Consider the following 120371-nt stretch of genomic DNA (forward strand, 5'->3'; position numbering starts at 1 on the left):
CTTTCCTCCCCTGGTAGAGGAGGGGTGTCCACTTTGCTACCGGCCTGCAGCCCACCAGGGCACAGGGAGCCTGATCTGTCCTGATGGTGGACAGGGCCACAGGCCTAGTGCTTCTTCCAGCCACAAGGACACAGCAGTTGCCCCAGTGGAGACAGCCTTGGCCTGGACTGGGTTCTCTGGAGCGAGCAACGTGTGTGAGTGGCATGTGTCCCCTCCCCGGCCCATCCTGTCCCGCCCAGTGGCTGTTGCTGGCAGCTTCTGTTTCCATGTCTCGGCCAGGCCTGTTTCCAAGGCTCTCTCCACTGTGTGTGGGGTCACCCACAAGTGCTATGGGGTCACTACCATCCGGCCTCCAGGCACCTCCTTGTTTATCAGGCACCCTCCATGGCCCTCAGAGCTGCTGCCACCTCTATTTGTTACAGCCTCCCATTTGCACCCCTTCATCCCCAGCAGAGATGTGGGGGGATGCGCTGAATGGGGGCTGCCAGAGAGGGCCCTGGTCTTGCCGGGAGAAGGGGCAGCTGGGCTGGCCTTGCTCAGCAACAGCTGGGCCTGAATCGGCTGCTGATCAAGGACATGCTGCATGGACGGGGCTAGCCTGGCCAGCTGGCACTATAAGCACAGCCAGCCCAGCCAGGCTCCCCACCCCAGTTCCCAGTTTCCTTTCTCATGTCCACCCTCCAGGGTATCATCCCTGCCCCCAAGTGTGTCCAACAGGCTGGTGTGAACTGCTGACCTATTCATCCCTGCAAGAGTCCAGAGGTCCAGGTGGGAGGATCAGGGACCCTGGGGTGTCAGGGCCTGCATGGCCCCTACTCCTCCTGTGGGAAGGAGGCTGCCTGCTAGACTTGGGCAGGGAGGCCTGGACATTAGGAGGGGACAGTTAGTGCACACCCCCAGCTGTTTACACCAGGCCCCAAGCCTGTCCTGGGCTGGGTTCCAGTTACCTGAGCCTGGCAGGGCTGCTGTGGATCTGGGCACGTCCATCCTCAGGCACCCACACCCTCCCTGTGCTGGACACCGAGAGCTATTTCAGACTCCTGGTGGAGACATGGGCCGTCTGGCCAGACTGAGGCATGGCCACCGCCCATGGGCCTCCCCGCCAGGTGACTCATGCCTGCCATGAGTGGAGGGTGGCCCCAAGGACCCCACTCTCCTGCCTGGATGGCGAGGGGCCCCTCCCTGCTCTCAGTGCCCAGCGGGGAGTGGACCAAGAGCTGCTGGCTGGGAGACTTTCCTCAGCCTCCCCAGGCCCCATAGGATCTGTGAGGCTCTCTCCCAGGGGTACAAGGAGCCTGGCGGTGCTCTGGAAGCCTAGGAGGGTTGATTTGGTGGGTGGGCCACTGGGGCCTGTCCTCCTGGACCCCAGGCCTGTCCTCCATGGGTATCAATGCCTGTTCCCTCCTGAAGGAGGAAGTTCGACTTAGGGCTGATATTCTGGTGGTGCTTATTGTCCCCCAGGTGTCCCCTCTACCCTCTCCTCTCATTCCGCTATCCTGCTGTGAGTCAGGGTCTCAATCCCCTACGTTGCTCAGCAATCAAGCAGTGATGGCCATCTGTTCAGGATGTGGTCAAATGGGAGAAGCAGACTCTGAGACTGGGTCAGGCTAGCCCCTATGCCATGGGGATGAGACCCTGGGCAGGGGCGGGGGATCAGCTCAGGGGTCCCAGGGCCCAAGCTCTCTGCAGGAGCTGGGAGCTGGGCATGGTGAGGAGTTCTGCTCTCCTACCCCAAATGCCTCCCCACGTGCCCAGCAATAAGCACCGCACGTGCCTGATTCCTCTAGCTGATTCTGGACCCAGCCAAGGCCCCCTCTGTCTGGGGATTTGCTCAGGGTCGGTGTCATTGCCTGTTCCCAGTGGGAGGTGAGGTGGTCTAGCCCACAGGCAGCACAGAGCTGCATCCTCGCCTCCCAGCACTGTTCTCCAGAAGATCAAATCCACAGGATCGGGATGTGTAATAACCACTTCCCATTTCAAATTGAAGCCCCTTCCCACTGATCCACTGTCTACTGGTGAGTAATGGTCTTGCCCTGCTGCCTTTGTTCTAGGAGAATCTAGAAGTGCTGTGTGGAGTGGGCCTCCCTCCCTCCAGTACCCCTGGAGGCTTTCTGCATGGAAGGCATCTCCCCTCAGCAGGTCCCTACTCCAGGGCTCTGAATCCAGGGCTGGAACTGCTTTAACCTGCCACCTCAAGGCCACAGCCAGCTGTGATGTGCTGGGACCTGGAGACTGTCTCTAAAGCAGAGCCCTCAGGTGAGCTGCAGTGCAGATTCTCTCCAGACAATCTCAGAAGAAATTGTGAATCCTTACAGTGCCCACTTAAAACCCATTCATTCACTCACTCACCCTTTCATTCATTCACTCAGCCACTCATTCATTCAGTCATTCATTCACTCACCCACTCATTCATTCATTCACTCACCCACTCATTATTTAACTCCCTTACCCACTTACTCACCCACTCATTCACTCATTCCCTTACTGACTCATTCATTCACTCACTCACCCACTCATTCATGCACCCACTCATTGCCCACTTCCCTCTCCAGGCTGGTTGCTGCTTGCTGAGCACCATGTGGGGCAGGCCATGATAACTGGAGATTTTCAAACCATACCCAACTCTCGCCCCAGCTGGCAAGGGAGGAAGTAAAAGGGAAGAATCAGACAAATTTTGCCACCCTCCAAACCTTCCAATGCCAGCCCAATCAGAGGAGTGAGCCTCCTGTCACTGGAAGGAATAAAAAAGATGCTGTAGGTGGGGCTCAGAATGCTGCAGAGAGAGCTGGCTGGCTTCCCCTTGGAGCAGCAATTCTCGGAACAAGGTCTGCACTGTGGAATGGAGCCTGCTTTTCCTCCTTCCAGTTGCAAGAATTTGTAAGGAGGAGGTGGACCAGGCCTAGGAAGGTGGGAGTTGAGCTGAGACACAGTCCTCACTGAAGACAGCCCTCCACCCTGCCTTGGAACCTGGATGACTATTCCTGAGAGAAGGTCCCTCCCCAGCCACCTGTTGCAGGAGAAAATCTGAAGCCAGCAGGGCTCTTGGGAGTGAGCAAAGTGTGGACAGTCCTCCTGGGGCAGTAAGGGTTCCTTTGAAGCAGGCAGATCCCCCAAAGCCCCTTGTGGTGATAAACACAGTTGTGTCCTCAGGTGCAGTGGACACTGAGTATCTGGCTCTCTCCTGGCGCATCTGGTGCCTGTCAGGACATGTGGCACCCATGAAACCTACATAGGGCAAGGAGACACCCAGAGACTCCCACCAGCAGTGCCAGACAGCAGGACTCCAGGGCCCAGAAGGCCACCAGGCTCTAGACACGCCCCCATGTAGGCAAAAGCTGGGTGGCATGCTGATGACAGTGGCATCCAGCTCTGCTTCCCACTATGTGTCCTGGCAGGGCCCTTCCTGTCTCTAGCCTCAGCTCCTGGGCTTTGCAATGGGGAAGAGAAACAGCTCTTGATGAGAAGATCTATGACACTTGTGCACTCAGAACTGGGGAGGTCGGGTGAGGAGGCCAACCAGATGGCCCTTGCTGCTGGGCCCTTGGTCCACCAGATGCACCTCCAACTGTTCCTGGGCCCCTGCCGGGGGGAAAAAAAAAGGTGAACAAACTGAGACTTAATTGGAACAAGTTAGGGAAATTCTCCCTGCTTGGTTTCCACAAAGTTAAGGAATCACCCTGCTGTATGTGTGGGTGGGCCTGGGACTGGTCTGAGCTCCTGCCACCGCCCCCATCTTTGCCCACAGCCCCCACTGCTGCCCACAGCCCCATCTCTGCCACAGCCTGAGGAACAGGCTCCAGGGGCCAACCTTGGCAGCCCGTCTAGGTGCCCTGACTCCCTTGGCCAGGAGGCCTGGCTGGCGCCACCTTGACTCTGAATCAGTATTGACCAGCGCCAGAGTTGGCCTGAGGGGCCTGCAGAGTCCCATGGCACAACACTCATGTGCCTGCCACACTGTGAGGGCCTGAAACTGCCCTGGATCCAGGCAGGGTTCTCACGTTTACCTTAGGAAAAAAAAAATTTTTTTCAAACTGAGAGACATTCACTAGTGGCTTCTGGGAGCGGGGACCTTGGGATTGAGACCTACCAGCAGAGTTTACTGCTATTTGCCATGCTGCAGGTAGGCGGAGCCAAGGGTGGTGGCCTCCCCAAACAGGTCCCCTGGAGGTTTTAATCCAGGGTTTGACTTGGGGAGGGACTGGCTGTGAAAACAACCTCCTGCATACATCTGTGTTGTGCTCTGTACAAGGGCAGCATGGAACTCAGATGTACCCTGTCCCCTGGCAGAGACAGTGAATAAACCCAAGAGGCTGAGATATCTCTGGAGCTGCCCACCTACACATGTTCTAGTGGCTTCTGCAGAGCCATGGGGACTGTAGCAGGCTCAGGGGACCTGCTATGTGTCTCCATTCTTGAGACTGGAGGTCCCCACTATGTGTCACAGGTGTCTCCTCCAGTGTCAGCCTCTCCATTGTCTTGCCCTGGCTGACCCCCTACCTGCCTGTATCCTGGTGGAGTCTTCCTATGAGAGACGGCCCTGTTGGATTAGGGGTTGCCCCCAGGGTCTCCCTTTACCCCGGTTGCTGCTCTCAAAGCCACATTTCCACATCCAGTCAGGTTTGAGATCCTGGGGGGCAGGACTTCTCCAAGGAGCCCTGGGGGACACTCAGCCCACAACAGCATCTATCTCTGATGACCACCCCGGTGGTGGTGACAGTGGCCCTCACCTTCAGGAGTGATGACCACCCAATGGTGGTGATGGTGGCAGTCATCCTCAGGAGTTCAGAACCTTGCCACCTGCAGACTCCAGTATCCCTCTGACCCTGGGCAGGGACCTGCTCATGCCCAGAGGGTGGTGCAGAGCAGACCTGTCCACTGCTTAGGGATTTCCAGGCCTCCTGCCCATAGTGAGACAGCAGTGTGGCAGAGGACTCCTAAAACTGCATTAAAAAAAAATGTTTATTTTTTAGTTGTAGATGGATACAATATCTGCTGAGGATTGAACCCAGTACCTCATGCATACTAGATGAGCACTTTACCTCTGGGCCCCAGCCCCAGCCATGTGAAACTGGATTTTAATGCAACCCTACCTCAAGGTTCTGGTGCAGCACCTGACCCTGGGTTGGAATGCACATTCTGTGGAATGGGCATAACCAGAGTCCCAATAGGTGGCTGGGTTTGGGTGTGTCCAGGGCAGAGTGAGGCTGCTGAGCATGTTGGCTGCTATTAGGACCAGTGACTTCATAGATCAGGAACCCACAACTAGGCAGACAAGCCCACCATGCCCCCAGCCACAGCAGCAGAACAGGCCTGAGCATCAGGCACCTCAAATCCCTCTTGCCTTCCCACTCAAGAGACCTCCTGCTGCCCAGGCATCGTGTGGTGTCTGTGGGGTGCTGGGTTTCCTGGCCACTGCCCGCTGGGCCTGCCTACGGCTGGTAGCCTGCTGGGGCCAAGGCCCCTGCTCCCCTAGGATCACCTGCTTTAGGGAAGAGACAGAGCTGCTGCCAGCAGGCAGGCTGCCCGTTACTGAAGCCTGACAGCCATCGGTCACACGTTGAAAAGGGACCTTATATGGTGGACTCTCCAGGGCATGTTTGCCTTGTGTGGTGTCCAGGCACTCTGTCTGAAAGACAGGCCCTGGAGAGCTCTGGGCTTTCCCCAGGAAGGTGACCTGGAGCCCCACAGGCCGTATCTGGGCTCCTGGCTTGGCAGGGCAGTGTGAGAGCCCCTCCTGGACCTGGGTGGGTAGCTCTTTCCCTGAGCTGAAAATCTGCTGGTGTGTGACTGTGGGGTGGCCAGCCCAGGCCCTGGGCTGTGGGCATGTGGGCAGGAGTGTGCGTGCCTGCAGTGTGCCTGCCTGGCCAAGGAGGGCACCAGCCTGGGTCCAGCTCAGCTCCACACCCAGCCTCGGTCTTTGGCCCCCATTCAGGGCTGCTGTACCAGGGTCTCCAGAGTGCTCCCCAGGCAGCTGTCCACTCCCAGGAAACCTGGGCACTCTTGTGGGGGCGATGGCTTCCCCTAACAGCCCCTTTGTGCTGCGCCAGTGGCTCCGGGAAGACCAGGGCTGACGGCTGTCCTGGAACTCCTGCCCATCCTCCATCCTGGCCCAGGCCCTGGGATCCCAACCCACCAGGCCTGCGCTGACAGCAAACCTGTATTTCTCTAAACTGGAAGCTGCTCCTGGCCTGGGAAGGCCGGCCAGTCCTTTGCTCAGCCAGTCAAGGGCAGGTGTGTTACGCCCTCCTGTGCCTTGGAAGCAAGCAGCCACACAGCTGTCTCCCCTGACTTCTGGTGCCACTTTGTGCGTAGCTTTGGGGAAGTCAGGCTTCCCTGTGACAGCAATGCCAACCAACCATCCTGGTGAGCCGCCTGGCAGCCACCTCAGCATGTGGACCTTGGCATTTATGAGGGTGAGATTCATATCACGTAAAGTCAACTTCCCAAAGAGAAGGGCTCCAGGGCATCTGCACTCTGGTGTCACGTGCTGCTGGCCTCCGGGCTCACCGTTCCTGGTGCTGGGCTGCCAAGTGGCCTGAGTTGCAGCCTCTCTCCTTTGCAGTCTGAGTGATATTCCGTGTTTGTCCTTCCATCCCAGTGATGCCTAGGGTGTGTCCAGTTGGTGTGTCCAGTTCTGCGATCTTGCTTGGCTCTGTCCCTGCAACCTTGCTTGGGAGGTGTCACCAGATTAAGGGACATGGCCTCCTGGGTGTCCATGAGCCCAGTGACAGTGTCCTCAAGACAGAAGAGGAGAAGGGGATGAGAGAGAAGGACACAGGAGAGGCCCAGTGAAGACTGGGGTGGTGTGGCCAGAAGTCAGGGATGCTAGGAGCCCCCAGGAGCCAAAAAGAAAGGAAGTACCCCCAAGGGGGCCTCTGCCCACACCTTGGCCTTGGGTTTCTGGCCTCTGGGATTGGGAGAGCACATCTGTTGCTCCAAGCCAGCAGGCAAGGCACTTGGCAGACGGGAGCCGCGGGCAGGCTCAGCAGTGCCGAGCCCCTCGGCAGGCCCCCCAGGCCCCAAGTCTGGGAGCCAGACAGGAAGAGGGGGCCTCGGCATTCTAGTCGCTCCTGCCGCCTGGCCTGCGGGAGCCCACCACAGGCCCCTGGAGAAGCTTGAGGGGCAGCATCTCCAGAGCTGAAAGGCTAGGCTGGCATCTAAAACCTGGCCCTAGTTGGGTGGCCAGTTACCCTGGATTGCCCAAGACCCCATTGGTCTTGACCTTGAGAGCCCCATATCCTTGGGAACCCCTCCAACCATCACTGGCTGATTCTCCCAGGACCATGCATGAGTGGTTCCCAGCCTAGAGGCCTCACCTCACCCCCCACACCCACCACCCCATGCCCCTGTCTCTCCCAGAGGCACTAGAGCCAGGACTTTGTGCCAGTGGCAGCTAGGATTCACTGGTCCTAATAGCTCAGGTTGGCATCGGGTCGGTGGGCCTTTGCAGCAGGTGAAATGGGGGCAGGTGTAAAGGGGACACATCTGTGTGAACTTACCTGCTCCCTGGAGCACCGTCCACACAGGAGGAAACCCCTGGCTGCACCCCTACTGAGGGTCTCTGTGTCCCCTCCTGCCATCCCTGGCTTGGTCCAGACGGTTCTCCTTCTGGCATCCAGGGAGAGTCGAGTCCTCCCAGGTGGGAGTGTTGTCTGGCCACATGCGCTCCCTGACTCTGGGTTAAAACCCCCTGGAAGCTCCAGGAAAGAAAGTGTGGCTCTGATCTTCCAGCGCTGGCCCTCATCCCACATCAGACCCACATGGCCCACGGCACATCTTGGTTCTCACCCAGGCCCAGCATGTTTCCTTAGGACCTAAGCAGACCTGCCTTGTGGCCTCACTCCAGGGCCTAAGAGTTCCAGTCCTGAGGTGGGACCCTGGGGCTGGTGGCCTGGTCCCAGAGTCAAGGGTACTTTCCACCCATCCTGGCCTTGGGCAGAACCAGAATTAGCTGTTGGGGTTCAGATGATGGGCCTTGGGAACTCAGCGGGGAAGGAATTTACCCGGACTTGGGAACATTCTTAGGATCAGGGAGGCATAGCCCTGAGCCATCTGCCACAGTAAGATGGGGACAGGCTCAGCTACCGAGCCCTTCCTACACCTGGCTGAGGGTGTGGGCTGATCCCAGGTCCAGCACAGCCCCACTGTTCATCAGCACCTGCCAGGACATAGCAAGTGAGGAGCCTGTGGACAGAGCAGGCAGGGGGCCCAGTGCCCCTGGTCAAACCCTCAGGAGGGGTGGAGGACGGGTGGGACATCCAGGAGCCTGGTCTGCTGCTTCCACTTGCTACCCAGATGGTACTGGGCACCCCTCCGAGTATGCTCCAGAGCTCCCAGGCCGTCGGAGGCACCTCTTTTCCGACCTTCCTCCTACTCCTCCTTGTGCACCCTGCCCACCAACCTCCTTGCTGATGAGGAGTTTGGTGGAAAGGGACCCACCAGAGCTTGGATTTGAGTCCTGCTCAGGAGCTCAGAACTTGGCTAGGCCCTACCCGAGCCCCAGGCAGTACCTATCCTCCACCCCTCCTCAGGCTTGACCAGGGGCACTGGGCCCCCTGCCCTGCTCTGTCTACAGGCTCTTCACTTGCTGTGTCCTGGTGGCCCCAGGCAGGGGCACTTGGTGCTCACTTATCAGACTGAGTAAACAGTACAAGACATTCCCTGGCATGGCCAGCCTTGGTCCAGCAGTGGGACCACAAGCGCCACCTGCAGCTGGGCCCCTCCCTCCCTCTAACCAGGCTCTTTCTCCCAAGGCTGGGGTGGGGGGGTGCATTCTGCAGACTGGAGCTTCCCAGATTTAGAATAAAGGAGAATTCAGAGGGGCTCTGGGGGCTTCATGCAAATGAGCCTGCTCAGGCGGCTTTGCAAGCAGCAGGCACCGCTGCCAGCAGGGAGGGCCGCGCCCACACGCAGCTCCAGATCCGCCACCGCCCACGGACCCTGCGGAATTAGCTCGCGAATGGGAGGAGCAGGTGACAGGGCGCCCTTGCGGAGGGGAGTCAGCCCTTCCAGAATCTCACCTCCAAGGGTGTGCAGCACAGGAGGTGGGGGCGGGATGAGGGCTGTGAGACACCACCGAAAATCAAAATGTAATTTGTCTCCTTCTCTAAGGAGATGGGGTTGGCTTGGTCCCCACGCTGCAGGCACATGACTTCTCTGCCAGATGGGCGCAGGACAACCACCTCCGCTGCTCCAGCTTCTGCCTTCCTCCCAGCGATACTGCGTGCATTCCTAAAGCAAAGAAAACTCCCCACTCGGCAGTGGACTGGGGACAGGCCTGTGACATGCATTGGCTGGGCAAGGAGAACAGGGAATGGTGTTTGAAGACAGGAAGTGCCCCAGCCAGCCGCTTCCTCCTCAGGCTGCCTGGCCTCTCTGAGCTCCCTCCAGGCCTGGCAGGCTCCTGTGCCTGGACACTGTGGAGGAGGCTGGTGAGGCAGCATCCAGGGCCCCCCATGTGTACCCAGCTGCTCGCAAGGGTGCTTCTGACACCGCATGCCTGGCAGCACCCCACCCAAGCACCCAAACCTGTCCACTGGCCCACAGGGGAGTAAATGCCACTCTGGGCCTTGGAATTGTCCTCTTCATGAAGACCTGCTTGGGGCCAAGGGGCACAGGAGGCACCGCCCAGGTTTGACCCAGGGGAAGAGAGCCCAGGGGGAGCCTACTCCAAAGCTTCCTCTGTCCATCTGAGTTGGCAGCCCCTCCTCCTCCCAGGAGGCAGGTCCCTGCAGAGAATAGTGTGCTGAAGCCCAGATAAACGCAGCAGGCCTTGCTCAGGGCTGAGGTCCCAGTAAAGGGCAGTCATGACCAAGTCACTGACCTTAGGGCCATGAACCCTTGTATATTAAATCAGGCAGGGACTTCACCAGCCCTGGAGCCAGATCACATGGTGGAGACCAAGTGCCTTCCCTCACTGTCACACGACACCACCATCACTGTCATGGCTCCCCTTCTCTTCCTCCTCTTCCAGCTCAGCCTGGACTTTGGGGTGCTCAGGGGCTCTTGCTGAGCTGGTGAGGGGTGTCAGTCTCCTGTATACAGAGTTCCGCTTTCTAACAGACCCGCCTTCCCCAGTGGGGATATTCCCTGCAATCTAGAGCACTCTTGCTGGCAGAGAATTGGCAGCAGTGGTGACCTTTGCTCCCTGCCTCTCTTCTTCCTCAGAATCTACTAGCTTTGGGGATCAAACAAGGATGTCATTACTGAAGCTCGTCTGCTACAGGATAGTTTCTTTGCATCTAGAGAATATTCCAGAATGTGGGAGCTTTGGGACAAGGGTCCCTGGGTTCTAGAGTGAAGCTGGCCTGACTTATGTTGAGGTGGGGTGGGGTTCACCCAGTGATAGGAACCACAGGTGACTTAGAAACCAGCTCTTATACAGTGGAGCAGACAATGGAAAGGACCTGATGGGAACCCTAAATGTTTTCTCACTGCTCTATCTGAAAACAGCGACACTGTGTTGCTTTATATCAGTGGGACATGCAGGTTCTCCTGGCCTGTGGGAGTCACCTTGTTGACATTGTTGAATTGTGTCCCAGAATGTGAAGAGATCATAGCATGCTGAGAGCCATAGCTGAGTCCAAATGATGCATGGCATTTTTGCCAGAACGAGTGGTTGAGAGGTGACGCCAGCAAGCCATTGAGATGATAATGGTTATGTTAAGCTGTGTATATTAGACCCCTGCTGTCCGCCTTGGCCTGCTACTTTGGAGTTCTCGCAGGGATTCCCGGAGAGTTCCCATTGGTTGGGGAAGTGCCGGAGGAGGGATTTCCGGTTGGTGTGTGGGGTGTCCCAGGAGAAGGCCGCGTGCGTGGCGTTCGCAGGTGTTCAAAAATAAAGTTTGTTCCTGCTTCAGTGGCTCGTGATTTGTGCCCAGCCAGACTGCAGCAATAGCAGAATGCTCCCTGTTTGGAGTTTACGAGAGCCATCTATGATTATGAACGCAATGTGCCCTTCAGCTTTGGCTTCCTGGAGGTGATTGTAGCCTGCAAACTCCTGCAGGAAATGAGACTCTGCTGCCCTCTTCCTTGCCAGCACTTGATCTTTCCCTCTCCTGAATGTGGCCATGCTGGCTGGTGGTGCACTTATTAGAAAAGAGACTTCTGCAGTTTCTTCATAACTCAAGGTTATGGTCCTGAACATAGTCACCATCCTAAATTAAATATCTCTGCAATACAGGAGTTGGTGGGAAGTCCTCCCTGGCTATGTGCTCAGGCTCAGTTTCACAGCAACTCCACCTGTGTGACCCCATCCCAAGTGACAAATGGAGCTGCTTGAGCTCCTGAGATCCCATCATGCTCTACTGCCTGTCATTTGCCCTTTGCATTGCTTCCAGTGGCCCTTCTATAGTTCTGCAATGTGAAAGAGAGCAATGATGACACTGAACCTCCTGCTATTGCTTCTGTACAGTCCATGCCATCATTGAACCTCATCTGAAAGATCTCAGGGACTTTCTCTCTTTCACTCAGTGCAAGCCCTCGCTGCACCTCTATTCATTCACTGTCAATTCGTCAAATACTCATTGAGCATCTGGTCTGTGTTCAGGATGGTCTAGGTGATGGGTACAGGTCATGGACGGTCATGGCTTGACCTTGCTGAGCTCGTAAGGCCACCCAGGGGCACCATTCCCCCTCCCATGCTGCAAAAGGGCTACCTCACATACACAAGTGTGTGTTCTCCAGAGATGGGCATGAGTAGTATGGATCACTAGGGTGATTGCGCAGCCTGGTTCACCTGGGACTGAGGGGATTCCCATGACATGGGATTTGCAGTGTTAAAACTGAAAACATCCAGGCAAATCAGCATGAGTTGAGACCCTCCTTATCACCAGGACTCATATTTATGAGGAAGCTGTGCTTGGATTTGGGACAACTGGCTCTGCCTGCCTCAGGATTGCTCAGGCATGCCTCATGTGTATCTTGACCACTCACTCAGGTCCAGTGAGAAAGAGCAGACTGGAGCAGTCCAAGTGACTCCCTGGGGTGGGGTGAAGGAGTAAAGGAAAGTTCCATATATCTGGATGAACAGGGGTGAGGAAAGAGCTCATAGAGCCTGTTCAGAGACAAGACTTGGTGGAAACATCTTAAGGAGGTGAAGCCTCCTCAGGAAACTCCCCTGGTCACAGTGCAGGATTCCTATACTGGACCCGTAGGTCCCTGCGCTTATCTTGTGGGATCCTCTCCTGCTGGATTCAGAAGACAGAGCTAGGTCTCTCTCTTTCTCCTTTAAAGCCTATCACCTGGTACCTAATGGGCACTGAATGGATGAAGGATAAATGGAGGATGGATAGATGGATGGATGGATGGATGGATGGATGGTGGATGGATGAATGATGGATGAATTGGAGGTCAGACAGGTGAATGGGTGGGTGAGATGATGAATGGCAGATAGATGGGAAGATGGATGAATTGGTAGATGGATGGATAGGTTGTGGGTTGGTAAGTGGATAGTGAGTGGATGAGTGGGTAATGGGTGGGTGGAGGGATGAATGGAGTGTATGTCAACCCCGTGCAGCAGGCCAACTCCTTACTATTGACACATGGGCATAAGTCCTGTTTCTGTAGGTAAGTGAGGATTCTAGGAGATGTGCACTGAGTAGTTGCTACTCTCCAAATATTGTGCTGAGCACTGGACCCACTCACATGCTCCAAGCTCCTGAGCACCATTCTTGGGGAGGTGAGTACAGATGAGCTATGAAGCAGGGAGGCTCATGACTTCTCCAGGGCTGTATGCATGGGGTACTGGGAAACACATGTACATTTGGGTTGCTTGGTTGGACACCCTGCTCCTCTCTCTGTCCAAGCCCCAAACACCAGGCATATGTTTCAGGGTGACCTCCCCAAAACCCCATGGTAAAGACTTGAGCTGCTGGAGCCAGGTACCCCTGCCTCTGCCCACCTTCATCCCCCACTCCACTATTAGCCCACAAGCTCCTTGGACAACTGAGTGGCCTCAGGAACTGGGGGAGAAGGGAGGTGAGGCCCCCTCCTAGGAGGTGATGCAGGGGGTGCCAGGCCCACCTTAGTCTCATGTGTGTGTTGAGAGGGGACACACACACATGCCCATGTCAGATGGCATGTGGCAAAGGTGATGGTACTTCTGAGTGGAGTCTGGTTGCTTCTTACCTGGAAACAGGTATGATCACTGTTGAGTGGAGCTGATCCAGGGCTGTCCCTGCCAGCCCCTCCTCAGTGTCACCCAGCACCTGTCCCTGCTGTCTCAGGTCCTCTGGGTAGGACAGGCCTTCCCTGCGAGGGCCTTGCCACCCAGCCAGGGCTCAAGTCCTCCCATGAGGGGTAGAACCTCACTTTCATGATTGTCCCAGGGCTGCCAGTCCCTCCCCCAGGATCTCCCTGTGACTAAAGGAGGGACAAGTGCCAGGGGCCCTGGGCAAAGCCCACTGTAGCGAAGTCTCACTGTCCCTTATACCCAGCCTGGGAGAGGTTGTTGACCAGCTGGCTGACCTACCCTGCTTGGTCTCAGATCCTCTCATCACCTGGGGGATAGGGAGACACCCTCTTGCAGCCTGTCCAGGTTTCACACACTCCCTCCCAGCCCTGTGTGACATCCAGAGGGGGAAACAGGTATGACTTCCAGCGGAGGCAACCAGGGGCTGGACCTGCAGGGTCGGCTCCCCGCCCCAGATCAGGGGGTGGCACTGAATCACAGAGACAGGAAGGGACAAGCCTCCACAGGCAGGAGGCTATGGGCAGCAGGACCCAGTGACAGGCTCCTAATTAGCTGGCCTCTCTGCTCCCACCCTGGCCTGGGCTCCTCCATTCTGGATGCTGGGTGGACATTGTGAAGGAAACAGCCCCAAAGGGAGCTTGATTTTTCTGAGTGGAGAGCTGGCCTGTGGCTGGCACTTCTTTCCTGGTGACCTCTAAGTGGTCAGGGCAGCATCAGCCACAGCTGGGCACTGCCTGGCTCCTCTCTGCCTTTCTGTCCTCCTCCCCATCCTTCTCCTGTCCCTGCCTCCCCGCCCTGCTTCTAGTGGTGTGGGGGGCACCCCACTGGTGCCTGTCTCCCAGCTGGGAGGTGAAGTCCAAAGGGCAGAGCAATCTCCCTAAAGTCCCGGCTGCGTGTAAACACTGACGACCATGTCCGCACACAGGAATGAGTGCACGGATTCTGTGTGGCGGTTCTCACTCTGCTTTGCCTGGGGAGTCAGGACCCTGTGTCCACCCTGGCCCGGCTACAATGGCAGCCACAATGCCCGGCTCCAGGGCCTGCTGGTCGTGCATACAAAGCGCCTGGCCAGCCATTATCATTCTGGAGCCGAAATCCGCCCCGGCGTGCATCTCATGGGTCATTCAGCAGCCCTTAATGACTTGTCAGTTCCTTGCCCTGCCATTTTCTGTCTAATTAATTCTTTTATTGTGCACCGGATAAAGAAAGACAAAGGCCTCCGTGGCAATAATGATTCATTAGAATGCAGCGCCTTCGCCTCCACAGCTCTGGGCGCTCCAGCCAACTGCTCCGCCCGCTGCGGGCAAGGCGGCCCGCACCCCTTAACCCTTTGAGGGGTCCCCCTGGACCAGTTGCCCCTGAAGAGCCCAGACATGAGCCAGTCAGAAAACCTCTTGGGAGAGGGTCCTCTGAGTCCCCTTGAGTTTTCCCAGGGTGGACCTCAGGGGACCAAGTCTTGCATCTGGGAATCCAGAGGCTCCCTGGCCATCCCCTAGATTCTGGCCCAGCCTAATGGGGAGGGAGAAGATCCAGAAGGGGGTGTATCCTAGGGAGGGGTCTGGAGACTAGTGGGCTTGAGATTTGACCTAGGCAGCAGGTGCCAGTCACAGGGGCTGGGGCACTGGCTGTAGCTGCAGCAGCCCAGTTCAGGGCATCCTCAGGAAAGCCTCCTGTGGTCATGGGGAAACTGAGTCTCTGGAAGGCCAGCAGGCCAGCAAGTGGAGCTTCTCACCATAGGACTGCAGAGCTGCCCTGGACAGCAACAGGAGGTAGGTGAGGAGGAGCGGTGCCTATGGCCAACATGGGGCCCCAGCTTGGACATGCACCTTTGCCCAGTTCACTTTAGCTTTCTCCTGGAAAGCCCACCTCATTCTGCAATGAGCAGAGTGGCAATGTGACCCCAGCAGTATCCCTCAGGCCACGTCCAGCCTGTGCACAGCATGCTCAGCCACTGGTGGACCCTAATCTAACTGGGCCTGCAGGACCCAGACATCCTTCCTCCCCAGGGAAGTCATGTGCCCAAAGCCAGCAGGGAGAAGCAGAAAGTGCGAGAGAGATTAGAAGGGCTGGGGTGGGCTGTGCGGCCCTCCAGGTCTCTGTTGCACCTAGGTCCCCGTCCGAGGGCCTACAGGGGGTCCCAAGGCCTTGGCACCCCCTAGCAATGGCCTCAGGCCTAAGCCAACTCCGTCAGGCTGCTGGGTCACGGGAGTTGTGGTGCCCTCACTGACAGGCCAGGATGTCATGGTGCACAGGAAGGGCTGGCCAAGGCCAGATGCTGTGTCCAGCTGTGAGTCCTCTTCCTGCCAACAGTCTTTTTGCCAGGTGCCCGGTGGGAGGTAACCTGTCTCTTTCTTGGGATTCATATCAATCTGGGGAAGGGGTGCTGGTGCCCCGAGACTGGGTCCTGGCCAAGCAAAGGCTTGCCATGGAACTGGCAGAGTGTGCCCCAGCCAGTGGTCCACACGCAGTGCCCAGGGCTTGCTAGTATGTGGTGGCCGGAAGATGTAGGGATTTGCTTTGGGGCTTGTGCTGGACTTAGTGCAGCCAAAGGTGGGCCAGCAACAGTCCTCCACCTTTGCTGAGGCCCAAGCCCCTGGGCCTGGGCCTGGGTTTGAGAGGAAAGACAGAGGCCTGGAGCGCAGGCAGGCCAGAACCTACGGCTCTGACACCCATCTTGGAGTCACTTGGTGAGGCTCTGACACTCACTCTGGGGTCCTTAGAGAGGCCACTGCAGGCTGAGTGCCCGAATCTGCCTCCCTGAGAGTCCTGGAGGATGGGTAGCTGCTCAGGGCCATGAGTTCTCTTGGGAGGACCACACCAGCAACGAACCGGTCCCGATGGAGAATCTGCTGCTGAAAGCTGACACAGGCCCAGGAGGACCTTGAGGCTTTTCCAATCTTCAGAAATGGTGGCCTTGGGCCTTGGCATTTCCCCTTTTTGCCTGCACAGGGCCTTCTGTTCATCTGGGGTCAGAGGTGACGCTGCTGTGCTGGGCAAGGACACAAAAAATGAGGAACTCTCCTGGGCTGGGCTGACAGGGTGCACTGCGTACCTGGAAGTTCACCAGCAAGAGACTCAGAGGCCACAGGACATGGGACACCTGAATCTGCACGGGGTGGACTGCGACCTCTAGGTGTCTGCTCCCTGGCCACAACCTTGGTGCAGTACTGGGGCCCAGCATCTGGAGACTTCTGGGACACCTGGCCTTGGGCTCAGCCTCTGAGAACGATGGACAAAGCCACTGCCTGTGCTGCCCAGGAAACAGGACAGAGAGGGCAGGCATAAAATGCAGGAAGGGGAGGGAGTATCTCTGTGCCCCAGGCAAGGGTGTGGGCTGCACAGGTGCTGGGGCCAGGAGTCCTGGTCCTAGGGAAACTCAGAAGCACAAAGACCCCAGGAAGACCCTCAGGAGGCCCAGCGGCACCAGCCTGGGTTGGTGAGACAGAGGGCCCGGGCCCCCAGGAGTTAACACGCAGGAGCCCTGCCAAGTCCAAACAAAACTGGCAGGGCGGCACAGCCCTTGGGAACCTGGCAAGCCCCAAAGCAAATCCCAGCACAGTGAAGGCCTCACAGCTTTGTCCGCAAGCCGGACGCCCGGGGCTCTCCTTGGTCTGGGACATCAATGCGGGAGCTTTGAGAGCCATATGGGCCTGGACAGCCCTTGGCTGGACACAGGACAGGCTGGGCCAGTTCCACACAGGCAGCAGGCTGTGAAGGCTGCAGCCATCCGTGAACCTGGCAGCCCCCTCCCCAGATCCTTCAACCCTGGGGGCCTGCCATACCCAACCTCAGGGACCCTCATAAACCAGGGCAGCTCTTCCTGAACACTGCTCCTGGCAGGCCCTGGACTGGGTTTCCACACTGGGGTGAGGGAGGCATCGGTAGGGCATGTTGGGGATGGGGTGAGAGTCTCCTACTGGGGCTACCCTTAGACCTGCAGCTGCAGCTTCCTCCCATGCTGGGGTCCTGGAGGAAGCACAAGCCTGTGCCCACCCCCAGGCTTGGAAGCCTCAAGAAGCTGCATGCGCAGCTGGACACAGCCAGCCCAGAAGCCCCCGAGCAGCCGTGTGCACCCGGGACTTGGCAAGAGGCCTGCTGCCCCCGCTGCTGTCACTCCCCACAACCATTTTCTCCCCAGAAACTCTCCTCCAGGCAGACAATCCTGCCCAGCTCCTGCAGGGCAGCCTTTATTTGTTCCCAGTTTGGCTCTGAGCCAGCCCTGAAAATGCTGTCAGTGTGGGGCACTGCACAGCACCCAGAGACCAGCCCCATGGGCCTGGAGCAAACAGTCCCAACGCCCCCCATCTGGACTCATTTTGCCCACGCAGGAAGCTCCAGGAGGGAGCCAGCCTATCAGCTCACCCCAGAGCTGCCCTGCTCTGGAGGAATCTGGTGGGCTCCAGGCCACACATCACCTCCTCATGCCCTGCCCAGGAACCTTCAGGCCCCAGGCTTATGGAAAGCAACCCACAAGACGTGGCCCACATAGATAAAAAGCATTTTTTTTTTAATTTTATGAAATCGATCTGTACAAAAGTTAGCATAACTTGGTCAGAAAGTAGCAGAACGCAGCAGGCAAGTGACAGCAAAAGTCTTTCCAAACTTGACACTGAAAAATAGATGGCATAAAAATGAGTTTGCTGCGGTTCCCACCCCCAGAAAGAGATATGCAAAAAAAAAAAAAAAAAAAAAAAAACCCACATTTTATTTTTTTTTCTAGAAAAAGGTAGGAAAAGTAGAAAAAGTAAAAAGAAGCAACTTCTCGGGTGTATTCGGCTTTACAAAGTTTCAAAGGCACAAGTTTCCATGAAGTAGACGGTTATATGCTCGGCACACAGCAGAAGCCGGGTGGTGAATCAGTACCAGTCTCTACAACTAGGAGCCCAGAGACATTTAGTGGAGGTTTAGTTTCACAGCTTGGTAGGTGGCACCAGGGCCTCAGAGCCAAGATTGTTCTTTCACTTTCAGGGAATTTCTGTCTTCTACCATTTGGCACAGCCACGGGCAAGGACCAAGTCCTCCCTTCCCAGCCGACCTGATGCCAGCCAGGGCAATCGACTTTGATCAGACCCACAAGGCAGCTCTTTCCTCCTTCCCTCAGCCCTGGCCTCATGGGCCTCTGCATCTCAGGGCCTCCCAGGCAGCCTCCCAAAGCCTCCAAGCACTGCACCTCCCTCCCCCCCCACCCCCTCGGCAAAGCTTCCTGGCTTTCCTGTCGTCTTAAGTTCTACTCTCTGCACAAATCACTTCATTAATTAAAGATAAAATAATACAGAACATAAATACATCCTTAACAGCTTTGAAAACAAACACGTTTAAGCTTTAAAAATAAAAAATCACTGGAAAAAAAAATTAAACACAAAAAGAGAAGTGCTGGTCACAGCCAAACCTTGCTGGGAAGAGCTGTGACTACCAGGAACGCCTCCATCTGTGTCAGTCCCAGGCGATATCTGAGTGTCAAGGACACGTGGTCACCGCAGGAACACATCCCGTGGTCCCAAGGGGCTCTCCAGGTAGGACAGTCCAGAGACCTCAGGCCCCTTCCCTCCTATCCTTGGTTCCATGGCTGCTGATTCCATCCATCAAGGTGCCCAGCCAGGCGCTCTGTCTACGGGTCCTCACAGAAGGGGCATTGGACAAATGGCTATCCGTGCTCAGAGCGAGATGGGAAAAAGCCATGTCTGTCGGCAGAAGTGTGGAGGCAAAGGGACGTCCTGTGACAGTGCCTGGCTTCCTGCACGCAGACCCCACAGGCACCTGATTGTGGTCACGTTGCCTGCTGCTGGCTGGCTGGCACAGGCCTTTCAGGGGAACAAGGGACTTGGTCATCGGAGGCCCGGCCAAGTCCCCGTGATGAGCATCCTCAGGGCCTGGTCAAGGTGGTGTACACAGGCTGGTCCCAGTTGCCACTGGGGCTGTGGGCCGGTGGCACAGAGAGCCCGTTGAGCAGCGGCGAGGCATAGGGCCGGCGGGAGGAGTGGAAGTAGGGGTACTGGTAGAGGCTGGGTGCGTAGCCGGCATAGGGGCTGTAGTAGTTGGAGGCCTGCAGGTCGGTGTAGTCACACTGCGCGCTTGCGAAGGAGCTGGCAGCTGTGGCGGGGGCAGCACTGGTGACGCTGGCCTGGGCGCTGTAGGAGCTGTAGTCGGAGCGACCTGGGGAGCCATGTGGCTGGTCACCATAGTGGCCTGGACTCAGCTGCTCCGTCTTGATGTGCGGCCGTGGGGGTCCAGCCTCAGTGGGTGACGCTGAGGCTGATGGGGCTCCCTTGTGAGCCCACACAGGGGACACCCCGACACTAGCCCCAGAGTGGGAGTAGGAAGTACCCCCATAGGAGCCAGCAGCAGCAGCCTGGCTGGGCTCTGCAGGCAGGGTCGAGTGGCCATTGAGGGGCAGGTACTGGTCGAACTCATGGACGTCAAAGGTGTCCATATTGCTGATGACCTCGCTGCTAAGCTCTGAGATGTCCACGTTGCTGAAGTCGATGTTCTGGCGGCCGCTGTCCACCAGGCGGCGCCCTTCTGGCTTCAGCTCCTGCTTGCCCCCGCCAGCAGGGTGGTGTAGGTCTGTCTTGGGAGTGGTGGGCGGGGTGGGCGGCCCGTGGGTCTGGCCTGAGGAGGAGAGCACAGTGTAGATGAATGCCCCTTCTGTGGGGCGGGGCGGGGCCAGAGGCCGGCACCAGCACCAGGGGAGCGGCGGCAGGTAGGAATCAACGAGTTTTTGTTTCTTTACACTTCCCAGAAATTCCTGCAGTCAGTTCTAGACCTCACTCCTCGGCAGGCCCAGGAAAGAAAATTCCGTTAAGCACTGTTCTACAGGAAGACCCAAGGCCCCCCCCAAAGACCAAGATGGGGAGGAAGATGGCTGGCCTGGCCCCACCAGAGCTAGCAATAATGGGCCACTAGCAGAATGCTGGGCCCTGTGCCCACAACCAAGGTGGATACATACAAGACCCGTTCTTCCCATCCATGCTGAGCAAACTGACGCTCAAGGGCTCTGGCCAGCTGACGCTCAAGAGCCAACTGACGCTCAAGGGCTCAAGGCTGCCTGGCTGCAGGGACCCCACTACCTCAGCCTGATTTTAAAGCTGTGCTGCTGACCCCATGCAACCAGCGGCTCACACTGTAGCACGGAGAGTGTGGGTAGGTCCAGCTGAGATGTCTGCAGGGAGCACTGGCCATGCAAAGCTGCTGGACCCTCAGCAATCCTGTGGCTTAGGCCCCCCAGTGTGTCAGAAACAGCTGCAACCAGGGGCTTTGGGGGCTTTCCCAGGGTACCCAGGAAGGTTGGCTCTCTGATAGGCGCCTGCCTACCCTGCGGTAAGCCCCTCCCCGGGGCTCAGGCCCACTGTTGCTTTCCCCCAGGAGGTCAGATGCTCAGGGACCTGGAGCCCACCTGTGTGGTCACCGTGGTGGTGTGTGTCACCATGGAGGCCCGCATCAGCCTTGTACATGGTGCCACCAGGGTGGTGGCCCAGCTCGGCCCCCGAGTCAGAGTCGCTCTGGCCCGTCTTCATGCTCTTCCTCCGCCGTGGCTGGTACTTGTAGTCTGGGTGGTCCTTCTTGTGCTGGACCCGGAGCCGCTCGGCCTCCTCCACAAAGGGACGCTTCTCGCTCTCGGTCAGCAAGCTGCAGAGCACACAGCAGGGCTGGCCGCGGGGCCTGGTGCCGCCACGGTGCAGCCAGCCCGCACGCACACCACCGGGAAGTGGGCTGGGTGAGACATGGCCAGGAAACAGGCTGGGGCACCGGACCAGGCCTCCCTCCACCAGGGAACCCTGCCATGCATTCACACCTCCCAGGCTCCAAGCAGGCAGCACTCCCCACTAGGAGCCTGGGGGGCCCGTTGGGTCAGGTCTGTGTGCTTACTGTGGTCAGAGGAATAAGACCCAAACTCTCCACCCTCCTCCTCTGATATCCCCCTTTCCAAGCCTGTTTTATCCCTCCCTTTGGGGCTTTCTAAGGATATGGGTAGGACCTAGCTGAGAAAAACACTATGAACAAAAATCCAGGTGGCGTGGACTCAGCTGGGTTTGCTGTCCCTCCATGGCCAGCCTTCCAGAAGCAATGGCAAAGCCCAGCATCTGTGTTTAGAACACATCCCCAGGGCTAACTGCCTGTGGGGCAGGGTTCAGGGGTGCCAACTGGGAATCCTGTCCAATCCAGTCCAGAGTACCTGACACTGTGCCCCAGATCCAAGGAGAAGCCAGGAACCACAGACAAAGCACTTGGTGGTCAGGTGAGGAGCAAGAAACAGAAACCAGAACCCCAAACCCAAAGTCATCCATCTTAAGCCCAAGCAGAAGACATTTAGCAGGGTGGGCTGTCCCAAGCAGCAAGCCTTCACGGCTGCCTCCCTGTCTTCTGCACCCGCCCAGCTGGAGCACGCCAAAGAGTGCACAAAGCCTTTCCTGCACTCTTCATCCACTCCTGCCTTCTTTGCTTTGGGACAGGTAGCTAGGGAAAGGGAGAAGCATGGACTGCAAAAACCAGCAGACCTTTCTGGCTCCCTCTCCATGGGAAATCTCAGGGTTTCAGCCCTTTCTCAGGAGGGGGCACCTCCAATACCAGCTGGCTGCCTGCCCCTGGGCATTACAGGCCTCCTGATGGGGCTGGGCCACTCACGGTGCCTGTCACAGTCCAGGGCAGGGTGTCCTGGGAGTGGAGGATGCATTGGGAACTGCCACACCAGCCACTGCCTTCCACCCACCTCCAGACCTGCACCTGATGACTGGTCTGGGCTGGCCAGAAGGTATTTTCCCCTTTGGACCCACCATGGAACCGTCGGGAGGAGGCACTGCCAGAGCCTGGAACAGACCACCAACTCCACCAGCCCCTCCACTCCCCCACGAAGAAGTGGTTGTCCACTGCGCTACATCCCCGCTCCTGCCCGCCTTGCCTGACCCTGCACTCACCGCCACAGCTTGCCCAGCGTCTTGCTGAGTTCGGCGTTGTGCAGGTGCGGGTACTGGTCCGCCAGCTTGCGGCGCGCCGCCTGCGCCCACACCATGAAGGCGTTCATGGGCCGCTTCACGTGCGGCTTGGCCTTCAGTGCTCCACCGTTGCCACCACGCACGGGCATGGGTACCAGGCTCCAGTCGTAGCCCTTGAGCACCTGCGACACCGCGTCGCGGATGCAAGCCGGGAAGCGCTCGTCCGCTGCCTCGGCTGCATCGCCTCGGCCGCCGCTCCCCGCGCCCGCCGCGCGGCCAAGGCCCTCGGAGCCCGCGGGAGACGGAGGCGCATCCGAGTCCGAGTCCTCCACGTGCGACATGGAGCTGGCGGTGCCGGATGGGCTGCAGGGCGGCTGGGCGCGGGACTCACTCATGTCCAGCATCGGGGCCGCGCGCGGACCGACGCACGCTGTGGAAAGCGCTCGGGCCGCCTCCCGCCTGCGCTACGGCCGCGGCGGGACCCAAGATCGCTGCGCGAGGCCCGGGCTTCGTCCCCCGCCGCCGTTCCCACTCTGGCTCCGCCGCCGCCGCAGCTCAGTCCTGGCTCCGCGACCCGCAACAAGTTTCTTTAAGCCGAGCACGAGGCCCCGCCCCGCCCGGCCGCGGTTGGCGGGCGGCCCCCCCCAGGGCGGAGCCTGACCGAACGCCCCGCCCGCTAGAAGCCCGCGGCCCCCGCCCTCTAGGACGCACCACGTGGGCCCGCGCGTCCCGCAGCCGGCGACCTGCCCGCCCCTGCTCGGTTCCCCGAAGCCCAGAGGGGAGAGGGGCGCGGGCGGGGCTCTGCGGCGCTTGGTCCTGTGCAGCTCAGTGCGTCCCACGCCGCGAGAGGAAGTGGGGCGCTGGGACCCGGCCGTAGGCTCACGGTGGGTCTGGAGCCCGGACGCCCCGCCTGCACCTCGTGGCGCGGGGACAACTGCTGCCGGCGCCGAAGCCTGGGTCCTCGGCGCTGGGCCACGCGACGGCGGGATCCGCCGGCTGGTCCAGGTAGCGCGCGCCCCCGAGCCGGGGGACCTGGGTCGCCCGCAGCGTCCGGGGCAGCGATGGGGGCGCGGTTGCTGGAGCCCGGCAGCCAGAGGGGCGGGCTCTGGGAGGGGCCGACTGACCACTGCCGCTGTCAAGTCCCTGGGGCCGCTGGCGGATGGGGCGGCCGGACGCGGGGGCCCAGGGCCTTCCGGGCGTGACCCGGGGCGGGGGTGCAGACCCTGGGCGGGCGGGCCTGGGTGGTCCAGCGGAGGCGGAGGCCACGCCAGGCCGCTGCGCCTAGGGCGCCTGGAGAGGAGGGGAGGGGGCGGGTGTGCGGGCCAGGGTGACAGTGGGGTCGGAGAGGGGACATTTCCCAGGCGAGTGCTGAGCCCCGCCTGAGCCCGCCCCCGCGAGCTGGCCCCAGGCCTGGCAGTCCCCAAGGGTGGTTTGGATTCCTTTCCCAAAATCTAGGGAGGCGACAGGTCTGCCGGTCTGTCACCCCAAGCAGGCCATCTCCTTCTAGCTGGCCTGTGAAGCCCAGGTGACCCTAAGCAAGGCCCCCTTGGTTCTACTGCGCAGTCCCAGGCCCTCGACCCTAGGGTCATAACTGTGACATCGCAGTGATCCTTTTCCTTCTAGGACAGCAGAAATGGCTGCTTTATTGCAAGGAAAAAATCCCAAAGGAGAGCCCACTGGCTTGAGGGTGGGCACAAGTACACACTCCCCAGTCACCTTACCAACTCAGCTGCCCTTGGGAGACAGTCCAGGGCCACCTCCTATCCCGTTGCTGCCAGACCCAGAGACCATCTCACCCTGGAGACCATCCCCCCAGCCTCCAGGCTCCGGAGCCACCTCTCCAGTCTAGTCTGAAGGCCTTGGCCCTTGTCTCCTTGGGCTGAGGAACCCTGAAGTCTTGTTTTGGGACACCTTACAGCTTGCACCCTGAAGGTTGCAGGACCTGTTCTTGCCACCACCAGGGCTGACATCTAACAAGGAGGTGACTGAGAAGGCACCGTCTCTGCCAAGTGCTGTCCTTCACATATTGGGATTCGGTCCTCTGAGCACAGGTGGGGAGCTGGCTCCCTTCCCTCTGCCCCCTGTCAAGAAAGACCCCTCCCTGCCAGTCTGTGGTGGCTTTCCTTCCCTCCTTACCTTTCTGTGGTCTTTGAAGCATCCCAATCGGTGAAGACCACTGAGGGAGGGTGGAGTGCAGGTAGGGCTTCTGTCTGGGCACCTGTGGGACTTACCGTTGGACTGAGAGTCACTCATGCAAAAAGAGGAGCTATCAGAGGTACTGAGGATGATCCTGGTCCAGCCAGGCTGCCTCTTAGCCTCTGTGCTCGGGGGCTCAGATCTGCCCCTCCCTGGCCTGGTGCTATTGGGGTCACAGGTCTTAATGATGAGATCCCTTTTGCCAAGAAAGCACAAAGCAGAGCTTGGGTTAGATGCTTGTGATGAGCAGGGCAGCCACTCTCTGGCCCCCCAGGGGGCGTCACAGGCTCATTTCTCAAGTCCTTAGGTCATGATGAGGTGACTCCTGAGGCTCTTGAAGGAAAGGAGGCTGATCCCAGGAGTCCAGTGCCTGGCCCAGGTCACTCTGGCCCCCAGGGAACTGACGGGGGGGTGCTGGTGGGCAACCCCTGTCATGCATGTGCAGGCCACCCCAGGATGGCAGGGAGAGGCTTAGCCCTGGCCAGCCCAGGATCAGGCCCAGTGCAGTCTGCCTGCATGTTGGGGTGGGGGGGGGGTGCCCTGAAGTCCACCTTCCAGGGTCATCTCTCAGCCATCTCAATGTTTTCAGGAAGATGCCAGCTCCATTAGTGCTGACTTGGGTTCCTGTCCTCAGCCACCAGGCAGGTGCTGAGTGAACACTGGGATATGGCTTCCAGAAAGGGAGATGGCTAAGGTGGGTCATGTATACGGATTAAACACGGCTTTGGGCCAGTACTTTTATAGGCCATGTAGTCAGGGGCACACGACACAGCCCTTGCCCTGAAGATGCAGGTGTTGAGAGGGGAGGCAGAGGCTTCTCTCTAGGGGTGAGATGCTCCCACAGGGAGTGGGCTTTAGAAGGGTGGTCCCAGAAGGCTTAGAGAGGTGACAGTTCAGCTGATGGAAGCTTTCAATTTCAAGAAAAGAAGCAGAGGGCATTTCCAAGGTGCAACATGTGCAAAGGCCCTGGGGCAGCAGAGAGCACAGGCCTTCAAGAACAGAGAGAGCCATGGTGACTTAAATTTCAAGAGGCAAGCTGGGCACCATGGCCATGGCTGTAATCACAGTGACTTGGGAGGCTGAGGCAGGAAGATCACAAGTTCAAGGTCACCCTGAGCAACTTGCTTAGACCTTGTCTCAAAAAATAAAAAGACCTGGGGAGGTAGCTCAGTGATAGAGCATCCCTGAGTCAATCCTCAGTACTGCAAAAAGAAAAAAACAAAAAGCCCCAAATACCTCAAGGGGCAACTACTTGAGCCACCTCTCCATCCCTCATGGGCCATACTTGGTTGCCCTGGTAGGACCCCACCCTCTTCCTCTTAGCTCTTCCTGTGTCCAGCCTCCTCTGTGGTCTGGCCTGTCCACATGACCTCATCCTGGTCTGGAGGTCTGTGTGGTTTCAGAGGGAGGCTCTGACTGAACTTGAACTAGGTACCCACTGCTGAACTACTGGCCCTGGACCTGGGAAAGCTGAGGGAATATGGCCACTGGACCCACAACCCCAGCAGAACACCGTTGGCAATTGCCAGAACCAGGGTTGGGCTGGCAGGAATGGGGGATATGGCTTCCAGAAAGGGAGATGGCTAAGGTGGGTCATGTGTATGGATTAAACACGGCTTTGGGCCAGTACTTTTATAGGCCATGTAGTCAGGGGCACACAGGGTGGAGTGGGTTTACACTTTACACCAGAAGTGTGTCTGGTCTGATACAAGACACCTGGGCCTCCAGCACCAGCCCTGTTCCTGTCCTGGCCTGGTGGGCTCTTCCAGGAATAGAGAGACCCCCTTGCCACGCTGCCTGTGGGAGGCCTGCATGCAGATGGAGCTGGGAACTGCAGGGCCAGCTGTGGACTGAATGCCATGGGGAGGAGGATACCCACTGTGCTGACCATCCACTGCCCTTCTCCCTGTCAGTCTGCCTGGCCATCCTGAAGTCATGGAGGCCACTTGTCCTTGTGCTGTCTTTAAAAGAAAAGCATTGAGGGAGGGTGGAGTGGGCCTGTGAACCCCAGGATGGCATGTCCTCCTCTGTCCACAGCCCTGACCTCGGCCTCCCTTGACCCCTTCGTCCAAAGTGGCCTGTGAAGCAGCCAGCACTGTGTCCCAGCACAGCACTGGAGATTAATTGGTGCTTTTAATTGCTTGCTGGTCTGGCAGAAATGAAACAAGGCAACAGAGAGGGGTGAACTGCTCAGAGCTATGGTTCCTAAAGGCAGCTCAGCCTGCGCTGCTGGGTCGAAGAGAGGCAGCAGAGGGGCACAGAGGGCCCTGCTTGGTGCCCCCCAGGAGTCCCGCCTCCCTATAACAGACATTCAGGGCTCTGGGCCAAGCTGTTTGCTAGTCCCCTTTCCCTTAATTTAGTGGTCTCAGGGATGCTGAGAACGCTGGTTGGAGCAAAAGTTCTGGTTGGGGCCACAGTGGGTCCCTCGGTGGAGCTGACGTCTTCCGCCAGCTTGAGAGCTGGCACACACCATCCTTCCACGCACTCTGAAGGTGACAGAGAGCTGCCCACATCCCTGCCTCTTGGCCCTGCAGGGGCAGCATTTCCTGGGCTCCTATTCCTGGAGCTGGTCCCCCTGCAGCCTGCCCGCTCCTGGCACTATAACCAGCTGCCAGCAGCACCTTCCCCAGAAGCAGTAGAGTCTGTTGCTAGTGTTTGGACTCAAGCAGGGACTTCTTTGGGACTTCTGCACTTCCTAGGCCCATCCCTGATCATGTGGGGTGGAGTGGGTTTGCACCTTGTACCAGAAGGGTCTGGTCTGATACAAGACACCTGGGCCTCCAGCCCCAGCCCTGTTCCTGGTATTCTTCCCCAAACCCCTTCCATGCTTGTTCCCCCACAGCCTTGTTCCATTGCAGTGCCTGGCTACCCTGAACTCTGGTTGCCTGCCCACCTGGCCTTGCCCACTGGAACTCTGCCCTTCACCCTCACTAGCTCCATGCCACCCTCCCCTGGGCACTGAGCTCCACTGGGAAGTGACACACGGGCCTGGGAGCAGCCGTCTCATCTACGTGCAAGAGGAGAGCCAGGACACTGACGGGGAGTCTTTAGAAAAGCAGCCTTCTGGGCCCACAGGAGGCTGAAATCTGTGTCCACCCTTCCAAGCCCAGCTTCCCAACCTGAAGAGGCTTCTTGCCCATCACGTCCATGTTTGTGACCCCTGAAGTGGAGCTGGTTTTAAGTACAACTACAAAGGCAAAAGGTGGCTTGAAGTAGAGCTATCACAAAGAAATCTCTTCTTGGTCAGAGGGGTTCTGTTTGGCTCTGGTCCTGGCCTCCTCTGCTGAGATGGAAGGTTCCAGACACCCATCAGTGCCAAAGGCAAATTAAACATACCCATGAAAAGCTCTCTCTGTCTCCCAAGCACTTCCTTCCTGAAAACAGTGAGGGAAGGAGGTTTTAGTCAAGTGCTGCAGTGAGTCCGTGGATGACATGGCTCCCCGGCTATGCCAGGCTGGGGGTGCTGGGGTGCAGAATCCAGCGTTGGGTGAACCTTTACTTCTGAAGGCCCTGATAGGGTCATAAGCACAGAAAATTGGCTGTGCCTCCGAGCCTAGGACCACAGGGCCCGACATTGGGTGGCCCTGCCCACAACACATGCCTGGTGGTTTAAAAGGCTATTTGTTAGGCAGCACTACTGGGGTAACTGATGACCAGCGGAGTGACCAGTCCAGCCCACAGGCTAGGCAGTTTCCAAGATTTCTTCCAATCCAGAATATAATTCCAAGTAGAAGAAAAGGACTAGGGCATTTGGCACAGGGCTATGTCGCTGGGACGCAGCTGCATGGAGAAGCTTAGCTTTCCATGCTGCCGAGAGCTGTGGCTCACCAGCTTGCAGGGCACTCAGGGCCACATCTCCCAGGGTGCAGGGGGAGCAGGGACGCGCAAGAGGAGACCTCCGAGCCAAGCAGAACAGCCGCGGGAGTCACGGTCAGCAAATGGCACAGCACCTGCTTGCTTGCCCCCACCCGCACCTGCCAGCCTCCCACGGGGGTTTGGCCGCTGGACAGTCAGGGTGGGATCAGCCCAAACTGACCACCCCTCCTAGAGAAGACAACAGATGTTAGTATCGACGGGTCCTGCTCCCTTCCCGCAAACAGACTTCAAGACGTGAAAAATTGGGGTAAATGAGGGGTGCACGATTAGACTTGGGCCCAAGCTGGGTTCTTGTGGGTGCCAGAGACAGCTGCAACCACATGTCAGGGACAATGGCCCTGATGCGGTGGGGGCTGCCAGGCTGGGGTGCCCGGGGACAGCTGGACGAGGTGCTGACAGAGGGCTCATTCCTCTGTGAAGCCGCTGCGCAGCTGCTGGGAGTGTGGCCAGCCTTGGGCTGTGTGCCTCGTCCCGGGGGCTGCCCTGGAGGAGGCTGTGGGTGGCTGGGGCACAGGGCCCACCTGGGTCAGGCGGGCTGTGGTCCCCTGATGCCAACCAGCTCAGTCAGGTTCTGGCAGCTCCTCTGGGGCCCTTCCCTCCCCATTCCCCTTTCTCAGCTTTTTTCCTCCCACAGTCCTGGGGCAGCCCCAGTATCTCAGCTCCCCCTGGCCTCTCCTCTCAGCTTTACATTTCCTCCTAGTTCTTGCTTGAAAGTAAAGCCCAGGACCCTCCCCTGCCTCAAGGCAGAGCTTGGCCTGCAGGTGGCCTGCAGGGTGCAGGACAGCACCCCAGGGGATTCCACCTGGCCTGCAGCCCCCCCTCTGTGCCAGAGCCAGCCTCAGCCACGCAGCTGAGTCTGGATCTGCAGAGGTTTTATTTTTGATGTGGGGCAACTTCTTAGGCCTAAGACAGCTGTACCTTAAACCAGATGCTCCTTAACAGAGAAATAGGTTGAGTTTTGTGGACTTTCCCCCACCAACAAAAGCAAAGCCTTCCAGGTGATTGTGAAACTACTTTGAGGACATTCTTTGTTGTTTTATTTTTAAATTTTTTATGTGTTTACTTTGTAGTACTGGGGCTTGAACTCAGGAGTGCTCTGCCTATAAGCTATATCCACATCCTTTTTATTTGAGACAGGGGTCTTGCTAAGTCCCTGAAGGTGGCCTTGAACTTATGATTTTCTTCCTTTAGCCTCCCTTTTACTTTTACTTTTTAAAAAAAGTGCCTTGCTCTTTTACTTTTAAAACTGAGGTGAAATTTACACAGCATGAAATTAACCACTGTAAATGGCTCTTCATACATTCACAATGCTGCACATCCAGCCTCTATCTGGAAACCCACACCCACCAAGACTCACACCCCTTCCCCCTCCCAGCCCAGACGACCTCTGGGCTACCTTCTTTTCCCTTGGAGTTTCCCATTCTGGAGAATTCCTGCAAGAGGAATCACACAGCTTGTGCTTCTCTTCTCACTTAGCTTGATGTTTTCAAGTTTCACCCATGTGGTAGCACACGTCAGAATGTTGTTCTCCTTTATGGGCAAAAAGTACCATAGTGCAGTTTCAATTAAATTCAGGTTGAAATGGGTGAGATCTCAGTAATCAGCCGGCCACTCCTTGGGGGAGCTCTGCCCTGAGTGACCTGTGCTTGAGCCAGTTCCAGACAGCCTCCTGGGAAGACAGACCCAGCAGGAAACTCGATCTGCAGAGGACGCAAGCTCCCAGCAGACCCTTCCGCTGGCCTCACCCACCCTGGGCAAATCCAGAGAGGGAGCACGGAGCCAGCTGAGCCCGAGAGCTGGATGCCAGAACAAGGGGCCCTTTTCTGCTCTGCACAATGCCCCATTGTGCCCTTCTGAAGGGAGGACAATGCAGCCCCAGCAAGGGGAAGCTGAGCACAAAAGAGCCCTTTGTGAGAACTGTCCCCACCTGAAAGGCAGCACCCAGGGTCACACCTGATGGCAGAGCTGCCCTGCCTCGCCTTCCGTCCAGTGCAGCTCTGGTCTCCAGACTGGGACCTGGAGAAGCTCTGCAGGCTTTGTCTGTCCTTCCCAAACAGCAGTGCTATCCATCCCGTGTCTGGCATCCAGACAGCAAGGAAGAAAGGTGCAGGGCAAGGGCTCCCATGAAGAACTGTTCCTCCAGTCCCCAAACTTGGAGACCTTGGGCACATGTTGCTGCCCTGCTGGAAGCACAACAGGATGTGGCAGGTGTCTGTGCCACCCACTGCAACATCTGTTATAGGTCACACTTCACAGCTGGGCTCCTGAGGGAGGGTCTCTCAGAAAAAATAAAGGCAAGCTTTGAAAAACTTATATAAGATGTACATCAGTGCTGTTACCCCAGCAACAGGGGAAGGCTGGGGTTGGGTTTGGGGAGGAGTCCCAGCAGTTACCCATCTGGCTTAACTTGGAGAGGGGCAACTGTCCACAGACAACCCCTCATGATGCTTGCACTGCAGGTGGGCGAAGGTATAGACAGACACAAAATCCGGATCATTTGACGGTGCAAGCATTGATAATTTATATGTCAAAACACTGAGTGCAAAATTCAGAAACTAAAGACAAGAAGATGTAATACCAAATAGAACCAAGAAAAACATTTGCAATATACACAAAGAAATAGGACCTTTAGTATGTAAAGAGTGCTAACGAATGAAGAGGGAAAACCCCACACCTCTCTGATTGCTTCCCAAGAGCCCTGCAGTTCACCTAGGGTTGTGCCCACTGTCCTGCGCGCATCTTCCCTCTGAGAAGTCTCAGGAATGCCTGATTCACCGATCCACAGTCTCAGAGCAACACCCCCCCGAACAGCGACTGAATGGCTTCTACTATCAGAAGCAGAGTTGCTAGCTTTCGTGGGGTCCTGCTCTGGTCGGTGATAAGTTCTTCCCTCCTCTGAGTCCTCGATGGTCCCTCTTTGCTCAAAGCCTGTAGGAACGTTGCCTATCTAGTAGGAGCTTAGATGGCTGTGCAGACACCCCCATGGAATTTCGGGTGGGCTAGGAAGCTGGAGTCGGCCCTGCCCACTCTGTACCCCACCAATTGCGTCGGCTGCCCAGCTTCCTCCGCGGAAAGCAAAAAGGAGGCGCCTGCACCCCGCGATCCTCGCGGCCCGGCCTCCCCTGTGCAGGCACCGGATCCACACCGCAGGGAGCGCAGGACGCACTTTCCATTCGCCTCCATCGCGCTTCTTCCCTAGAAGGCCAGCGCCCGGGACTTTCGCAACACCGGCTGGCGGAACGAACCAAGGAGTGAAGGAATCCCGAGCGGCCCCTGGGCCCTCCCAGCGCAACGCCCCCGAAGCTTGCGGAGGTAGGGTGCCTGCCCGCGCGTGGGCAAGACCCACCAGACAGTGGGCGTGGCCAGGGCGTGGTCTCTGCGATCCGTCCTCCCCGCGCAGGCGCTGAGATGGCAGCAATGGCTGCGCCCGAGGGGTCACTGAGGAGGCGGAAGATCGGGGGCTCGGGCCCAGAGCCTGGGTCGCCGCCCGCACCAGGACGCGATGACGCTGGCTGCTCCACCCGCCTGCGCACCGGCACCTTCTGGCTGACCAGAATCGTGCTCCTGAGGGCCCTCGCTTTCGTCTACTGTAAGTGCCTGGCGGCGCAAGAAGCCGCCCGCGCCCCGCCCCTGCGCGGGAGCCCGCGCCCGTGGACACGCGCCCCCTTCTCCCGCTCGCTCCGCCCCTCCGCCGGAGCCCGCCCCGCCCCTGCGTGAGCACCCGCTCCTCCCGCCCTTACGAGGGAGCTCACCGCCCCTCCCCCGTCCCCCCCCCCCGTTTGTCCTCCCCACCCACGTCCGTCGGCTCCGCCCCCCGTCCGCTGGCTCCGCCCCCTGCACGGGAGCCCGCGCCCCGCTCCTGCACGAGCCCGCTCGGTCCCCCAAATCCCCCTCGCACTGGAGCCCATCCTATACCTACAAGGGAATCTCTCCCCTGCTTGAGTCCGCTTCGCCCCTGTAGGGAAGTCTATTTCTTCTCCCGGTGTCCTGCACCTTCCTGCGAGACTGGACCCTCATTAGGCTACCGGTGTGTGTGCCTAGATTTTCCTTGAGATTGTATGAAGTTGTGTTTCCTTTTCCCTGTGTAGGGTCTCAGCGGTGCTGCCCTAGGGGTTAGGGGAGGACAAGGGCTTTTAGCTGGTAACTTCGACATGGTCACCTTTGCCTTCTGTTGCCACTCATGCCCCGCCCTGCTGGGGATGGGGCAGCTGCCAATCCCAAATACTTCCCACTTGGGTCCCCAAAAACCCTGAATTTTGGTTTGAGGGTATGGTTCTCTGAGCATGTGGCCCAGCCTGTTGATAAGGAAGACCAAACAGAGTCCCCCGTAAGCCTGAAGGCCGTGAGAAGGCCGAGCCTGGACAGCCCTGCTGGGCTAGGGCAGTCACCCTTAGTTCCAGAGGGGCTGTCCTGGCCCTACCTAGGCATGGCTTTCCATGGTGGGTATAGAGCGTCTCTGCTTCATTTCCTCACACGTGGAAGGAGTTGCTGAAGCTGGCTTGCGGAGGAGCCAGGTCCACTTTGGGTTTTGTGTGAGTGCAGAGGAGAGCTGGGGCCCTGCCCAGTAGTCACTGGGGTTGCCAGTGTGAACTTCCACTCAGTCTCTCTTTAAGCTACTGTGGAAAATAGCCATGCTCGGGGTTGCCTCATCCTGCAGAGTACTAAGGAGTCATTCTGAAAGTTTGCAGGGACACAGAGACAGGACCAACCTAAAAGTGCATTTGTGAGACCTCACTAGCATGAAGCAGGGGAGCCTCCAGCACAGATCTGTAAGTTGGGGCTCGGGTTTCCACGTGAGCCAGTGGAGCTTTTGGTCTCTGTTTACTTCGGAGGGAACCACTGTAAACCACAAAAAGGAGCAAATATTTTCAATCTGGTGCCTAGCAATTTGCTGTGATCCGTGCATTTCTTTTCTACCTTGTGAGTAAGTGCATCTAGGGAGAACCAGTTTTCTGTCTTTAGGGTTGTGGTTTTCTGGCTGAGAGTTGTGGGCAAGTGGGCAGTCCTCCTGCAAGGGCTCTTTCTAGGAGGTCCTGGATCTCACTGGCACTGCATCACACTGTCTCTCGGGATCCCAGGGCTCTTCCAAGGTGCTATAGGACTTCTCCAGATATTTCACTGGAATGTTGAGTCTTGCGATACTTCCAGCTACTGAAGGATATGTGATCAAACATAACCATGTGTGTTCTATGGGAAGCCTCCTGTTGAGAGGCATTGAATTTAGGGAGGCTTGGCCTCATGCACAGCGTCTTACGAGGCACATGACAAAGGTGCTTTGGGTGAGGAGACCTGCTGAGGAAGAACAGGACAGTTGCTTGCCAGTGAAGCCGCGCAGCCAGCTGGAGGCCGGCGGCAGTGCTCTGCCTTCCCGGTGCCTCCAACAGGGGCATGGTGTTTATTTGTGGAGTGCTGGCGTGTGTAGGTGCTAGGGGTGAGTTCTACCCAGATCTGAGTGCATGGGGCCAGCTGCTGGGCATATGCTGGAGCTGAGGCCAGGCCACCCAGGTCCCTGTCACTGTAGTATGTGGACTTGCCCTGAGAATGCTTGTGGTGCTGCAAGCACCACACTTGCAGCCCACAGTGCTTCACGGTGCATTCACTGGGTTCGCCATCATCTCTGGGGGACAGCGAAGGGCACCGTCAGTCCTGGCTGTGAGTCACCATGAGTGTGATGGTCCCTGGAGGCCTGTCCCTGCACCACTCCCCATCACAGCACAGTGTCCTGAGCACCAGGTTTACACCTGGGTAGTGAAGATTCCCTGGAAGGATTGAGGCTTTGGAGGAGGTGGTGGGCACCCCTGGACCCAGATTGCTGTTTTCCTGTGATGGGATTTTGCAGCCCAAGTCATGGGATCGGGTACTCTGGAGTATGAAATGGCACCCACTGTTGCGGTCCCCAAGTGCAATGAGGAAACAGCCTGAGAGTGGGCATTGCATTCAGGGTCACAGGGCAATGTGGGCTTCCCTGAGACACTGCCCCCTACCAATGGTCATTGCATCAAAAAATGTGACCTGTTGTTCTCTGAGGAAGAGGGAAGCTGGCAGAGACCCCCCAGAGCCTTCCTGGGGCATGGCAGGAGGGTCTGTGGCTGCCTGCTCACCAGCTGAGCACAGAGCTGTCATGCCGTTGCCCACTCTAGAAATTAAACAGAAGTACTAAGGTCCCTTTGTGCAGTGGCTCCAAGCAGTAAGGGATTCTTTTTTTTTTAAAATATTATTTAGTTTTAGGTGGACACAATATCTTTATTTTATTTTTATGAGGTGTTGAGGATCGAACCCAGGGCCCCACACATGCCAGGCAAGCACGCTACCGCTTGAGTCACATCCCAGCCCGAGTAAGGGATTCTTTAAAGCACCCCATGAGAGGATGTTGAGGAAATGACCAGTGCAGAGCCTCTGAAACCCCTGCCGTGGACTCCTGGAACCTGTGGCAGTGCGGTGTTTGCTAAGGCTGCCTGGAGGCGGGAGGATGCATGGCCTCACCCTGCTGCCAGGTGCTGTGCAGAGGCTAGATACACACTCGTGTTCCCTGGGCTGGACTCAGGTGGACTGTCCCCCTGCTAAGGATAGTTGCACCCATGTGCAAGACTCATGTGGGTAAGATTTCTTTAAAAACCTGGTGTAAAGGCTCCAGGCCTGGCTGGGGCCAGATGCAGTGTGCGTGGGTTTGCCTGCCTGCTGCACTGCCCTGGGGAATGCAGTGTGCGGGAAGCCTGTCAGGTGCATCCTGGGCAGCTGCTCTGGTGTCCTGTCGTGTGGGGCAGACGACTCCACAGCAGGTGAGGTGAGTCTACATAGCACTGGGCAGAGCCAGGGCTTGTCAGCCCTCTACTAAGGGAAATCTGGCGGGCCTGAGACCACCTTGTTTGCTGAACTTTAGCGTTTCTTTGGAAAATTTAAGAGAAAAGTGGAACCAAAAGTATCCCTGGTCTTGCTTGCTGAGTCTGCTATGTGAGTCCTCAGGAGGCAGGTGCTGTTCCTCCTCCCCAGGCCTGGGGGTGGGGGGCATGTGCTGCGTGGCTTCCACGGCTTCTAGGCTCCTCCGTGGCACTTGCGGTGTCAGAAAGCACGCGCCTACCTCTGAGCAGGGGCCAGCGCATAGCCACATAACTGTAAAGAAGAACATAGAGGCGTTGTGAAGAGCAGCTAGTGGGAAGTGTGTCGGGAAGGTCTGTCCTAACATTAGAGCAGGTCATCTGAGAGGGACAGCATAAAGAAAACTTTTCCTGTAGAGTGCTGGGAATTGAACCCAGGGCCTCCCACGTGCTCTGCCACTGAGCTGTATCTCAGCCCCAGTGCAAGGGTGAGTGGCTTCTGCCGACCTGCCAGTCCTCCTGGACGAGGCCTCCTTGGGCCACCTGGCATTTCCTGCTCCCATCTTTCTTCACATGTTGGTGGTTGGTTTCACTGTGAGATCCTGTGGTGCTTTGAAACAACACGGGTTCCTTTCTCCGTTTATGTTTCTCTGACTTGGGTTGACGTGGAGAGAGGCTGTTTTCCTGTGAAACTTAAGCCCAGTCTGTCTTCATTGTTTCTGATTAATAGGAAGTTCCCTTTGCTTCTTGCTTTGGAATCAGTCTCTGAAATCATCAAATTGGTGAGATCAAATCATGTTTCCTGGTATGCGCTGGAGTTCCCAGTGTGCTGTTGGGAGGAGCTGCCCAGTGCTTCAGCCCTGGCTGGTTGGGCCCTCTGTGGAAGGAGCTCCTGCCAGTGACGCAAAGCCAGGCACCTGCCCTTCACCTACAGACAATGCCTGGGTGCACATGCACCTGGCCTGGGCCCTCTTGGAAGCTGATGCGGCACATTTGGGTGTGGCTGCTGGGCTGTGGTGTGTCCTCCAGGTTGCTGGGAAGGGCAGTGGCAGGTAGACTCAGGCCACTCCTGCCCAGTGCTACAGGCAGGAGCAGTGGGGAGCAGGGTACGGGGGAAGGCCTGGGGAGCCCTCAGCATGGTTTCTCCCTTGGTAGCCCCTGGACCCTGTGCTGTTTCTGCTGGTCAGCTCCTCCCTCAGTCAGGAGGGAGGCAGGGCTCAGGGTCTTCTTGCTGAATTGCATTTGGTGGATTTTTAAGAAACATTTACTTTTTAAATATTTTTTAACTATTAGTCAAACTGTGCACTATGGATTTTTCACTAAAGCTCAGGACCCCATCTAGGGACCCCCCCACGGTGTCAGCCCTGCTTTCTCATGACCTTGACAGTGCAGATTCCTCGATGTGTATTCTACAGAACATCCCTCAAGTTGGGTCTCAAGTTGGTTCTGTCTGATGTTTTCTCATGATCCACTGGGGCAGTGGGTTTGGAGAAGATCTTACCACTGAGCGGGGCCCTTCTTGTGATACCTACACGGGTCACCTGGTTATGATGTGGCTGCTGCTTGTCCCCTCTGCCTAACTGCACTTTCTGCCTACTCTGTCTTGGGCAACCAGTCCCTGAGCCCAGGCCCAGGGGAGGAGGGATCCACAGCATCTCCAGGAGAGGGTGTCTAGGGACTCTGGAATCCTCTGAAAGGAGGGCTGCGTCTTCTCACAACTGTTTGTAACCAATCCTCTGTGCACCTTGGACTCCATGTCCAGTCTGCACCGGGCTTTTGCTTCCGCAAGATGACTATGCTGCTTAGATTGCCCAGCTATGGCTACTGGTGGTCCCTGTGGGTTGTTCCTTGCACCCTGGCATGCCTCCACCTGTTTGTCCAGGTGCCTCCACCTGTTTAACCCACAGAATGCCGTAGCCCCACTTCTGTTCCCTGCCCAGCCCTGGAGTCTGCCACCTCTTCAAGGAGCCCCAGCTCTTCTGGGTGGATAAAGGTGTCAGAAGCCTGATGAGGCGGGAAGAGCTGTTTGTATGGAACCAGGCCATCGTGTGCACACTAGAATGTCTCTTCTCTTGCAAGCAGTGTCCCACTGGCCCCTGGGTGCCTCTGTCCTCTCCTGGCTGGGCAGTCTTCCTACAGATGTTTCCAGGGAGCTGGCTTTTGGTTTTGTTGCTTTTTCAACAGCTTCTCAGTGCTTGCATGGTCTTCTCCTCCATGGGTGGATGGGCATGGCCTGTCCCTCACAGTACTGACTGGCCTAGTCCTTTCCTCCCTGCTTGGACAGGCATGGCCTGTCCCTCAATAGGAAGTTCCCTGTGCTTCTTGCCTTGGAATCAGTCTCTGAAATCATCAAATTGGTGAGACCAAATCATGTTTCCTGGTATGCGCTGGCCCTGACCTGGTCCTCTCCTCCCTGGGTGTACAGGGCATGGGCTGTCCCTCACAGTACTGACCAGCCTGGTCCTCTCCTCCCTGAGTGGACAGGCATGGGCTGTACCTCACAGTACTGACTGGCCTGGTCCTCTCCTCCCTAGGTGGACAGGCGTGGGCTCTCTCTCACGGTACCAAAGCAGCAAGGTTCTTTCCAGTCATATAACCTGGGGTCTGAGGCTATGAGTGCTGCCGTGAAGGTGTGGTCTCTGGGGATGAACTCTGACTTGGGGTTCAAGTTGAGGTAGCTGGGCTTCCATGTGAGTAGTAGTGCAGCCTTCAGCTCTGTGGGGTCACCCTGCTGACAGGCACTGGGGCAGTTAGAAGCCGTGCTTCCAGGGCTTGCTCCCACTCACATCCCTGTGTGTGGCCTTTTTCTCCCAGCCGTGGCATTCCTGGTGGCTTTGCAACAGAACAAGCAGCTGATTGGTGACCGAGGCCTGCTGCCCTGCAGGGCATACCTGAAGAGCGTGCAGCAGTACTTCCGGGAGCAGGGTGCCTGGGATGCCTGGAGCTATGCGCCCACCATCATCTGGCTGCTGGACTGGTCAAACATGGACTTCAACCTGGACCTGCTGGCTCTGCTTGGACTGGGCATCTCGAGCTTTGTCCTGATAACTGGCTGTGCCAACATGATCCTCATGGCTGCTCTCTGGGGTCTCTACCTGTCCTTGGTCAACGTGGGACAAGTCTGGTGAGTAGAGCTAGGGCACAGGCATTGCCAGGCCTGTTACTACACCAAGTGGATGGAGCACCCTGCACATACTCCTCAGGGCTCTTGGTACCTGGAGGGGGCATGAGTCTTCTTAAATCAACCCAGAGGAGCGTCATGGTCACTTAGGAGGTGGTAGGGGCTGCCGATTGCCACTGGGCAGGGCCTTTCTGCTTGTAAAGGCATGTCCCTACTTGGGACTACATTTCCTGCCTGCTTGAGCCATGGCAGATGGGAGATGTGGAGGCAGAGTCGCTGGTGGGCTGCTGCACGTGTGCTGAGGGACAGGCCTGGCCCAAGGCGTCCTCCTTCCTCCCCTCCCTGCTCTAAAGGAGCCACACAGCCAGCAGCAGGCACTGTTGGGATCACAGATTGGCCCTGTCCCTGATCCTAGTGTGGGTTCTGGAACTGTGGAGATGGGGGCACTGGACTTGTAAAAGCCGAAGTCCTGTGGACCACAGATGGACAGGCAGCTCTGAGTGTGGGACAGTGTCTCCTGGACATGTGGGAGGTAGACCTGGGCACCTGTGTAGAGATGTAGGCTGTGGAGGACTTCTGGGGCTCCTTGCAGTGTTCCATTAGGAGCTGTGGGATTTGGCACTGGGGGCCATCTGCAGAGCTGACTTGGCAACTTCCCTGTGACTTTGCCAGGTTATCTTGGTATACTCCAAGCTCCTGCCCAGGGTCTGGGCCTCCCCTCTCATCATGGGCTTTTCTGGCCCCTGTGCCCTGTGGGTGTGTCAAAGACTTTGCAGGCTGGGATATATATGACTGGCACCAGCCTCAGGCTTGAAGGCAGCCCTCCTGAGCCAGACTGCAGAAGAGCAGCCATGGCCCCTGCTGCTTGCCACGGGCCTGGTGTCCACGTGCCACGTTGCCACACTGGCCAGAGCTCTGTCCTCTAGTGAAGGAACTTGGGGCCATTCTAGTTTGTCCACAAGCCGTGCAGATCAGGATGCTAAGCTGTGTACTGTCCAAAGGAGAACCAAGGGGCTTATTGCAGCTGTGGCTCTGGCCCAGGCATGCTTTATTAGACCTTCTCAGGGGTCACCGAGTGGCCAGGGACGTGTCACAGTGCATACATATGGAAACTGTTATTTCCTGGACAGGACTTAATCTGATCTGTCACGTTTTTGATTGAAGGGTGAGGATGGACACAGGTTCTCATACAGCCCCTTGGTGGATGCACAGTCCAGCAGCTGCCTACCCTGTCCAGGCCCTCTGGCTGCCCCAGGTGGACATCTGTGTGCAGAGTACTGTGAGCTGAGGGTAGCTTGCCTTGCCCATCTGCTTTCCCCAGGCAGGATCCCAGGCTGCTGCCTACTAGGTGACTGACCTTTCCTGTCTTCTGGTGGTGACAGTTGACAAGCATATGGTGATTCTGGCTGCATTTTTCTGTGACATCCTGGAGGCTGCTGTGACTGAGACATCATGATTTTAATCCAAACCAGAGGAGGGAGAACTTCAGGTAGCTGTGCCTGATTGCAGCAATTGGAGTTAAAAAAAAACCAAAACAGCCAGGAGCCCCTGTGGTGTACACGTTGGCGACTCTCTCGTCCTGTGAGTGCCTAGGGCCTTGGGGAGTCCTCAGCCAGGGGAGTGTGCTGTTTTGCTTTGAAAGGTGCTTTTTACTGATCTGTGATGTTTTGGTCAGGAAAGATCCACTCAACATTTAAATGTTTGGAAACCACCTTGAGGACTTGTGGAAGTTTAAATGTTTGAAAACCACTTGAGGACTTATGGCCAAGAACAGTTTTGTGTTTTTTTTTATTTGGAAAGAGGTTCTGTCCCCTCCTGTGGATATGTTGAAATGAGAGATGCCCTCCCTGCAGCCTGGACCCTGGCTTCCCCGACGGTGGCAGTTTAGGGTAGCTGTGCTAGGGGAAAGCAGCCTGGGGCTGTGCAAGGGAGGCTGGACCTGCCAGGCAGAGAGGCTGTCCTGAGGGCCAGGACAGCAGTCAGACAGTTGGTTCCTTCATGCCTCACTGATTTTGTTGAAGAAAAGAGCATTCATTTGGGTCTGGGCCACTCAGACAATGTGCACGCTGGTAGCTGTGGCCCTGGCAGGTACACATCATGCTCCCCCAAGAGTGGCTGCTGCCTGGGACCAAGCACGGGTAGTGGAAAGATGTGTCCATTCATCTAGCGTGCCACTGTTAGGAACAGCGCCTATCACGGCTGGCTTGACCTGTCTCCCTGCTGTGCTGTGAGCTGCCAGTGCTCCCCTTGGAGTCCTGTCCTGTCCCCTCTCATTGTGACCTGTCACCTCCCTGGTTAGACCAGGGCCCGTGACCAAGCCCCACCTCAGGAGGGAGCATTGGCTGTCAGCCTCTGGAACCTGCTGCAGCTGCTGAGTGTCATCATGGGATGTGCCTCCCTGGTGGCTCCCTGGACGCCGCTCTGCGTTTCCTACAGGGAACAAGAGGCTGTTCGACCCCCTGATGTTGCCAGAGCAGTTTTGGATCCAGAGTTTTGTGAAAGCATCCCCCTTCCCCCTCACTCGTGTCTTGTATCAGTGTGGACATACTTGTGGGAACTGATGTCCACTTGATTCACATCTCCCTGGTTTTCCTGGCCTGGGACCCCATCCAGGACCCCAGGGGACACATAGGCTCTGAGGTTCTTCTCAAACTTCCCTTGTTTCTGATGCTGGGATGGTTTGGGGAGCCCCTCTACTGGGACTGGCCTGTGGTTCCCCATGGCTGGACAGGAGCTGGGCTTGGGAGGGAGACTCGGGAGGCGCCTGCATGTACCCAGCAGGTGACTTTCCCCTGTCCTCCCGTGCCCAGGGCAGGACCCCATAGCAAGACTCTGCACGGGGCGCTGCCTCTGGTCCCCCTGGATCTGCTCAGCCATTGGTTTTATCAGCATGGACTGACATATACTTGCTTTGTACCCTGGGTGTCCAGGCTAGGAAGGTAAACATTTAGGATTGGAGGCATAAGACAGAGAAAAGTTTAATAACTTTGACTACATAAACTTTTAAGTGATTTTAAAGAACAATCCAACCCCGATCAAAACTGGCCTTTCTTGCCAGGTGCCTTGGTACACGCCTGCCATCCCAGAGGTCGCAGAGCCTGAAGCAGGGGCATCACAAGTTCCAGGCCAGCCTGGGAAGCTCAGTGAGACCCTGTCTCAAAATATAAAAAGGGCCCCGATGTGACGTGACTCCAGGTAGAGCATCTCAGTGCCACTAGGGAAAAAGATTGTGGCTTTCCTAAAGCCATGTGCCCCAGCTCTGGTCGCCTAATTGTAACTGGTTTCTTTGTTGACTTGACTTTTCTGAAACGTGGGGTTTCTGGTTCTTTTATCTGTACTTTGCTTTGGCACTGACCCCAAAGTGTTTCTTTGTTGCTATTCAGGATGACACACAGCTCTCTGTCCTCCACCTCCCAGCCCCTCGTGAGGAAGGAAAGATCCTCTCAGGAAATGTGGGACAAGCCAGTGTCTCAGGGGTCCTCTTCCTCTTTGGCACTTTCTTCCCTGCAAAGGGATGGAGAAGCCTCTTCAAAGGGTGTATGGGCAGAGGCTCCTGGTCATTTCCTGCTTCTGAGCCACCTGGAGGAGTGGGGGGAGTCTCAGTCGGAGACGTGGACTCCTGCATCTGGCTTTGCTTTTGGAAGTCATGGAGAGCCATGGGGGCTGCCTCTAGGGCAGCTCTTCACATCTCTAACTCGAGGACCACCAGGGGACCAAGCTGCCCCACGTCCTGCAGCTTGGCACAGCCAGCTCCAAGCTGCTGGGACCCAGGTTTCTTTGTGACAAGTAGGCTCAAAGATGCTGCCCATGTCCTTTTGTTCTCTGTGCATTTATTTCACTGTGTGTGTGTGTGTGTGTGTGTGTGTGTTTTGTATGTGCTGAGGATTGCCTCCAGGGCCTCCTGAATGCTAGGCAAGTGCTCTGTACGGAGCTGCATCGCTAGTCCTTTTTATTTTGACACAGACCTCGCTGAGATGCTGAGGCTGGCCTTGAACTGGATCCTCCTGCTTCCTACAGGAGCTAGGATCACAGGCATGATTGCCACACCCATCTTAAAACTTCTGCACCTCAGAAGCAGCCTATATCTGGCAGCTGTCCCCCCATGCCCTCCCCAGCCTGTGACTACTGGCCGCTGTCTGTGGATCTAGCTGTCTGGACCCTCACACAGACAAGGGCCTAAGCGTGTGGCCTTGTGTCTGCTTTATCTCCACACCCGTCTCAGTTGCAGCATGTGGTGCGTCTTTCCTTCTGCTGGCTGGAGGTACTTGTGTGTTAAAGATGGCAAGGGGATTTCACTCCTGATCTGAGGCAGGTTTTCTGGGTGGGGGCTGGGTGGACTCTTCTGAGGCAAGCGTGAGGTGTCTGGTCAAGCCCAGGCCCAGTCTGCCTCCAGCATACTGTGGGGACGTCACTATATGGTTTGGGGTCCTCACATGTGTTGGCTGTGCTGCCTTGGAACACTAGCCACTGCCTGCCCCAGCTCTGCAGGAAAGTGGGCCTTTCTCAGGTCCTGGCAATGGATCAGAGCCCGCCAAGTGCCTGAAGCCCCAGGCTCCGGTGTCCTGTGTTTGAGGTGGGTGCCCTCTGAGTGCGCAGGCTCCAGGGTGTGGCATTTTCTGTAGTGCTATGCTTGTGAAGATCCCAGCCTTCCTCCTGCTCCTGCCCACAGCAGCTTCTGGCCACACTGGCCTGGGGGCCCACCCTGTATGGGCTCTGTGGACAGTGTCTATTTGACCACCCAGTCCTGGACCAGGTCCTCCTGGCCTGGGCTTGTGGGTGGGCTTCCCTAGTGGGAAACACAGAGGTTAATCTTATAAATTTGGGGTCAAAGTGAGCCAATTAAACTGAATACAGTTTTTTCTTTTGTTTTTCAGGTATTCTTTTGGTAAGTGAGATGATTTAGGGAAGGACTGCGGGGGCTTGTTATACGTTGGGGTATGTATCTTTACACACTCTCCCTGGCTTTTCTCTTTGCTTGAGCATCTTCCACCAGCTCTTCCAGTGTGCTGGGTGGCTTGGGTACAGCCCCTGTTGACCAACATGGAGTCCTAACCAGGCAGCCCTTCCCCAGACCATGGCTGGTGAGGTATGGGGGCTTGTGGGCTTCCAGGTGCTCCGACCTGGCCAGCACCCCCTTCTCTGGGCCCTTGAGCCTAGCGTCCACCTCTGCGTGTGGCACTGATGCTGGTTTGTGCATTGCGTGGGAAGGGGATCCTGGGTCCCCAGGCCATGCTAGGTGGAGCCCCTGGAGTGGGGCAGAGGGCAGCCCAGGTAGACAGGCTGGCCATGGACAGCAGGTATTTTCTCAGTGGGCTCACAGTGGGTTTCTAAGTCGACCTGCACCCCAGCCTTCAGGGAAAGTGAGAGGCAGGTTTTCATTCCACACCTTGTCATCTGTGGTCCTGTGCCAGCGCCCTGACCCTGCCTGGGCCTCACCCATTTCTTAGCACAAGTAGCACCTGTCCCCCAGGGAATGGGCCAGCCAGAACATGGAGGCTCCAGGATATCCATGTTTGCTCTTGGTTATCTGGCATTAGAATCCCCCTCAGAATCCTGCACACGCCCACACTTAGGTTGACAAACTCTTAGTACATTTACTTGCTTAAAATTGTGAGAGTACTGTTTTCCAGCTGTCACGAGGACTGGGACTTTAGGGCCTAGAGATCTTTATTAGGGTGGGGATGCCTGCTCCTTGGTGCAGTGAGTTCCAAGTTTGTGAGGCAGAGCAGGCGCACATTGTGGAGACTGGGTGCACTGATGGCTTGAGTAGACTGGTGCTCCCTGCGTTCTTAGGCCCGTGAAGTGGCCAGGCTGCCCCTGCCTTGGATGCCAAGGCGTAGGCCAGCAGTAGTGGGGATTGGCCTCACACCCAGGTTTTCCAGTATAGAACCACCTCACTGAGTCCACGCTTCTGATAAAAGGGGCCTTGTGGGTGGCGGCACCTGAGGCTCTGTGGGCCAGATCCTGGCAGAGCTCACCAGGGCACTGGGCTCCTTGGTGCTCCACACCAGAACAGCTGCCTGTTCCTGCTGCTGTTGGCATTGTCTGCGTTGGTTACACGTTATCCCCACTTGTCTTCAGCATCTAACGACCTCGGGCTCAGAAGCCATTGACTGTTGTCATGCTGCCTCCGATGGTCCCTGAGGGAGAGGACCTTCATCTCTCTGTGGTCACGTTCCAATGACGGCAAACAGAGACATGGGCATGAGGCTCACTGCAGCCCTTGCGCCTCAGCACAGCCCCCCAACTTGCTGTCGAGAGCACAGCAGAGGGGTGGGTGGGTCCGAGGCCGGGCACACTGTTCCAGTCTTTCCTCTGGCCTTGCTGGGGTCCCCTGCAGGACTTGTTTTCACAGTGAGCCCCTGGTCACATCAGGCTTATGTGTCATCTTAGTTACTCTGAGCATGTCTGCCTTGTGTGTCTGTGGTGAGCCTGGAGCTGCCTGCACAGACTGCGCCAGGGCCACACCCCTCAGGAGCTGGTGGCTCACCAGGAGCCCCACTTCCAGAGCCTCAGGACTGTGGCACCCTTTGGCCACGTGCGTTTCTGAGGTCAGCTTCCCTGACTTCAACGGGGATGCTGGTTCTCAGGTGCACAGTTGCCCTCGGCATGCCAGCAGCTGCACAGGGCCAGTTAGGCCTCCTCAGGCTGCAGAAAGGTCTGCCCAGTGTCACTCAGAGCACCCATTCCTCTAGCCAACCTCCAAGGGCTGCAGGAGCCACCTGGGCTCACAGGATGCCAGTGCGCCCAGCCACCCTGCCGTGCCTCCCTGGACAGTGAGGCCTACTGGTGTCCTCCTGTCTCAGATGACCACGTTCCCAAGAACTGTGGCCTCCCTGGATGGCGAGGCTGCTGGTGCCCTCCTGTCTCAAATGACCATGTTCCCCAGAACTTGTGCTCCTGCTGGCATCTTCAGCTGTCCTAGGTGGTCCCTCTCCATCGTGGTAGCCAGGGGTCCTCCTGGTCGGCAGCTGCACTGCCCAGCAGGTCCCCAGGTCTCATTCTCCTATGTGTAGGCAGATGTGGTCACCCAGCAAGTGCAGCTGTGTGAGTGGGGCCGTTCCCAAGACACAGGAAAGCCACACTGATTGCCACCGGCTCTACATCCGCATCTCTATTGAAAGCTGGCCTTGATGAACTCTGAAGGCTGCTGTGTTGGTAATGTGCCCTTCCAAGGCCGAGTCTGAGGGGTCACTTGGTGCCCCGTGGGTGCTGGGTGCATCTTGCCCCTGCAGCAGTGGGCTTCTTGAGGCTCCTGTGTGGGTCAGTTGCACTTTAGGGACTCTTTCTGTCCTGGTGGCCACCAGCTGACTTCTAGGCTTGGCAGGCACCCTCCCCAAGTGCACCAGCCCCTACGGTCCATTCCTCCTGGGCCTCCTGGCCCTGCCTGGCCCTGACCAGCTTGCACATACAGAGGGCTGCAGCTGCTTCCAAGCGAGTCTTTGGTGCCCCCAAGGCTTCTGCAGAGTTACACCCAGGCCTGGGTTGTGGAGCGCAAGGGACAGTAGGCTGGTCCCTCTGGGGATGTGATAGGCAGGGCACACTTGTGACGAGGGCCTGCTACCAACATGCCTCCTGATGGGCCCAGGAGGTCCTGAGGGCAATAGTGAGGTCAGTGTGCATGCTGACTGGGCAGCCCAGGCCTCGCCAGGTCCTGGGCCTTGGCAGACAGTCCTGGGGGGAGAGCAGTGCTTTTCCCGAGGATTTGGAGTGCTTTAGGCTCCAAAGCATTTTGTGAGTTCTTTGATGGTGGTTTTTGTTTTGGTGGACTTGGGTATGTGTAGGCATAGACCTCCAGGTGTTCTCTCAGGGGTCGTGAGATATGGACTGGCCTTGCAGAGAGCAGACTGTGGCTGGTCACAGGGCGGGGGGGGGGGGGCGGAGAGGCGCAAAGGGGTGTCTGGCAGGGCAGTTTTGGAGAGCCAGGCTGGAGATGCCCCTGGGATTGGGGCTGGGTGCCCCTCGCCAGCACCAAGGGCCAGGCATGCTCCAGGATGGAGGCTGTGGCAGCAGAGGTCTGACGGCCAAGTCCTGGGTGGCCTGTGCGCTGTGAGCATTGTTCAGGAGGTGCCTTCTCTTCTCTCCCGCTGACCCGTGGTGGGAACTGGACACTGAAGAGTCTGGAGGAACTTGGATAGCAAGCCCTACCATACCCCTGGCTGCCACACACAGCCTCAGAGCAGAAACAGGCAGGCAGTGTCCGTGGCATCTGTCCTGATGGCACTACAGTGAGCTGTGGACACGTGGGGCCAGGTAGGGGGGCACCGTCCACATAACAGGTACAAGGACTGCATCTTAGCCTAAAATAAGCAACCAGGGTGGCCATAGGCTGGGGGTGGGGACCAGGTGGCACTCCAGGCTGGCATTTCTCTGTGGCTGGCTCATGGTGGGCCCACACTCCCCTGCAGGGCACAGGGCTGGGCTTCCCTCTGCCCTTTGCCGCTTCATTTGGAGCATTTCTGTGTGCACGTGGCCCTTAGTGGTGTGGGGCCACCTTTCTTGGCTGAGTGAGCAACCCCCCCGCATTGTTAGTCTGCTTTCTGGGCTTTGCTTGGCGGCCCAGGCTGCATGGGACGCTCATGTGACTGGGACCCTGGAACTCGGGTGTTTCCGTCACAGCAGCACCTCCCGCCAGCTGTTGTGAGTTAGGAGTTACATGCTCCACATGAACCACCACCCTGGCCACTCCTGGATCCATGCTTTAAAACAGCTTAATGAGGGGTTTACTGCCCACCTCCAGGTTCTCATTAAGACTGTCAGTGCTGCAGCAGAGCTTGCCTGCAGGAAGCCACAGGCCTGATCCAGTGGGTTCCAGGCCTGCCCCAACACTGCGCTCCATGGGGTTCTCGTATACTCTGCTGTGGTCCACGGTTCATCCGATTACCCCAGCCCCATGATCGAGAGACAGTCCCTTTAGTTAAAGAATTCTCGCATCAGAGGAGCCAGAGCTGCCAGTCATGAGCCTGCACAGCTGCCAGACTGCCACGTCCTACTGACCCCACGCCGCCTTCTTGGGCCTTTTGCTGCATCCCTGTGGGTTTAACCATTTGGCATGTTGCGGGGCGTAGTGGGAGAGGTGCCCTCACAGAGCCAGCTCCTAGAAGCATCATTATAGATTGACTGGGAACAGATGGCCATCAGCAATGGCTGCATCCTCCCTGGGATCGCGGAGGAGCCTTCCTGTCCTCCCTGGGATTGCAGCAGAGCCAGGTGCAGTCCACGGGCTGTGGACTGGCAGCAGCATGGTATGAGGCCAGCATTCACTGCTGCCTAGTGGGGACAATTGCATTTCCCTCGTGTTCTCTCTTTGCTTGGTCATGTCTGGTAAAAGTGGCTCAGTCTAACCTAGAAGAAAAGGGATGATAGAGTCTTTCCCTTGTCCACAGGGTCATTACCATTTTGCTTGCTCTGGCCTCTACCATGGTGTCAGTTTTCCATATCTGGTTCTAAAGTGGGGTGCTTCCTGTTTTTTTGGTACCAGGGATTAACCCAGGGCCACATGATCCCCGGGCCATATCCCCAGCCCTTTTTATGTTTTATTTTGAGACAGGGCCTCACTAAGTTGCTTAGGGCCCTGCTGAGTTGCACACTGTCTGTCTGTGCTTTCGTCTTAAGGATCCTAGAGCACCAAGTGCGTCCTTGCCGTGCTTCCTGTTCACGGTCGTCAACGCACTTCTGGAGCTCTTCCAGCTTGCTCTTGGTTTCACTAAGGCTGAGTTGTGCCGTCGTGGAGCAGGCTGCCATGGACTTGGATCCACAGCATCACCCTAGCATCAGCACTCCACTGCCAGGGTCTCCTGGGTGTGGTACCTGGCGTTGAGGCAGGGTCCATCCCCACCCCTTTTCCGTGTTCTGCTTCCAGTGCCCTGCAGTGAGGGTCTGTCTGACTGGGCGCTGTCCTCCACTAAGCTCCTGCAGCTGCTACCCTAGCTGCCTACCCTAGCTTCCCATCTTGATTCCCCTGCATAACGTTGGGCACTATTTGTCCCCTCATCCCCTCCCCATGGTTGATTCCTTTATGGGCCTTCAAGGATCTGGTTTTATTTTATCAGGTTCTTTTTCTGGTTTGGTTTAAATTTTCTTTTGTGGTGCTGGGCATGGAACCCGGGGCCTCACACATGATAGGCGGGTGTTCAGTCACCGAGCTGTACCTTGTCCCCTCAGAGTTTTTACAAAAGCACTTTAGTTCATTAATTATTTCTTTAGTAGTTTGCTTCCTCCTCCTTGATGGAAGGGTCTTATCATCCTCCAGTACTGTGAGCTGGCAGCTGGATTTACTTTCTGTGTCTCCTGATCTGCTGGCAAAAGCACACATGGCCACTGCCCTCAGCCGTGTCCCCGTTCTACCTGCCAGCTCAGTGCCGGTGCCTCTCTGGACCAGGTGCTATCTCTAGAAGTGCTTGGCAGTGCTGCATGCTGGGGTTCATTGGTCACCTCTGCCTGTCAATCTAGGTTTATTTCCACCATCCAGGCAGTGGCCTAAAAACTGTTCTTGTGGTGATTAAAGAACTTAGATGCTTGGGTTAGCCAAATTGTATTGCAAGGCTTCTAAAACTCTGCATTACCCTGTTTCACCTCTGCACTCCTATTCTGTGCTCCTGACAAACCCCTTTATCCCTGCTAGCACTTACTCTATTGTTCGCATCATTCCTCCACATAGTGTGTTCACAGGGCCACTCTTGGTGTGACCCATTTGATGTTGTCTGTGCACTCCCTGTAAGGGGTGATGGGCGCCATTCTCACGCATCCCTCATGGTGTTCTCACCATCTTGAACAGCTCTGTCATGGATATAGTCCTTTAATAATGCAACGATCGGGCATCATTTGGAACAGGTGCCTTTCAGGCCTCTGCAGTTGGAGACTGTGGGACAGTTGGCCACCAGTGAAAGTGTCCCTCTCTGCATCCTAGGGATCCTTGTGATGCACAGGGTGGGTGGGCTGGTTGTGCTGGCAATGTTCTGCGCCACTGGCCGCTTGTCCACTGTCGTCTCCTTCCCTCCTGTGACCTGGTGCAGTTTCTTAAGCAGGATGACTTCAGTTCACGTGTACGGAGAGACCCCTGGAAGTGCAGGTGAGGCGGACCTCGTCACTGTTTGTTCACTGTGAGCTGTCACTGTCTAAACAAGAGAAGCCACTGCTCTATTCACATTGCCTGCTTCCTGCCAGGCAAATGCCAAATGCTGGTCGTGATAGCAGCCAGGAGTCCCGAGAAGGGCTTGTGGCCTCTTCAGAGAGTGCCTGGCTGCCAGCTGACTCTGCACCTCCAGAACCTGGTGCGTGTCACTAGAGCTTCCTGGCTCAAGGGCCTCTTGCTGGATGTGGTCAGATGCAGTGCCAGCAAGCCCAAGCTTTGCCAGTGTGAGTGGCAGGAAGAGGCCCTGTTGACACAGTGTCCATGTGCCAGTTTCTTTCATAAATGCTTTGATATTTGAAGACACAATGAAAAGGGGGAAGCTGCGATCCCTTGCTGCTAGGGCAGTAGCTCTGTTGTGCAGGTTTGTTGGAGGGTCAGGTGGGGTGCAGTGTGTCCCAAGTCTGTTGCAGCCCCTTCTTGAGAGTGGCCTTTTCCTGTCCAGAACGTGTGCCTCTTCTGAGCAGCCTTCCCCGCCTTCGCTGCAAGCACACTGGCGGCTCTCAGGTGGCATGCTGCTCGGTTTCTGTCTGGTCCCAGCCCTGATGGGTGTCTCTGAGCAGGAGCACACTCCTGTCCCCAGCTGTGTGCCTAGAGAAGTGAGTCCAAAGCACCAGAGGAAATCATCTTGTAGGTCCATACTCACAGAGGACTTGGAGAGAGAGTCCAGAGAGCCCCACTGGCCTACCCTGCCCTTTGTCATCATCTGCATCACTGAAACTCCACAATCAACACAGAGACCTGTCTCTATTCCAGAGAAGCTTCAGACTTGTTGGGATTCTGCAATTTCCCACCAAAGTCCAGGGCCTTGTGGCCCATGGAGTGACCCACACAGCTCCACCAGGTGCTCTGGATGCATCTGCAATCCCCAGGCCTGGATCAGCTCTGCTCACGAGCCCGGTCCCTGTGTGGAGGGGGCTGGCCATACTCGCCACTCCTGGGCCTCCCAGTGGACGCAGGTAGAAATCACAAGACTGTTGTACCCACATAGTGAGCATTGGCTGAGTGGCATCACGCCCTGTGACCTGCCCATTTCTGTCTCCTTCTGGGGAGAAGCTGTAGAGGGGAATCACAGGCTGGGCAGGCTGGCTGTATCCCTATCCTGATAGGGCGTGATCTGTGCATGCATCAGTGCTCACAGGACTGGCCGGGAGTGCACCTCCCAGAGTGCCCTGAGCCCAGCTACCCTGCAGAGTCTGGTGTCTCCCAGAATCCTGGAGCTACACGTCCCAGTGCTGGGCTCGATCATCTGTGGAGTTCTTATACACGTGAAGAGCCCAAGCATAAAGTGTCACAGAGGAACCCCTTTGCAAATCAGTAAGTACACAAAACAGGTAACGCCGCTGCGCTAGATTTGATGACTTTAACACGAAACCCCATGGATGTCGAGGTGGTTATCCTCTGCAGAGACATCAGAAAGCACAAACTGCAAAGCCGCTGTGAAAACGGAGCAGTTGTGGAGGTGTCAGTGGCCGATGAGCATGTGAAATAATTCAGCAGCCATGAGGCCGCTATTTCTTAAACCAGCTACAAGCTGTCTCCTGGGCTACTGTTAGAAGGGCTGTTCTTGGGCATTCTGGAGTGGCAGACTTGGTGGGAGCTCTGAGTAGGGCTTCCTTGGAGGATGCATGGTCAGTGGTCAGGAGCCTTGAATGCACAGGTCTGTGGGTGTGCAGCCCACATCCAGGCTTCCTGACACAGGATGGAGGACGTACAGACAGACCCAGGTGAGGATGCTCCTCTCTAAGCCATGACAGGAGAACATGGAGATCTTGGAGCTGAGGGGAATGCAGTAGCCGTCCGCAGCTCTGCTCAGGAACAGGACGTGATGGAGCCTCTCAGTTACGTGGAGTTGGAGTAGAAGCTTTGCTCCTTCGGGAATGAGGCCGGGATGCACCAGGAGATAGATCTGTGGGAAGCCTGAGCTGCAGTCCAGGTCTGCAGAGCCAACCTTGCTTCTGCTTCTACAGACAGTGGAACTGGGCTGATCACCATCAGGACAGGGTCGAGCCCCGCCATGCCTGTCTCCATGGGAAAGGCCTCCTCAGGAAACTGGTGGCTGAAACCTCTCCCATTTCAGTTCAGAAAGACCTCCTCTCTGAGCTGTCCTCAGAGTCACCTAACAAAATACAGTCTGTAAGAACTCGCAGGGCTTGTTGTCCATCTGCACCAGACACTCTCCCTGCAGGGAGCTCTCTTAACACTTGAGCTGGGCAGCAAGCCTCTTCCCAAAGGCCATGCAGTTGACACTTCCACAGGGTTTGCCTCAGTGGCCCCAGGAACAGTCACCACGTGTGTGACACTGGAGAGGCACATTACCTGAAGAATGAGAGCCGAGCATGCCTTCTCATGCACAACCAAAGCTCTGTTCCCATGTGGTGCTGACCCACGGCACTGGTCACAACCTCACCTCCATTCTTGGCTGAAAGAGGGTGGCCTGCAGCCCTGTTCCCATGTGGTGCTGACCTATGGCACTGGTCACAGCCTCACCTCCATCTTGGCTAAAAGAGGGTGGCCTGGCATTCAGCAAGTGCCTGCAGCCTGCTGCAGAGAGCAGGAGTTTCCTGAGTGGGAAAGCCACCCGTCTCCCATGTGGCTGTCCACTTTTGCCTCCTGCAGATAGCCCCCAGGGGGGCTGTGGGTGATGGCAGCTGCCCTCAGAATGTCACTGGCAGGTAAGTGTCACCCTGTGCAGTGGAAGTCCTGTTTCCTGGTAGTCGACTAGGGCTCACTAGGTTCATGGATCTTGACTCATACCCTGGCCACATGGGAGCTTTTGCAGCACTCTTCATGGCCTGGCTCTGGCTGTGCCCTCTGGCGCCAGACACAGGAGGCTCAGCCTGTTTTCCCACATCTCTGTCCCTTGCCTCTCTTCCTGTCCACTGCCCTTCTCTTCTGCTGTTGAGCTCACCTGGTAAGATGCTCAGTCCTGTGACCCGGCTCTTTCTCTGCCCAGTTCCTGTCTGTATGCCTCTGCATCCTCACACATACTCGCAGGTGCTCGACCCCGCTGGCTGTGGAGTGCAGAGCCAGTTGAGGGAGGAAGCAGGCAAGACGCCAGCAGGTGGCATGCTGCCAGGTGCCACGGGGGGGCCAGCACACCATAGGCTGAGGCCTGCAGGCAGGAGCTGTGTCCAGGGATGGCTCCTGGGCAGGGCCACCAGGGTAGGAGGAAACAGGGTGGCTGGCCACAGTCTAGCTGCAGTTTCTGCCTGGGGCCAGCACATGCCTCTCCTTGGATGACCCATCACCCAACAGCTGAAATGTGATCTCAACCATCCTCTGAAGGACAGTATCCTGGAAGTTTCTCCTGCTGGCACCAGTGTGAGATGCCACCCTTTTGTCCAGTCCCTGCTTGCTACACTCCATGGGGCACACACTCTGGCCTACTTGGCCATGCGATGTCCACAACATGTTGGGGGCAGGCTGCCCCTCAGCAGCCTTCTGAGCCCATTGCTGCAGACCTTGAGACAGCTGGAAGTGGCCACATCCATAGGTTGCGAGGCACCTGGGAAGGGGAGGAGAAGCCGGGCATCTCCCACAGGCCTCCTGCAGAGCTGTGGGGCTGCCCTGATGGTTTCCAGACTGGGGTGCAAGCTCAACTATGCTGACATGCTGGACTCTGTGTGGCAGCCTGGCCCATCAGCTTCAGCAGGGATACCCTGCTTCTGTGGTACAGGGGGACATTGTGCTAATGACACATGGGGCATCGATGTCACCTAGCTGTACAGGTCCAGGAGCCCCTGGAAGGCAAGGAGGCTGCCTCCTGCACAAAGGAAGCACTTGCCTGTGTGGAGTGCAGGAACACGTGCGCTGGCCCAGCTGTGGGGTCCAGACCTGTGCCGTCCACCACAGAGATGCCTGCCCTATGCAGCCACTGAGACTTACATTCAGCTGAACTGAAGTTTAAAATTTAGAATTTCCTCCCCTGGTCACCCAGCTGCATTTAGAGTTCTCAGAGGCCAGGTGGCCAGCAGCTTCTTGACTGCCTGGCACCCACAGGGAGCACCTCCGTCCTCACAGACCAAGCAGCCAGCATGGTGAGCTGCACTTGCTCTGGGCTCTGGCATCCCTCCTGATGGGCACACACGTTCGTACCCCTGCATGGGAGACAAAGGGCAGAGCATCCAGCCCAGGGCGGTGCGTGCTGACTGTGGAATGTGTTGATAGGAAAAGTGCTAGCCTAAATCGGACTCCGCCCACAGGAAGCGTTTTTGCATTTGACCAATGCTAGGTCGTGACCACGGGTCTTGCTCTAGGCTAGCCAGTAACACTGCACTGGTCCAAGCAGCAGGGGGCACCAGGCTCAAAGTCTGGTCGTCATGGCCACTGGGCACTAACAGGCACCCTTGACAGGCCCAGGTATCCTGTGTTGCCGCCAGGGTCACCATGAGGGCACGGGGGTTACAGGTCACTCCCTGTTCTCTGCAGTGCCCAAGGACATCCTTAAAATTCCTCCTGGTTCTGTTCCAATCAGGAGGCCCCAACTGGCCCTCAGAAGTGCCTGCCCCCTAGAAAACATGAGGCCTAGCTGAGTCCTTTGTTTCCCCAGTGGCCGGCTCCTCCTCTGAGCAGGTCAGACTGTATCATGCTTTTCGTAGGCCACCCAGTAGCAAGAACAGCAAAGCCCCATGACATGACCCATGGCCCAGAGGCCAGCAAGGTGGGTGGGGAGATGGCTGGGCAGGGCCTGGCCCAGAGTGTCGTGGCCCAGGGCACTGCAGCTGGCTCTGGACCTGGGAAGGAGGGCTGGGCCGCAGCAGTGCTCCCTCCTGGGACATTTGTGGGGTCAGTCCTCCTGGCACTGCTGAGGGCAGCCTTGGTGTGACAAAGGTGGGACATTGCTAAGGAGGGAACTGCTCTGTGGCCATCCAGCAGGGAGGAGGTCAGCAGCCTGGGTGGGCCCCTCAGCAGCACACCTGCTCTCAGGGATGACTGGCAGCATTGAGTGGGTACAGTTGCCAGAGCCACTATCAAGTGTGGGGGGTCGGTGGTAACAGCCCACTCCCAGGTGACAGACTGCAGTTTGCCAGGTCAGACCACTGTGCACAGTTACTAAGGGCCGTGGCACTGGGATGGCTCTGTGGGCCAAGCCACTGGCAGGGCACCCATGACTGCAGCTCCACTTCAGGGTACTGTTGGTCTCTAGCGTCCAGACCCTGGGGCGAGTCCTCACAGGAGACATGAGACACCAGGCTCAGGTGTGGCTCTGCAGAACGCCATGTGACCCAGGCACAGATCCACAGTGAGAGCATTTGAAGGAGGCAGCAGCGTGAGTCCTCCACACCACCTGTGGCTGCCAGGAGCTGGCCTCAGGCAGAGCCTCCACCTGCCCCGTGGAACCTTGTGCTGTGCAGACATGGATGGCCAAGGGCACCTACCCTAAAGTCAGAGGCACGGAGAAATGGGGTCTGGCTCCTCCCCGATGTCATGCGGGGGCTGGCCGCATCCTTCACGGCTGTGCACTGCCTGGAGCAGGAGTCTCTGTGGCTGACGGTAGTGCAGAGCAAGATGTTGGCATGCTATTTCTTAACTTTCCATCCTAAAATACAACCTACAGAAACTCAGGAAACTTTTAAAAGCTGCTGGCTCCCTCCTGGGCCGTCATTAGCAGCCCCTGGGGTGGCAGAGGGCGGGCGGCTCAGAGCTGGAGTGACAGCCAGTCAGGAGGGAGCGCTTTGCCCCTTTCTCCCTGTTTTTAACGGCGAAGCTAATGGATTTCCTGTTCTCACGTGGATGGTGGCTGTCACTTTTGAAGGATCCATCTGTACTATACTTAATTACCTTAAGTAACTGAAATAGTTTTGACAGAGCTCATGAGGCCTGGTTTTTCTTTCTACAGTGGCCATTGTGGGGACTTGTGCCTCTGACTGTTGTTTTAACCACATTTCTTTAGGGTTGGAGGTGGCTCTGTCTTTGGCACGGTCACTAGTTCAGGTGATACTGTTCGTGTCTCACCTGTGCATGATGTCTGCTGGCCCATCCAGCCCCCACCTGGCAGCTCACCCCAAAGCCTTCACTCCTCACCGTGGCCGAATACATCTGCATCCCAGCTGTCCCCACCCATGGCAGGAGTGACCCAGGACCACACTGTGAATTGGCTGCATCCTGCCCCTGTGGACCTGGAGCATGTCCAAGTACAGGACCTTCTGGAGGCCCCCCTTCTCCCACTCTGCAGCCCTTTCCCAGGCTGCTGGACCTCCCTCGTCTCTGCCTTCATAGCCCCCAGGCCCTCCGTCTGGTCTTGGGGTGTCCAGCACCTCACCCACTGAGTGTGCTCCCATCCACTTGTCATCCTGAAGTTCTCGTGTCATTTCCGTGGCCTCCCTGTTCTTTTGCTCAGAGCTCAGCTTGGCCTCTAACCCAGTGCTTGCTTGGCAGGGATGCCCCCCTACGCCTTGCCGGCACTGCTCCCCAGGTCTTGGGGTGTGCCTGTGTGCCCTTTCCATGGGAGCAGCTGTCCAGCATGGGCCCACCTGGCTCCTAATTTCGCCTCCCCTCCCAGTGTCTGTGCAGGTTGGCTGTGGTGAGTACTCTGGCCCTCCATTGGTAACACATCTTCCCCGGCTCCTGAGTGTCACAGCAGAAGCAGCACAGACACCCACTTCTGCATTGTCATTGTGTGGGAGCAGGCAGCTTAGAGCTCAGCCAGGGAGTGCCAGCCACCCCCCCGAGGGTGAGGGGACTCAGGCTCAGGTGGGTGCCAGTTCCCCCTCCAGAGGCTACCAGCTCCTGTCCCACACTGATCGCTTGGCCTGAAGCACCTCTTACTGGCCCCCCTTAGGTTCTGTGCAGTGCCCTGAGTCTTGGATCCACTGGCAATGCTTTTCCTTGGTTATTAAAGAGTAAGGATGTTAAGCTGGGCATAACGGCAGATGCCTGTGATCCCAGTGGCTCAGAAGGCTGAGGCAGGAGGATTGCAAGTTCTAGGCCAGCTTCTGCAATGTCACAAGATCCTGTCTCAAAATAAAAAGGACTGGAGATGTAATTCAATGGTAGAGCACCCTGGTTTCTAGCCCCAGTACTGCAAAAAGAAAAGAAAAGCAAACATTAAATGCCTTAGGACCTCACCATCCACAAGGTGAGCACGATGAGCCCTCACAGAGTTGAAAGGAGACCCTTCCTGGGACAGTGCCATAGGAATCACCAAGATGCAGTCCCTGGGTCTAGTGGTTTTGTGTTGACAGCTGTGGAGGAGCTGCATGATACGAGTGATTATGACGTGAGTGATTGCACTTGGAGGCTTAGTACAAAGAAGCCACATTCTCCACCAGAGTCCATGGCAGCCAGCACCTCCCCACTGGTGTGGAGAGAAGGAACAGGGAGGGGTGCAATAGTTCTGGGCCTAGACCTAAGTGGGGACAGGAAGTGTGGATTCTTAAAGGTGAGGGCATGTAGTTGAAATGAGTTCCATTGGGCCTCCCTTCTCCTGCAGAGGCACTGGCTCTCTGCTGCCCAGGGAAGCCTGTGCTGGTCAAAAGCTAGCAGCAGAACACTCCAGCACTTGGCTCTTTGGCCCTGGGCAGCATGCTGGTGGTTTATTTTCCCTGGGGATGCATCTTCTGCCACACTGAAGGGGAGAACACTGACTGCCTGGGTACTTAGCACAGCTGCTGAGATTTGACAAGATCCAAGCAAAGAAAACAAGCAAATGGGGCTGCAGTGACCTCCCCTTCCTGGTGTGTCCAAAAGCTACAGCCACCAGGCAGCTTCTGCATCCCTTGGGATGAATGGGCCCACCTTGCCAAGACCGTTCTGACCTGGGGAGGGTAAGGGCAGAGGGTCCCGACCCTGGGCCATGCTCAGCAGGGCCTGCTGTGTCCATGGAGAAGGCTGCACACAGCTCCTTGCCAGTGGAGACAGCTGTCTCCCGTCTCTCTGCCTCCTAGCACTCAGGTGTGTCTCTCTGTTCTGGCATTGTGTATCAATCACTTTGATTGGTGTCAGTCACACTGCATGTTAGAATTCTGCCCCTGACGTCGCAGAATGAGGTGGCAGGCTCCAGGCACTAGGGAACAAGTCCCCCAGAAGATGTGGCCTACACAGTGATTGTCACCAAACCAGCTGTGCCCTGGCCCATGGTAGCTGGGAGGTCTCAGCAAGGCCCTGGGTCCAGAGGGTGGCTGTGTGGGGTGTGCTCTGCTGCCCTGGGGCTTGGGGGTTTCTCTCACCTACCAGGGGGAGATGGGGTTAGCACCTGTGGACTTAAAGATGCTTCCTCAGAATGTGGCATCTCTGCAGCAGCTCACGGGCCTGTTTATCAGGGGCCTCCCACACACCCCTTGGGCCTAAGATTCACAGGACACGTGTCACAGCCATGTGAAGCACAAGTGGATTTAGCGCACTGTTAGCGTGGGTATACAGAGCAAGATCTGGTGGGCGGAACTTGAAGTGGGTCCTTAGGCTGAGGCCTCCGGCTGTGTTTTCTGGTGGAGTGTGCAGCTCCAATGAGGGACTCAGGGCTCCCCCATTTCCCTCTAGATAGGGTGGGGGACCAGGGCTCACTGCCTACAAGCAGCTGCCTGCCATGGTTTCTCTCACCTGCATCAGACCTGCTCATTCTAGGACCTTCCTAGGTGGCACTGCAGCCATGTCGCCCTGCAGGAAGCATGGTGGGCCCAGCAGGCCTTGAGTCTGTCAGGAGGACTCAAGTGCTGTGTGATGCCCTGGTGCCGACTCCCTGCACAGAGCCCTAGAGTGCACCGGGCACCCTGTGCCCAGGTGGGGCAGTGCTCAGGAAGTGGAGCTGCCACTGGGCCCTTTGGTGATAGCCCCCAGATGCACAGAGCTGGGTGAGGGCCAAGAGTGTTGAGGCTCGTGGCCCAGGAGGCCTGAGCCCTGACTGCTGCCTTCAATGCCACGTGCCTGTTCTGACACTGCCCTGGAGGGGTGTCCATGCCTCAGTGACCATTGCCCCTGGACAGCTGGGCCCTTCCACCTGCGGGCAGGGCCTGTCAGAACCATCCAGTGTGGCCCATCCCTGTGTTGCCTGCCCCTTCTGTATCAGGTCCAGGTCTTCTGAGGAGCTAGCCATCAAAACACAGACCAGTGGACACCTGGGTGCTGCGGCTCACTAGGTTGCTGTGCTCTCCTGGCTGGTGGAAGCGGGTGGACACCTGGGTGCTGCAGCCCACTAGGTTGCTACACTCTTCTGGCCGGTGGAAGTGGGTGACCCTCACGAGGGCCTGGCAGCAGGAGTGCCCTTGGAGGGTGTGGTGCAGCTCTTTTTTCCCCTATTCCAATTGGTTACACGTGATAGCAATTGCATTTCGACTCGTTGTTCATGATGGAGCACAGCCTTTCATTTCTTTGGTTGTACATGATGTGGAGTCACTGTTTGTGGATCTTGCCCAAACCTAGGGTGATGACGTCCTTCTCCTTTCACATCTTTCCCATCCCCACACCCCCTTCCTCTTCCTCCTTCCCCTCTGCCAATCCAGAGTTCCTGTAGTGCAGGCTCTTGCTGTCTCAGTTTTGGATCCAGAGTTTTGTGAAAGCAGCAGCCCCACACACACTATTTCCGTCACTTGCGTCTCATGTCAGCATGGTACACACTCATGGGAACTGATGTCCACTTGATTAACGTCTCCCTGGGTTTCCTGGCCTGGGCCCCAGGGGGTACGTAGTCTCTGGGGCTCCTCTCAGACTTCCCTGTTTCTTTCTTTTTTTAATATTTATTTTTTAGTTTTTGGTGGACACAATATCTTTATTATTATTTTTTTTTATGTGGTGCTGAGGATCGAACCCAACGCCCCGCGCATGCCAGGCGAGTGCACTACCGCTTGAGCCACATCCCCAGCCCCAGACTTCCCTGTTTCTGACACCGGGGTGGTTTGGGGAGCCCCTCCATTGGGACTGGCCTATGGTTCCCATGGCTGGACAGGAGCTGGACTTGGGAGGGAGAGTCAGGGAGGCACCTGCGTGTACCCAGCAGGACTTTCTCCTGTCCTGTGCCCAGGGCAGGAAGGCCATGCAGCCCACAGCAAGACTCTGCTTGGGACTCTGTCTCTGGTCCCCCTTGATTTGCTGAGCAACTTGTGTCAGTGCAGACTTGTGAATGTCTGTCTATAGCTATGATTTAATATTAATTAGGTCCCATGTTATCAGCTTTTAATCTTAAAGTAATCTCTACACACAGTAGCACTCCAGGGTGGATGAGGGGTGCTTCCACACCTGCCAGTACCTATGCGGCCTTCCCTGTCCCTCCTGGTCCTCTGCAGCCACACGTGCACATGTGTGTAAACATGGCGACTCTAGCTGTGAACCACCCTCAAAGCAAATGGCCCTGTCCCCAGCACCCTGCGGGTGGTGTCTCAGGGGGAGCCCCCAGTAGCATTGACTTGGCAGGCCACTTCAGCAAATCCAGGAGCACTTGGGCCACTTGGGCTGTCATCGTCCTGCCCCTGGGGGCTGACAGGTGGCAGTGTGGTAGTGGCCCACCCGTCCCCAGTGTGGGTCCTGCTGGTGCCTTGCTCCACCTGAGGGCAGACTCCTCCTGTGGAGTCTTCTGGCGAGCCTCCGTCAGGGAAGGGTGCCCCCAGCCGCGACCTCCCACGCCCACTTGAGCAGGAAGCCTTCCACGGACCCCCTTGGCAGCACAGCCTGTGATGGGCTCAGACTCGTGCTCTCAAGGCGTCCTCATGGGGTGCGGGGAGAAGGGTGGTTGAGGGTACATGCCCACCCAGCTCCAGGCCCTGGTCCTGCTCTCAGAGCTCCAAGTCTCCTTTCCACAGAGGCACGTCTGCCATTTGGGTGATGTCTCGGGTTCTCATTTGACCTGGGCACAAAGCTTGGTTGGCGTTGGCCCTACTGAGCCCTTTGTGTGTTTTGCTTCCCCAACCAGGCTGGGAGTCGCAGCTGCTGGAAACAGGGTTCCTGGGAATCTTCCTGTGCCCCTGGTGGACTCTGTCCCGACTGCCCCGTCACACCCCCACGCCCTGGACAGTGCTGTGGGCCTTCCGTTGGCTCATCTTCAGGATCATGCTTGGAGCTGTGAGTAGGACTTTTGTTGGAATATTTCAGGAATGATGTGCCCAAGACATGTCTGGTAGCTCTGCTGGACCTCCTGCAGACCCTCCAGCTGCCCTCTGGCCCTGCACAGGACGCTTTCTGTGGGAAACAGTAAGGGCCTGGGGCCTGTTCTCCAGAAGGTGCAGGAGGAGCCAGTGATTGGTTTTTGGTGTCCTCCCACAGGAGTGTCAGGCTTTCCAAGGACAGGAGTGACCTGCCACCGTAACGAGGTGGAGGTGGACCTCCGCAGTCCAGCACCTGGGAGCTGCTGGCTCCACCCTACCTGTCTGTCTGGTCTCCTTGGGACTCAGTGTAGCTGACCTCGAGGCATCTCAGACTCCATGGGTGTGTGCAGACTTCCTTCCTGTAGGGCAGTGCGCATCTCGTCTGTCATGTAGCACGAGTGTGACATCTTGTGTGTCCTTTGCCTGGAGCTGCTGCCTGTGCCCTGCTGTGCCTTTCATAGCTCACTGGAGGCTGGAGGCCAGAAGCTGAGGATAGAGGCTCTGCCACTCTTAATTCCATAGTCACCCTGAGATTTCCAGAAGCGGGAGGGAGGAGGTTCCCGTGGCTCCTGCCTGTGCCACAGAGGGCAGCCGAAGTTTGCTCACCTTCTCTGCTGATCCTGGTTAGTGAGCTCTTCGTGTTCCCGCTAGAATAATCACAGAAAATTGTTTTTCCACCTTGGAAACTCGGCTCTGCTTCTGCTTGCCCTAAGTCCTGTGGAGATCTCCCCCTGGCGTAGGAGGCATGGCACGAAGGACAAGTCTTTTGTGCCACCTGCTGGCAGGCTGCTCCCATGGGGGGGGCGTGGCTCTCCACCAGAGCCTCCTTCAGTCTAGAATGTTCCACACTGTTCCCTGCCTGGCCTGACTTTGACTCTTGGGCTGGTCTGGTAGCCTCATGGCTCTCCCTGCAGTGCATCATGGGAGGTGGCCCTGCCCACCCTGTTCTGGGCAGCTGCCGCACATTCCCTCTGAGCAGGCATTGGTGCTGGCTCAGGAGGATACCCTGTTGCGATACAGCATTTGTGAGGAGCCCTCTGGGCCATGGGGGCGTGAACTTGCAGGACCTCCTCCCAGCTCCTTGAGGTGGTAACCAGCTCCTGGCCTGACCAGCTTTGCAAACAGCTCCTCTGTGAGGGAGCAGCAGGCCAATTCTCAGGTGAGACAGGCTCCCAGGACACAAACGGCCACTCCTTTACCACAAGCTGCAGGTCGCTTATGATGGAGCTCGCTTATGATGGAGCTCGCTGTATGGCCTCAGTCAGGAGACCCCCATGGAGAGGTCCCCTGGGCCTTCTGGGCAAGGATGCTGGGGTTTGTTGTTTTTAAAATTTTTTAGTTGTAAATGGACATAACTTTATTTTTTCCTACGAGGTGCTGAGGATCGAGCCCAGTGCCTCACACACGCTGGGCAAGTACTCTACCACTGAGCCCCCACCTCAGCTCAAGGGTGCTATTTTAATCAACTTTTTCGTCACTGTGACCAAAAGACCCAACAAGAACAATTAGCGGAGGAAAAGTTTATTTGGCTCACAGTTTCAGAGGTCTCAGGCCATAGACAGCCAACTCCATAGCTCTGGGCCCAAGGCGAGGCAGAACCTCTTGGCAGAAGACTATGGTGGAAAAAATCAGCTCAGAACATGGTAGACAGGAAGCAGGGACAGAATATAAACCCAAAGTCATGCCCCCAGTGACCCACCTCCTCCTGCCACACCCCACCTGCCTGCACTCCCACCCAGGTAATCCCTCAGTGGATTAATGCACTGTCAGGTCACGGCTCTCTTAAGCGAGTCATCTCACCTCCAAGCCTTCTCACACAGCCTCCCACGTGAGCCTGTGGGGACATCTCGCATTTAAACCAGAGCAGATGTGCAGGTGGACATCCCCAGGCTGGCTGCCGTGCCTTTCCCTTCCCCCACTCTAGTGCTCCTGTGCAGGGTGTCACTGCAGGTCCAGCAGCACCTGGGTGATGGACATGCTGACCTGTGCCTTGTATGAGTGGCAGTCACCAGGAGCACCTGAGAGGCTGTCTCTGGGCAGTGGGGACCCCAGCAGCCCCCCAGATCCTACTGTTTTCATATGTGGATGTGGAAGCCACCTGATTCCCAGTGCCCACTGCACTTCCCTGCCTGATATGTCATCCAGTGGGTCAACCCTCTGCAGCAGGGTACCTCTGCATCCCTGTCCTCCTGGACGGGGGCTTCCAGGAGGGCCCTGGAGGCAGCAGGGCATAGCCCGCCACATCCACTGCCATGGACAGCCAGCAGCCCCCTAGCTGCCCACACTGTGCTTTGGTCTCTCAGGCTTTGTGTCCTGCCCGAGTCAGGTGTATGTGGGACCATGGCAGCCAGGCGAGAGGGCAGGCAGGTGTGTGTGGCCCTCGGAGAGCAGGGGACTGCAGGTACAGGAGGTTGGGGTGCCCGTGACGGGCAGCTCAGCAGTGGCCCTGCCTCCAGCCCCACAGGCTGCCGCTGTCTCCCAGCCGCTCTCCAGTGGAGGAGGAGGATGGGGTACTTCCTGAGGCACTCAGCTGTCCCTGGAGACCATGCCATTGTCTGGCGGTGGGTAGGAGCGCAGATGCCCCCGATCGTCAGTAAGCACAGAAGGAGAAACCTTTCAGACTGTCGTGGAGCTTCTTGGGCATGGCGGTGCAAGCCGGGGCCTGGGAGCAGGAGCCCAGCCCCTGGAGGAGCAGTGGGGCTGTTTGTGCGTGGCTCTGGTGCCAAGAGTTGAGCAGCCCCCCGGGAGCCTGACAGAGCGTGCAGTCATTAGTACATTCTCAGGAGCCATTTATGGCACTTTGATTGACTGTTAGTGCCAGCTGGATGGAAATTGCCAGGTGACTAAAAGGTATAATCACTGATATCGTCTTAGGTTGGATATTATTAACCTGCAGTGGGAAGCAGAGCGTCAACTTGATGACAGTGACAGCAGCCATGGGCCCTATGTGGGGTGGGCAGGCGTGGGTCCTGTGTGAAGTGGGCAGGCGTGGGTCCTGTGTGTGGGGTGGGCAGGCGTAGTCCTGTGTGAGGTAGGCAGGCATGAGTCCTGTGTGAGGTGGGCAGGCGTGGGCCCTGTGTGTGGGGTGGACAGGCGTGGTCCTGCGTGGGGTGGGCAGGCGTGGGTCCTGTGTGTGAGGTGGGCGGGCGTAGGTCCTGTGTGGGGTGGGCAGGCGTGGGTCCTGTAGGAGGGCGGGGCGTAGGTCCTGTGTGTGAGGTGGGCGGGCGTGGGCCCTGTGTCTGGGGTGGGCCGGCATGGGTCCTGCATGAGGTGGGCAGGCATGGGCCCTGTGTATGGGGTGGGCAGGCGTGGACCCTGCATGAGGTGGGCGGGAGTGGGTCCTGTGTGTGAGGTGGGCAGGCGTGGGTCCACTTTAGGGTTGGCATGTGTGGGGCATAGCCCCCTAGGCCTGTGCCCCCCCAGCCCTCTGCCCCCCCCAGCCCTCTGCCCCCCCAGCCCTCTATCCCCACTAGCCCTCTATCCCCCCTAGCCCTCTATCTCCCCCAGCACTCTGCCCCCCATCCTTCTATCCCCCAGCCTTCTACCCCCCCAGCCCTCTATCCCCCAGCACTCTGCCCCCTAGTCCTTTATCCCCCCCAGCCCTCTCTCCCCGCCAGCACTCTGCCCCCCCAGCCTTCTATCCCCCCAGCCCTCTATCCACCCAGCCCTCTGCCCCCCAGCCCTCTGCTCCCCCTCAGCCCTCTATTCCCCCCAGCCCTCTGCTCCCCCCTCAGGCCTCTGTCCCCCCCAGCCTTCTACCCCCCCAGCCTTTATTCCCCCAGCCCTCTAGTCCCCCCCATCCCTCTGCACCCCCAGGCCTCTGCTCCCCCAGGCCTCTGCTTCCCCCGGCCTCTGCGCTCCCCAGCCCTCTACCCCCCCCCAGCCCTTTATCCCCCCCAGCCCTCTATTCCCCCAAGCCCTCTGCCCCCCCAGGCCTCTGCTCCCCCCTCCAGGCCTCTGCTCCCCCTAGCCCTCTGCTCCCCCACCCTCTGCCCCCCCACCCCTCTGCTTCCCCAGCCTTCTGCCCCCCCACCTCTCTGCCCCCCCCCAAGCCTCTGCTCCCCCCAGCCCACTATTCCCCACAGGCCTCTGCCCGCCCCAGGCCTCTGCCCGCCCCAGGCCTCTGCTCCCCCAGGCCTCTGCCCCCAGGCCACAGGGGCGCTGAAAGTCCTACTCAAAGCCAGTACTAAGGGACTGTGCTCTGGCATTTCACATTCCCTGGCAGCTCGCGGGTCCCTGAAGCTGATCCTGATGGAGCCCCAGGGCCCAAGGCAGGGTGCCTGAGTGAGGAGCTCACAGAAGTGCTGCTTCTCCCAACGCCAGGTGTCCAGGGCCTCACCCCTGGAGTTCTCTGTGCAGGCCCAGAAGTAGGCACAGGCCACCATCTCCCTGTGAGACACAGCTGCTCCTGCTGCATGCTGCAGACCATGTGGAGTGGGGTCTGCAGGGACTCACTTGGGCCTCGTGGCCCTCGTTTCTGTGGTGGCATCTCTTCCACCATGGCCCAGGGGAGGGCATGCAGAGAAGGCAACCAGAAGTGGAGGGGGTGGTCAGCCTTCCTGTGAGTCCTGCTGGAGGGCTGTGGGAAAGAATCGGTCAGCAGCCCCCCTGAGGGTTTTCCTCGCCATTAGCCCTGCATCCCAGCAGTTCAGTCTTCTGGGCAGCATGAGGAACTGGCGAGGTCACACGAGTCTTTGTCACAGCCACCTGACGGCCACGGGGGCTCTGGCTTGGGGAGTCCCTGAGGATGGGTGACGCTGACCACCTTCCACTCACCTGTTGGCCGTGCAGGTCTGTTTTGCTCCTTTGCCTGTTTTTTAGCTGGGTTGTTCAATTCTTGGTGTAGAGTTGGAGGTTCATTCTGCACTCTGGATATCAGTCCTTATCCCATGTGAGGGCAGCAAACACCCTCTCACCCCCGAGGCTACCTCTTCACTGCCAGCGCCTCTGGTGCTGGCTGTTGTGCTCACGCGGTCCCACCGCCCTCCATGGCTCCCGTGCAGGCTGTTGGGCTCACGTGGTCCCACTGTCCTCCATGGCTCCTGCGCAAGCAGGGCAGAACTGTTGGGCTCATACAGTCCCACTGTCTAACTCTGCTTTTGTTGCCTGTGCTATTGATGTTGAACTCGCGACTCATGGCCCAGACCAGTATCAAGGTGTCTTGCACCTTCTCTTCTGGGAGTTTTCTGACTTCAGCTCCTAAAGTCTTTAGTCCCTTGGAGCTGATTTCTCATACAGTGCAAGGGTCCTGCTTCGTTCTTTGCCTTGTTCCCACCTGGGTTTCCCAGCACCCTTGTGGAAGAGACCGTCCATTTCCTGCCATGTGGTCCTGGCACCCTTGTGGAGGACCTATTGACATGCCTTATTTCTGGGCTCTCCCGTCTTAGTCCTCAAGTCTGTTTTTATGCCACCATCCTGTTCTGACTGATGTGCCTTTCTAGTGGAGTCTGAAAGCAGGAAGTGTGAGGCAGTCAGCTTGCTTGCTTTCTCAAGAATGCTGTAGCTGTAGTCTCTCAGGTTTACATGTGTGTCTCCATGCAGATTTTAGCAGTGCTCTCCCATCCTGTGGGAAGAAGTGCCACTGGGATTTGGTAGGAAGTGCAGTGCACCTGTGCAGATCACTTTGAGCAGTACCGTTAAGAGGCAGCAAGTGCTGGTGAGGATGTGGAGATGAGGGACCCCTGGCACTGGCGGGAATGTCAGCACAGCCGTCGTGGGAGACAGCATGCAGACTCCGTAGAGTCAGGATAGACCCCACCTGGTGCGGCATTTCACGTTCGGCACCTCTGTAGGAGCCTGTCATCATGTTGAGAGACATCTGCTTCCCGTTTCTTCACAGCTGTGCACAGGAGCCAGACAGGAAGCACCTAGCGTCCACACACAGCTGGATGGGTGAGGGAGCTGTGGTGGAGAAGCAGCAAGTCCTGCCCTTGGCGGCAGCTGGTGAGCCTAGGATGTAAGCCAGGCTCAGGGAGAGTGCCTCAGCTGGGCAGAGCAGAGGGTGCCGGGGAGCGCAGAGGACGCCCAGAGGACACAGTCCCATCAGAAGGCGGCAGGTCTTGGGCTCTGAGGAGTAGCATGGGGGCTCTAGTTGACAGCCCCCCCGCCCACGTAGACGTGGACATACCAGGAAGGCGGCTTTCATGAGTTGTGGCTGCACACGCACAACCACAATCAATGGGCTTGCTTGATGGTGTCTGGGAATCAGGCCGTCGTGTTCTAAGCCTGTGTGCACAGTGCTGTCACTTTTGCCTCAGCAAAGATGGGGAAATGAAGCTAAAGAACAAAACAAATGATACATTTAAATAAGGTTGGTAGCTGAACTAGTAATATTGGATTAATAGGGACAGGAACATTATTGTATTCTTACAAGTTTTCTGCAAATCTCAGGTTTTTAAAAAATAACTCATTAAGGCTGGGTGTGGTAGTGTACTGTAACCCCGGGAGGATAGCGATTTCCAGGCCAGCGTCGGAAATTTAGTGAGGCCCTTCGCAACCTGGCTGGGGATGGAACCCAGTGTTAACTGTCCCTGGGTTCCATCCCCAGTACCAAAAAACAGAAATAAATAAAAGTAAATTGTTGGGCTGGGGATGTGGCTCAAGCGGTAGCGCGCTCGCCTGGCATGGGTGCGGCCCGGGTTCGATCCTCAGCACCACATACAAACAAAGATGTTGTGTCCACCGAAAACTAAAAAATAAATTAAATTCTCTCTCTCTCTGTCTCTCTCTCTCTCTCTCTTAAAAAATGTTTAAAAAAAAAGTAAATTGTTAAAGGAAAATATACACAACTTTATGTGCATAAATTAAGCAACTTAGATGAAATGGTTACTAGATGAAATGGCTAGAAGAAGAAATAAAAATTCTACATATTTCTGTAAATTTAGATGATGCAAATGAACAAAAAGCACTTCCCACTAGGAAAACGCCCAGACCAGGAGGCTTGAGTGATGTGTCCTATGAAGTGTCTCAGGAGGAGGACCCCAGCCTCTGACGCAGCAGAGGGAGGGACAGACAGTTCCTCCAGGAATCAGGTGAACACAGCAGCATGTGAAAAGTATAAGGCTCCACGGCCCGTGGGTTTCCCCCAGAGCACTCGGTTGGCTCAGTAGTCAAGGCTAATGCCATTCACCCTATTCACGGATTAAAGAAGCAAGGGGTAAAGTAACTTCGATCATCTCAGTAGAGGTAGAAGAGGCATTGGACACAATTAAACATTTACGATTAACAAAAACAAATTCTTGGCAAGCTAGAAATAGAAAGCAACTTCCTCAACCTGATAAGAGATTAACCGCACAAATAGCCTACTGCTGGTGCCATGTTTAGTGGTGAGGCTGGGCAACTTTATAAACTGGGAACCAGGCTGGGTGTCTGCTCCTAACGGCTACCAGCAGGGATTGAAGATCTTAGCTTGTAAATAAAGCAGGAAAAAGAAGTAAAGCTCCCAAAGACTGGAACAGAGGAAGTAAAGTGGCCTGTATTCTCAGAGAGGCTGGTGTGCAGATGGTGCTGAGGACCAGTGTAGGGACCCACCCACTTCACAGGGTCCCGGACCACTGCACAAGTCACTGTGTCCTGCACGCTGGCAAAAACTGACAGGGAACTGAATTCTTAAATGTAACTTTTATAACAATATCCAAAACTACAATATAGGAACGTTTAATAAAAGAAGTGCTGCTTACATCCTGAATGCCACCAAATGTTGCCGAGAGGAACTAAAGGGGACTTAAGTAGATAAGGAGATAGATTCTGCTCACGATCCTGAGTTATGAATTGTTCCCAAGTTGATCTGCAAATTTCATGAAATCCCAAAGACAATCAGCACTGCGCACCACCCGAGCAGGCACGTTTGCACATCATGCACCCAGGGCCGTCCACTGGGAACACAGGCCAGGCCCTTCCCTGGGAACAGGGAGGAGGGCAGACACTGGGCCCTGCTCCACCTCTGCCCCCACAGCATCAGGGGACTCCTTGCTGGCCCGGCCCATCCCTGCGATGCTGGGGAGTCTGTGAATGACCTGAAGACTGGAGCCAACAGGTTGCTGGAGTTGGGGAGAGGAGCGCAGGCACTGGAGACCTGGGCGGGGCCACAGCCGGGGCTGTCCCAGGCTCCTTGCTGAGGCCCTCCTCCTGTCCTAGAGGCCTGCGGCCTGCCCTGTCCCATGCAGAGCAGGTGTGAGGAGGAGGTGGGTGGCCACTGACTTTCATAAATTGATAGAAGAATTTCTTTTCATAAATTGATAAACCAACACTTAGATGTGTGTGGAAATGCCAAGACCTTTTGTAATCAAAACAGTTTGGAGAAGAATGAAGTTGTAGGAATTACTCCAAGTGTCAAGGGGCCATGAGGCGGGCTGAGGCACCACAGGGTGGCCTCAGAGTCACACTGAGGGAAGCTGGACACGAAGGCGCATGTGTCCACCAGCCCCTGTCATGAGGGGTGTGGCACAGGCAGAGCTCACACAGCCTGGGAAGCTGTTGGGGAGGGGATGCAGGGTGCTTCCTGGGCAGTGGGAGTGTGTGGGCCACGAAGAGGGTGCATTTACTAATTTCCAGCTGTGGCTTCAGGCCGCTCGCATGTTACTCTGACCTGATGAGGGTGGGCCTCAGCTGGGGAGCCCCAGGGGGAATGGGCCGGAGGACAGTAATCCCACCAAGCCAGCTCATCTGTTGCCTTGGTTGAGCATCAAAACCATGTGTCTTGAGTGCTGGAAAGATGGTGGGCTCGGCCACACCCTCCACCCAGGTGGATGCCCCAGGGTGCCCCCACCTACAGCTGTGGCCCCAGGCATGTTGCTTCCTGTTCTGCTCTGGGTGTCATTGATATAGAGGTGGCATGTGGGCATGGTTCCTCCGTCATGGGCCAGGCAGGGATCTGAAGTGTCAGGAAGAACACAGATGTGTCCCTGGGTATGCCTGCAGGGGCTGCCATGGCACCTGGTGCTCAGGCCTGGTTCCTGCTTGCCCATCTGCTGCCCTGGTCACAGCTGCTCGCCCTTGGCATGCCGCCGAGGGAGCTGCATTGCCATGGAGCAGTGTGAGTGGCCACCCACCTCCTCCTCACACCTGCTCTGCATGGGACAGGGCAGGCCGCAGGCCTCCAGGACAGGAGGAGGGCCTCAGCAAGGAGCCTGGGACAGCCCCGGCTGTGGCCCCGCCCAGGTCTCCAGTGCCTGCGCTCCTCTCCCCAACTCCAGCAACCTGTTGGCTCCAGTCTTCAGGTCATTCACAGACTCCCCAGCATCGCAGGGATGGGCCGGGCCAGCAAGGAGTCCCCTGATGCTGTGGGGGCAGAGGTGGAGCAGGGCCCAGTGTCTGCCCTCCTCCCTGTTCCAGGGAAGGGCCTGGCCTGTGTTCCCAGTGGACGGCCCTGGGTGCATGATGTGCAAACGTGCCTGCTCGGGTGGTGTGCAGTGCTGATTGTCTTTGGGATTTCATGAAATTTGCAGATCAACTTGGGAACAATTCATAACTCAGGATCGTGAGCAGAATCTATCTCCTTATCTACTTAAGTCCCCTTTAGTGCATGATGTGCAAACGTGCCTGCTCGGGGTGGTGCACAGTGCTGAGGCGCTCAGTCACTTTAGTTCTGCCCTTTAGAGATGGGTGCTTGTGCCCATGGTTCCGCCTCGCTTCCTGCAGGGGTAGTTGTGGCGGGTTCATGCATTCCTCGTCCAGCAGTGCCTGGGCTCCTGTCACCAGGGCCAGGCTTCCTGTCAGGGCTGCTCTGCACCCCATGTGGGGCAGAGCATGGGCTTTCCACGAGGCCCTCTGCAGTCAGAGCTGCCCTGAGTACTCTGACCTGTGAACCTTCCTGAACCGGCAGGTGAGTGCTCTCAGTCCCTGCAGCCCTGGGAATTGAGCCAGCATCCATGTTGCCAGGAATCCTCAGGCCTGGACAGTACCCAAGGAGATGCTTTTCTTCCACTTTGACCCCTAGATGATTGGGAAGCTGAAAGCCTGCATCTCCCCATACCCCCTCCCAGACCCCCACTGCCTCCTGCCTGGAGGGTGTGCACACATCTGTCCACTAGAAGCAGCCGTGTGCGGAAGTGGTGCACATCTCCTTCCGCCCAGTGGGACCTGCTGTGGGTGAGCCTTAGCTAAAGAGGGTGCAGGCGGATCACGAGAAGCTGGAGAACATGATTCTGGAGAAGAGCAGGTGAGACGCAGAGTCATCAGCTGTGGGCGCCGTGTCCCCTCCCCGCTGCTGCTGCGTGCTTCTTCACTGGCCTTTGTTTTGTACATTCCCACTCCTGTTCTGACAGCATGTGCTGCGTCTCTCTTGGGGTTAAATTGTGTTAATTATTGCTTCATACTTTAAAAGCTAAGAGGCTGATACCTTCAATCTTTATGGAGCAAGATATGAGCTTAGCAGGTGGTTCCGTGAGACACATGTATTGCTATAGCTGAGGCGCTGTGTTTTGGTGTTGGCTAGGTGCAGCTTGGAAGGAGGAGAGGCCGGTGTGGCCTGCGGAGTCAGTGGAGACGTGGGGTCAGCCTCCCCTGTTGAGATGACCCTCCAGATGCGGGCTATAGAAAGTGGCAGGAGGCTCCAGGTTCCTCCTGGCCAACACGCAGGGCTTGACTGCTACACACCGGAGGCCCACCCATCTTGGCAGCCACGCCTGCCATAGCACCTAATAGATGGGGCCCTCTGTGCTGCTCACGCATGGGCTGTCTGGCCCTTGTTGATGCAGAACGACATCTGAAGTGGAAAAACATGCCCAGATGGTCAGCAGCTCTCAGGTCAGAGTTGCCGGGGCAGGGACCGGGGCCAGGGACACAGTGGACCATGTGCCTGGAGGACCGTGAGAAATATCCCCCGGTGGCTGCAGTTGTGTCTGAGATGCTGCCGCAAGTTCTGAGGATGTTAGGGAAGCTTTGGGCCAGCGGATTTGACCATACAGATGAGATAGGCAGATTCCTTGAAAAACACAGCCACCAAAACTGATACAAGAAAAACAGGAAATCTGGATTGCTCCACGTCTGCTAAAGAAATTGAATTTGAAATGAAAAACCATTCCAAAAAGAAAGCCTCAGCCCCAATGGCTTCTCTGGGGAACTCTGTCAAACACGGATGGAGGAAGGAACAGCAGTCCCACGCAGACCCTAGCAGGTGGTGGAGAAGGGACACTTCCTGAGTGGTTTCATGTGGCCGGCGTAACAGTGATAGGAACCCCGATGAGGACGTTACCAAAGGAGGTCAGAGCCCACGCGCTGGTCAGCAGAGGCCCCTCAGGTCTGATGATAGAAGGTGTGCGTTAGCACTTGAACATCACTTACGGCTGGTAGAGCACTGGCCAAGCGTACGTGAGGCTCTGGGTTCTATCCCCAGCACCACAAAAATTTTAAAATAAATATATTAACAAATACATTTTTAAATGTTTTAATAAATTTTTTTTTTATTCATTTATTTTTTTATGTGGTGCTGAGGATTTAACCCAGTGCCTCATACATGCTAGGTAAGCACTCTACCACTGAGCTACAATCCCAGCACTGTGAACAAATACTTTTAAAACTCAATTCATGTCAGGGGACGGGGTTGCGGCTTAGTGGTAGAGCACGCATCTAGCATGTGTGAGGCCCTGGGTTTGATCCTGAGCACCACATAAAATAAATAAAATAAAGGTATTGTGTCCAACTACTTCTAAAAAATAAGTATTTTTTTAAAAAATCAATTCATGTCATTCGCTGTAGTAACAATGAAGAACCATTTTATCAGATCAGCGAAAGATGATGACCCTGACACCCATTCATGATGAAGACTCGGCAGAGTAGTGTGAGGCATGATAAAGGGCATCTGAAAGACCCCCTAATGAACGCTGTCACGTGAACCTGGAAACAGGAAGCACCTATGCCCATGACCACGCTGCCACATCATGTCAGGTTTCTCTACAATGAAATGAGAAGCGCGAGGCACAGCACTGGAAGAGAGTGAAGTGGTCAGTCACAGACCTGAGCGTGTATGGAGAACCCAGCGTGTCTGTGAAGCCACTGCTGAGATGGAGCTGGGAGTTAGGGAGGTCACAGGCTGCAGGTCATTGTGACAGATGGCATCTCCTATACTGTCAAACTTTAGAGAGTAAAATTGTGAACATGCTATCTATACTTGCATCAAAAATCCCTCAGGTACCTCATAATAAATCTGACTAAGAAGGTTTGAGATGTGTGCATTAAAAACTGTGGAGCTTTGCAGATGTGCATTTCAAAAGCCCTGAGGTACTGTGTCCACAGAGCACGAGACTCAGCACTGTGAAGATGTCTGTCTCACCCAACTTTATCTATAGAGGTAAGAAATACCTACCAGACCCTTATGAGCTGCTTTTTCTTTTTGAGAAATTGAAAAACTGATTATAGAAATTTTATGCAATCGGGATCTTGAAAATGGACAGAGTTGGAGGGTTATACTATGTGATTTTATAGCTTATTTTAAAGCTGAAGTACAGTCTTCCTCTAAGCTAGAAACATATCAGTGTAACAGTCCAGAAACAGACCCATACCTCCCCCACTCACGGATATTCAACCCTAAGGCAAGTTGGATCCACAGGAAGGAAGAATGTCTCTGACACTGTGCCGTAGTAAGTGGGTATCTGTGTCTCTGGAAGAATAAAAGAAGCTCAGGCCACTGTTTCAGGAGCTCTCTCAGCACAGAGCTGTTCCTGGGAGGAGTGGGTAGGGCATGGGGTGGGCAGTGGCCATGCCTGTGCAGTCCATGGCAGTCCTAGGATACCCAGGAGCACTCAGCCCTCCCCCAGGAAGATGGGGGACTGGGGTACGGGTTTGGGAGTCAGGTGTGCCTCTGCATCCAGACCTGCATTCCCGGGAGCTGAAACCGGGAGCTGGGTGCAACAGCACAAAGGAAGCTTGCTGGCATGGCTCGCAGGGCCTTTCCTGTACAAGGACACAGATTCCGTCCACCTCTGCCTCAGAACAGGACTGCTTGTGGCTGCAGGGTCCACACTGCCCAACCCGAGCCCCTGGCCTGCAGTCCAGGAAGTGTGCTGCTGAGATGGAGCCTGTTGCTGTGGGCCCCGCAGCTGTTCTGAACAGGACGAACCAGAATTATTTTAAAAGCTGTTTCCATGTTAGAGTGTTCCGCCCCCGAGCACTCTGGGGGATGTTGGGGCCCGGGGGACGTGTTGGGGATCGTAGGCAAGAAAGGTTAGTGAACAGGGTGGAGACACCATTAGCAGAGAAGAGCAAGGAGTTGGCTATGAAACTGAGATGGAAAGAGGCTATGGCTGCCGGCCTCGCTGAGCCAGGGCACCTCTGGGAGGACTGCATGCGTATAAGGAACAGGTGTCAGAGTGCAGCATGACCCCGTGAATGCCACTGCAGCAGCCATGTCCTCGGCACTCCTTGCCTGGCTGTCCTAACTCTGAGATGAGAGCCGTTATCCTGATTTGTCTCATGGCATCAGTGTGAGCAGAACTAAAGAAAAGCTCTTTCTTCTTCACTGTCATTCTGCACAGAGAGCATGGAACAAGCGGACCCCGACTCGGGACCCAGCTGCAGGCCTCCCTCCCCGCAGCCTCTTTGTGCCTCTGACCTCCGGCTGTTGGTCCGCGCCCAGCCCATGGCAGCAGGACTGTTAACCCTCAGCCTCAAGCCCCTACATGCCCAAGCTTTCGGAGCTGACTGGCCGCTCCTCACAGCCCCTCATCAAAGGCTCCCATGTATGGGTGTCAGGTGATTCCTAGAGGGTCTCCAGGATTTAGGGGTGGTGCAGAAAACCCATTCAGAACAGTCTTAGGGATTTCTCTTAGTGCACGCTCCCACCCGAGGGGTTCTCTGGCTGGCCTCATGCTGCCCTTGCACACGAGCATGCCCCTTAGGGGCACAGGTGTAGGCCTCTGTCACTCACACCTTGTTTCCCAAAAGGGAGAGAAGGACAGTGAATGTGAAACCTCTGTTGGCTTGTGAAGTTGAAATCAACATGTGAAGTAGGTGAATTCCCTGGCAGTGGCCTGCTGAGATGCGCAGCTTCCAGGAGAGAAGCCATGTCCAAGGCAGGAGAAGCTCTGCATGGTCTTGCAGATCCTCACTGTGGTGAGAGTCCTTCTTGTTTCCTGCCGGTCAGGCCAGCAGGCTGACAACGGCTGGGGATCGTGTGGAGGCCTTGGTGCAGCCCAGCGTACGGCTCAAGGCCCGGGGCATCCAGGACGTGCATGGCCCTCACTCTGCCCCTGAACTTTCACCAGGGGCAGGTCTTGGCTCCATCTGTGGTGCCTCTGGCTCTGGCAAAGCCAAGCGGCCTTCAAGGGGCTGGTATGGTGCAGCCTGGCCGGGCAGTAGACTCGCCCTGATGCTCATGAGAACGCACGTCCAGGCCTCAGGTCCCTTGGAACACAGAGTGCAGGAGCAGCTATCTTAGATGGAGGCACTGTACTGATTTCCCACGGAAGACTTTGTGCTCACCTGTGGCCTGTGGGTGGCCTGGTCCACTGCAATCAGAGTGCCAGCGGTGCCATCCTGTGCCAGTGCTTTGGTGCCAGGGAGCTCTCGGGGCCTGGGATTTGCCCTATTCAGCTGGACCTGGGGAGTCTGTCTGAGCCAGCACACCCATGGGTCACTTCTGCTTAGCAGCAGTGCCCTCATCCACAGAAGCATGGGACAGGCTGTGGGACACAGGACACCAGGCAGTTGGCAGAAGGCAGAGGTCCCGGTAGCCTGAGCTGGGGTGCCTGCCCCATTCTGCTAGAGGCAGTGTCCGTGTCAGCCCCCACACCTGCTTGCAGGGTTACAGGGAAGCAAAGGCCCCTGGGCAGAGGGGCCATCACCCTGGCGAGGGCTGAGCCAGAGGAACGAGGTGTCCAGAGCCACACTTGAGTCACAGCTTTCCTTCCCGTACATGAGGCTGGAGCATCCCACGTGCAGCGGGAGATTTGAAGCAGGTCTGGGACACATGGACCTCTGAGAGGAGTGCCTGGATGCCCTCCCTGCTCACAGTGAGGCCACAGCATCTTCTGTCAGCCCGGCACACTTCCCAAGCCAAGAGCAGGAGGGTGGAAGGACAACTGTGGGTCGCTTGGCTCCCTTTGGGTTGGCCCTGCTGTGGGCTGCCTGGGGCTCAAAGCGGGCTTTGTGCCTTTGACACTCACTCTGGAAGGAAGACCCCTGGGGCCCTGGTGTCTGCAGTGCAGGAGGAGGGGATGGGAGGAGCACCATTATCCTCTGCTCCAGCAGGAAGAGTTCAGATTTTTAAGTGTCTCATATCTGCTTAGCATTTGAATGACATTTTAATTATTTTGTTTTTTTCTCCTTTTCCTGGTTTGAATCTCCAAAGAGTCCTGCTCCTAGGTTCTGAAGGGATGGGGGGGCTCCCCAGGCTCATGGTGTCAAAGGTAGTGGCTGTGCTTCCCTGCTGGTGGACACGTTCACCAGAAGCCAGTGGAGCCACCCCCGTGGGTGCAGGTAGGGCCTCCTACAGCAGGCTGGCCCAAGTCCTGGTCAGCCAGACACACCTGACAAGGCAGAGGTGCCCCGTGAACGTGACCCTGGGCATGCCAGGCAGGAGTTCCTTCTGGACACCATCCGCATCCCCGGTGCTTTGTGGTCCAAGCACACCAGTTTCCAAAGACTCCGCTTGACCAGGCAACTCCTCCTATGTGCATGGCAGTGCCCCAGGACACGGCAGGCAGACTTCCACACTGCACGTGGCTCCCCTGCAGTGTCGAGAGCCGGCCAGGGTCTCTAAGACCTTGGAGACTCTCAGTGCTGACCCAGGAGGTGGCTCCTCCAGCTTCACAGCTGAGAGGTCCTACAGGTGCCAGGGGGTCTGTCCTGCCCAGCTCCCTGCGATCGCTTGTCTCTGTCCCCTAGGTGTTGGGGATACCCACACACTCCTCCAGGGGCCAGACCACAGCTCCTCGTGGCCACAGCCCTTCCTGGCACTCCCACTCAGCCGTCCTCTGCACTCCACGTTCCATGCAACCCGCCTGCGCATGGCCCTGCTCCTGGCCAGTCTCCCTGCCTGGATGACAGCAGAAGCTGTGGTCTTTGCCAACCAGAGTAGCTAGGGAACCACTGACTGTGCACTACCCCTGCTGTCCCCATGTTCTTCCCATGTGAGAATTGGTTGTGTTGACTGGGACCCACCCCCCAAATGCTGACTCATGTAGCTGGGATAATGTTCTGCAGGGGTCATTACAGTGTGCCATTGGCTGGTTTGGTAAGCAAGCTTGTCAGCTGAAGGCCTTAGATGGTGGTCCCAGCCCCTTCCCCGAGGTCTGACTGCCCTTCCTTATGGTTAGCTAGCCCCCTGTGCCTTCAGTGACAATCTGGTTGTCTCTCTCGTCTCCCTGCCTGCACACCAGGTCTGGGTTCCCTGGGCACCTCCTGCCTTCCCATCTTGGCCTTTCCCTATCCTCTCTGCTACAGACACACTAGCCCTTACCAAACCTCCTGCCCACTGCCTGGTCAGCTGTACTGCACTCGGTCTTTCCTTGCATGGCAGCCCCCAGCTCTCAGGGCTGCCCCTCTCCTCAGGCCATCCCTTCAATCCATCCACTTGCAGGCTCGCCTCCTGTGTGAACTGAATGTTAGTATGTCCCCAAATTCATGTGTCCAGTTCTGACCCCTTGTGTGTGGTAATGTTAATACCTTCCAACACCTCTGCAAGGGGAGCCCTCATGAAGGGGATTAGTGTCCTAACAAAAGGATCACCACAGAGACCCTTCATCTTCTTTCCTCCACATGGGGCATAACAAGAGGTTATTGACCAGCTGCAAGTGAGCCCTTATCAGAACAAACCATGCTAGTTGACTTTCAGCCTCCAGATTCTGAGAAATAAATCTCTGTTGATAAGCCACCCGCACTTTGTCATAGCAGGCAGAGGCACCTGCTCCAGGCCTTTCTTCTCTGCACCTTTGATGTGCCTGCCCATTCCACCTCTGCTGGGATATGATCATCTTTGTGCCCAGCTAGACCTCACAAGAACTCTGAATGAATGATGGATGGATTGTGGATGGATGATGGTTGGATGGAATGATGATGGATGAGTTAATGGATGATGGGAAGATGGATGTGTAATAGATGACAGATAGATGAGTGAGTGAGTAATGGATGGGCAAATACGTGGAATGATGGATGAGTAGATGGACAGTGGGTGGGGGGGTGATGGGTAGATAGACAGATGAATGACCTATAGATGAAAGAATGAGTGTATGGATCAGGAATGAATGATGGGTAAATGGATACTGGATGAGTGGGTGATGGCAGAAGGGTAGATGGTTGAAGGATAGGTGGATGAGTAGGTGTTGGATGATGGGATTGACAGATGAGGGATAGATGATACTTGGATTATGAGTGGATGTTTCAATAGGTGAACGGATGGTGGATAGATGATAGATTCACCGACAATAGGTAGATAGATGATGGATGGGTGGATAAGTGGGTATTGAATGTTGATGGATGATGGATGCATGGTTTATATAGATGGTGGCTGGATATGAATGCATGCACAAAGGGTGGGTAGATGATGGATAGGTGGTTGAGTGGATGTTGGATGGGTGGTGGATAGATTATTGGTGGATGAATGATCGATGAACAATGGATATATGGATGATGGGTGAGTGGGTGCTGAATGGGTGAATGGAAGGTGGATAGACAATGGATAGGTGAGTGATGTATTATGAAGCATGGACATTTGGTGTATGGATGATGGACAAGTTGATGAGAAGATGCTGGCTATGTGGATGGATGTGCAAGGGATGGATGCATGAATGATGGTTGATGTATTGATGGATGCATGAATGAAGGGTGGATGGATGAGTGATGAGTGGTGGATAAATGATGGATGGAAAATGGGTAGGTAGATGGTAGATGATGGGTGGGTGGATGGTGGGAAAATGATGGACAAATGGTGAGTGGATGAGTGGATATTGGATTGCTGGTGGCTAGATAATGGATCATGGATGCATGGGTGATAGTAGATAGATTATGGATAAGTGGGTGAGTAGGTGTTAGATGGGTGATTAGATGGTGGGTGAATGATGTCTGATGGATAAATAATGGATGTGTGGATGATGGATGGATGGATGAGGAATGGGTAGATGGTATTTGATAGATGATGGATGGTAGTTACATGATCATGGATGATAGATGCATACATAATGGGTGGATGAATAGATGGATGATGGATCAATGGTGGGTTCCTCGTTTACAGATGAATGAAGGGATGATTATGAGTACTGGATGTTGGAATGGTAGATGAGGGATGGGTGAATGAGTTAGTGTTAGATGATGGAGAGATGATGGAGGAGTAATGGATGAGGAGTGGATGATTGATGGATTGATGGGTGCATGGATGATGAGTGGATGGATGTGTGGATGAATGGATGGTGGATAGATGATGGATGTGTGGATGAATGGATGATCGATGGATGATGGATGTGTGCATGAATGGATGGTGTATAGATGATGGATGTATGGATGGTGGATGTGGGGATAATGGATGATGGGTGAGTGGGTGTTGCTTGGGTGGTGTTATGGTTTGGATATTAGGTGTCTCCCAAAAGCTCATGTATGAGACGATGCAAGAAGGTTTAGAGGGGAAATGACTGGCTTATGAGAGCCTTAACCCAATCAGTGAATTAATCCCCTTACAGGTAGTAACTGAGTGGTGACTACAGACTGGTAGGGTATGGCTGGAGGAGGTGTGTCCTTGGGGACTGACGCTGCTTGCTGTCTTGCCTCTGCAGGGCCTGATCAAGATTCGTGGTGACCAGTGCTGGCGAGACCTCACTTGCCTGGACTTCCACTACGAGGTGAGCAGCTGGGCCTGTCCTCGAGGGGTGCCAGTCCCCATTCACTGAGGACATCCCTGCTCCCGGATCTCTAGGGTGGATCACGAGGCAGTGTGCAGAGTGTCATGTGCCTGCCAGCTGGTAGACAGGTGTTTGACCTACCCCTGGCTGCAGGTCCAGCTGTCTGGCTTTCCTCACCCTCTGGGGTGGCAGCTCCCCCAGCTGTGCCCTTCCCTGGGTGCACCTCTATCACCCAAGCAGGTGACTGCTGCTCTGTTTGGGTCCCTGGAGGCTGTACCAGGCCTCGGCCCAGGGCTCCGACTCACCCAGCCGTCCCATCCTACCAGGTCTGGTGCTCGTGTGTGGGTGGGCACGGGGATAATCAGGGTGCCACAGGAGACCGCGGTGTATCCTGTCCTGCAGGGCTGTCCTCCATGCCTCTGCCCTACTGCCACAGCTCTGAGGCTCACTGCTGGAGCTTTCTGTCAAGCTCGAGCCTGGCCTCCTGAGTACAGGGTGCTGCTGCTCCGGTATGCTGTGCGTCAATCCCGGGGTCCTAGTGTCTGCTGGCTGGGCACATGGACATCAGCATTTGTGCTGGGTTTGATCAGCATGCCTTGAGTTTATTTTTTAAGGCTTCGAGCCCGGTCAGGTCCTCCAGAAGACCTGACCTGCCTTATCAAGGGTCCCGCGAGCACCTCTATGCCAGGGTGGGATGCCAGAGAAGAAATATCTCGGCCTCGCCCATGATGGGGAGCAGGCTGCCTGCTGAATGGCCTCAGTTGGCACCCCTGCCCTGAGGACAAGGCCCAGAGACCTCAACCTGAGCAGTGAAGCCCAGGCTGGCCTGTCCCTCAGGGTCCAGAACCAGCATGGCAGTCTCTCAGCGAGGCTTTCCTACACTCAAGCATGGGCCAGTGGCAGCAGGTGCTGTGGACATGGGGCGTCTGCAGGTCAGGGTTGGCAAACCTGGGAACTGTCGGGATGCCACTGCAGTAGAAGCAGGTACACCAGCCAGGCCCTGCCAGAGAGCCCAGGGCGTGCTCCTGCACCCAGGACATGCACTCCAAAGAACACCTGCATTCTGCAGCCAGGGCTCTTGTCCACTTACCTGGTTGTGCACTCCACTGTACATGTGGGACTCATCTCTGAAACAGCGAGGATCCCCGCCCCTCCCCAGGACCCAATTGGCCAGGATGCATGCGTGGGGGCAGGCTCTCTGTGGGACAGGGTCACGTCCATGGAAGCCCTGTGGTCACTGCTGCACTTAGTGCAGGAGGGTTGGGAGAGAAGACTGAAAATCTGTCAGGGCTGCTTTGAACCTGCCAGAGGCCTGGGGTGAAGGGAGCCCCTTCCCCGCGCGGGTCAGCCATGCTGCTCTGGGGTCCTGCCATGCCAGCCACCAGCTCTCCTGGCCCAGGCTAGGCCCTGTGATGCTGGCTGGCCCAGGGGCTCCAGAAGGACAGCCATGGGTCAGTCCCCTGGGTGAGGACTACTGGGGGCCAGTGCTTGTGCCCTCTGTGTGGCTGTTGGCCTGGGGTGCAGGCTGGGTTCTGACCTGTGCTGTCTGCAGAGGGCGTGTCATGGGCCCAGCCCTGGCTAGGGACTAGACTTGGCACAGAAGCATGCCCTGAGGGCTGGCAGAGGGTGCTTGTCCTGACTAAGACTGGGGAAGGGGTCAGCTTTGCAGCTCAGCTGGCCCTGGATGTCAAGCAGGCCTAACTGGCCAGGGTCAGGACCAAGAGGCTGGGCGGGCTCTGAGCACGGACTGCGTCTTGGAGCTCCTTTCCCTCTGGTGGGACCTTGGCTTCCACCTCTTGTCAGTCCAGGTCTCCGCACCCATGGCCCACCCTTTCACAGTGTCTAGTTGTAGAGGGGACAGAGCCTCCGTCTCACCTGCGCCCACCACTTCTGGGGCTCATCCTTTGCAGGGTGCGGCCCCACGTGCTCTGCCCTCCCACGCGGACTTGCTGCCTGTACTAGCTGGGTGCAGGCTGGTGCTGAGCTCAGGGTGTGCTTCTGGGTGTCCCGGTCAGCACTCTGTAACATGCAGTCCTGCTGGCTGTAGCCTCCTGGACCACAGGGTGTTGTGCGTGGGGAGCACCTTGGGTCTGTGGCTACAGCCTGTGGCGTCTGCTCTCCCCAGGAATTGGCCACGCGTGAACGGGGCTGCCAAGGCTGTTGCACGGGACGTGGGTGCTTTTTCCTTTCTAAGCATTTTGGGGAGTGTTTGGTTCTGTTCTCTGACTGTGCCACAGCATCTTCAGACCCTCCAGTCCCCTCCTGTTGGGCCTCTTTGCCGAGGACCCTGTCGCATCCGTGTTTCATGGTGGAGGTTCCCTCTTGTGTTTCCCATGGTGCTCTCTCCACGGCTGTCCTGGGGACTACATCTGCCACGTGCAGTGGGCCCTCTGCGTGACCTGACACCTGCATGGCCTCAGACGTGCAGCACTACACACTTGCCATTGGTGTTGGGTGTCACATGATTGCAACTTCACGTGTGGCGAGTTCAGACTTGTGACCATAGTCCCTGAAGCTCGTCTGTCTCTTGACATGGAAAACGGACTGTAGAGTCGTGAGGAGAGCTGCAGGGAGGCTGCGCTTAGACTGGTGACTGCTCCAAGTGGCTCTGTGTACAGCATGGAGACGCAGGTGCACACCCCTCCTCCACCCTGCAGAAACCAGGGGCTGGTGAGCGGCTTTTACACCTGCCAGCACGTTGGCTGCTTGCAGTCTGTCTTCCCATAGGGTCAGGTCGTGGGGTGCGGGCCAAGGTCCTGCGTCCACGTCTCACTGCCAGTGTCTGCTGCACCGTGCACTGCAATCTTGAGGGCAGGGGCTGCAGCCTATGATCCTGGGGACTCCGGGGTTTGCTGGACCTGGCCAGGAGGCTCGGCTCCATGCTGTGTCAAGTGGGACTGCTCTTTGGGAGGTGGTGGCTCAGTGGGGCCCCATGCCCTGTCTGCCCCGCCTCATGCTGACTGGCCTCCTCCAGACCTCCTGGTGGGCCTTGTGCTGGGAAGTCCCAGAGTGCCCCTCGCCCTGCGGTTTTCCATAGAGGTGAGTCCTGCAGGCAGCCGGAGCTCTAGTGGAGGGGACAGACGCTTGCTCCCCTTAGTGGGTCCCTCGAGCTGGTGGGGCTTGGTGGCTGCCGTGTAGGAAGCAGCACCGAGAGCAGCTCGCATCAAGGCGCCTGCGCTTCCCTGGCGTTTCTGCATCCAGGCCCCATCTGCATGGCTCCGTTCTCCTTCCCTGCGTCTCTACTGCCTTGGGAGGCGCGCAGTGGCCGGGCAGCTCCCGCTCAGGCGAGCACTGTGGAGGCACCCCCAGAGCGGCCTCCCTGGCTGTCCACCCCTCCAGGGCCGGGTTCTGATCCCAGTAGTATCACCATGTTGGGCCTCAAGTGGTGCCCCTGATCTGCTCCTGGAACACAGCCACCCCTGCAATTTGTCCCAAGGTCTCATTTTTTGGTCAGCATGAGCCACCTCCACATGCCCACAACACGTCGGCACCACGGTGCCAGGGAAGAGGTCAGTCACCCCAAAGCAGGCGAGAGCTTGGGCTTCGGGCATAGCCCTGCCTTCAACACGCAGACGCCGACTTCCTGCAAAGGCCTCATACCAGGCCCTGGGCTGGCATGGGGACCGGCTTCCCGGGATTGGTGGTGGTGCCCGGCAAGCAGTACTCACCACGTCAGTGTGTGCGCCTGAGATGAGGCATGGCGTCGCCATCACACTAAATCCCCAAGCGCACTCCGTGGTGGCTGAAGTAGGAAAATGGGGACCAACCATCTGTTCTTTCCCTGCGGGGATGGGCCCTCCAGCTCCCTGGGCTCATGGTTTTCTCCTTAAGATTGTCTCCTTGAGGGCAGATCTGCAACGCAGGACCTGAAGCCTGGGCTGTGCTGTGCACGTCTTGCACCTGGGGATGGCGCCGCGCCTCACCCGGTCGCAAGTGGGCGGCTCTGGCTCCCAGCGCCGGCTCCCACCGCCTGCCTGGGTGCCACTTCAAGGCTGCCGGATCCTCCACAGCTCACAACCAAGCTTCAGTGCAGACAGTGAGGCTTCTGCCCCACGAGGGGTCAGCAGTTGGGGCATTGAGCAGGCCCTCTGTCCGGAGGACCAGAGGCCATGCTCCGTGGAGCCAGCCAGGCTGGGAGGGGTGCATCCTGGAAAACAGACCTCCTTGCCAGGACCGTCGTGGCCAACACTGGCGACATCTCCCTCCCAGACGCAGCCAGGCCAGGGCCACTGGCCGTGGTCAACCTGTACCTGGTGTTTTATTCCATCTCCATTCCCCTCTGAACCTGCAGGGGCCTGGCCTTCCCCAGTCCAGAGCCCCTGCCCCGGCCCCCTGTAGAGTAGCTGTTCTGCCCCACTCACTTGTCCTCCCTACCCCATCTCGCTGGGATTTCCAGTGATCTGTGGAATCCAGAGTCTGTGTCACTGTCCCCATGCTCAGGCAGGTGCATCCCATTCCACCCTCATGTCACTCCTTAAAGGTTCTGTCCACTTGGGACACAACCCCTCAAATCCCCTTCTCCCGTGTGGTGGGGTCAGACACCATAATCCCTGGTCTCTACCACAGCTGCAGAGTGAGCACGTGGGTCCAGGTGGAGCCCTGGTTGGGACGCCCAGTGCTGGTGCAGGAACCCACAGCCAAGGGTTCTGTCCCCAGTGTAGGGCCGTGGGTCACACTGCACAGACCAGGTTGCTTATTTCTGTGGGAAGCATCTTGGAGATGGGCGCCCACCCTCTGGGTGCACCTGCAGAGGGCTGGAGGGCACCCATCTCTCCCCATGGCATGGTTAGGGGAAGAGTCCGCTCTTCTCCCATCTAGCCAGCTGTGGACTTCAACTCAGGTTGGGCAAGTAGCAGGTGCTGCCCACTGGGAGGGCAAACACAGAGCCCAGGAAGTGGGGACAGCCATGGAGGCACTGTGGCCCAAACTGGCAGGGGTTCCTCACACTGAGGCTGGGGTGGCAGGAGCCAGGCCTGATGGGTGTCACTGTTTTAATGTTCTGTGGCCAAGGCCACACCCAGGGGAATGGCACCCAAGAAGACATGGGCATGCTCTTCCGGTCAGTTTTGTTCCTTCTCTGTGTGGATGGCACCCATTGTCTCCTGCTTGCTCAGAGTCACCTGATGTGTGTCGAGGGGCCCCACGCTCTGCACTCCAGCTGCTCCTTGTGCAGCCCCCCAGAGGCCACCTGCCATCTGCCTGTGGCAGGCAGTGAGCCTCCCCAGGCCCCCTTGTGTCCTTCATTTGGGCATACTGGTTCAAAGGAGCTCTTGCAACTAAGAAGTGCATTTTTTGTATTTAGATAGTGACAGTTTTAAAGCAGAGAAGGAGTGTGCTCTGCCTCTCAGGCTGGCCAGGTCAGCTCTGTGTGCAGGGCTGGGGGCGTGCCATCCTAGAGCCCCACCACCTGGATCCACTCGCAGCTCAGTGACTCACAGGCCTCCTTGTCCCTGCAGACCCAGCCAGTGCCCAGCCCCCTGGCCTACTTCCTGCACAGGACGCCCTGGTGGGTGCACCGCTTTGAGGCCCTCAGCAACCACTTCCTAGAGCTCCTGGTACCCTTCTTCCTGTTCCTCGGGCGACGGATGTGCATCCTCCATGGCGTGCTTCAGATCCTGTTCCAGGTGAGTGGCCTCCTGTCCCCTGCACTGGTGCCCTACACAGCTCCTCCCAAGGGGGGACCTGGGGGGTAGAGAGGGACAGGCACACTGGACATGGCATTCCCCATGTTGTCAGGTTTAGCCCTAAAGTTTTTCCTTAAGTTCTAGAAGTTTCCTTTCACATGCACTGTCTGCACCAGGACTGGGATTCCTGGAGCTGGTCCCCTGACATCAGGTGGGTGCCCAGCCCACCCTCTGCCCTCCCAGGCTCCCCGGCAAGGTGCATGACCCCTTCAACCTCCTGGCACCCACACCACCTCTGGACAGGTCTCCTGCAGACGTGTCCACAGAGATTCCACAGAGAGCTGCGCGGCCGTGGGCACAGTGGGTCTCCCTCTGTGCGTTGGTGTGTGTGGGGGTCCAGGCCCCTCCCACCTCTGCCCGCAGGCTGCGGTGGGCCTTGGTGCCTCGTCTCCCATGAGACGAGCTCTGGAGGATGCTGTGGTGTGAGGGGCAGTGTGTTTGGCTCTCAGGGAACTGCCCCTGGCCAGAGCAGCATCCCCTCCCACCACTGGCCAGCAGGAGCCCAGGTGGCACATGCTTCGTGGGTCCTTGTGTCACCATGCTGGGGCAAGAGCAGCTCCTTGTAGTGGGTTGAGTTCCTTGAGGGCCAGCAGTGTCCAGGGAACCAACTGGGGAGGGCTGTCCCAGCCAATAGTACACATCTGCCTGCAGAGCCTGGGGTGACCTTGTGGTCAGTGCGTCCTTGGGCTTAGTATAAGCTCACCTTAGATTTCAGGTGGCTTCCACCCAGGTTCTTCCTCCATCACTCGGGCTTGGGACCTACTGTCGGCCCCTGGCAGCCACGGCTGCCCCAGGACCCTGCCCTGGGCCTGGCCTGCTTCCCTCCTGGTGTGCGGGGCCACATGTCGTCTGTGGGTTGTGAGGCTGCCTGCATCGCGGCAGGCTGCTCTGCTCAGCCTGGAGTCTGGTTTGGCTGACGACGAGGGGCCGGCTTGTCCCCGAGTCTGCCCAGGTGCTGAGGTGCAGCCCGAGTCACGCATGCTTGAGCATGTTCCTGGGTCTGTGGACTTGGTGTGGCTTGCATCCCAGCCTGGCCACGTGTGTCTGCTGTCCACTCAACTGTCCGTGGTCCCCCCCCAGCCTGGTGGGCAGTGCCACAGGGTGCTTTACACACACTGGACATGCAGAGATGTTCCCTCCTTGAGGCAGCTTCAGGGTTGGTATTATCCTGGGAATAAGGCTGTTTTCAAACTTACTGCCCCCAAAGAAGGCCATAACGCTCTCAGCTCCCGAGTCTGGACCTACGGCCTCTTTTCCCCTCATCCCCTATTCTCTGGGGAGCAGGTCATGTTTAACCAGAGCTGGCCAGAGGCCCTGCACAGTGCCTGGCTCGAACATTCACCCTGTCCCTGGAGTCGCCTGCTCTCAGTGTCCCTCAGCCGCTTCACATTGCTCTTAAGACCTCTCTTGGAGCAGTTTTTGGTTCATGGAAAGCCGCAGAGACTGCAGAGGCTCCCTATGCACCCCCCAGCCCCCACATTAGCTCAGACTCAGCGCCCACTCAGGGCCGCCCTTGCTGTGCTCTGTGGGCTTAGACAAACACAAGGTGACGTGCCTCTCAGAGGGCACAGTGCCCTGAGACCTGCATTCTGTCCGTTGTCTTCCACCACTCCAACCTGCATCTTTTCCTGTCCCCATATTTGCCTTTTCCAAAAGTTCGTGGGGCTGGGTCACATAAGGTGCCGCCCTGCCAGGCTGCCAATCTGGTGGGCCCTAAGGTCCCTGAGTGGGGAGAGGCCCCTCCACAAGGGCTCTGGTGGTACTTTAGAAGTCCTGGTCCAAGCGCTCGCCTCCTTTCCAGGCCTGCAGGTCCAGGTGCATCCCTGGCAGATGCAGACAGGAAACTGCTGGGCCAGTCCTGGGTGCCTCTGTGGCCTCTGCTCCCTCCCATGGCTCACCGTGCACCTCTAAAGCAGCCAGAGTGCACTGCGGCCCGGGCAGTGTGCAAGTGGCCTTCCCATGTCTCTAGGGCCACAGTGAGGTCACAAGGCAGGCTCCTCCCAGGAAGCAAGTGGGCATAGGCAGGCTGGACACCAGCCTTCTGGGATTCCCCCAAGCGAGGGATGGGACCCCTGGCCTGAGGGATCTGCTGTACAGTCGGAGCAGGAGAAGTTGAAACTGGGCAAGTTCCGCCACCCGCCCTCAAGGAGGCAGAGACTCAGAGGAAGCCAGGGCTCTCAAGTGCCATCCTAGCTGGAGGAAATGGCCTCCTGTAGCCGCGGACAAGCAGAGGAGGCTGCTTCCTCCCAGCTACCATCCCAGACCAGGCCAACCCCAGAAGGCATGAGGTGGAGTGGGTGCTTCCCAGGGCATCCCTCCCACGACACCCCAAAGGGCTCAGCTTGAAGTCAGGCCCACCACCAGCCCTGGACCCTCCCCATGTAGGAGGGGGCTCAGGACTCTGAACAGCCCTCCTGTCACAACCACAGTCCCTGCGTCCCTGGCCCTACCTGTCCACGGGAGGGCACCCAGCACCCAGCAGCTCTGGGACCCTGGTCAGCCCAGGAAGCTGGTAGAGAAACTGCAGATTGGGCAAGTGTGGGGCTGGGCTGCTTGGGCCCAGGGGTTTGGTGACATCATAAACAGAGAATAAGAAGAATTATTTTTGAACTTGGAACCAGGAAAATTAGTTCTCCCAACGGATCCAGGGAGAGCCTTGAATCCACAGTTCCTAAGCTGCAGTCATAGCCACAAAGCCAACGAAACCCTGCTCCCCTGCACGAAGCCTTCGTCACACCCGCATATATGGCCTCAGAGCTCCCACTCCTCACTAGGACTAGGCCGAGACCAAAGTCCAGGAGCGTGGGGCAGGGCCATGGGGAGCTGCCCTGGTCCACTCCCACCAACACAGCACAACTATCGGTCGTTGGGGTGGCACCAGAGCTATCCTGAAGAGGACATGCCTTGGCCCCAGCAGCCTGGATGCCACACCCATGGGCTGGTGGTCACTAGCACCGTCCTCATGAGCTTGTCGTCCTCCTGCTGGACCTACCAGCATGGCATTGGCAGCTCTCCACATTTTCCTCTGGTCAGTCCTGGTCACCTCCTATTACTCTAGCAGGGCCTCAGCCCTACACCACTTCCTCCCAGCAGCCTTGTCCTGAGCAGGGTACCAGCTATTCTCCCCATCTCGGGCTTGGTCAGTGCTGAGCTGTGTCCATCCACAGCTGGACTTCCATGGGGAGGGCTTTGGAAGTGCAGAACGTGAAGGAACCTGCAAGCAGAGCAGGGACAGGCCCCGGGAGCTGGGTGATGGAGACCTCAGCCGTGGGCTGGGCAGACTGCTGGCGGGACCCAGGAAGCCCTGAGCACACCTCAGCAGCCACTGTCCCAGGCTCCAGGCTGGATGCTGGCAACATTGCACCTCAGGGTTGGCACATGGCCCTTGGGCCTGATCCAGGCCAGCTCTTCTGGCATCAGCAGAAGCTGCCTCTGCTGTATCCACTGCAGGATGAGAACCCGGGGCTTGCCCCCTCTGCTGGGGCAGATGCCATCCCAGAGGGTGGCCCTTGGCTACACTCCTCTGGGCCAAGGAAGCTGCCTTCTTTTGAAGCCCAAGAAAGGCCAGAGGCTCCAGGGAGCTCTGAGGGGATGGCCGTCCTGAGCAGGGGTCAGGTGATCAGCACTGCCAGCACAAGGGCTGGGCTGGCTTTCCACGTTTCCCACCCAGCTGCCACCACCCTCGCTGGGCTTGCTGCCCCCTGTGTGGGCTCCACATCCACCTTTAGGCAGTTCTGCACCATAGGGTGGCCTAGTACAGGGCACGGTGGCACACTCCTCTACAGGGCTAAGCAGGAGGGTCACAGGTTCTAGGCCAGCCTGGGCAACTTAGCAAGACCGTGTCTCAAAAAGGTTGGGGACCTAGCTCAGTGGCAGCATGCCCCTAGGCTCAACCCCAACACCAAAGGACAAGAAGGGCCTGGAGCTGACAGCCGGGGTGCACTCTAACTCTGTTCCTTGGGGCGTCCTTCTTGCTGAGCAAGGAAGATGTGGGCAGCTGCAGGGGATGGGCACAGAGGGCAGCGGCGAGTCCTGGAGGCCCTGCCTGACGCTGGCCCAGCCCTTCCCCACAGGTGGTCCTCATCCTCAGTGGGAACCTGAGCTTCCTGAACTGGCTGACTATCGTGCCCAGCCTCAGCTGCTTTGACGACGCCTCTCTGGGATTCCTGTTTCCCTCAGGGCCAGCTGGCCTGAAGGACAGAGCCCTGAAACTGCAGGACGAAGAAGCCCAAGGGGCCCAGTCCCGGCCAAGACACGTAGGTAGGACGCAACAAGGACAGCTGCATGCTGGACAGCCACAGGGCTCCCACACCTCAGAAGGGCAGGGGAGGGCAGTTGGGAAGGCCCCTACTGTATCCCAGGAGCTGGGACAGCCAGACCCCTACAAGGGATTGTGGATAGGAGGCCAGCTGAGGTGTCCCCGGTTCTCCTTGAGCCTGGAGGGCAGCAACCAGGTCTCAGGGGCACAAGCCAAGGGGACACTGCTGCTCCTTGCTAGGCTTGGGAGCCGGCTGACAAGACCTGCCTTCCCTCTGCAGGCTGTGCTGTGCGCCGCGTGGTCAACCTCTCGCTGGGCGTCCTCCTGGCCTGGCTCAGTGTTCCTGTGGTCCTCAACCTGCTGAGCGCCAAGCAGGTCATGAACACCACCTTCGGCTCACTCAGGATCGTCAACAGCTATGGGGCCTTTGGCAGGTACCGCTGGCCCCATACTGGCCCCTCCACTCTGGGCCCAGGCTGGTGGGAGTTGGAGTCCCCAGCACCTCAGGTGGATGGAGAGCCCATACCCCACATGGCACAGAAGTGCTGCAGACCCACGGGCCCTGCCTCTGCCTTCCCACAGCATCACCAAGGAGCGGACAGAGGTGATCCTGCAGGGCACAGCGAGTCCCAACGCCAGTGCCCCTGATGCTGTGTGGGAGGACTATGAATTCAAGTGCAAGCCCGGTGATCCCTGGAGGCGGCCATGCCTGATCACCCCCTACCACTACCGCCTGGACTGGCTCATGTGGTTTGCGGCCTTCCAGGTGAGGGAGTGCTGCCCCACCTCTCCCTCCCTCCCAGGCATGCCCTGGGTGCTTGCAACAGACCACTGTTCTGGCTTTGCTGTGGGGTACCAGTGTTGACAGTGACATAGGCCCAGGGCCCTTGGCCCTCCTCCTGCTGAGCCTTCCCAGTGCCATCCTACTGGAGGAAATGGCCTCAGCAGGGTAAGGCTAGGGGGCAGGTGGCTGGGAGGGGGCAGAAGTATACACAGACAAGTGACCCTCAGGCCAGCAGGCAGCCCACATGCAATAGACCCTTAGTGACAGTGCTAAGAATGGCTGGAGAGGTGGAGGCACAGCCTGCACCCCAGACTCACGAGCACCATCCCTGCAGACCTACGAGCACAATGAGTGGATCCTGCAGCTGGCCGGCAAGCTGCTAGTCAACGACGCCCAGGCCCTGTCCTTGCTCGCCTCCAACCCCTTTGAGGGCAGGCCACCGCCCAGGTAAGCCCCTCCTGGCCTTGCCTGGGCTTGACCTCACGGGCCTCAGGCCATCTGGGAAGAAAAAACCTGCCCGCAGGGCCTCTGGCCCACACCAGCCCTCTGCCCAAAGGGACCTGTCTGGCTCCCGCTCCAGCAGAGGTCTGCACAGTGACACGGTGGCAGCCCAGGAGCTATCCTCTTAGGGTAAGGGATTCACTGGAGCCATGGACGGCCGCCAAGCCCAGCTTTCCAGAGACCCCGCAGCCTCCCACACTGGGGTCTGAGTGGGAGCTGTGATGTGTGTGGAGCCAGGGAGCAGCCAGGGACGAGGGACAGCGCAGTCCCAGCTGGCCGTCCATTCTGACAGAAGATGCTCCTGTTTCCCCTCAAGAAGCCTCAGGGCAGCTGCACCGTGGAGCTGCCCACAGCTGGCCAGGCAGCAGGAGGGTCTACAGAGGCGGCAGCAGCTGCGCCGTCTGGCAGCCCAAGCAGGGGGCCCCTGGCCAACTGAGGCTTCTGGAAGCCCTCCCCGCACTGCCCAGCAGACCTGGACCAGCACAAGCCCCCAATGCCATCGGTCCCCCGGTTTGCCTGTGGCCAGGCCTCTCTGGTCCAGGAGCTGTGTCCCTCCAGACTTGAGGCAGGTTTCTCTGACCCTCTGGCCAGGCTCCCACCTGGGCTTATGCCATCCCAGCAAGGCTGTGCAAGGCCACTGAGCTGTCGCAGCCCGTGTGCCGAAGGCCTGAAAACCAGAGGCGGTGGTGGTCTCCAGTGGAGGCTGGGCACCTGGAGGTGCCAGACCCAGCCTGTCCCTGCTGTGCGTTGGCAGCGGGCTCACTTCTAGGGGAACATTGAACATGGCTACAGAGCATGCGCCCCACTGCCTGATCCTCCTGACGAGGGAGTGGACACTTCCCTGTTCCCAAGGACAGCTGAAAGCTCTGGATGCTGCAGACACAAACGGTGGCCCTGAAGCAGGGAGGGTGGCAGGCCCCCAGCCACAGCCCTGAGGCAGAGGCTCCTGGGTTTTCTTTCTGCCTCAATAAAGATGCGCAACTCAGAGCTGCCTGCCAGCCAATAGCCAGAAGGTGCAAGGAAAGCTGCCTCCGTCCCCAGGGCAAGGAGCAGCCATCAGGCAAGACAATCACAGAATGACACCACTGCAGAGCAGTTGCCCTGCCCCAGAACCATGTGGGCCTGGCTGCATTCTGAACATGGAGCCCCTGCCCACGAGCTGTCAGAGGCTGCCCAGCAATGGGGGACACACCCCAGTGGGCAGTGAGACCATGTGGGCCCCTCCCAGAATGTAGGAGGTGACTCCTAGTAGAGCCAGGGGCCTGGTGCCGGGCACATGACCACTGCCTCCCAGTGTGACCTGAGGCTTGGCCCCTCCAGCAGATCCAGAGCAGGAGGTAAGGGAGATCAGGGACCTCGTGGCATCCACAGGAGAGCCAGCAAGATGTCGACTGGAGATGTGCCCTTCTGCAGACAAGAGGTCTGGGCAGCTGCCGTGCAGGTCCTTCAACCACTCACAACACACATAGTCCAGCGGTCTCTGGGGAGGAGAGTCAGGACCACTGTGCAGACTCCACTGCGGGTCTCAATGCCTCCCGCTGCAGAGACATGCCTGCCATGCCTGGAGAGCACGTCGCTGCCACATGGCGGAGTCCAGTGTGGGGAAGGGTGTCAAGGAGCTGTAGTTGCAGTCCAGAGCACCAACAGCCTGAAGGACAGTGCAGACCAGGAGGACCGTCGCCTGCACAGAGCACGCACACCAGAGCCGAGGGACCACAGCCGCAGCAGGGGTGACCTCAGTGGACAGCACGCCAAGGAGGGGAGTCACCACAGCCACCAGCGCTGCCAGTAGCCGGCTGGGTCAGGGCACGGCACCCACAGGGCTCGCCAGGCATGGGGCTCACCAGGTCTTGGCCCCATGCTGGCTCGTGCCTTTCCACATGGCCCCTGCGAAGCTCCTACGGCTCCAGGGCCAAATGCCAAGAGGAGGACAGAGAGCACACAGCTGCCAGCCTGCCCCACCTTCCTAGAGCCACACCCCTTCTCAGGGACACTGAGATCATCATCGCTGTGCAGGCCAAAGCACAGAGGAGCCCCCTTCCCCGGGACATAGCGTGTCCGCCATCCTGTGGCCCAGGGCACACAAGGGCCCTGAGCCACTAGAGGCTCAGGGTGGGGCCTCCCTCTGTGCAGGCTCTGTGCATGGGCGGCCTAGGCGGGCAGGCATAGGGGCCACTGGGGGACTGACCTGCTGTTCCTGTCCCCACAGGTGGATCCGAGCAGAGCACTGGCGGTACAAGTTCAGCCTTCCTGGGGGCAAGCACGCCGCAGAGGGCAAGTGGTGGGTGCGCAGGAGGCTCGGCCCCTACTTCCCCGCAGTCCGCCTCGAGGACCTGGAGGGCTACTTCAGGAAGCAGGACTAGCCTCTCTAGGCAAAGCCACAATAAAGGCCCACGGACAGGCGCTGCTGTGTGATTCCCTGGTGCCCATTGCCCCTTTCCAGGAGGGTGACCCCTGGTCTCCCACAGGGCAGCCTGGCACCAGGCCTCCAAGTACTGTACCTGCCCATCCTCTTGCCCTCACAGGGGACAGCTGCCCAAGCTCAGGAGCAGCCCCGCCCAGGGAACCGTGCCCACACAGGAGGGGACTAGGCCTGCAGCCCACCTAGATGGGCCCACCTCTATTATCTCAAACTCATCACAGTCTACACCTGTACCCCACATCCTCCCCACGTGGTCAGCCTTTGAGGTGTGGACAGAGCCACCGTCCTCCACATGTGGCCGTGTCCCCAGCCTCGTATTAGTGACCTGCAGAGGCCACAGGGATGGCGGCACCATGCCTGGGGGTGTGCTGGGATGCCATGCTTCCTACTGGCTGAGTGGGGTGGGTCGCAAGGCACCTGGAGGAGCCTGTCCCACCCCACCCTCTACCCACAGTGCCACGGCCAGCCATTCTGCAAAGCCTTCCAGGGACAAGGTGGCTCCACAACAGGCCAGCCAAGCTGGGCACAGTCGGAGGAGCCCCCTGTGTGGAGCCCCTCAGCCTGCCTAGTCAGCCTAGGAAGGAACAGAGGGTCAGTGCTCTGGCTCCTGGGGAAATAGGCGCCTTGTGTCTATGGGGACAGATGGGCCTTGGAGCAGGGAGCCTGGAGCCAGCCAGTCTGCCCTCAGCAACCTCAGGGCTGACTGGCTGCCCCAACCCCGGGACCCTTCCTGGGGCCCTGTGAGGGGTCTCCGCAGGACAGCAGTGGCTAGAACTGTCAGGGACTCTCCTCTGGAGAGGCAAGCCCTGGGGGGAAGCCTGCGGCCACCGCCCCACAGTCCTAGCAGGAAGGCAGGGTCCGAGACAACCAGCAAGAGCCACGGCAGGCCTGGGGGAGGCACCCTCCAGCCTGACAGCCCCCCCCCAAGGGAAGGCCAGGGAGGGCCAGGCAGGAGCAGCTCACCATCCCAGACAGCCGCCCACTCTTGATTGTCAGCTGTCTGTGTGTCTGCCAGCCACGTGGAACCATAGGACGAAGACACCAGCCAGGCCTCCTGGGGTGCAGCAGGGCTCAGGGTCAGCTGGCAGTGTCCCCCTGGGCTCTGACTCCAGGTGCCCAGCCCTGTTCAGGGAGACCCCCACCCCAGGGTGTGGTCACTCTAGACATCTGCTCACCTGGGGACACTCCAGGGGCCTGAGGGCCTGATGGTGACCGCAGTCGCCTCTCCCTCACCAGCCCTACTCCCTGAGGAGCCGGCACATTTGTGTCTGCCCTCAGCTCCCCATGGCACTGTCCACGCAGGGCAGAGTGCCTGGCTGTACTCAGTCTGCAGTGGTCAGTGTGGGTTTTGGGGCACTGACAACAGGAGCCAGTGTGGGGTGGGTGGTGCTTGTGAGTGGGAGCCGGAGACCTGGGACTGTCACCCACTGAACTGAGGAAGCAGCTAGAGGAGCTGGGTGCCCGGGAACTAGCCCAGCCAGGATGAGCAGTAAAGACTGGGCGTCCCAAGAGGCACACAGATGGGAGAGTGGCCTGAGGCTCCACCAGGCCTGTCCAGGGTCCAGTGGCCTCGTCTACGGCAATGGAGCCCCAATTCTCAGGCTCTTGTGACTGCAAATAACGAGGAATAAAGCTAGAGCCCTCACAGTCTGATTTCAAACTCTGCAACAAAGCTGCAGTAGCCAAAACTGGCGCTGGCACAGGTCAGCAGCCTAGAAAAACTCTCACAGACAGCTGTTGACAAGGGTGCTGAGGTCCCAGTTTGAAGAATGTGTGGGCCCTTCACACCATGTGCAGAAGTTAAACGGGAGAAATCCCAAAGGAGAACCAACTGCAGACACAAATGGTAAAGCCCAGGGACACCCTAGGACATGGGACAGGTCACCAAACTCACCAGGACTGCATCTCAGAGTGGTGTCCAGAGCACGCAGACACCACCACAGGAGACAAAAGCCCAGCAAGGACCAGGAGGAGGACATGCACGGAGCCTCCTGCGAAGCAGATGCAAATCCCAGTGTGTACCTGGAGAGCACTGGCCATCCTTGGCCACAAGGGGAGCGCAGATGGAGCCCTGAGGACAGAGGGTGGACCTGCTGCCTCTACGGTCCCCTGGGACAAAGCTGGGCCCTGCTGTCACACTTCCAGCCATGGGCCCGGGAAGACTGAGGACAACATTCCCATCATCATTCATGACAGCCAGAGGCCTATCAATCTACTGATGGGCAGACTTCAGCCACAGGAGGACCCTGGAAACGAGGTTCTGGAAGGGGCCAGGTGCAGAAGTGCCCATGTGACTGCCTGTGGCCACGTCCTAGGAGCAGTTCAGCAGCAGGTTGGGTGTCCCGAAGAGGCAGGGGCCACAGGAGAACGGAATGCAGTGTCAAGTTCAAGATGGCCGACTTTGCAGTTATGTCTGTTTTACATCCGGATTCTAGAACACAGTCCCTGAGTGTTCTGAGAGCCTGGACCTGGCCAGGGACTGGAGACACTGTACAGCACATCAACTGCAGTGGCCAATGCAGGGCCGCTGGCCCCCTTCTGGGTCTGGGGAGGACACAGGAGCCAATGGGGCTGGAGACTTACCTTCGCCGTCTGCCACCCAGTGGCTGGGCTGTCCGCATGTATCAGGCGTTGGCCAGAAGTTGGGTGGGGGGAGTCGCTGGGCCTTGCAGGGGTGGGGTGCCACGTCCAGCTCAGGTAAGGCAGCAGGGGCCACCTGGTAGCCTACAAACATGTACCTCAGTGATGCCCGCCCCACGAGCACCTGCTGCTGCCCGCTCAGCCCTCACCCTGCCAGTCATCTCCAGGCCTGGGCAAAGCAGGCTGCTTCCTCCCTGCAGGCACGCAGCCGGCCCCGCCTAGGCTGGCACCGGGTCTGGACCAGGCAGCTCGCTACTCTAGGGCTCTGCCCCAACCCTGGTGCAGACGGTGGCCAGACCACGCCAGATGAGGTCAGCCCTGGAACCTAGTGGTCTCAGCCCACAACCTGCCTTGACTTGCTGGGCACGGCTGGGCCCTCACTTGCCAAGGGTTTCCTGGTGTCAGTGTGCAACTGAGGGACAGCAGAGCCCTTCTCCCAGCACCTGCCATGCCTCATCTTCTCCCTGACCTGGAGGCCATCCCTGCAGGCCTCAAGTAGCTGCACAGCCTTATCTGCAACCACGCAGCAGAGCTGGACACGGCCCAAGTGGAGAAGGGGAACACTGTGGGCAACTTGCCTCCCATATGAGCCCACGTCCTAGGTCAGGGGAAGACCCAGGGAAGATGTGGCTGTCATGGCGACCCTGGACACAAAATCTCAGAAGTCCCAGGAGGAGGAAGATGGGAGACTCTTCCAGGGGAGCTCTGGACAGCTCAGAGTGTTGGGCACCACCCACCTGCAGAAGCTAGGTAGTGACTCCCACAGCCGCACAGGCACTGCCCAGGGCCTCCCCAGGAGCGAGCACAGCCTGGGGGCATCTGCCAGGGAGAGCAGGAGCCAGGGGTTCTCCCACACGTGGCTGGCGGCACACCATGGCAGCATCTGATGTCAACACTGGCTCAGCACAGTCCTTCCATTAGAAGGGGTCCCCAGGAAGGATGGGGCTGGGGAACACACCAGCAGGGGTGTACGTTTGTCAGAAGCCACTGTGGTATAAAATAGGTGGGTTTCGTTTATGTCACTTACACCTAGCTCTGGACAGGCCCAAGGTGCCTTGGTCCTGATCCCTTCTGTGCAGGCTCCGGCCTCCTGGGTACCTGTGCGCACAGCCACTCCTGGATAAAGTCACTGGAAAGGAGAGACACTGCCACACCCCAGGAGGACCAACAAAGCTGCCAGCCCAGTCAGAGGCCTGGTGTGCAGGCAGCAAGTTAAGGCCACAACTGCTCACAGGATCAGGCAGAGACAGCTCCCCTGCACTCTTCCAGGACAGCTGTACCAGCCTTACGCTGCCACAGAGTACCCCACAGAAAACTTGGCCTCCCTCCGGTAGGGCTACAAGCCAGGGCCATGCCTGGGGGCCACCGGACTCTGGCCATGCTGATGTCTGCTGTGGACATCGTCTGGGCTCAGACTTTGCATGTGTTCCCATCACAGTAACCCATGTCACTCAGAGCCTGCTGTGTTGGGCATGGGGAGCCTTGCACTGGACATGTGGGAAGGGAGAGGGGCCCTGAGCGAACGTACCCTCCACACTGCCCTGCCACCCAGCCTGTGCCATGCCCTGGTAACTCCGCTGTCCTTGGCTGCATTTTCCTAAAGTCAGCTCTGAGCTCAAGTGGCACAGGCAAGGCCCAAGGCAGCCTTGTGCCTTGAGCGCAGCCTCACCTGCCAGGCCAGCCAGGGAGGCTGCCACCAAGTGGACGGGCCAAGTGGGACCACACTATACCCCCCAGGTGGCAGGCAACACCCACTTGTCCTCAGGGAAGGTCAGGCCCCTCGCCTGGCTCCAGCAGGCTGCACCTGGGCCCCAGCACTGGTGCCAGCCCTTCAGCTGTGCCCTCCATGGTAGGCACATTAGCATCTCAATGGCCTGGATTGATAGCCAGGGAGCAGCTGCCTGGGCACAGGAGAAGGGGGCAGCCTTGCTCCTTGGGGTGGGCTGGGCTCCGTCAAGTGGCTTCCTCTCCCCACATGGCCCCACTCACAACTGGATGGAAGAACACCAAGCTCTACCAGCAGTAGCCAGGGCCTCTGTGTCCCTCAATGTCCGCCCCGGGGCAGCCACGCAGCTGAAGGGCTGGGCAGCCAGGCTCCGTTCCTGCCTTTGCTGTGAGCAGAGGTGGGGCCAGGCCCAGGCCCATCAGTACCTGCCCAGCCCAGGAGGCACAGGCTCTCCACCAGCCCCTGGGGAAGCCCCTGGTCCCCACAGCTTGGCCCTTCCTGCAACTGTCTGCCCCATCACTGGAGCATCAGCTCCACCTGAGGATCGGCCGTATCCCCAGATGATGCCACTGCAGTGGGCTGGGTAGTGTCCCCAAATTCAGATCCACCCTGGACCTCAGGATGTGACATTTGGGAAGAGGGTCCTTGAGAAGAATTGAGGATTGGGAGGTCTGCAAATCAGTGACAGGTGCTCAGAGAGGAGACAGGAGGAGGGGTGAGACCAGGGCAGGAAGGACAGTCCTCCCACCAACCTTAACGGAGGGTGGCCCTGCCCACACCTGAATTCTGACCCGGGGCCTCCAACCTGTGGGAGGATAAACTCTCCTGCTTGAAGCCCCAGGTGAGGCCCTTTATTGTAGCCCCCAGAGATCACACACTGCCAGCCTGGGAGCAGGTGGCAGAATGTAGCCCCGAGTGCCCTCAGTCACCCTTGCAACCAGGGCCAGGCCCCCCATTCCTGCTGGCCCCACAGAGGGCCGTGGACACTGCTTCCTTCACAGCCCAGTGCTGGGGCAACACAGGACAGGCCCAGGCCTTGGAGATGTTCTCAGGGGAGGCCCACAGGGCACCAGGGACTGATGGTACCCACTGGCGGGCGACATCAGACACATGAGCTCCCTGGCACCTCTCTGCAGACACTTGGCTGACAGCTTTCCCGTGTGTGGTTGGCAAGACCTTCCAGAACAGGAGCGCTCTGCCCGCAGCCCTGCCTGCTGGGATGTGGCGACGCCTTGTGCAGAAGCACCCCCACCCCGCCATCCCCCACCTCAAGTCTATCCCGCCTGGGGCTGCACAGCCCACAGTGGGCAGCCTGTCTGTCCTCCCCATGAACACTGAGGGCACAGAGCCAGGTTTTCCAGACATGGGCTCTGGGCTGGCCTGGTGCAGCCTGGAGCCCTGGGGAAGCAGTGGAGGCTGCCAAGCCCAGAGGGCCCCCTGGTGGCAGTGGCCACTGGAAGGCCTCAAGGCAGCTCTGCACTGACCCGCCACACGTCACTGCAGAGTTCTCCTGCCACATCCCCAGGGCCAGTGGAGGGCGCCTGAGGTCTCAGGCCAAGCCAGGGCTGATATCACAGTGAGGGGAGGCTCTGCGCCTGCTGGGGACAGGGACAGAGACAGCTGGGCGTCACCTGTTAGGGCTGGGCACCACAGTTGTGCTGTAGCACAAGTCCAGGACACTGAACCGGTTGGACACACTCCCTGTGCCTCAGTCTGCTGGCAGGAGTCAGGGACAGGCCTGCCAGCAGGGCAGATTGTGTCCTAGACCCCTGCCTAGATGCCATAATGCTCACAAGGCCCCTCTGGACCCAGGGATTCCAGTGCTGAGCCCAGTCCCTGCAGGCAGTGCCCAGGGAGCATCCCCCGGGGACAGGCAGAAGCTGTCTGGCTTGGCAGTGGGTCCAGACCTGGCACATCCCACAATATACCTGTCATATGTACCTGGCACATCCCACAATATACCTGTCATATGTACCTGGCACATCCCAGGTTCTGCCCTGGTACATCCTCCCCTGCGAACATCTCGAGCATAGCCTGCTCAGGCCCTTGCCTTGGTACCAGGACAGGACCCACTGCCAAACCAGCAGCAGCCTCCTCCAATCCAGTGACAGGAAACAACCTTGGTGACAGCAGCAGGTTGTCATGCTGAGCTCAGTCTTTGTGCCCCTAAGGCAGGGACCCTGGAAGAAGCCAGCAGCTATGCTGATCCCCACAACCTCACCTCTGAACCAAGAACCAGCAAGGGCCTCCACTGGAGGCTGTTCCCTCCCATCCCCGTGGGTCTGTGGGTCCAGCTGGGGCAGGAAGGGGACACCAGGAGACTGACCTGGGTGGCTATAGAACCACCATCATAGAGAGAATGGTGGACCTCAAGACATAAATGCACATCCTGATCCCAAAACCTGCAAATAGAGCCCAATTTGGAAAATAGGGTTTTGCAAGTATAATAAAGTTAAGAGACCATCCTGGCTGTGGTGGCCCTGAATCAATGAGACGGGCAGAGAGCAGCCACATGGCCACCAGCCACAGTAACAGTCACCAGGGGGGGAAGGACCCCCTTGATCCCTGAGGGCACACAGCCTGCCCAGCCCTCAACTGCTGGCTTCCATGGCTGGGAAGGTAAGTCCCTGTTTGGAGACGTGGGGGTAGTGGCCTGGCAGAGTAGCCCTGGAGATGCCTGCTTTGTGGTGGCAGCTCCCTGGTGGCCATCTCCCGTCAGCCTTGGGGGCTTAACACGCAGGGTTGAGACTCACTGGACACAGTGGTCTCAAGTTCCTCTACACACACGTGCTCAGCACCAGGTAAGAAAGAGACCAGGTACGGCAGGTGCTGGAGGACCCCTGACTACTGAGGAAAATAAACATCCAGGTCCAAGTGGCCTCAAGATGAATCCCACAACAAACTCAGAGTCTCTTCCAGAAATCAGGGCACGAGGAAGACTCCCCAGTCCTTGGGTCAGGAAAGAACAGTCCATGAAACCACAGACCACGTCCGCGTCCCAGGAGCATGGAGGCCCAGGCTCAGTGGGGAGGGAGTTGGCTAAGGCACCCGCCCTGTCTAGACTCCAACTTGTAACGAGGCTCTGTGTTCCCGGCCTTACAGTCACCTCTTCCCAGGGCCCACTGTCCCCTTCAGTGTGGTGCCCAGGAGGCCTGTGCTCGAACTGACCCCTTGGCTCCCAGCAGCCCCAACACAGTTCTGTCTCCTGCTGCCTCTAAAGAAGGGACCCCAAACTGGCTTAGAGCAGCAGAGTCACCCTCTGTCTGGAGCCCAGGGCCCAAGATCACCCCTCCAGGGCTGGTACAGCAGGAGGACACACAGAGAGGTAGTCTCTTCCCCACCCTATGCCACCTCCTTGGCAGGGCCCACCATCCCAGCCACTCTGGCTTTGGGCTCCTGCCACCAAATTAGGGGAGGGCCTGGAGGGTGGGATTTTGTCCTGATAGATGAGTGTGACAATAAGGCCACAAAAGCTCTAGAACAAGGATCATCTGGGATCAAGCCCTTTGGCAAACCATGGCAGGAATCAGGACCACACAGCCAGCAACCCCAGCACCTCACTGGAGGAGTGTAGCCGTGTTGTGGAGGGTCCCAGTGGCCCCCTGACCAAGCATCTCCTGGCATCACAGGGACGTGTGGGGTGCCCCAAGGTGTCCACAGGGATGCACAGGGGCGTGGGGCTCTGATGGGCAACAGTACGTCCCCAGTGCAGCCAGGTCCATGTGGCCCCTGCTCCCCTGAGCACTCTGCACTCCCTGCCACCTCCCAGTCTCCTCTCTGGGCCCCTCAGCACATCCTAGAGGCAGCCACCTGCCCAGAGATCTGGTCCCCTGTGACCCCAGCCCAGCTCTTAATGCAGACTTACTGAGAGACACTTCACCTGCCAGAGCGTCCATCCATTTAAGTGCATCTTCAAAAGGCTCAAGCGTGTCCATGAAACAGTGCCCGCCCTGCCACCCACCCCTGAGCGTTTTCCTCACCCTGACAAAAGCCCAGGGCCACACAGCCACCCTCCTCCTGTGTGCAACACAGCTGGTCTGAGCCTCCTACAGGAGGTTATCAGCTGGAAGCCCTGGGCACCCATCGGCCTGGCTCAGGCGAGCTGCTGAGGTGGAGCCACGTGGCCAGGGACAGGGCCATCAGGAGAGGGCACGTGCGACCTCATCACTCCTTCAGCACAGTGCTGATGAGCACACAGAACCCCACGCTTCACCGCAGCAGCTCTGGGCTCAGCCTGTAGCCCTGGGGCATGAGAAGAGGGAGACCCCACAGTCATGGCCCTCAGCATGTCCAACTGCCCAGCGACCCTCTGGGGAGCAGTAGGTGGATATGTGCTGCCCAGGTGCTCCTCACCCCCCACTGCCCTACCCCACCCATGCCCCTGTGTCTCCTGGAGGAGTCAGTAGTCTGTCCACCCCCTCCTATCTACCCCCAGGGGGGCCTGAAAGCACAGTCAGCTCCGGTGGTCCTGCCCAGTGCCCTGGGGGCTTGAGGGGACATCTGTGCTCTCTGCCCTGTGAGGCTGGCATGGACCTGGCATGGGGAGCTCCTCGCTTGCTGTCTGCCCTTCAAGGAGCAGCCAGGTTGTAGGCAGTCCACCAGCCTCACCTGGGCTTCAGCCTGCACAGGGCTCACCCTCTAGCGGCTCACTTGCAGACACTGGCCTTTTCCTGAGGAGCCGCATCTGCCTCCTATGCAGGCAGAGACCCAGGCTGCCCACATGGGTTTGCAGGACGCCGACTCGGGACTGGCATCGGAGCCCCTTGGACCATCCAGTGTGTTGAGACCAAACAGCAATGGGACCAGGTACCACCTCCTTCAGGGGACCTGGACAGGGCTATCACCCCCAGAGGCCTCCCTGAGAGGTGGGCCAAGCATTCTGGACTGTCCGGCTCAGGGCAGGAGCCTCCTGGGCCTGAGGGCTGCTCTCCTTACCCCACGCACAGACCCCTCCTTGAGCCCAGGCTGTCACCCAAAGTGGTTTGTCAGAGATGCCCAGTATGACAGGCATCCCATCCCCACCCCACAGCCTTCTTCCCCCTTCTGGCCACAGTGGCCCCGTCCTCAGCCCCACAGCCTGGCCCACGTGGTCACTGCTGCTGTGGGAACCAACCGAGGGATCCTAGTTGTAAAGAGCGTGAGACACAGGAAGCCTGGTGGTCCCTTCAGAACACAGTATCCAGCCTTAATTCCATCCAACTGTAGCCATTTTAATTAGAGCCCTTCCCTTTGCCCATCCCAATGTTAAAATTAGCCAGCTGCACATATTGGACCCCAAGTCCTGCAGTCAGGACGCAGGCCGCTGCCTGGCTCGGAGACAGAAGCAGGTGGACTGCGCGGCCAGGTTCTGCAGCGCCTCTGGTGCAGCACAGCTCGCCCGGCCTCCCACTTCCCATCGGCCATCTGAGCTCCTGCGGCTCCTCTTGCGGCTCCTGGGTGTTGCTAACAAGGGTGTGCTCTTCAAACACCCAAGGAGCCCGTCCCCACACTGCCCTGCTGTGGCGCAGGGTGGCCCACAATGGCACCTGCCTGCCACCGCTGCAGAACACATGGTAACAGACTGCCCACAGCCCAGCCGTGGAGCCTCCACACTCGCTCTCTGGGATTGGTGAGCAGCCGCAGCCTGGGGCTGAACAACGTGAGAAGAACGGAGACCCAGGAGCAGCTGCCCAGCACCAAGCCCCAAGCCCCAAGAGGCCAGAGGGGCCTCGGCCCTGCCACTCTCTGGATCTGGAGCTGCAGAGGGAACGTTTCTGTTGTTTCCTGTCCCCACCACGGGGACAGGCGCTCTGGGCTGCGGCTGCCCCAAGGTGCAGACCGGGAGTGGGGTGGATCGAGTCTGAGGCTAGAACCACCTCTGCTGGTCAAATGCCAGTGTGACTCTTTCAAATGATGGACTCCTGTGAGGCCTCCAGGAACCAGCAACAGGACACTGCAGAGACTGCCGGAAGAAGGGGAAACAGGAGCAGCCGGGGGGGGGGGGGTACGGTCCTATCTGTGTGGGACCCCAGGCCAGAGGAGGTAGGGTTCAGGGCTCCACTGACTAGAGGCAGGGGACAGTCACAAAGTGCCATCGTTGACCACCACATTGGCAGATTCATATGACCACCAGTGCTGAGCAGAGCGGGACCTGCTGGGTGGCCTCCCAGGACACAGTGCGGCTGGGAAGACCAACCTGGCAGGTGACCTGAGAAGTACCTGCATCCCCTCAGGGACCAGGAGAGGCTACTGAATGATCCTGCCCCTGAGGGCCAGGGGGCTGCTTCACCCTGGCAGGTGCCAGGACCATGTCCCAAAGAGCATCGGCCACCTCCATCCACCACAGCAGCCACAACCTGTTCCCAGAAGGCAGGCAACATTGGTACCTCAGTTCCCGGGGGAGGAGACAGAGGCAGGTGCAGATGGCCCTACAGACATGGGGTGAAGCCAGGTTCCCACCCGACGCCTCTAGGAGAGACACTCCCCCTCCCTCTTCCTGCTCCCTTTCTGGAACGTAGAAGCCATCTTTATTGTATCTGTTTGGGTTTTTTTTTTTTTTTTTTTTTTTTTTTTGTGGTGCTGGGGATTGAACCCAGGGCCTTGTGCATGTGAGGCAAGCACTCTACCAACTGAGCTATATCCCCAGCCCTATAGAAGCCATCTTTAAATCTTTAAAGACAGGGAGTTAGTGTAGCCAGGTAAATCGGGTCTGATGGAGAAAATAGACTCTGATTATAGTCCAGGACATTGGAAACAGCCCCTGGGAGAATGAAATGTTCATGTCTCCAAAGCCCTTTGATACTCCCGCTCCCAAAAAGCAACTCCTGAGCAGACAGGGGCTGCTTATCGAAGCCCCCTGGGCTGCAGCTCCCTTCCTGCCTAGCACCCCACCTAGGCCCTTCCAGCCTACCTGCTCACCCCGGCCATTCCACCAATTCCCCAGCCACTGTGCAGGATGAGGGGAATGAGCCACTGACCAGGATTCTTCTCCCTAAGAAGAATGCAAGAGAACAGGGGAACTTTAGATGCCTAAAAGGGACAGGACTTTCTCATCCCACAGATTCCGCCTTTGGGTCCCCTTCTCCACGGGAGAAGTCTGTTCTACCATCCTATAAATAAAGCTTACTCTCTGCTCTACACCTGCCTCAGCGGGCTTCCTGGTGTTACCCTTTAACATCTGAGGAAGCAAGACTCGTCAAGGTAACCAGCGGTATCAACCTTCCATCCCTTGGCCATGATAGGAGCCATGGAGTCTTTTGGTCAGTGGGGACGAAGCCCAGCAGACCAGGGAAGGTGGGAGGCAGTCACATGATTCTTCATTAATTTTGCTTTTTCTGTAAGAATTTAGTGAAGGCCCGACCCATCTGGCCGAAGCCAGGGGCCAGCTCCTCTTGGGGCAGACCTTGTGTCCAAGGCACAGAAAACCCTCTGCACCATCCCTGGGTTTCTCTAAAAATAACCGTGGCCTGTTGCCCAGAAGATAAGACTCTCCCAAGAGAAGGAAGCCCAGGACAGGCAGGGATCATGTGGGCCAGCCGGGCAAGGTTGCAGTCAAGATCTCAGCTGACCAAAGTCTCCCTGCTGGGCAGTTCTCAGGCATCCACCAGGCCAGGGCCAATCCCTGGCCCTTCAGAGAGAGGGGCACACGGTAGGATGGCAGGGGCCCAGGGAGGGGTCTGACTTGTCCCAGGACCCCCAGAGGCCCCATGCTGGCCTGCAAGTGCTGGATCTGGCTCCCAGTGGCGCTGGGCTCCCAAGCCCCACACCCAGGTCTGCCTGCCCGCAGCACAGGGCCAGCACGGTCCAAGCCCGGCTGCTCTCTGTTTGTCCTGGAGCCCAACCCTCAGCTTGTCTGCATCCTCTTTGAGATAAAAATCAAAAGCGGATCTTAGAAGCCATCTCAAAACCACAGAACGGCTGCAATTGAGTAAGAAGGAAGGCCGTGGCTTCCTCCGGGCACTTCCTGCTCGGCCGGGAGCCCTGAGTCAGCAGCACAGCCCACCTGGGGCCCAAGCCCGGGCCCCGCAGGAGCCCTGCCCTGGGCAGCAGGCCAGAATGGGACTGTGGCCAGAGCCTGTGGCCTAAGCCCTACTCAGGTGCGAATGAGGCCTCTCGTTCAGTGGCACCCCGAAAACACACAACTGCCCATGACCTCGTGGAATAGAGTTCTTGCCAGTGTGACTAAGATGGAACTGAGGCATTGGGGCGGGGGGTTGGGGGGAGGAGCAGAGCTACTGCCTGGTTCTTTGCCTAACCGAGGGCAAGTCTCTGCCTCTGTGAGACTTGGTGACACAGCCTAGGGCACATGTGTCTCTCCAAGGTGAACCCCCTGCTGCTGTCTCAATAGAGACACCCTGAAGCCTGGACACCCACATTCTCTGGAGCCCCCACTCTGGCAGCATCTGCATGTGGCAGGGAGCTTTTTAACTTATTTATGTGGATGTGGTTTTTAAAATTTATTTTTGATGGTACTGGGGATTGAACTCAGGGTCTTGCACCTGCTAGGCAAGTGCCCTACCACTGAGCTGCACCCCCAGCCCTTTTTATGCTTTATTTTGAGACAGGGCCTCACAAAGTTGCTGAGACTGGCCTGAAACTCAGGTCCTCCAGCCTCAGCCTCCCGAGTCGCTGGAGTCACAGCATGGCCCATCTGCAGGGTGGAATAACATCCAGCCCAGCCGGGGAAGGCACAGACACCACAGAGCAGAGAAGCCGGAAGCACAGTGCTGGGGAGAGCCTGGCACAGGCCACATATCCCCAGCTCTACACGTCCCACACAGCACATCCACGGGAGCATCCCTGGGGGGACAGGTCTCCCTCTGGGGCGACAGGCATGATGGGGCTGATGGGTGGCTGCACAGAGCTGCATACCACCTGTTTTGACATGGGGAATGTCATGGGAATGTCACCGCAGTGGCAGTGAAGGGCACAGCCCAGGGCTGGCCAGGAAGTCTCTGGACTGCTCTGAGAGGTGTCCCGCTGAGATCAGAAGGCCACCAGCCTTTCATCTGGCTCCCCGCAGCCACACCCCTGGCCTGAGCACTGCTGCACGCAGCCTTTGATTTCTCCAGTCCTCGGAGGTCCCCACAGGACTGGGACAGACACCACCATTTAAGCAGCCAAGGAAGTGACCCCTCAGTACATAAGCTGGAAAAACCCTGTGTCCCCCACTGCCACAGAGCCCCTGTGCCTACTTGTTCCCACATGCCTGGGGCTGTCTCAAGGTGGTGGCCAGCATATGGGTGAGAAGCTGTGTCCCTGCAGGCAGTCCAGCTGTGACGACGTGGACAGCAGGTGCCAGGAACGTTCAGCTCACAGCACGATGTGTGCCCGTCACCCCTGGGGTCTGAGGCCAGCCTCACGCCACGTGTGATGGCACCCAGACAGCCCAGACCTGGAGCCCCATGCTGTGTGGCCGCCCGGGAAGCCACATCCCTCATTTCAACAGGGGTGGAAGAGGTCTTGTTGATCCCACCTTCCCACATCAACCGCTTGGAGCCTGGTGCCTGTGGCTAAGAGGTGGCTGGTGTCATCTGGGGAGCTGGCCTCCTCACTCAGTTCTTGAGCCAGCACTGGACACAGTGCCCACTTAGAACCTTTCCTGGCCAATGGGGACAGAGGACTCTGCCCTCCAGGGGTGTGCTGGTGACACAGGCCTCAGGAACCTTCATGAAAGGATAGGGCCACCACTGCACCTATCCCAGTCTTGCAGTTCAGGGCCTTTGGCTCTACACCCAGGGACTCCTGCCCACCCACCTAGTAAGTGGGTCCTCTGCCAGCCCCATCTTCCCAAGCAGGCCCCTCCCTGGCACTGTCATTGGGGTGGACGCTGCATTTGTTGAAATCGCACATTCCCTACCCTCTCATTCTGAAGCCCAGCGGGTGGGCAGCAGACCCCAGGTGGCCCAGTGTTGGAGGCCATCAGTAATGTGTCAACCCGGGAGACCCCACCCTGTGCCCAAGTGCATGCGCCATAAGAGCTGCTGGGGTCACTGCTCTAGTGCCCGTGTCCCAAACCCATCACCTCACAGGGCGTTCAGACTAAGTTGCTGGCTTGCTGTTTTCCCCCTTGCAGGTATGTCCCACACCTGGGGCTCCTGGGTTCTGGCCACCCAATTCCAGAGCTCAGCACTGTTTGTGGCAGCAGTGTCAGGTGAGCAGCGGCTCCAGGCCCTGGCAGGAGCACATCGTGGTCACAGCAGACCCCTTCCTGCCCATGATTCCACCCTTGGCTCCCTGAGGTGGGAACCCTGTCTGCTCATTGTGCCATACCAGGGAGCTGCTGGACAAACGGGGATGAAGGACGAGTGAGTGAATGGTCAGTGGGTGGCCCTGCAGGCAAGGACAAGCTGGAGTGTGGCAGATGCTGGCCGAAGTCCCTTAGCCCAGGCCAATACCTGCTGCAGCTTCAAACCACATCCCCTCAACCCACAGTCCCCAAAACAGTCCAAAGGATCTTGGCAATGTCATTTTTGGAGCGAGGGCAGTACTGGGAATTGAACTCAGAGACACTCGACCATTGAGCCACACCCCAGTCCTATTTCATATTTTATTCAGGATCTCACTGAGTTGCTTAGTGCCTTGCTTTTGATGAGGCTGGCTTTAAACTCGTGATCCTCCTGCCTCAGCCTCCCAACCTGCTGGGATGACAGGCATGCACACCGTGCCCAACTTGGCAATATAAATATATGTTTATTTTAATTGTAAATGTACCTTTATTTTATTTATTTATATGTGGTGCTGAAACTCAAACCCAGAGCCTCACACATGCCAGGCAAGTGCTCTACCACTGAGCCATAACCCCAGCCCCAGCAACGTCATTTTAAAATGTGCTCTGAGGCCATCCATGGTGCCAGCCATGGGACCTAAGCTGGAGGCCAAGACCACACAATGGCAGGAGAACAGGCTCTGGGAGAGGGAGGCGAACGGCCGTCCCGGGAGGGTCAGCTGATCCACACCAGGTCCTCCCACCATGGAACAACCGCAGCCACAGTGCCTGGCCAGGTCCCACCACCCACAGCAGTGAGCCCTGAGCTCTGCAGGACCCTCCACTGTGCATAGCTGAGCTGGGGGGCTCCTGGCAGCCTCCTGGCCCCTTCACCTCAGGTGGCCTGAGGCCACTCAGAAGTCTGCTCATGGCCCCCCTGGGCAATTACGCGTGGGACTCGGCTTACAGGAGTCAGTGCTCCTTCACCTTCGACGCCCCCACAAGCAGACCTGCTGCCCCCACCACAGCTAAGTACAGACTGCCGAACCATGTGGGTGCAGAGCTCCCCCCAGGAGCAACGGAGCCTCATCTACTTGAGAATTCTCCACAGCAGCGGCACAGTAGCCTCTGGCTCTGGGTGTCCTTGGTGGCAGAGACTTGACCCTGCTTCACAGGGTGAGGGAGCGAGTTGGCCACATCAGGAAGAGAGATTGGGCAGGGGGACAGGGCAGGTCAGGAGTCCACCCCATTCCTCCTCCCAGCAGCCTATGTCACCAGACTATGACCTGCTTTACCAGAGCCACCCTCACCTAGCAGAGGGCTGCAGGAGCCGGCAGACCCCTCTGGCTCCAAGGGCAGGGGCCCAGGAGGGAAGTCATAGAGCGCAGCTGGGTGAGTTCACTTGCTCCCAACCCTGAACTCCAACTGCTGCTCCCAGGGGAAGCCCCTCCTGGAAACCCAGCCTGGCCACCCGTGGGGAGGGGGCAGCCAAGATTGCGGAGAGCGCGGCCCGCCCCAGGCCCCAAGACCCTGGCCCTGTTGGGAAACCATCCCCAAAAGCAAGACCAAGGTCAGGAGCTTGACTACCCTGCTGGCCCTGCAGGTCCAAGGACCCGCCAATCTCCTGGAGCTACCCACAGGTGCCTGCAGTTTCGGAGGCGGGGCACAATGAGTGCCCAGCTTAACTGGCGGAAACCAAGCGGCTCTTCCAGGGGACGCTGCTGGACATGAGGACCAGGGGGACACAGGAAACGAGTGACAGCCACAGCCCAGGAGGCATCTTTGTGATCTGTGTGGCAGATCCCTGTGGGGGCAGGGCCAGTCTAGGGACAGGGACCACGCAGGGCCAGCCACCTCTGAGAGACTGGGGCAGCTGGAGGACAAGTCTGCCTGGTCCCAGAGGACACAAGGAGCCCGCTGCCACCCACACTTCATGCCTGGCTATGTCCAGTGCTTCCCTTCTTCTGGTAAAGCCAACAGGAAGCTGGTCACTGAGCACTGGCTCCTGCAGCCTCCCGACCCTGGCAACCACCACCCACCTGCTCTGCGGGCTGCTGGCCTGTGGCTCTGGCAGTGGCTTTCCTAAACCAGGTGGGCACAACAAAGTAACACCCAACACAGACTCACCATGCTGCAGGCAGCGGCCAGGACACCCATCGAGGCCGGGCACAGGTGCATCTCCCGAAGACGCCCGGACTCCACGGGCCCAGGGAGGAGGTGTGTCCGGCTCCTCCTCTTGCAATGCTCATGGGCTCCACCCTCAGCACCTCAACTAAACCCCATTAAAGAAAGACCAGCTGGGTGCAGTGGCCCACACCTGTGATCCCAGCAACTCTAGAGGCTGAGGCAGGAGGGTCACAAATTCAAAGCCAGTCTCAGGCAACTTAGCGAGGCCCCAAGCAACTCAGTGAGACCTTATCTATAAATAAATACAAAATAGGGCTGGGGGTGTGGCTCAGTGGCTAAGCACCCCTGGGTTCAATCCCAGATACCGGAAAAAAAAAATGAGGAGGAATCGAAGCCCTAAGGGCTGGTGAGGCAGTGGGATTGCCTCTCCTGCCAAAGGTCAGTCCTCAGGACAGCCAGAGACGCCTTCCACTCAAAGTCAGCCTCACGCCCTCGAGAGGCCCTGGGAGGCATCCCAGGCCTCGAGGTCTTTAGCCATGACACCTAGCTGGCCGCCCAGGGTGGCCCTCAGTAGCCCTGGCCAACCAGAGGTGCTGCAGGGCTCAGATCTGACTTCCCGTTAAGACCAGGCCCCAGGACCAAGGATTGAACCCAAGGGCGCTTAACTGCTCAGCCACATCCCAGCCCTTTTTATAGAGACTGGGTCTTACTGAGTTGCTGAGACTTGTTTTGAACTTGGCGATCCTCCAGCCTCAGCCTCCTGAGCCTCCAGGATTTCAGGTGTGGCCACTGTTCCCGGCACTCCACAGATCTTGAGGAGCCCCTCACTCCTAAAGGAGGGTGCTGGACCCCCAGTGGGGGAAGACACAGGAGAACGAGGCCCAGGAGGAGCGCTGGTCCTTGCTCCAGGTAGTTCTGCAGGACCGCAAGCACAGGGCACAGGGAGGCTTTGAAGGAAGCCCGTCTGCCCACTGTTGCCTCAGCGACTATTGCAGGTGACTCCCAGGAGCATCCCTCCAGCCCAGGGCCCAGGACATCTGATGACCTGTGCTTGGAACAAAAGGAGCAGGCTCCCTGCTCCCAAAGCCCAGGCCCAGAGTGCTCAGTGCTGGCTCAGCATGTGCCCCAGGCCCCTGGTCTTGCAGGCAGCCCTGGGGAGGAGGAGGCCTGCTCCACAGCCACCCTCCAGCCAGCCCCTGGTTGAATCCACATAGCTGGTCTGTCCCTAAGTGTGGCCTGCGGGGATGCTGCTTTCCACAGCTTCTTTTAAGGACAGCAACCCCAAGGAGAAGTGGGACGTGCCAGTCACAGCCCTGCTGCCTCCCAGCCTGTCAGGAGGTTGGGGGATGGGTCCGGCAAGCAGCAGCGGCTCCTGGGCCTGCTGCAGCCAAGACAGTGGAGCCATGAGTATGACTGCCACCACCACTGTCACCACCAACACTGTCACATCTGCTGTGGTTGAGACATGAGGCATCCCAAAAAGTGCATAGGTATGAGACAAAGCAGTTTCCAGAGGTGAAATTATTAGATTATGTGAGGTGCAACTTAACCCCTGGATTAATCCACTGACAGGACTAACAGTAAGCAGATAGGGTGCAGCTGGAGGAGCTGGGTCCCTGGGGCCATGCCAGCAGCACCATCATCACTGTGAACACCATCACTACCACCAGCTCGCGCATGTCACCTCCACCACCATCACCACCATCGCCTCCATCTGCCCTGCCGCAGTCCCGCCGTTGTTCCCACCATAGGGGGCTGACACTCATGGCACTGACCGCTATCCCTTCCCTCCCTGGTTGACCTAACCCTCATGCCCTATGAGACAGGATCCCCTGACTCCAGTTCGCAGGTGAGGAAAGGAGACAGGGAGTCCAAACCATTCAGCTAGGAGGCAATACCAGGGTGGGCAGCTGGTTCCTAAAAAGCCCCGGGCATGGAAACCCAGGCAGGATGCCAGCTCCCCAGTGCAGCAGGCTCAAGGAACGCATCCTACCCAGAACTGTGAGCCCCCAGATGGGGACAGGCGCCTCGGCCCTCACTGGGCAGGGAGAAGGGGCACACAGGAAGGCCTGGCTGCACACCCACAGCTGGAGGGGCAGGCTACTCTTCTCAGCAGGATGCCCAGGAGAATGGGTCCAGGAAGGGGCACAGCAGGAAGCCAGGAGCCTGCAGAGGAGACAGGCAGAGAGACTCACCCACAGCCCCAGGAAGGGCTGCAGCCCCCCTGCTCTGGCCATAGAGGGCCTCTGAGCCCTGGGTCCTGAAAACCGCCCGCCAGCCCACGTCTGAGGGAAGCTGGGGACAGAGGACAGCCAAGGACAGCTATTAAAAGCCAAGAGAGCTGCTGCCATGGCTCCAGTGGACCTGGGGACAGCATGAGCCACAGCTCTTCTCCCAGGCAGGAGAGGCCACTCACCTTGCCCAGGGAAGCCCAGCCTCTGTCTCCAGCCTCCTCACCTGCCCCAGGCACTGCCCCCTCTGCCCGCCTCCTGCTCTTCTTGCCAGGTGGCATTGATTCTTTGGCAACAGAACGGAGTCCTCAAAGCCTCATCTGGAACCCCAAGGGGCCAGTGGATGGAAGACACCCCTGAGCCAGGGAGGAGGCACCTGGGAACCTCGCCAATGGAGTGGAACCCTTCAAAAAGGCCAGAGTGGACACTGGGGAAAGCGCAAAATGCTTGTCCTCGCTGACCTCCTCGAGGGCAGCCCCTGGGGACAGGCAGGCTGGCCAGCAGGGATGCTCCAGATCCTGGGAGACACGCAGGGGCTGAGGCCTCTGCAGAGGCCAGGAAGACATCTGAACCCAGGACAGCGCCTGGCCAGAGATCAGGGAACCCTCGTAGAGACAGGCTCTGCTGCCCAGTGAGGCCTGTCCTGGAGGGCTGCAGGACACCTGAGCCAACCATGGCCAGCCGCCATGTCCTCTGCACCCGCGTCCAAGGCCTGAGGACGCAGTCACAGCCAAGTCCACAGATGGAACAGCCTTCATGGCACCAGGCAGCACACGCAGCTTCTCTCTGACGCCAGCCTGGAGGCCCTGAAGATGGCCCAGGCAGGCCCACTCGGGCCCTGGGACCTGCAACAGGGGCAGGAGTGGTCCCAGAGAGACCCACGCACAGCCAGAGTCCCACCGGCGCTGCCCCTGGATCGGGAGGAGACACAGCCCAGGGCACGAGAATGCGGGGACTGAAGGCCTCTCTGAAGGCGGATGACAACTGAGGGGGACCCTGGCCACAGTTTCCAAAGCCACCAAGCTCATGAACTTGAAGGCTCAAAACAAGAGCAAGTATAAAAAAGGCCAAGCTTTAGCCTAAAGGGCAGTGGCCATGCCTGTGATCCCAGCACCCAGGAGGCTGAGGCAAGAGGTGAAAAGTCCAAGTCCGGCCTGGGCAACTGAGGGGAACTGTCTCAAGATTTAAAGAAAAATAAACATGGCAGGGGATATAGCTCAGTAGTCAAGCACCCCCAGGTTCAGTCACAGGTACCTCAAAAAATAAGTAAAATAAAAACTGAAAAAAATTAATAATCCAAATTTCAAAAATAAAATAAGATCAAGAAACAAAATAGCAGCTAATGAGGCAGGGAGAAAGAAAATGGACAGTCAGCTTTGAGGCAAGAGGAGACGAACTAGAAGTGACCTTGAAAAATGAGGGGCGATGCCCCAGAAATGGTCTGAAAATCAAGACCAGCTATTTCCTAGAAAAACAAATGGCTGAAACGGCCCCAAGCAGTGGGAACACAGGTCGACGGGCAGAGGAGACAGGTGAGGCAGGCACCAGGGGCCGCCCACCCAGAGCTGGGCCCGCTGAGACCTGGGGAGATGGAGGCACAGGGACAGCCAGGACCAGCCCAGGCAGCCCAGCTCACACACTGGGACCCATCTGAGCCGCTGTCTTTGATTTCTCCTATCTTTTTCTCCCAGCACTGGGGAAGGGGCCCAGGCGCCCTCTACCTCTGAGCTTCATCCCAAGCCTTTTTCTTTCTTCCAGGCTGACCTGGAACTTGCAAGCCCCTGCCTCGGCCTCCCGAGGCCCTGGTGAGCACCAGGCAATTTTTCTGATCTTTATGTGCAATGAAGGGACTGTGGGAAACAAGTTAGAGCTCCGGGACTGGACAGTGCTCACGTGAGGCCAGTGCGTGACACAGACCCTCCAGCACACACCCTGACCCCATGCACACACAGGCAGGTATGGGAGAGAACCCTGTGCTCAAATCCCAGAGTTCTGCGAGGCCCTGGGGGCACTGGAGGGGGCACGGGAGGGAGCATGGGAGGGGGCACCAGATCTTGTGGGTTATTCACACAAAACTATAAGAACAGTAAAGACTCCAGCTCAAACAAAGAAAGAGGAGAGCCACACTACTGGCTGTGAGGCAAGCCAGGCACCAGCGCACCCTGATGTGGGCGGGTGGCCACTGGCCAGGCCCACGCCTCACACGCCGAGGGCTGAGGGTGGGCGCCCCCTGGCCAGCCTGCAGGCAAAGGCTGAGGGCCGCCTTCCTGGCCACAGCACTGAGCACCTGACCTGGGGTTGCTGGTTCTGGGATGGGTAAAGTCGCAAGCAGCCCCCGGCCCCCGGCGCAGAACAAAGGGACACATGGCCTGCTGGGCGGCCTCCCCAACTCTCCCAGAGCCCCGCTTTCTCAGTGGAACCCCACTCCCCTCCATCTCCCTCAGCCCTCTTTGGTGGTCAGGAGCACCCATAGGCGATGGGCCCCCCCAAGCTAGACCTTCTAGGAATCCCTGGTCAGCCTGCCTCAAGACTGTCACTGTGTCAAGGACAGTGCACAAGCACAGCCCAAGCTAGGCTGAGACAAGATGACAGGTGTCCTGGGTGGAGGAAGGACACTGGGTCAGCTGTGTGCAAACCTGAGGCAGCACAGACTCCGTGCACCATAGAACACAGCAGCGCAGCCACCAAGCAGGACGCGGTGCAGCTGGGCAGCTCCGCAGCCCCGGCCTGTCTGTGAGCAGCAGCTGCACACATGCCTGTGTGCTGCATGAGTGCACAAGCACAAAGTGTGTGCGTGTCTATCGTGTGTGCACATAGTGTGTGTGTGCACATGTGTGTGTGTGCACATAGTGTGTGTGTGCATGCCTGTGCATGGGGCTGAGGCCCAACCCAGCTCAGGCTTCACCACTGAGCTACTGCCAGGCTGCCAACTGGTTTAGTGGCAACTTCCACAACTGCGCTAGCCAGGTCTTCCCTGATAGGGGGCTGAGAGCCTGCCCTGGAGGTGCTTGTGGTCAGCCATGCAGATGGGCCAGATAGCCTGCAAGGCCCTCCGGAACCTTGGAGATGATGCCATTGTGACCACAGCCTTGGCCTCAGCAAGATGGAGGACAGGGGTCTTGCTCCCAGAGGGGCTATGATCATTGAGCAGATCCCCAAGTCTGCCTCTCCCCAAAAACCACAGGAAACAGTCCACATTAGACCTCCATCTTTGAGCACAGCAAATCATCCCCACGGCTCCAACTGGGCACATGGCTGCCACACAGGACCTCGGTTCTCAGCCTGGGTCCAGAGGACCCCCCACTATGGCCACCAAGAGCAGGTGACCTCCCGTTCCCGAGAGTGTTGTGGGATGTTCCAGAGGCACAGCCAATGTCCTGTGAAGGCAGAAGCAAACTGGAGAACCCAGCAGTCGTCCTGATGGAGGACTGCAGAAATTTCCCGCCTCCCTCCCGGCAGAGCCAGCACAGGGAACCTCGCTGGTGGATCAGATGGTGCACAGGCTGTGGATTCATTGTCACTATTTTTAAAACCTTCTTCCCTTTCCTGTCTGATTGACTGGGTCCCAGAGACACCTCTCATGTACACTGGAGCACAAAAACTTAGGCGTGTGAAGGGCCCCTGAGACAAGGGTCCTAGAACCAGGCCTGGGCACTGAGATTCCACCGAGATTCCACGGCCTGTGGCTCCACCTAGTGGCAACAGTGAAGGCAGCAGGCAGAGGTCCTGGGCCACCCAGACAAGGCGCAAGGACCCTAGGCCCACCCACTGCTGCTCAGGCAACTCCTGAGCCCTGCTGGCACCCAGGGCTGCTCATCTGCTCATCTGAGTGGGGCCTCCTGCTCTGCTTCTACCACCCAAATGCCAAAGCAGCCCCTGCAGTGGCCACGGTATCCCAAGGCTGCCCAGAGACCCTGGGGTAGAAATGCCCCTCTGAGAGCCGCTGTCTCTGTGGTGGGACATGGACACCTTCGATTCTCAGCCTGGGACACTTCTAGCTCTGTGCCTCCTCAGGATTGATCCTCGAGGGTCTAATGGGACCTGGAGCGGGTCTGAGCCTACCGGTCCTACTTGTTCTCCTCAGGAGTGGGGGAGTGGGCACTAGGGATTAAAGCCCGGGGTGCGCTATCTGAGCTACATGCCCAGCCTGCTCCCACACACGCCTTTTAATTTTTATTTACACCCGGACCACAACCGCGTTGCGACCCGGCTCCAAAACCGCTGTGCAGAGCCACACCCCTTCCGCTCAGAGCCGGAAGTCGTCTCCCACGGCGGAAGTAACGATACTCGCTGTACACCACCCAGGCCTGCAGTGGGGCGGCGTTTGCCTCCCGGCCCGAGCTGGGGACGTTCGCTAGCAGGTCCCGGGGCAGCTCCTGCCTCGCCCCTGAGCTCCGCGCCTTCGGGGTTCGAGTCGGCGTCTTGCGAGCCCCGCCAGAGCGCGGAAACCCCCGAGTGCCGCAGGCCCGGGACTCTCGGGCACCTGTGCTGACCCCCAGTGCTGCAGGCTTGGGCCCCTGTCCCTTGGGACCTTCAGGCACCCGATGCTAACCTCATGCATCACAGCCTTGCACTTGATGGCTTCCTGAGGCCCGGTCCCAGGTACCGCGGCACAGGGGTGGCACCCGCTCCTCCTCGGAGCTCTAAGCCTGCAGCAGGCGGTGGGCCAGGATGGACCACCCAGTCCACACATCGCGGGCTGCACGCCACTGGCACGTTCTCCGCTGATATTTCAGAGCCCAGACTCCTGAGTGTATTCTTGCTCCTTCTGGTACTGGCTGGCCCAGGGCACAGTAGCTCCAGGGCCCGGCCAAGAATAAGCAGTCCAGGGAAAGTGAGGCAGGGTCCCTGGGATGCCCTGGAAAGACCCTGGGAGACTGGTCAGGCAGAGCGGATGCTGATGAGCAGAGCCCTCCCAGGTGGCTGTACCCACACAGGAGGAGGAGAAGGCTGAGCCAGCCTCCCCCTTCACCATTTGTCTGCACCCAGGACCCTGGAGGGGTGGGGGATGAAGAAGTGGCCTCTCTGTCCCCTCATCCTTGTTCAGGGTTACATGGTACCTGGAGAGGATGCTGATGCTCAGCGGTTTCTTCTGGGCACCCCATTGATTTCCGGTATATGTAACAGCCCCCTCACATTTGGGAGAGGGTTATCTGTCAAGTGAGGGTTCCTCAGTAGGTCACCCAGTAACAGGGACGTGGGGTCCTAGAGTGGGGCTTTCCCCATCCACAGCATGCATGTGGACCAAACCCAAAAAGTCCAGGTGGCTTCTCTACAAGTGCCTTGTCTCTGGCCCTGGGGTGGGTGGTGAGCTTCATGCTGGTTTGCTGGGACACTTGGTCACAGTCACACAAGCAAGCCGAACAACAGCCCTCATGATCCTGTGGCATCTCTCCCACCTGTTAGCATGAACCCATAATGAAAGACCAAGGAATGAGTGGGGACTTCTCTTGTCAGAGCCAGGGTTGAGCTGGAGATCACAAGGCAGTAGGATCAGTTTCCCATGAAGGCAAAGCTCTTGGGGCTTTATCTGTCCTGCTGCCCTGCAGTCCTGGGTAGCAGCCATCTTGGGCAACATTCATGTCCCAGAGCTTCCTTCCTGAGCTCCTGGGCCCCGGAACTATTCTGACAGGCTGTGACACACCCTCCCCTCCATCTCCTGGGGGCCACACAGTGGCCAGCAGAGACACTGGGTGCACTGCAGCAGTCAATCATAACCTGCCCTCCTGTAAGTGCCTGGGAGGGCAGGGAGAACTCTCTCCACCCACCCTTCCTACTCCTGGAGTCCAGAGTCTGTGAGCAATCCTGGAGTTGAGGGCAATGACTTGGCCTACATCCACAAGCACAGGGACTGTCACTACAGAGCCTGCCCCATGGTGAAGACAGATGCTTCACAAGGGGCCCAGGACAGCTGCAAGGCTCAGCAGGTCGCCATCCAGTCCACCCAGCCTGGGGTCATCTGGATAGGTTATGGGCAAGGCCAGCAGGCCAAGTCAGGGGCTGGTTATGGTCACTCCTTTGCACACATAAGTCACTCCTTTGCACACATAAGGCTGTGGGGGTTCTCCAGTGCTACCGTCCACTTGCGAGCTTTAGGGGCTCTGCAACTGGACAGGCACAGGCTGACAGACATTCATGGAAACTAGAAGTTCACAGGGAGCACTGGCAAGTGCCCCAAAATTTGCACAAACATTAGGGGTCCCACCACTAAGGTGGAGTGCCATGGCTTCCTGCTCACCATAGTCCTGGGCAGACCACCTCCTGACCAAGTTGAGCTGCAGGCACTTCCACATGTGTGTAGACAGGGTGCAGCGTTGTCCTCCTTCCCCCCACCTTCTCTGCAAGGCACCAGATAGGTCCTTTGCCTTCCTCACACCCCCACCCTCTGCTCACCCCTTGTTGCCCTCCAGCCTTGCCTCTGGGGTGAGGCTGCACCCACTGCCCCAGCATCAGGGAAGGTGCAGAACAGTGACATCCTGGGGGCACAGCTCTTCCCCTACTTGCTCTTCTAGGAAGCCTGTGGGTGCTGGGGCTGTTTATGCAATTCCCTCGTGCAGAGTGAGACCCCTGTGCTGTGTAAGGCAATGAGGTCATTCAGAAGTTGGGACACCAGAGTTGAATCCCACCACTGGCCCCACGCCTGGGTGTCCTGAGTGGGGCCTGCTAATAGGCTTGGGGAAGGGCATTCTTCCTGGTCCAAGGACAGACTGACAGCTGTCTCCGCAGCCCCTCTGCTGGGCACACCCGTGCTCACCAGGCTTGGGGACACCAGCATGCCTGCCACATGTGGTCCACTATAGATCTAGACTGGGGGGCCATGAGCCGATCCCCACTCCCTAGGAAACTAGTGCCTGCAGAACTCAAACTCAGGTACTCAGGGCTATAACTGGGACAACAGCACATATTGGCCCCTTTTTCGGTGGGGGTGTCTCAGGATACATGCTGGGTGCTGAGATCCATCCCTGGTTTGGCCTCATGTGGTCCCGTAGTCCTGGGAGTGCCAGGATGTTCTGGACATGAGCAGATGGAGGGGCCCTGGCCTGAGTTCAGAGCCCAGACACACAGCCCAGGACATGAACCACTTCCTTAGTTGGTATGGCACACTTGCCTGGTCCCTGGCAGGACCCCCTCACAGGCCTGATGATCCACAAGGCTGAGGTGAGCAGGGGACACTGGGCCAAGGACACAATGGCCCTCCTCGGGTCCTGGCTGCCCTGACCCCAGGGCAGGCACCAGGCAGCCCTGCAGACTCAGGAGGGGCAGGTGGCAGTGGCTGCTCTGGGTTCCAACCTGGGCACCCACCAAGCCCCTTAGCTGATGCAGATTAGACTCTGGGGAGGTAGGCCAGCCTAGAAGTCCCGCTTAATGAAGGGACTGGGAGAAGATAAGACACTGCCTGGCCTTTCCCAGGTGTCCCTGGGCAAATTATTGACCTTGCTGTCTCAGGGCAAGTGTCCATCTATATGAGGCCTCTGCTGAAACCAGAGCACCTTGCAAAGTGCTAGCCAGAAGCTGCCCAGGATTCCAGGAGCATATGGGAAGGCTGCCCATAAACGATGTCTCAGTAGTGCAGAGTGAGTCAGGGCTTGGACTGCCTGTGGTCAGCCTCCATCAGCAGCTAGCCACTGGCTCGCTTCTTTGCCCCACACCAACTCAGCTGCTCAAGCCTGTTTTGGGAAACCTGACTTGTCAGTTGGTGCTGTTGGTTTCACCTGTGCTCTGGCAAGATGCCTGTCCTTCCCTCTAAGACTTGCAGGTGCCAAGGTCTGGGGACCAGCCAAGCAGCTGGAGAGGGTAAGCATGCAGGAGAGATGACCACTGCCTTTGGTGACACTAACCCAGTCTGGGGCAGAAGCTGCTGTCTCCAGCTCTTGAGGTGCAGGCTTTGTCCTTAGTTCTCATGCCTCCTGCCCACTTGGGTTGGGATAGCAGCTTTGCGGGTCTGTTAAGCATGGACTCCTGGCTTTCAGCCCCCCTCCCCCACACCAGGCTCCTCAGGTGAAAATGATTCACAACCACTAAATTGCAGGTAGTGCTTCTGAGGCTGCTGCAGCAGGCTACTGTCACAGAGGACTACTGTCCGCTGCTCAGAGTGTCATGGACAAGAGCTGTGTACCTGTGACTTTCTTGGAATTACTGTTGTGGGCTTTGCACTTGTTAAGTCTAAATCACTTTTGAAAGTCATTTTCACTCCGGGTGTGGTGGTGCATGCCTGTAATCCCAGCGGCTCGGGAGGCTGAGGCAGGGGGATGGGGAGGTTGAGGGAGGGGAATCACGAGTTCAAAGCCAGACTCAACAAAAGTGAGGCACTAAACAACTCAGTGAGACCTTGTCTCTAAGTAAAATACAAAATAGGGCTGGGGATGTGGCTCAGTGGTCAAATGCCCCTAAGTTCAAACCCTGGTACAAAAAAAAAAAATCATTTTCAAACTTTCTAAGATACGAAAACCGTTTCGTTTTTCCTAGCTCTGTTTAACTTGGTAAAATAAAACAGTTTCCTTTGACATATCCCTGGTTTTGGTTGGAAGGATGGGAATGAAGTCAGCACATCCCCAAGGACATGGGGCCTGGGTCAGGCTGGGCCTTTGTCCCAGAGCCTCCAGGAAAGCCCTTCACAGACCCTGACTGCCCTACAGAGCCACAAACTTCCCAGCCCTTGCAGAGGCCCATGGACACAGGCAGGTGGGTGGGGCTGAGGGGCCCTTCAACTTCCTGGAGAACTGGCAGGTGCTGAGGCTGGGTCGGAGAAATCTCCCTCTCCACACAGAG

General features: G+C 57.7%; 2 protein-coding genes and 1 long non-coding RNA gene across 3 annotated transcripts; 1 reads left to right on the forward strand and 2 right to left on the reverse strand.

Moving 5' to 3' along the window:
• Positions 1 to 18347: 18347 nt before the first annotated feature.
• Positions 18348 to 22638, reverse strand: Sox8 (SRY-box transcription factor 8). The gene is made up of 3 exons (XM_027940361.2): positions 22105 to 22638; positions 20586 to 20818; positions 18348 to 19801 (listed from the first exon to the last, which is right to left on the reverse strand). Exons 1-3 carry the CDS (start codon positions 22524 to 22526, stop codon positions 19056 to 19058), a joined length of 1401 nt encoding a protein of 466 aa, XP_027796162.1. The 5' UTR covers positions 22527 to 22638; the 3' UTR covers positions 18348 to 19055.
• Positions 22639 to 31578: 8940 nt separating this feature from the next.
• On the forward strand, positions 31579 to 92705 carry Lmf1 (lipase maturation factor 1). Its single transcript, XM_027940798.3, has 11 exons — positions 31579 to 31783; positions 37824 to 38133; positions 43005 to 43015; positions 60105 to 60253; positions 78978 to 79043; positions 84500 to 84667; positions 88801 to 88987; positions 89266 to 89419; positions 89568 to 89751; positions 90104 to 90216; positions 92480 to 92705. The coding sequence occupies exons 1-11, from the start codon at positions 31603 to 31605 to the stop codon at positions 92631 to 92633; spliced, it is 1677 nt and encodes a 558-aa protein (XP_027796599.2). The 5' UTR covers positions 31579 to 31602; the 3' UTR covers positions 92634 to 92705.
• A 10487-nt stretch (positions 92706 to 103192) lies between these two features.
• LOC139702880 (uncharacterized) lies at positions 103193 to 104838 on the reverse strand. The gene is made up of 3 exons (XR_011705449.1): positions 104752 to 104838; positions 103948 to 104028; positions 103193 to 103393 (listed from the first exon to the last, which is right to left on the reverse strand). It is a non-coding gene; the product is annotated as an uncharacterized lncRNA (long non-coding RNA).
• Positions 104839 to 120371: the final 15533 nt, after the last annotated feature.

Source organism: Marmota flaviventris, chromosome 19 (genome assembly GCF_047511675.1).
Source record: "Marmota flaviventris isolate mMarFla1 chromosome 19, mMarFla1.hap1, whole genome shotgun sequence".
NCBI lineage: Eukaryota > Metazoa > Chordata > Mammalia > Rodentia > Sciuridae > Marmota > Marmota flaviventris.

Excerpts from the sequence above, each read along its gene's own strand:
- Sox8 (XM_027940361.2), bottom strand. The coding sequence starts at position 22,526 with ATGCTGGACATGAGTGAGTCCCGCGCCCAGCCGCCCTGCAGCCCATCC. Across the intron at positions 20,819-22,104 it reads ACGCTGGGCAAGCTGTGGCG|CTTGCTGACCGAGAGCGAGA; the intron begins GTGAGTGCAGGG and ends TGTGCTCTGCAG. Across the intron at positions 19,802-20,585 it reads CCACCACGGTGACCACACAG|GCCAGACCCACGGGCCGCCC; the intron begins GTGGGCTCCAGG and ends TCTCCTCCTCAG.
- Lmf1 (XM_027940798.3), top strand. The coding sequence starts at position 31,603 with ATGGCAGCAATGGCTGCGCCCGAGGGGTCACTGAGGAGGCGGAAGATC. Across the intron at positions 31,784-37,823 it reads GGCCCTCGCTTTCGTCTACT|CCGTGGCATTCCTGGTGGCT; the intron begins GTAAGTGCCTGG and ends TTTTTCTCCCAG. Across the intron at positions 90,217-92,479 it reads GAGGGCAGGCCACCGCCCAG|GTGGATCCGAGCAGAGCACT; the intron begins GTAAGCCCCTCC and ends CTGTCCCCACAG.